This window comes from Spea bombifrons, chromosome 4, assembly GCF_027358695.1.
Source record: "Spea bombifrons isolate aSpeBom1 chromosome 4, aSpeBom1.2.pri, whole genome shotgun sequence".
Lineage (NCBI taxonomy): Eukaryota > Metazoa > Chordata > Amphibia > Anura > Pelobatidae > Spea > Spea bombifrons.
Window position 1 is genome coordinate 37,775,158 of NC_071090.1, and position 142,003 is coordinate 37,917,160.

The 142,003-nt window shown below is 39.5% G+C and overlaps 4 protein-coding genes and 41 non-coding genes across 46 annotated transcripts; 5 read left to right on the plus strand and 40 right to left on the minus strand.

Moving 5' to 3' along the window:
• Positions 1–19,671: 19,671 nt before the first annotated feature.
• Positions 19,672–19,753, minus strand: TRNAL-AAG (transfer RNA leucine (anticodon AAG)). The gene has a single exon. It is a non-coding gene; the product is annotated as a tRNA-Leu (tRNA).
• Positions 19,754–21,127: 1,374 nt separating this feature from the next.
• On the minus strand, positions 21,128–21,209 carry TRNAL-AAG (transfer RNA leucine (anticodon AAG)). The gene has a single exon. It is a non-coding gene; the product is annotated as a tRNA-Leu (tRNA).
• A 434-nt stretch (positions 21,210–21,643) lies between these two features.
• TRNAL-UAG (transfer RNA leucine (anticodon UAG)) lies at positions 21,644–21,725 on the minus strand. The gene has a single exon. It is a non-coding gene; the product is annotated as a tRNA-Leu (tRNA).
• Positions 21,726–23,598: 1,873 nt separating this feature from the next.
• On the minus strand, positions 23,599–23,680 carry TRNAL-AAG (transfer RNA leucine (anticodon AAG)). The gene has a single exon. It is a non-coding gene; the product is annotated as a tRNA-Leu (tRNA).
• A 432-nt stretch (positions 23,681–24,112) lies between these two features.
• On the minus strand, positions 24,113–24,194 carry TRNAL-UAG (transfer RNA leucine (anticodon UAG)). The gene has a single exon. It is a non-coding gene; the product is annotated as a tRNA-Leu (tRNA).
• An 831-nt stretch (positions 24,195–25,025) lies between these two features.
• Positions 25,026–25,107, minus strand: TRNAL-AAG (transfer RNA leucine (anticodon AAG)). The gene has a single exon. It is a non-coding gene; the product is annotated as a tRNA-Leu (tRNA).
• Positions 25,108–25,541: 434 nt separating this feature from the next.
• On the minus strand, positions 25,542–25,623 carry TRNAL-UAG (transfer RNA leucine (anticodon UAG)). Its single transcript has one exon. It is a non-coding gene; the product is annotated as a tRNA-Leu (tRNA).
• Positions 25,624–27,492: 1,869 nt separating this feature from the next.
• TRNAL-AAG (transfer RNA leucine (anticodon AAG)) lies at positions 27,493–27,574 on the minus strand. Its single transcript has one exon. It is a non-coding gene; the product is annotated as a tRNA-Leu (tRNA).
• A 433-nt stretch (positions 27,575–28,007) lies between these two features.
• TRNAL-UAG (transfer RNA leucine (anticodon UAG)) lies at positions 28,008–28,089 on the minus strand. The gene has a single exon. It is a non-coding gene; the product is annotated as a tRNA-Leu (tRNA).
• Positions 28,090–29,869: 1,780 nt separating this feature from the next.
• TRNAL-AAG (transfer RNA leucine (anticodon AAG)) lies at positions 29,870–29,951 on the minus strand. The gene has a single exon. It is a non-coding gene; the product is annotated as a tRNA-Leu (tRNA).
• A 1,007-nt stretch (positions 29,952–30,958) lies between these two features.
• On the minus strand, positions 30,959–31,040 carry TRNAL-AAG (transfer RNA leucine (anticodon AAG)). The gene has a single exon. It is a non-coding gene; the product is annotated as a tRNA-Leu (tRNA).
• Positions 31,041–31,474: 434 nt separating this feature from the next.
• TRNAL-UAG (transfer RNA leucine (anticodon UAG)) lies at positions 31,475–31,556 on the minus strand. The gene has a single exon. It is a non-coding gene; the product is annotated as a tRNA-Leu (tRNA).
• Positions 31,557–32,387: 831 nt separating this feature from the next.
• Positions 32,388–32,469, minus strand: TRNAL-AAG (transfer RNA leucine (anticodon AAG)). Its single transcript has one exon. It is a non-coding gene; the product is annotated as a tRNA-Leu (tRNA).
• Positions 32,470–32,903: 434 nt separating this feature from the next.
• On the minus strand, positions 32,904–32,985 carry TRNAL-UAG (transfer RNA leucine (anticodon UAG)). The gene has a single exon. It is a non-coding gene; the product is annotated as a tRNA-Leu (tRNA).
• Positions 32,986–34,855: 1,870 nt separating this feature from the next.
• Positions 34,856–34,937, minus strand: TRNAL-AAG (transfer RNA leucine (anticodon AAG)). The gene has a single exon. It is a non-coding gene; the product is annotated as a tRNA-Leu (tRNA).
• A 430-nt stretch (positions 34,938–35,367) lies between these two features.
• Positions 35,368–35,449, minus strand: TRNAL-UAG (transfer RNA leucine (anticodon UAG)). Its single transcript has one exon. It is a non-coding gene; the product is annotated as a tRNA-Leu (tRNA).
• Positions 35,450–36,280: 831 nt separating this feature from the next.
• On the minus strand, positions 36,281–36,362 carry TRNAL-AAG (transfer RNA leucine (anticodon AAG)). Its single transcript has one exon. It is a non-coding gene; the product is annotated as a tRNA-Leu (tRNA).
• Positions 36,363–36,796: 434 nt separating this feature from the next.
• Positions 36,797–36,878, minus strand: TRNAL-UAG (transfer RNA leucine (anticodon UAG)). The gene has a single exon. It is a non-coding gene; the product is annotated as a tRNA-Leu (tRNA).
• An 831-nt stretch (positions 36,879–37,709) lies between these two features.
• TRNAL-AAG (transfer RNA leucine (anticodon AAG)) lies at positions 37,710–37,791 on the minus strand. Its single transcript has one exon. It is a non-coding gene; the product is annotated as a tRNA-Leu (tRNA).
• Positions 37,792–38,225: 434 nt separating this feature from the next.
• Positions 38,226–38,307, minus strand: TRNAL-UAG (transfer RNA leucine (anticodon UAG)). The gene has a single exon. It is a non-coding gene; the product is annotated as a tRNA-Leu (tRNA).
• An 857-nt stretch (positions 38,308–39,164) lies between these two features.
• On the minus strand, positions 39,165–39,246 carry TRNAL-AAG (transfer RNA leucine (anticodon AAG)). Its single transcript has one exon. It is a non-coding gene; the product is annotated as a tRNA-Leu (tRNA).
• Positions 39,247–39,679: 433 nt separating this feature from the next.
• Positions 39,680–39,761, minus strand: TRNAL-UAG (transfer RNA leucine (anticodon UAG)). Its single transcript has one exon. It is a non-coding gene; the product is annotated as a tRNA-Leu (tRNA).
• A 1,875-nt stretch (positions 39,762–41,636) lies between these two features.
• On the minus strand, positions 41,637–41,718 carry TRNAL-AAG (transfer RNA leucine (anticodon AAG)). Its single transcript has one exon. It is a non-coding gene; the product is annotated as a tRNA-Leu (tRNA).
• A 430-nt stretch (positions 41,719–42,148) lies between these two features.
• TRNAL-UAG (transfer RNA leucine (anticodon UAG)) lies at positions 42,149–42,230 on the minus strand. The gene has a single exon. It is a non-coding gene; the product is annotated as a tRNA-Leu (tRNA).
• An 831-nt stretch (positions 42,231–43,061) lies between these two features.
• Positions 43,062–43,143, minus strand: TRNAL-AAG (transfer RNA leucine (anticodon AAG)). Its single transcript has one exon. It is a non-coding gene; the product is annotated as a tRNA-Leu (tRNA).
• Positions 43,144–43,577: 434 nt separating this feature from the next.
• Positions 43,578–43,659, minus strand: TRNAL-UAG (transfer RNA leucine (anticodon UAG)). Its single transcript has one exon. It is a non-coding gene; the product is annotated as a tRNA-Leu (tRNA).
• A 1,877-nt stretch (positions 43,660–45,536) lies between these two features.
• Positions 45,537–45,618, minus strand: TRNAL-AAG (transfer RNA leucine (anticodon AAG)). Its single transcript has one exon. It is a non-coding gene; the product is annotated as a tRNA-Leu (tRNA).
• A 430-nt stretch (positions 45,619–46,048) lies between these two features.
• Positions 46,049–46,130, minus strand: TRNAL-UAG (transfer RNA leucine (anticodon UAG)). Its single transcript has one exon. It is a non-coding gene; the product is annotated as a tRNA-Leu (tRNA).
• An 831-nt stretch (positions 46,131–46,961) lies between these two features.
• On the minus strand, positions 46,962–47,043 carry TRNAL-AAG (transfer RNA leucine (anticodon AAG)). The gene has a single exon. It is a non-coding gene; the product is annotated as a tRNA-Leu (tRNA).
• A 434-nt stretch (positions 47,044–47,477) lies between these two features.
• Positions 47,478–47,559, minus strand: TRNAL-UAG (transfer RNA leucine (anticodon UAG)). The gene has a single exon. It is a non-coding gene; the product is annotated as a tRNA-Leu (tRNA).
• A 1,876-nt stretch (positions 47,560–49,435) lies between these two features.
• On the minus strand, positions 49,436–49,517 carry TRNAL-AAG (transfer RNA leucine (anticodon AAG)). Its single transcript has one exon. It is a non-coding gene; the product is annotated as a tRNA-Leu (tRNA).
• Positions 49,518–49,947: 430 nt separating this feature from the next.
• On the minus strand, positions 49,948–50,029 carry TRNAL-UAG (transfer RNA leucine (anticodon UAG)). Its single transcript has one exon. It is a non-coding gene; the product is annotated as a tRNA-Leu (tRNA).
• Positions 50,030–51,872: 1,843 nt separating this feature from the next.
• Positions 51,873–51,954, minus strand: TRNAL-AAG (transfer RNA leucine (anticodon AAG)). The gene has a single exon. It is a non-coding gene; the product is annotated as a tRNA-Leu (tRNA).
• Positions 51,955–52,386: 432 nt separating this feature from the next.
• On the minus strand, positions 52,387–52,468 carry TRNAL-UAG (transfer RNA leucine (anticodon UAG)). The gene has a single exon. It is a non-coding gene; the product is annotated as a tRNA-Leu (tRNA).
• Positions 52,469–53,299: 831 nt separating this feature from the next.
• On the minus strand, positions 53,300–53,381 carry TRNAL-AAG (transfer RNA leucine (anticodon AAG)). The gene has a single exon. It is a non-coding gene; the product is annotated as a tRNA-Leu (tRNA).
• A 434-nt stretch (positions 53,382–53,815) lies between these two features.
• TRNAP-UGG (transfer RNA proline (anticodon UGG)) lies at positions 53,816–53,897 on the minus strand. The gene has a single exon. It is a non-coding gene; the product is annotated as a tRNA-Pro (tRNA).
• Positions 53,898–55,753: 1,856 nt separating this feature from the next.
• Positions 55,754–55,835, minus strand: TRNAL-AAG (transfer RNA leucine (anticodon AAG)). The gene has a single exon. It is a non-coding gene; the product is annotated as a tRNA-Leu (tRNA).
• Positions 55,836–56,267: 432 nt separating this feature from the next.
• On the minus strand, positions 56,268–56,349 carry TRNAL-UAG (transfer RNA leucine (anticodon UAG)). The gene has a single exon. It is a non-coding gene; the product is annotated as a tRNA-Leu (tRNA).
• Positions 56,350–64,372: 8,023 nt separating this feature from the next.
• TRNAL-AAG (transfer RNA leucine (anticodon AAG)) lies at positions 64,373–64,454 on the minus strand. The gene has a single exon. It is a non-coding gene; the product is annotated as a tRNA-Leu (tRNA).
• A 434-nt stretch (positions 64,455–64,888) lies between these two features.
• Positions 64,889–64,970, minus strand: TRNAL-UAG (transfer RNA leucine (anticodon UAG)). Its single transcript has one exon. It is a non-coding gene; the product is annotated as a tRNA-Leu (tRNA).
• A 788-nt stretch (positions 64,971–65,758) lies between these two features.
• Positions 65,759–69,643, plus strand: LMAN2 (lectin, mannose binding 2). The gene is made up of 8 exons (XM_053461824.1): positions 65,759–65,932; positions 67,261–67,379; positions 67,459–67,576; positions 67,664–67,743; positions 68,103–68,264; positions 68,370–68,484; positions 68,588–68,707; positions 69,461–69,643. Exons 1-8 carry the CDS (start codon positions 65,794–65,796, stop codon positions 69,619–69,621), a joined length of 1,014 nt encoding a protein of 337 aa, XP_053317799.1. The 5' UTR covers positions 65,759–65,793; the 3' UTR covers positions 69,622–69,643.
• A 2,409-nt stretch (positions 69,644–72,052) lies between these two features.
• Positions 72,053–76,290, plus strand: TMED9 (transmembrane p24 trafficking protein 9). Its single transcript, XM_053461827.1, has 5 exons — positions 72,053–72,221; positions 73,333–73,433; positions 73,520–73,645; positions 74,475–74,621; positions 75,054–76,290. Exons 1-5 carry the CDS (start codon positions 72,065–72,067, stop codon positions 75,201–75,203), a joined length of 681 nt encoding a protein of 226 aa, XP_053317802.1. The 5' UTR covers positions 72,053–72,064; the 3' UTR covers positions 75,204–76,290.
• Positions 76,291–80,859: 4,569 nt separating this feature from the next.
• Positions 80,860–87,731, plus strand: B4GALT7 (beta-1,4-galactosyltransferase 7). Of its 2 annotated transcripts, none has more exons than XM_053461826.1 (6): positions 80,860–81,041; positions 84,529–84,858; positions 85,359–85,584; positions 86,799–86,882; positions 87,025–87,129; positions 87,445–87,731. In XM_053461826.1, the coding sequence occupies exons 1-6, from the start codon at positions 81,028–81,030 to the stop codon at positions 87,598–87,600; spliced, it is 915 nt and encodes a 304-aa protein (XP_053317801.1). In that variant the 5' UTR covers positions 80,860–81,027; the 3' UTR covers positions 87,601–87,731. The 2 variants fall into 2 exon arrangements, with proteins under 2 accessions (XP_053317801.1, XP_053317800.1); XM_053461825.1 differs by lacking the exon at positions 80,860–81,041 and adding an exon at positions 83,863–84,069.
• An 8,010-nt stretch (positions 87,732–95,741) lies between these two features.
• Positions 95,742–95,815, plus strand: TRNAT-AGU (transfer RNA threonine (anticodon AGU)). Its single transcript has one exon. It is a non-coding gene; the product is annotated as a tRNA-Thr (tRNA).
• A 3,287-nt stretch (positions 95,816–99,102) lies between these two features.
• On the plus strand, positions 99,103–113,498 carry LOC128490094 (homeobox protein EMX1-like). The gene is made up of 3 exons (XM_053461828.1): positions 99,103–99,570; positions 111,370–111,554; positions 113,311–113,498. The coding sequence occupies exons 1-3, from the start codon at positions 99,288–99,290 to the stop codon at positions 113,476–113,478; spliced, it is 636 nt and encodes a 211-aa protein (XP_053317803.1). The 5' UTR covers positions 99,103–99,287; the 3' UTR covers positions 113,479–113,498.
• The last annotated feature ends 28,505 nt before the right edge of the window (positions 113,499–142,003 follow it).

Sequence of the window (142,003 nt, forward strand, 5' to 3'; positions counted from 1 at the left end):
TTTGGATGAATTTTAGCCTGGAGCAAAACCAGTATACATCAATTTCCCCCAACCCACTGCTCTCATGTTAGACCTCCCTGCAGAAGACCCAACAAAACAAGTTCCTTCCTCATATTGGGAGGCATTGCCCCTAAATAGCAGATAGAATAACATCTGTCCTCTGGCTTCATCAGTCCTCCACATCTCTGTGGCTGGTTTTAATTTTGTAGCCAAAAAGTAGAGATTTATCCACCATATTTTGATTATAAAGAACTCAACAAAGTCACTATTAACAATAAACATTTTGTAACTTGTGTTCACCAAATGTATGATCCCTACAATGATCCAATATTTTTACCAAGCTGGATCTCGGGAGTCTTACAATCTTATTTGTATTTGTAAGAGGGGCCAAGTGGAAGACAGACTATAACACCCATGGACATTATGAATATCAAGCCATGCCTTTTGGACTATGCTATCCTCCCGCTGTGTTTCAAACATTTCTCAATGATATATTTTAGGACTTGCTTCTGACTAACATTATGATGGAGGTCGTGATTAAATTGAATGCATCCAAGAGCACTGCTGTGCAAAAATATTTCTTTCATAGAGCCCACGTACCTAAAGTATACCAACATTATGTCCATATTATCATATCTGTAAGAATTACAGCAAATACTGTATTTGTTGCAGATGCCACTTTAAAAATGTAATATATGTAATATAATAATGTACAGTTTCACCTTTAACATTTCTGAACATGTCACTGCATCATGCTATTTATTACAGTTTGTGAACATTTCACCAAAATAGCAAATTCAAACAAGATGGATTATTTAAAACCTAATATATTATTAAATAATACATTGAGTACACTATGTCTCTGAGAAAAGAAGGAGTCATTGTTAAGTAAACATACTGTAAATGATCTCATGCTTCTCCAAACAACCTTTACATTCTATAAGACAGACCGACCTTTAATTAATTCTATCGTATTTATATTCTCATGCAGTCATCTTTTTAAATAAATATTGTATTAAATATGTTGTTTCCCTTCAGGTGATCTCTCAAGTAGTGTATGTTTAATACATAGATCTAAGCTTCCATTGCATTCTTTGATCAAGTATTATCACAAATAAAAAAAATAAAAAAAAAAAAGGACATAGTAAGAGGTGAACTATATATGTCAACAAGCTATCGTTGTCCGTTTTTGTATTGCACACATTAATGTCCAAACAAATTCTGTACACATTTTTTTACATGATGAAAGAAGTAAGTTTGAGAGAAGTCTGGACGTTTCACAGTGCTAGGTATAATGTTTCCTATACTACATTTAGTTCTGAGTAATACGTTTCACAGAGTAGGTGCTGTAGCAGTTAACAAAAATAACCAATAATGGAAAACGATTTGCCTGACTATGTGCTGTTTCTAGCCCAAATGGCACTCCTGGCAAGAAGTCTGTTTGTGCCTCTCCTTTTTCCTTTTATTTCCCATGCTGATTTATGTGATTTTAAGGCCTGTAACAAACTTTGATCCATTCATGCTGCAAACACTCTGAGCTCTGAGACAAGAGGGCCACCAGGGGAGGAAAGAAGGGCACAGAGATTTGGTTGCCAATAAAAAGATCTGAAAATATCCCAGGGGCTGCCGCCACTTCAGACTTTTCTCCCTTTTAAGAATTTGCCACTGCCCAGCACCCTCTTCAATCAAGCATTGGTGTTAAGACTAGCACTGAATCAGCCATTGCTAGTAAATGGCATCTTTGTAAGGCTTCTTTGATTTTTTATATGTTTAAGTATATTGTTTATGGAACAACATAAGCAGTCATAATTAGGTTGTAGTTACATATAAAGGAGCAAATTAGAATGCACAGTTACTCGATTAGGAAAGTGCTATTGTCTGAAAATTGTCTATTGTAGTGACAGCTAAATGCGCAAATTAGAAAGCACTTGCTTAGGAAAGTGCTAATGTCTGGAAATTGTCCAAGTATTTTAATGGATTCAATCTCTGGTTTTTCTGTTTTTGTGGGTACTTCTAATGCATTGCAATGACAAGTTTAAAGAGCCATTTTATGTGCTTTTTTGCCTGAGGTGGTGGGGAAAGGGTATCTTAGCCATGCCAGGGACTCTCCAGCATCTCCAGATGCCACAGGTAATTATAGCATCTTAATTTTTAGATCATTGACTTCAGAATGGGGAACTTGGTGTTTGGTCATGCTCACTCCTAGTCTTGACTTGGCCATTTTGTGACCTTTTCTTCTCCTGCTCAAAGCTTGCCATGCTTCTGTGCTCAACCCACCTTCCCATCATCTGTCTGCCCCTTCCCATCTCTTGTACAGAAAACAAAGAGGAGGTAGGGAGTAGAACAGTAGAATAGTTTACACATAGTTTAAGAATGCATTGTAATCCTAAATAAATCCAAAAATCCAAATATTGCTGTGAATATGATTTATTGCACTCAAGAAAGAAACACTTATAACACGATAGAGCTCAAGTAAAATAATTAATCAGTAATCATTTCTTAATTCCACTTTGGGCATGAGAATTGTTTCTTCTTCTGAAAAAAAAAGAAAACACAACATTAGCTTTGGCGTTTAAAAACCTGTAATGGGTTATGCAATAAAATACATTTTTGGAGTTTGAAAAGAAACATAATTATCCACATGGCAAAAATCAGAATTGAGCAAACAATATGTTGTTAAGACGTTTGTAAGGGATTTCAGTCTACTTTTTGCAAAACTTCTGATTTGGGGCATTTGAAGCACTTGTCTAAACTTGCCTAAATGTTAACTCACAATACGTTTTTTTAACCTGTGTTAATTGATGCCAAGTGATTTTTTTCATTGTTAAGGCTGTTTTAAACATCTGTTAATTATGTAACCATTATTATTTTTAATTAGATTAATATTTTCCATTTAGTGACATTTATATTTTCCATTTGTCTTTATTCATATTATCTGTAGGACATTTCATGCAAATTCCATGATCCCTCAGAGAAGTCAGCTATTCACCTCGCCTAGCACCTCAGACCACTACAAGCATATGTTATTTTACATGTCACTGTAGCAGCCTCTTAAGATAGGTGTGCAGTACATAAAATTTTTATCATACCAGGGCTTTATACAGAGCACTATGTTCATTGTTAGTTTTTTCACGATTGTACCTTTTTTGTACAGTGCATGCCATTTTTTTTGTATTAAAAAAAAAATATCGAAGACACAGAAGCAGGAATTGTTTTATTGGAATTTTCGAATCACTGAAAAGGGCGTTGTGGGACTAGATCCCCTAAAAAGGTTCTGTTTTTATTTATATTTATGTTATACATTTATATTTTATCACATTTATATTTTATCATCAAGTCCTATATTATTTATTTTTTTGTGCTAAATTGGATATGATGGGTGTGTGTGATTTGGGATGAAAAGAAGAGAATGTGGTAAATATAAAAAATATATATACCTCATCCATTAACCTAGGATTCCAAGTAGGCTACCACTATTTCTTCCACCACCTCCGACTGCTCCTCCAAGCAATCCACCTCCTGCAGAGCCTCCTCCAGGTGTTGCACCTGTAAATCCTCCAACTGCTCCTGTTACACCTCCAAGCAGTCTACCTATGTCCAGTAGCCCCCCTGTTTGTCCACCAAGGTTCCCTAGTCCTCTAAGTAATCCCAGTGGGCTCCCTGATCCTCCAAGTAATCCACCAAGGTTCAGTAGTTCTCCAGGAGCCCCTGTAAGGCTTCCAAGTAATCCACCAAGGTTTAATGGTCCATCTCTCTGTCCTAAAAGCCCCCCGAGTAAATCTGATCCTCCTAGCAGATTCCCTGTAAGGCCTGAAAGTAAAGGAAGCCCACCAAGTAATCCTGTTAGTCCCCCAAGCCCTCCTACCATTCCCCCAACCCCTCCAGTCACTTTACCAAGCCCTCCTGTCAAGTCACCTAGTCCTGAGGCCACCCCTCCAAGCCCTCCTACCAGTCGTAAAAGACCTGAAAGGTCACGTGTGTGGCGTTTGTTTCCTCTATCAGTCGCATGTATAGGTGGTGGGAAAAGTGAATTCTGCAAAACAAAACAGCACATTTCACATCTGCTTGTCTACAATGTATGAATTCTACTTTGGTCAGATTAAATAAACATTTATTTTTGAAGACAATATTTTTTTTGAAGGGTGTCATCAAAAAAAGTCTGTCCAGTCCTGACAGGTATGTCATATTATTTAAAAATGGTTGTTTTTCCCATAACTGCAGATTATTAGTATTATTTTTATTATATATTATATTATTTTTCTAATCTGTTATACTATGAAATTGGAATAATTCTTCTTCACCTAAAACTTTGTTAAAAGAAATTCATTACAGTTTTATGAAAACAAATATTGGTCTTAATAGACTTTTTTTTTAGCATGTTTGATATTAAGCAGTTAGTATTCTACAATATTCTATATATTCTACAATATATATAAATTAGCTCTGTGCAGTTCTTCTCTCATATAAGGCCCTCCATAACACTGCTTCTTCATACATTTCTGCCCTAATAAACAAATACTCCCTTCGATCTTTACATTCTTCCCATGGGCTAAGGCTCTCCTCCTCACTTATCACCTTTTCCCGTCTACAAGATTTCACTCGGGCTGCCCCATATCTCTGGAATCTACTTCCACCGAACCTTCAGCTTTCACCCTCCCTCCCAACATTCAAGAAAAATCTCAAAACCCACTTCTTCGAAGAAATGAAAAACAAAAATAGGCATTGTGAAAAAATAAATAAATCTGATTATGTAATTCTAGGACCAAACTGTGACATACCAATAATACACAATATCACTTTAGCAGTCTCTATTAAAATATGCAATACAATTTTAAGCATTTTATCAGAAAGCTATTATGGTAGCAGAAAGTGTATAGAGAAGGGCAGAAATAATAATAAAAAAGGATTAAATAATGAGAGAAGGAGCTTAATCAAGTCATGCAGCTAAACGGGGTCCTTTACTAATCAGGGTCGGCTTGAAGTTTTTAGGTACTCCAGATGACTAATATGTTAGCTTGCTTGCTAACATATAATAGAAACAGCTTGGGGCTGCCCTATCAGCTCTGTACCCTAAGTGTTTTAGCACAATTTTGCTGTTTTTTACTTGTGTGTTCTTTTATTTGATTTGATTTGTTTTCAAAACTCTTATACAGTATGTACACTAACAGATTTGTGACACGAGACACCGAAAAAGCCATGGAGGAGCCGGGTCCCCTCAAAAGGTCTCGTTTTTTTTGATGGTGAGGAGGGGAGATAGGTAGCTTTTTTGAGCGGCCCCCTCCTCTATCCAAGAAGATCCGGCCCTCCTGCAGGCCTTCTGGCCAAGGAGGGAAGGAATGGGCCACATATTCTTTGCGACCCCAAAGAAATGAAGAAGGGGACCTTGTACCCAACGTGATCTTATTGCACAATTTGGCCCCTTTCACTTTTTTGTTTTCTTCACAGTGGAGCCACTGACCTCTGGGCTTGAATTAAAAAAAGCTGTCTAATTGGCCATAAATAGACAATTTCTGATAGAGAGCTTATTTATTCCCATGCGGCCACTGTATTTTCTGTCTTAACGACCTGTTTATTTAGACCCTTACTGCTTGCTAATATATTCTATACTATATTTTTAAATTAATTTTGTCACAATTATTATTATTCTAATGGGCTATTATTTAGTTGGGTAAGCAGAATATTAGAGCAGTTAATACTGGCTCCTTTTTTATACATACAAACAGGCCATACAAATCTCATTCTAGATATGTTTAAGCACATTTAAATATATATATATATATGCTAAAGCTAAAGCAAGCCCAGCACATGGGCAAAGAGGTAAAAACAGGAGTGACTAAGTGGGCCAAACAATTGATTTGTCATCAAATTATTTTTGGATGTTTAGACAGGTCATTGAATCAAGTCTAACACCCTAAAAAACTATTGAATATGCTGATAACTTTAGTTTATTCTTACCAGTCTTCCAATTGTTCGTATTAAAATAGGTCGCTGCAAAAGATGAAAGCTGAAATTATTTGTTGTTGCCAATAAATGATTTATACTATTTAGATTTGGTATTTAGGCAAGCTTACCATTAAGCCACATTTTGGAGTACTTGTGAATTCTAGTTTAAGAGCAATCTGTAAAATGGAAAAAGTAATATAGGAATCATGAGTGCTTTTTAAACTACATAGAAGTTACAGTTTATAGTCTGAGTTTAAAAGTAAGGTAACATAATGTGGATAACACTTTTACAGTAAAACTATAAGAACTTTTATGTTCTTTGTGAAATGTGTAATTCCTAAAGCTAAACTTCAGTTTCTGCTATGGCCAAAAACACGTCAGGTCTACTTTTTGTAGATGTTGAAAGCAATATATATTTGCTCCCCTTTGTTCTGGTTGCCCTTGTAATGGTGTGAGTTGAAATGAATAAAATTTATGATAGAAAATAAATTCATATGTAAGTTTTGCCACCTTTTGCTACTTAGTTTCGTTGTGATAAATAAGTCCCTTAACTTAAAAACCTAATCGTGAAAAAAAAAAACATGGTCAGTAGATCATTTTAATAAATTAACAAAATGAAAAACTGTAATGAAACGGCCACAGTTCCCCCTTTAAAGGGGTAATTAATTGTGGACAGGTGGAAGAGGACCTAAAGTGTTTGAATCTCAGATAAAAAAAGACATTTACACTAAATCTTGTTGGGGTTGGCGGTTTTGCATATATATTTGTGAAACTCACAGAATAATATGTTGTCAGATAAGGTTTTCTTTCAAGGTATAAATAGGTTTACTATTTCTTTTACCATTAATTTAAGTGCAGTTCTGATAAGGTTTTTAAGTGTGCCATCCACATCCTGTTGTAGTTCTTCCTAAAAAACAGCAGAGCATGGTATGAGATATATAATATATTATTGTACACCTTATTTAACAAACAAGTGCATGCTTTGGATGTCATTAGCTGTGCTAGACTCCTTTGCAGACACTAGTATTTACATTCTAGAAGCCACACGCACACTCCTACTGGCTGAAACGAGAGCACATACTAAAATGTATTCTAAAACTATAATTGGGATGGTGTGGGGGGACGTGGAGGAGGCATTGGTGGGACTAGGAGGGGCATCAGTTAAAATCCCATGGGGAAGTTATGCCTTGTTGACATCAGCTGCATCGGCGTTACCCATCATAGCCTACAATGGGTTTGATGAAATGCTACAGATAAATCTATTGTAAATAAATGAATAGCAATCCTCTCATGGGTTGTACTGGACAAACAAGAAACAAAACAGAAGTAGTGTCCCACATTTATTGAGTTCAAATGTATGTTTGGTTTCTGTGTAGGGATTGCTTTTTAGATACATGTGACAGTCTCTGGCATTGAATACATCCTGAAGTGTGTAATGTCTCATACTGGCTCTCCCACCAGCATTTTAAAGCATCAAATGAAAAATAAAATCTTAGGGTTCCATAACAGCTGTCGTTGAGCAGCCTGGCATAGTTCACTCCTTCAAGTCCTGTATATCCACAGCTGCTGGAAAATGGATTTCCTGGCACCCAGCAGCAGGTGGCAAAGAGTAGAGGACTCTATGTTGGTAGCTGCACAGCCCCACACAACAGAGTAACAATAGGGCTGGAGGGCCCATTATAAGAGCTTGCCCTGGACCCCATTATCTTTAGTGTTAACTGGGGCTATTTTTAACACTATAAAGTTATGATATGCATGTTTACCAAAGTTGCATCGGATCCCAGCAGGTCTATGCGAGTGCAACCAGTAACATTCTGAAGAAAAAAAACCATAAAGATCAAAGTTTAAATATATTTCATAGAGATCATTATTAAGAAGCAATTGCTGTATGAAGAGAGTCATATGGAAGAAAATAAATGTTCTGTCTATCTGATGTGTACATAATTACTCTAAATATGGAGTCTGTGCGGTAGCTGCACGTGTCAGCTTCTTGACTTTGCTTTTTACCTCAGTAAGTTTCTTGAAAGCTATCACATTTTGCATTAGAACATGGTAACTCCATTGGCCATTGGCTTAGGTGACCCTTCACAGTACAAATTGAAATCCCAGAGCTAGAATGACCATGTCTCCTGCAAACTAACAGTTTAGTGAACAATATACCACAAGTTTTATCTGAGGCAATACATTCTGAAAAAGAACAATGATTGTATGAGATATACATTACTGGGGATGCAATATAGGAAGGTGTACAAATTGTCAACTAAAGAGCGTACGTTGAGTAAGGTAAACCGATATTGACAAATAGTACTTCAACCGTCATTGCAATAAAAAGCACATTTATTATTTAAGTGAAGTGAAGTGTTTACTTTTCAAAGAGGTCAAGTAATACATTTCCTATTTCTACCAATCACATGTGTGCATTCCCTTAAGTGATTTTGATATAATATTCACAATCTGAATATCATTTAGAAAATGAAGGCACTAAGTTGAAACTGATAATAACCTTAACCTTTCTTGTCAAGGCCTACTTCTAAATAAATTTTTCTTGTATGTAAAAACGCAAGATTTCCTTAATGTTAAGTGGTTCTTGACACTAGTGATTTTGCCATTTTGCTGTGTTTGAATATGACTGCATTACTCCTTTATTACTAGACTTACCACCTACCTCAAGGTTTTCAATTGAGTTCACGAGATCTGCTTTGTCTTCTGCATCCTAATAAACAAACAAGAACTGAATGTAAAAGACCCAATAACGCTAACGTGATATATTATACAGTGACCAAAAACGAAATGTTCTTCCTACCTTTGTTATATCATAGACACACAGGAAGTCTGCCAGAGCAATAATAGTTGATTGTAAATTTCCTGTCTACAATAAAACAGAGTATATATCGATTTTCTGGAGTATATGTTTGTTCAAGAAAAAAAAAGTCTTTGTTAAGAATCTTTTTTTAAATCGCATTTCTTGGTTAACTTAATTGTTGTGGCAAGGTGAGGGCTAACGTTTATATAAGTTGCCGGCTGGGTTTTTTTGTTGTCACTAATGGGTTAATCCCTGGTAACACATGTGTTCTCAGCCAAATGAACTCAACTGAGGGTTAAATTTGGTTCTGGAAGAAGCAGTCTTTCTGTGAGCTGTCATCTTTTGGGATGAAAGTCTCCCAGTATAGTACAGTAATCTACTGACCCTCTAGTTTTAGATTAACATTTCTTCTCTTTTCAAATAAACGTCCCTCATTTTATGTTAGCTAAGCTTTAGTTTTGTTTTGTTGTATGCTTAAATGGGCAATGTGTCCTCATGTAATCCAGTGTGTCCAAATAAAGCTCCTAAAGTTACTGTAAAGACCACCTTGACTGTCTTCCAGTTGACTGCTGCCACACCATATCATAGAGCTAAACTACATATGTGTACATGTCTGAAAATATACTTACTAATGCTTTCTGTAGGCAACGACCTTCATCGGGGCTGGAGCTCTCATTTTCACCATTTCTAATGCAATATGATGCGATGGGACCTAGAATATAGAGTGATCAATTTCTATAGTTACTACATTAATTTGAAACTACCCCCATTAAAATGTATAGTACCAGAGAGGTAAGCAATATATTGCTCAGCCTTTTGATGCTGGTAATGAGGTGATATATTAAAAAAAAACAAGAAACAACCTCTGCTTTTGCAGTTGTAGTATATATATCATGTCGCCTTAATTCTATGAAATATACAGTACATCTGAATAGTTACCCTAAAACATAATCTGAATACTCACAGAAACAATAGCTAGCCACTACTAGCAAAATAGCCACTCCAGCCTTCATTGTTGTAGTCCTCATGGAGCAAGTATTCAACTAAACACTTACACCTCTACATATCCTTGATCTCCAAGTCTTGATCTATTTATACGCACACGAGTATGTGGGCTGACATGGTTCTAATTATGCATGCATGAAAGATTTGGGCAAATTGTGAAATTCATCTGAATAGATTAGAACATTAGCCAAGCGAAAGTAAATTGAAGCTGATAATAATCGTAATCCTTATTTGTCATGGTGTTCCTTAGCATAGGATCATCACAAGTGGCCGATCACTTTATGTTTGATGTTCCTGTGAAGCAGAACAAATCAATCTTATCTTAAAGTTCACCAGAAACATTACAACTGATGAATTTGGGAAATATCAAATAATCACTGCAATGTAATATTTGTCTGTCAAACTATTGTAGCTCTTGCATGACTCTAAGTCATGTTATCTCTATCCAACTGGTAACATGATAACTGAGCACCTTGTCTCGCTGAATTGCAACACCCAGTTCTCCTGGGTAGTAAACATAGTCTATTCGCCATCACCAGCTGTTCAAAAAAGCATTACCACTGCTTCTTAATTACCCCTGAGCTTTGTATTGTGTAGTAAAAGCAAAATAGGCAAGTTGATTAATACATTATCAAGCCTAACAATGTTGATGAAACATCCCACCCAATAATATATTCCATATAGAACAATTTGGGTTCTTAAAGTATGCTTTGATCTTTGTGTCTAGTGGATTCAGCCACCCAGTACCAGCAATGATGCATGTTTGCCCTACATCACTGATAAACATGGTTGTGCATAAAAGATATTAAAGGTTATGGATCTCCAAATTCCTGTTTACATCGCCCCTCCAGCAGAAGTGTTGGCAGAGAGCTATAACACAATAAAGGGGTTTATTCACTTAAGACTTGAAAAGATAGTTTCCTAGAGAGTTGTGGTTTCACTACCTTAAATTAACTATGAAAAGCTTGGTTGCCCCTGTATAATGTATAGTGAAATCAGAAGGATTCTTCAAAGTCTCCTCACCCATTTTATTATGCATTATACAGGGCCAGCTTCGTCATTCATGCTAGAGAAACTTACTTGTGTTAGCCTTTCATTATGGATAGGGAAATGAGATATTAAAAACATAGCTCTTCTTCCAACTCTCTTTTTAACTCTACTTTTAGTGAATAAACCACAGAGAGTGTAAAGATGGATACCCCTTTTCTCTAGTGGCATGTATGTATGCCTCCAAACCCCAAAATAGCCATTGGGTAGTTGGTTTGTAAGTGTGTATTATGCAGTTACCCAATGATTCAAACGGTGAAAGTAGTAGAATATAGCCAGCAATATACATATAGCCAGCAATCGAGTAACATGCGTTCTACCTCCAAGTCATGTTTTTCTCTCACGTTTATTCTATCTAACAAAACCAATAAGAGATTGGGGGGAGGTATGGCAACGACTGCAGCTCCCCGCAGTTTTATGCTACTTTAAGGTTATTTTATTCCTAAGAGGTTAATGCAAGAAAGGGACCTCTCTCCATAACACACTTTGGAGCATGTCTTGGGGGTTCCTACCTCTACTCATTTTCATGGGTTAATACAAATATGTAATCACATTTTTGCTACTTTACACATTTTACTAACATGTCAGGTAGTGCTATATGTGAGGGTTTACTGCTATATAATACTAAATCTGAACATTGATTTCCTTGGTAAATTGACTTCAAACCCAACTGGTACAAAGAACTTGAATTGAGTAGTTTTAATATTAGTAATTTTACTATAGCAAGTGTGTCTGTTTAAAAAAATAAAGCCCTTAGTCTGTTGGAAAGGACCTTAACAAATTCTCAAACAATTTAAATTCCATGTCTTTCAACACGATATACCTCAGCAAAGTTTACAGTGGATATCAATTCTTAACTGCAACTTTTAGAACCGATTCAAAATGTTCAGCCATGTTCTTATTGGGTGACACTCTGGGCCATTTGGATTTATATAAAAAAGTAAAAGTTCATTTTGATTTGGTGCAACAAATCCTGTGTTTGATTTACTTGAAACAAGGTGCCATGTTGTGAAGAAACCCCACCTTATTTGGATCAATACTTCAGCTTCCAAGATGATCTCTGGAAGAATAGAATATTGTCCATCGCATGTCTCCCCTTGTTCCTTAATGACCCATGATGAAGTCTATATACCTAGAATACATGGTTATTTGATAGGGGTCTATATCTTTTCATTCGGTAGATCCTAATTATCACACTATCAAAAAAATTGATAAATAAATAACAAATCAACAAATAATAATTTAAAGGTCTGTAATTGTAAAGACTAGATTGTAACCACTTAAAAGGCTTCATAATTGTTGTACAACAGTCTGATACATTGGGCTAATATCTTAAAATAACCTTTAGTCATAATTCCTAGAGAGGAACAAAAAGTATGATCTAAACTAATTTAGCGCAGCATATAAGGTAAAAAAAACACCCTACATATATGCAGAGTTCTAAACACAGATAATTCAACATTTTCGAAATTAAGGTAACCAAATTACAATTAATAAATTACATTACTTTCATGTTGTTATTTCAATCAAGAGTGATACTTTTTCTGACATATTAATTATTCACTTTAGGCTATGTTTTTTATAAAGAAATTCTGGCCCTGTGGCCCATTAAAAAAAAAGTTTTATTTGTATAGTCCTAGAAAACAACTTGAAAACGCAAGAACATTTTGTACTCTGTATTTAGTGTAATGAAAACAAATGTATGAATTTTGTCAGTGAACAGTAAAGGCCAAGTTACCTTTAAAGTTAGGTTTTGGCTTAAGACATTTTGAGGACACATTTTTTGTGGACAAATAATACTTGAAACTGTCCTTCTATGTTTATTCATATTATTATAATGCTTTATATGGGTCTTAACTAAGGAGACGTTGAAAAAAAGTTGTGAGTAATAAATTAGAAGTTCAAGCTCCATAAAGAGATCAGATAACAGAAGTAAATGCAACAAAGGAGATTTCATTTGTCACCACATGTGTATAGTATGAGACTTCTTTATTTATCTTTTTCTGTGCTTGCCACTGTAATTTTGACATTTGGTAATCTGGGGTATGCAATATTTAATTTAAATCTCTGTCATCTTTATTTCACATTACCATAAAAAATAAACATATAATCACTGTTATTTATAATTTAGCAGCCAAAACAAAAAATAGAATGGCCAAATATTGGATGACTGTTTCATTTGTAGACTCAGTCTTTGAGATAATAATTTTGACAAACAATTCTGAGAAATTGAGATCAATGGAGAGTATGTACCCAGTAGCGTTACTAGAGCCAATACTTACCTCCTTCCCCACAAGAGCACGGCACTTGTGTCCCTGCCTAAAAAACTAGGTAAGATCCTAAGCAGTGTACCAGACCATTAGCGACAACTAGGTAAATTTACAAACGTAATGTTATATCTCTGTTAGTGCTAGCCCACTACTACTCCAAGCACCATACACAGGCAATTAAAAAAAAAGTATGTAAAATTGTGGGTCAGACACCGTTACATAGGTTAATTCATATAGCTGTTGCCAAAGAATAAAAACAGCTGCTGCTGATGGGTCTCTGGTTGGGCATCAGTGGAAAAGATTCTGGTGGATTAACATCTGAAATTGCTTCTGCTGCTGTTCCTCCTCCATCTCCCCTTTGTTTCAAGGCACTTGATTGTAGGCATGGAGAAAGAAAGTTTAGCAAAACTGGATTTATTTAAAGCGTCACTTCATAACAATGCAAAAATAAATTTGATGTTCATAAGAAGGACTTGAAGGGGAAATCTTCAACTCAAAAAGGGTAGTTATTGGGTAACAAAGGTCATATATTAATAGTAGAGGAGCCAATATTTCATCGGAAACAAAAGGTTAGAGCCTCGCCCTCTAGGTATACATTAATTCAAAGTTCCCTTTGGTCCTGCCCTTTTAAACACTTCTCTGGGTCACTGAAGTGTGTGTGTACATGGAAGTGGTTGATAATACTTGTTGTCAGAAATGACCATTAGGACCACTCAGAATGACAGAGGTCCCGTTGAATTGTTCTTTTCTGCTGGTGTAGCCAATTAGCACAGCTCTAGCTTTTCATGATTGGTCTTCTCAGTATCTTTCTTATTGGGTCACCAACAGCTCTTTTGGGTTTCGATAGGACCCAATTAAAGACCCAGTCTATCTATGATTCTGCCTCTGTTTCTTTGCACTTTTACCTTGGTTAAGGTTTCACTGCTTTCTCGTTGGAAGCTCCTGTATTTGCGGTTCCCCTTTGATCTTGATTGGACTTTAGGATTGGGGTTTTCCTGCTCGTTTGGCTACAATGCTATCATTCCTGTATTGGCACACAGATGATACTTGTGTTGTGTGGTCTCTACATTGTATTTCTACAAACTGTCTTATAAAACACCCTGCCTTTGTTTAATACATTTGTAGGTTTCAGCAAACATGTTCCTGTGCCCTCTTCATGAGATGTATAGTTGCAATGGTAGAAAAGTTGCACTATATTTGCAGTAAGTCCTGTGGGGAGCAAAATTGTACCAAACTCTTTATTAAGAATGAAAATGATTGACTGCTTTGTTGTTCATACCACATCCAACACACCTAATGCACGTCTTAAATTGTTATCTATATCTAGTAAAGCATGTGTATGCCAGGAAAGGGCATTGTGGTCTACTTAGTCAGAAGACAATGCCGTCCTCAAATGTTACCAATATTGGAACAAAAACAGCAAACCTTGTAAGCAGATATAGGTCCTATTTAACACAATAAGACCTAATTAGTAGCAGGAGGATATAGTACATACAAAGAGAGTTCACCAGTATCCTTCCAGGTGTGTGATTCCTTAGATAAAGACACGATCAAAGATGCTCCAGGTAATAAACCTGCTACATTTCCCTGACATATCGCCACTGGCCCAAAAACAACAGATGATTCCTTTTGAAGGCACCGGGTTGATTTAACATGCTGGTTTTCCTTCTGCCACACTGTTTAGCCAGGAAGCAGTTGCAATATAAAAAAAAACAAAAACACTTGTGGTACCAAAAATAATGTTGTCAAGCAGAGAAGATTATGTACTTGCTATATGGCTGAACACCATTTATACAATCTTTGGGACTATATCCCTAGGCACTACCCACGTTATATAGTCTACGTCACTTAAATCCTGAAACCCAGAAAGCCAAAGCTGGAACAACTTAAAGGCGTGCTCCTCCAGGACTAGGAAAGGCAGCAGCAATACTAAATGTTTAATGGAAGAGATAATACATGTACAGTTGTGGCCAGATGTTTACATACACCTAGGCTAAAGCCATTCAAATTCAAGTTTTCACTACTCCACAAAAATTTGTTGTCATTCACCTTGCGCTCTCACACTCTCGCATGTTTTCTCATACTCTCATTCGCTCTCTTTCAATGTCTCCCTACCTCCTTTGCTGGCTGCTTCCGTGTTCCACCCTCGTTTCCTGCAGCTCCACTTCTTGACTTGCCTCTTCTTGTTTTTCTATCCTTTTGACCCTTGCACTGCCTATACAATGCGTTGATATTTCCTTAAATAAAAAACACAAACATTAAATGACACCAGCCCGACTTGGATTTTGAAATGGCCACGGCATTTATTTACCTAAATGCCACAATGTAATTTATTGAGCAAACAAAAAAAATAAGCAGGTAAATGTCAATAATTCACCTAACCACCTAAACTGTAGGGTCCCATCATACTACTATAAACATGTTAACGTGTATCAGCGTCAGACGAGCCGCCAGGTACTGCTGGTAGATACACAGCGTGTCGGGTTAAGCCGTGTCACCTACTGACGTCATAATAAAACCACTTTTAACTCTAACATCTAGCCAAGATCCAGATATTAACCGCTTGTGGGTTTCTCACCTAGTTCTTATATGGGACCCTTCAGCGCCCGGAAACCTTCAACACTTCCAAACAGGGCGGGAAGCGGGAATCTTCATACAGCAGGTAAGCAAACTCCTTTGTCATCATTGTTGTAAAGCAGATGTCCCTTAGCGTTACCCCTCTTAAATAGCAACTTTTCCCGCTATCCAGCCAGATCCACCCCCCTTTATCCCCACAGTACCCGGGGTCAACCCACAGGGCATTAACCCAAACATCCTGCTCCTGCTGGCCATTAACTACACATAAAAGAAAGGGGGGGCAGTGAAAGGAGCACCTTCATTAATGCAGACAGGGTCATATAACCCCTTCTGCTAATTTCTCCAGGGGTCCCTTTCTTTGTCCAATACTCCCCACTACCCACTCCATTCACAAGGCCTAGACTAAGAATAATGAACACAGCTTTGTGGAGAAGAGAAGAGTTCCTGCATGATATGCAAATATAAAAACCATGGGATCATACAGGCTCAGCACAAATTAACTCCCAGACTTTGTTCTGAAAGATTCAACTGAGCCCAAAGGCAACAACAAAGGAGCAGGGAAATGAGGCATCAGGTACCAAAGTATCTACATTCACAATTAAGAGAGTCCTACATCCCCATGGCCTGAAAGGAAGAAGGCCCTACTCAAAGACCGGCATAGAAAAGCCAGAATTAAGTTTGCAGGTGATCCCAAGGATGAAAACATAGTCCCTTGGATGAGTGTTCTTTGGTCAGGTGAAACTAAAATGTAACTGTTTTGCAATAATCACCAGCTCTATGTATGGAAGAAAAATGAGTAAGGCTTTTTATCAAAAGAGCACCATCTAAACTGTGAGAATCCCAGCTATGGGGATGGGGACACCATGACATGGGGGGGGTTGTTGGAAAAGGGACAAGTGCACTTCAAAAAATAGGTGGAATCACGAGGAAACAAGACTAGTAATACTGAAACAACACCTCAAGACATCATCTAGAAAGTTAAAAACTGGTTGCAGCGGGGTCTTCCAGCAGGACAATGATCTTAAGCATAGCTCCAAGGTTGTAACACAACATGAAAGTATTGGAGTGGCCATCACAAAGCCCTGACCTGAATCCCATAAAACTTTACACCCGTTCTGTCAGGAGGAGAAGGCAACAATTTCATCTAAGTATTGTGAGAAGCTTGTGGAGAATACCCTAAGCATTTGATTCAATGTCACCAAATACTAATAAAGTGTATGTAAACTTTTGACCCACTGGAATTTTGACATAGTGAATTCAAGCTGAAAGAATTCTGTCTGTAATCGATTGTTTTAAAATTACCTCTGATATGAACATCATGCCTTAATTGATTTCCCAAAAGAATTGTATGGTAGCATAAGATGTGCGGAGATGTGAAAACTTGAGTTTGAATGTCTTTAGCCTACGTGTTTGTAAACCGTAGACGTCAACTGTAGCATTAAGCAACCCTATATCCAAATTATCCTATTCAAACATTATTACTCTTATAACTGATATATCTCCAAAAATGAATCCAGCCAATTTCTTTGATATTCTGCATGGGAACTGTTTGATACATAAATCAGTCCAGGGTCCTTAGTAAATAGCATAGCAGTGTACACAAGTTATTCTTGCCTGGCACCAGGATTATAGAAACATCTTTGATCTCTCAGAGGAATGTAACTTCCCGCATTGAAACCTAGACAAGCTCTATTCTCTTTGAAATGTAATGCAGTTCCTGCCTTTAGTAAATGTTCTTCTTTTAGTTGGCGTCGTACCTGTTTATTGGCAGAATACATGTTCTTTTGCTAGATGTGTAGCTTACTTTTGAAACAAAACACTGTATGAGACACATTATTTTAAATATCATATTTATGTCACCTTACTTATGAAAATACAAAGAGACTCACCTATTAAGCACTGGGAATGACTTATTAGTTTTATTAGCTTTCATTTAAAGATACAATCCAGCCATCATATACACATTAATGCATTTGATAGCTTAGACTTACCTTATAATCAATACTTTTTTAGATTCATTTTTTTATTTTTTGTGCGTGAATTTCATATCGCTGTTATTCAAATATTCATGTGTATATGTGTGTATTGTCTAAATGTCTATGTATATACAGAAAAATGTATATGGATCCCTGGCACTCAGAGGATTAAGCCATTTTAAATGTCTCTCTCTCTCAAAAAAATATTTGCATTCAATATCAAAAGACTGTGTTAAACTAAAACTAAATAGTTCAAACAGTTCCATATAATGGACTGTAGCTGTAACTGTAGCAGGATGCTCTGAAATAGAAAAAATATTTGAATATCAAATGCAATGACAAACTGAAATGGACTTACAAGTTTATGGTTCCTGTGTTATAATCAAATGAATAGCTTCTTTCACTCCTTAAGGTACTTTTTAATTATATATGACCACATTTAATCACAGGGTATGGGTGGTGCTAAGAGCACATAAGCTTGCAGTGCTTTGAGTGCTCACTCAAGAAAATCCAACATCATCTGAGCCTGTACTGCATGATATGAGTACTCCTTAAGGGGCAGAAGCTTACTGTGCATCTGTCTCCAGTTAACTAGCAATAAATCAACCTAACTTTATCCAGAACACAATAGCTATTTTAGCATTTCATTAGTATTTTGGTGATAATAGTGGGTTATGGAAGTCTTCACTCAGCAGTTGCTGATTACAACCCCCAAGGTGCCCCCTCTGCATAGTGTACTGGTCCCCTTAATGAGACAAGGCTAGTATATGGACTGCAGGACTGTCTATGGCTTTTCTCAGAAATTAAGACGCAGCCACTAATATTGATTTAATGTTTTACTTTGGCTATGGATAAATAATTGGCCGCTGTGGGCAGTTACATAACACATCATGACACTCCAAAATATTTCACAACATTAAATATCAACATTGCAGCAACAATACATTTCATAGAATATATTCCTGTAAAATATCTGTCTCACATACGAATTGCGCATCCCAGCTCCAAACGTGAAAGAAAGGTGTTTGAAAACAATAGTTTCCACTTGTGGACTTCAGGAGCATATTGTTAGTTTGTGAGAAGGAATATTGAGTGGCTGAGTGCATTTCGAGAACAAACGACAAACAGGGAAAGGCATAGCAGTGGTGGGATTCGAACCCACGCCTCCAGAGAGACTGGAACTTAAATCCAGCGCCTTACAACAGTCGGCCACGCTTCCAGTCAAAAACCTACTGCACACAAGTGAGAAGCTACCAATACTTTGTGCAGTAAAGCAAATAGAGCCCAGATTGAGACAAAGTCTGCCCAAGATTAACCCCTTGACGACAACTGACATGTCTAGCACGTCATGTGGTTAAACGGGTTTAGAAAGCGATCAAAGATCACAATGGCATTCAGCAACACCGAAAACTGCGTAGGAGCCCCATCTTTTTATTATTATTTATTGTTTTATATAGCGCCATCAAATTCCGTAGCGCTGTACAATGGGTAGACAGGACATAACAAGTAGCATGTAGTATAACAAACTGACTAACAGAGACAACAGGTGAGGAGGGCCCTGCTCAAACGAGCTTACAATCTATCATTCCCCGGAGAGGCAATGTGTGCCTTAGTAAATATGGTGGTGGCCACCTGCTTCAATAGGGCTTAGGAGGAGATTAAAGATCACCTCCTAAACTCAAACAGTGTTGCAGAAATCCCTCTATATATTAGAGTTTGGGGGTTTTTTTTAAGTCCTTTTTTAAAAATTTTCACCATATTTTATATTTTTCTTATATAGTAAAGTATGATCAAAATAATGGTATGTAAAGAAACCCCTTCTTGTCCTGAAAAAAACTACTATATAATTTGTGTAGGTACACTAAATAAAAGAGAAGAAAATCACAGCTAAACACAAACACCGCAGAAATGTTAAAACAGCCATTGCCAAAAAAGGTACAAAAAAATGTATTTTCCAGTTGTGGACTTCAGGAGCATATCGTTAGTTTGTGGGAAAGAACATTGTGTTGCTGAGTGCATTTCGGGAACAAATGACAAACAGGGAAAAGTATGACAGCGGTGGGATTTGAACCCACGCCTCCGAAGAGACTGGAGCCTTAATCCAGCGCCTTAGACCGCTCGGCCACGCTACCAACTCACAGTGAAGGTTGTGCCACCCTCCAAGGGGGTTTACTCACTAAAGGAAGAGTTGTAGTTTCAACTCCCTCACTTCACTATTCATCATGAAGTGGACCATTTCACCAGCAGGAAGGGCAAAGCTGGCCCTGAGTAATGCAAGACTGAATGGGTTAGGGGACTTTGAAGAAATAACACTGATTTTGCTATACATTATACTGGGCCAACCAAGCTCTTCCTGCAGCAGAAGCTGACTGGAGTTAGAGCTTGGTAACGTAGAATAACTTCAAATAGGCTTAAAAGTATCTTTCCGTAACACTTTGCAAGATAAGAGACTTGCTACTGCTCTTATTTCCCAGGCTGACAGAATGCAAGGTGACAATTAGTTATTAACAAAGAGATAAGGTACAAGCAAGTATTTCTAATCACATTTGTCTACATTAAGAAAACATGGCAGCGGTGGGACTCAAACCCACACCTCCAGAGAGACTGGAGCCTAAATCCAGCGCCTTAGACCGCTTCGCCACGCTACCGGTTAAAAACTTACCGCACACAAGTGAGAAGCTACCAATAATTTGTGCAGTGAAGCAAATAGAGCCCAGATTGAGACAAGGTCTGCTCAAGATTAACCCCTTGACGACAACTGTCGTGTCTGGCACGTCATGTGGTTAAACGGGTTTAGAAAGCGATCAAAGATCACAATGCTGTTGTTGAAACGCTTCGATATTGAGGCATTCAGCAACACCGAAAACTGCGTAGGCGCCCCATCTTATTATTATTATTTATTGTTTTATATAGCGCCATCAAATTCCGTAGCGCTGTACGATGTGTAGACAGGACATAACAAGTAGCATGTAATATAACAAACTGACTAACAGAGACAACAGGTGAGGAGGACCCTGCTCAAACGAGCTTACAATCTATCATTCCCCGGAGAGGCAATGTGTGCCTTAGTAAATATGGTGGTGGCCACCTGCTTCAATAGGGCTTAGGAGGAGATTAAAGATCACCTCCTAAACTCAAACAGTGTTGCAGAAATCCCTCTATATATTAGAGTTTGGGGGTTTTTTTAAAGTCCTTTTTTAAAAATTTTCACCATATTTTATATTTTTCTTATATAGTAAAGTATGATCAAAATAATGGTATGTAAAGAAAACCCTTCTTGTCCTGAAAAAAACTACTATATAATTTGTGTAGGTACACTAAATAAAAGAGAAGAAAATCACAGCTAAACACAAACACCGCAGAAATGTTAAAACAGCCATTGCCAAAAAAGGTACAAAAAAATGTATTTTCCAGTTGTGGACTTCAGGAGCATATCGTTAGTTTGTGGGAAAGAACATTGTGTTGCTGAGTGCATTTCGGGAACAAATGACAAACAGGGAAAAGTATGGCAGCGGTGGGATATGAACCCACGCCTCCGAAGAGACTGGAGCCTTAATCCAGCGCCTTTGACCGCTCGGCCACGCAACCAACTCACAGTGAAAGTTGCGCCACCCTCCAAGGGGGTTTACTCACTAAAGGAAGAGTTGTAGTTTCAACTCCCTCACTTCACTATTCATCATAAAGTGGACCATTTCACCAGCAGGAAGGGCAAAGCTGGCCCTGAGTAATGCAAGACTGAATGGGTTAGGGGACTTTGAAGAAATAACACTGATTTTGCTATACATTATACTGGGCCAACCAAGCTCTTCCTGCAGCAGAAGCTGACTGGAGTTAGAGCTTGGTAACGTAGAATAACTTCAGATAGGCTTAAAAGTATCTTTCCGTAACACTTTGCAAGATAAGAGACTTGCTACTGTTCTTATTTCCCAGGCTGACAGAATGCAAGGTGACAATTAGTTATTAACAAAGAGCTAAGGTACAAGCAAGTATTTCTAATCACATTTGTCTACATTAAGAAAACATGGCAGCGGTGGGACTCGAACCCACGCCTCCAGAGAGACTGGAGCCTAAATCCAGCGCCTTAGACCGCTTGGCCACGCTACCGGTTGAAAACTTACCGCACACAAGTGAGAAGCTACCAATAATTTGTGCAGTGAAGCAAATAGAGCCCAGATTGAGACAAGGTCTGCTCAAGATTAACCCCTTGACGACAACTGTCATGTCTGGCACGTCATGTGGTTAAACGGGTTTAGAAAGCGATCAAAGATCACAATGCTGTTGTTGTAACGCTTCGATATTGAGGCATTCAGCAACACCGAAAACTGCGTAGGAGCCCCATCTTATTATTATTATTTATTGTTTTATATAGCGCCATCAAATTCCGTAGCGCTGTACGATGTGTAGACAGGACATAACAAGTAGCATGTAATATAACAAACTGACTAACAGAGACAACAGGTGAGGAGGGCCCTGCTCAAACGAGCTTACAATCTATCATTCCCCGGAGAGGCAATGTGTGCCTTAGTAAATATGGTGGTGGCCACCTGCTTCAATAGGGCTTATGAGGAGATTAAAGATCACCTCCTAAACTCAAACAGTGTTGCAGAAATCCCTCTATATATTAGAGTTTGTTTTTTTTTTTATAAGTCCTTTTTTAAAAATTTTCACCATATTTTATATTTTTCTTATATAGTAAAGTATGATCAAAATAATGGTATGTAAAGAAAACCCTTCTTGTCCTGAAAAAAACTACTATATAATTTGTGTAGGTACACTAAATAAAAGAGAAGAAAATCACAGCTAAACACAAACACCGCAGAAATGTTAAAACAGCCATTGCCATAAAAGGTACAAAAAATGTACCGTATTTGCTCGATTATAAGACGAGGTTTTTTTCAGAGCAAATGCTCTGAAAAATACCCCTCGTCTTCTAATCGGGGTCGTCTTCTAATCAGACCTCAAATAGAGGTCTGATTAGGAGACTAAGATCCAGATCCCCCGCACCGCTGCAGGGGACCTGGATCCTCCTGTCTCACACACCCCCCCCCCCAACATACACACACTTACCGGTGCCAACTCCACCTCCTTCCGGCTGCAGCGGAAGGCTACGTCAACCCGCTGCCCCGGCTGGAAGCACCGGTAAGAGAGGGGTGAGAGGGGAGAGAGAGAGAGAGTGTGTGTGTGTGTGTTAGTTAAATGGGGGTATAGGGTGTGTGTGTGTTAAATGGGGGCATAGGGCATTTCTGGAGTGGCGTTAAGGGGGCATTTAATAGAGCACTCTGCCTCCTGAAATGCCTTATACCTCCCTATATGGCACTCTGCCCCATAATATGCCTTTTAACCCCCTAAATGCCAGAGTGGCATATAGGGGTATAAGGCATTTCTGGAGGCAGTGCTCTATACAATGCCTTTTAACTCCCTTAATGCCACTCTGCCTCCTGAAATGCCTTATACCTCCCTATATGCCACTCTGCCCCATAATATGCATTTTAACCCCCTAAATGCCAGAATGGGATATAGGGGTATAAGGCATTTCTGGAGGCAGAGTGGCACATAGGGGGTCAAAAGGCACACCATGGGGCACAGTGGCATATAGAGGGTTAAAAGGCATATCATGGGCCACAGTGCCATATTGGAGTGGCAAGCCTGGGGGCAGATGTGCGTAACTGGGGGACAGGTTGGAAAATACAAGAAATAAAAACAAAAAAAATATTTTTCTCAATCATAGCTTTTATTAAAAAAAATAGTTTACATGAATTAACATTTACTGGTAAAACTTTTTTCCTTTGGGGTCGTCTTATATTCAGGCTTTTTCTTTTTTTCCTAAGTTAATATTCAGATTTTGGGGGGTCGTCTTATAATCGAGCAAATACGCTATTTTCCAGTTGTGGACTTCAGGAGCATATCGTTAGTTTGTGGGAAAGAACATTGTATTGCTGAGTGCATTTCGGGAACAAATGACAAACAGGGAAAAGTATGGCAGCGGTGGGATTTGAACCCACGCCTCCGAAGAGACTGGAACCTTAATCCAGCGCCTTAGACCGCTCGGCCACGCTACCAACTCACAGTGAAGGTTGCACCACCCTCCAAGGGGGTTTACTCACTAAAGGAAGAGTTGTAGTTTCAACTCCCTCACTTCACTATTCATCATGAAGTGGACCATTTCACCAGCAGGAAGGGCAAAGCTGGCCCTGAGTAATGCAAGACTGAATGGGTGAGGGGACTGAAGAAATAACACTGATTTTGCTATACATTATACTGGGCCAACCAAGCTCTTCCTGCAGCAGAAGCCGACTGGAGTTAGAGCTTGGTAACGTAGAATAACTTCAAATAGGCTTAAAAGTATCTTTCTGTAACACTTTGCAAGATAAGAGACTTGCTACTGCTCTTATTTCCCAGGCTGACAGAATGCAAGGTGACAATTAGTTATTAACAAAGAGCTAAGGTACAAGCAAGTATTTCTAATCACATTTGTCTACATTAAGAAAACATGGCAGCGGTGGGATTTGAACCCACGCCTCCAGAGAGACTGGAGCCTAAACCCAGCGCTTTAGACCGCTCGGCCACGCTACCGGTTGAAAATTTGCTACACACAAGTGAGAAGCTACCAATAATTTGTGCAGTGAAGCAAATAGAGCCCAGATTGAGACAAGGTCTGCTCAAGATTAACCCCTCGACGACAACTGACGTGTCTAGCACGTCATGTGGTTAAACGGGTTTAGAAAGCGATCAAAGATCACAATGGCATTCAGCAACACCGAAAACTGCGTAGGAGCCCCATCTTATTATTATTATTTATTGTTTTATATAGCGCCATCAAATTCCGTAGCGCTGTACAATGGGTAGACAGGACATAACAAGTAGCATGTAGTATAACAAACTGACTAACAGAGACAACAGGTGAGGAGGGCCCTGCTCAAACGAGCTTACAATCTATCATTCCCCGGAGAGGCAATGTGTGCCTTAGTAAATATGGTGGTGGCCACCTGCTTCAATAGGGCTTAGGAGGAGATTAAAGATCACCTCCTAAACTCAAACAGTGTTGCAGAAATCCCTCTATATATTAGAGTTTGGGGGTTTTTTTAAAGTCCTTTTTTAAAAATTTTCACCATATTTTATATTTTTCTTATATAGTAAAGTATGATCAAAATAATGGTATGTAAAGAAAATCCTTCTTGTCCTGAAAAAAACTACTATATAATTTGTGTAGGTACACTAAATAAAAGAGAAGAAAATCACAGCTAAACACAAACACCGCAGAAATGTTAAAACAGCCATTGCCAAAAAAGGTACAAAAAAATGTATTTTCCAGTTGTGGACATCAGAAGCATATCGTTAGTTTGTGGGAAAGAACATTGTGTTGCTGAGTGCATTTCGGGAACAAATGACAAACAGGGAAAAGTATGGCAGCGGTGGGATTTGAACCCACGCCTCCGAAGAGACTGGAGCCTTAATCCAGCGCCTTAGACCGCTCGGCCACGCTACCAACTCACAGTGAAGGTTGCGCCACCCTCCAAGGGGGTTTACTCACTAAAGGAAGAGTTGTAGTTTCAACTCCCTCACTTCACTATTCATCATAAAGTGGACCATTTCACCAGCAGGAAGGGCAAAGCTGGCCCTGAGTAATGCAAGACTGAATGGGTTAGGGGACTTTGAAGAAATAACACTGATTTTGCTATACATTATACTGGGCCAACCAAGCTCTTCCTGCAGCAGAAGCTGACTGGAGTTAGAGCTTGGTAACGTAGAATAACTTCAAATAGGCTTAAAAGTATCTTTCCGTAACACTTTGCAAGATAAGAGACTTGCTACTGTTCTTATTTCCCAGGCTGACAGAATGCAAGGTGACAATTAGTTATTAACAAAGAGATAAGGTACAAGCAAGTATTTCTAATCACATTTGTCTACATTAAGAAAACATGGCAGCGGTGGGATTCGAACCCACGCCTCCAGAGAGACTGGAGCCTAAATCCAGCGCCTTAGACCACTCAGCCACGCTACCGGTTGAAAACTTACCGCACACAAGTGAGAAGCTACCAATAATTTGTGCAGTGAAGCAAATAGAGCCCAGATTGAGACAAGGTCTGCTCAAGATTAACCCCTTGACGACAACTGTCGTGTCTGGCACGTCATGTGGTTAAACGGGTTTAGAAAGCGATCAAAGATCACAATGCTGTTGTTGTAACGCTTCGATATTGAGGCATTCAGCAACACCGAAAACTGCGTAGGAGCCCCATCTTATTATTATTATTTATTGTTTTATATAGCGCCATCAAATTCCGTAGCGCTGTACGATGTGTAGACAGGACATAACAAGTAGCATGTAATATAACAAACTGACTAACAGAGACAACAGGTGAGGAGGGCCCTGCTCAAACGAGCTTACAATCTATCATTCCCCGGAGAGGCAATGTGTGCCTTAGTAAATATGGTGGTGGCCACCTGCTTCAATAGGGCTTAGGAGGAGATTAAAATCACCTCCTAAACTCAAACAGTGTTGCAGAAATCCCTCTATATGTTAGAGTTTGGTTTTTTTTTTAAGTCCTTTTTTAAAAATTTTCACCATATTTTATATTTTTCTTATATAGTAAAGTATGATCAAAATAATGGTATGTAAAGAAAACCCTTCTTGTCCTGAAAAAAACTACTATATAATTTGTGTAGGTACACTAAATAAAAGAGAAGAAAATCACAGCTAAACACAAACACCGCAGAAATGTTAAAACAGCCATTGCCATAAAAGGTACAAAAAATGTACCGTATTTGCTCGATTATAAGACGAGGTTTTTTTCAGAGCAAATGCTATGAAAAATACCCCTCGTCTTCTAATCGGGGTCGTCTTCTAATCAGACCTCAAATAGAGGTCTGATTAGGAGACTAAGATCCAGATCCCCCGCACCGCTGCAGGGGACCTGGATCCTCCTGTCTCACACACACCCCCCCCCAACATACACACACTTACCGGTGCCAACTCCACCTCCTTCCGGCTGCAGCGGAAGGCTACGTCAACCCGCTGCCCCGGCTGGAAGCACCGGTAAGAGAGGGGAGAGAGGGGAGAGAGAGAGAGAGTGTGTGTGTGTGTTAGTTAAATGGGGGTATAGGGTGTGTGTGTGTTAAATGGGGGCATAGGGCATTTCTGGAGTGGCGTTAAGGGGGCATTTAATAGAGCACTCTGCCTCCTGAAATGCCTTATACCTCCCTATATGGCACTCTGCCCCATAATATGCCTTTTAACCCCCTAAATGCCAGAGTGGCATATAGGGGTATAAGGCATTTCTGGAGGCAGTGCTCTATACAATGCCTTTTAACTCCCTTAATGCCACTCTGCCTCCTGAAATGCCTTATACCTCCCTATATGCCACTCTGCCCCATAATATGCATTTTAACCCCCTAAATGCCAGAATGGGATATAGGGGTATAAGGCATTTCTGGAGGCAGAGTGGCACATAGGGGGTCAAAAGGCACACCATGGGGCACAGTGGCATATAGAGGGTTAAAAGGCATATCATGGGCCACAGTGCCATATTGGAGTGGCAAGCCTGGGGGCAGATGTGCGTAACTGGGGGACAGGTTGGAAAATACAAGACATAAAAACAAAAAAAATATTTTTCTCAATCATAGCTTTTATTAAAAAAAATAGTTTACATGAATTAACATTTACTGGTAAAACTTTTTTCCTTTGGGGTCGTCTTATATTCAGGCTTTTTCTTTTTTTTCCTAAGTTAATATTCAGATTTTGGGGGGTCGTCTTATAATCGAGCAAATACGCTATTTTCCAGTTGTGGACTTCAGGAGCATATCGTTAGTTTGTGGGAAAGAACATTGTGTTGCTGAGTGCATTTCGGGAACAAATGACAAACAGGGAAAAGTATGGCAGCGGTGGGATTTGAACCCACGCCTCCGAAGAGACTGGAGCCTTAATCCAGCGCCTTAGACCGCTCGGCCACGCTACCAACTCACAGTTAAGGTTGCGCCACCCTCCAAGGGGGTTTACTCACTAAAGGAAGAGTTGTAGTTTCAACTCCCTCACTTCACTATTCATCATAAAGTGGACCATTTCACCAGCAGGAAGGGCAAAGCTGGCCCTGAGTAATGCAAGACTGAATGGGTTAGGGGACTTTGAAGAAATAACACTGATTTTGCTATACATTATACTGGGCCAACCAAGCTCTTCCTGCAGCAGAAGCTGACTGGAGTTAGAGCTTGGTAACGTAGAATAACTTCAAATAGGCTTAAAAGTATCTTTCGTAACACTTTGCAAGATAAGAGACTTGCTACTGTTCTTATTTCCCAGGCTGACAGAATGCAAGGTGACAATTAGTTATTAACAAAGAGCTAAGGTACAAGCAAGTATTTCTAATCACATTTGTCTACATTAAGAAAACATGGCAGCGGTGGGACTCGAACCCACGCCTCCAGAGAGACTGGAGCCTAAATCCAGCGCCTTAGACCGCTTGGCCACGCAACCGGTTGAAAACGTACCGCACACAAGTGAGAAGCTACCAATAATTTGTGCAGTGAAGCAAATAGAGCCCAGATTGAGACAAGGTCTGCTCAAGATTAACCCCTTGACGACAACTGTCATGTCTGGCACGTCATGTGGTTAAACGGGTTTAGAAAGCGATCAAAGATCACAATGCTGTTGTTGTAACGCTTCGATATTGAGGCATTCAGCAACACCGAAAACTGCGTAGGAGCCCCATCTTATTATTATTATTTATTGTTTTATATAGCGCCATCAAATTCCGTAGCGCTGTACGATGTGTAGACAGGACATAACAAGTAGCATGTAATATAACAAACTGACTAACAGAGACAACAGGTGAGGAGGGCCCTGCTCAAACGAGCTTACAATCTATCATTCCCCGGAGAGGCAATGTGTGCCTTAGTAAATATGGTGGTGGCCACCTGCTTCAATAGGGCTTATGAGGAGATTAAAGATCACCTCCTAAACTCAAACAGTGTTGCAGAAATCCCTCTATATATTAGAGTTTGGTTTTTTTTTTTAAGTCCTTTTTTAAAAATTTTCACCATATTTTATATTTTTCTTATATAGTAAAGTATGATCAAAATAATGGTATGTAAAGAAAACCCTTCTTGTCCTGAAAAAAACTACTATATAATTTGTGTAGGTACACTAAATAAAAGAGAAGAAAATCACAGCTAAACACAAACACCGCAGAAATGTTAAAACAGCCATTGCCATAAAAGGTACAAAAAATGTACCGTATTTGCTCGATTATAAGACGAGGTTTTTTTCAGAGCAAATGCTCTGAAAAATACCCCTCGTCTTCTAATCGGGGTCGTCTTCTAATCAGACCTCAAATAGAGGTCTGATTAGGAGACTAAGATCCAGATCCCCCGCACCGCTGCAGGGGACCTGGATCCTCCTGTCTCACACACACCCCCCCCCCAACATACACACACTTACCGGTGCCAACTCCACCTCCTTCCGGCTGCAGCGGAAGGCTACGTCAACCCGCTGCCCCGGCTGGAAGCACCGGTAAGAGAGGGGTGAGAGGGGAGAGAGAGAGAGAGTGTGTGTGTGTGTGTTAGTTAAATGGGGGTATAGGGTGTGTGTGTGTTAAATGGGGGCATAGGGCATTTCTGGAGTGGCGTTAAGGGGGCATTTAATAGAGCACTCTGCCTCCTGAAATGCCTTATACCTCCCTATATGGCACTCTGCCCCATAATATGCCTTTTAACCCCCTAAATGCCAGAGTGGCATATAGGGGTATAAGGCATTTCTGGAGGCAGTGCTCTATACAATGCCTTTTAACTCCCTTAATGCCACTCTGCCTCCTGAAATGCCTTATACCTCCCTATAGGGGGTCAAAAGGCACACCATGGGGCACAGTGGCATATAGAGGGTTAAAAGGCATATCATGGGCCACAGTGCCATATTGGAGTGGCAAGCCTGGGGGCAGATGTGCGTAACTGGGGGACAGGTTGGAAAATACAAGAAATAAAAACAAAAAAAATATTTTTCTCAATCATAGCTTTTATTAAAAAAAATAGTTTACATGAATTAACATTTACTGGTAAAACTTTTTTCCTTTGGGGTCGCCTTATATTCAGGCTTTTTCTTTTTTTCCTAAGTTAATATTCAGATTTTGGGGGGTCGTCTTATAATCGAGCAAATACGCTATTTTCCAGTTGTGGACTTCAGGAGCATATCGTTAGTTTGTGGGAAAGAACATTGTATTGCTGAGTGCATTTCGGGAACAAATGACAAACAGGGAAAAGTATGGCAGCGGTGGGATTTGAACCCACGCCTCCGAAGAGACTGGAGCCTTAATCCAGCGCCTTAGACTGCTCGGCCACGCTACCAACTCACAGTGAAGGTTGCACCACCCTCCAAGGGGGTTTACTCACTAAAGGAAGAGTTGTAGTTTCAACTCCCTCACTTCACTATTCATCATGAAGTGGACCATTTCACCAGCAGGAAGGGCAAAGCTGGCCCTGAGTAATGCAAGACTGAATGGGTGAGGGGACTGAAGAAATAACACTGATTTTGCTATACATTATAGTGAGAAGCTACCAATAATTTGTGCAGTGAAGCAAATAGAGCCCAGATTGAGACAAGGTCTGCTCAAGATTAACCCCTTGACGACAACTGACGTGTCTAGCACGTCATGTGGTTAAACGGGTTTAGAAAGCGATCAAAGATCGCAATGGCATTCAGCAACACCGAAAACTGCGTAGGAGCCCCATCTTATTATTATTATTTATTGTTTTATATAGCGCCATCAAATTCCGTAGCGCTGTACAATGGGTAGACAGGACATAACAAGTAGCATGTAGTATAACAAACTGACTAACAGAGACAACAGGTGAGGAGGGCCCTGCTCAAACGAGCTTACAATCTATCATTCCCCGGAGAGGCAATGCGTGCCTTAGTAAATATGGTGGTGGCCACCTGCTTCAATAGGGCTTAGGAGGAGATTAAAGATCACCTCCTAAACTCAAACAGTGTTGCAGAAATCCCTCTATATATTAGAGTTTGGGTTTTTTTTTAAAGTCCTTTTTTAAAAATTTTCACCATATTTTATATTTTTCTTATATAGTAAAGTATGATCAAAATAATGGTATGTAAAGAAAACCCTTCTTGTCCTGAAAAAAACTACTATATAATTTGTGTAGGTACACTAAATAAAAGAGAAGAAAATCACAGCTAAACACAAACACCGCAGAAATGTTAAAACAGCCATTGCCAAAAAAGGTACAAAAAAATGTATTTTCCAGTTGTGGACTTCAGGAGCATATCGTTAGTTTGTGGGAAAGAACATTGTGTTGCTGAGTGCATTTCGGGAACAAATGACAAACAGGGAAAAGTATGGCAGCGGTGGGATTTGAACCCACGCCTCCGAAGAGACTGGAGCCTTAATCCAGCGCCTTAGACTGCTCGGCCACGCTACCAACTCACAGTGAAGGTTGCGCCACCCTCCAAGGGGGTTTACTCACTAAAGGAAGAGTTGTAGTTTCAACTCCCTCACTTCACTATTCATCATAAAGTGGACCATTTCACCAGCAGGAAGGGCAAAGCTGGCCCTGAGTAATGCAAGACTGAATGGGTTAGGGGACTTTGAAGAAATAACACTGATTTTGCTATACATTATACTGGGCCAACCAAGCTCTTCCTGCAGCAGAAGCTGACTGGAGTTAGAGCTTGGTAACGTAGAATAACTTCAAATAGGCTTAAAAGTATCTTTCCGTAACACTTTGCAAGATAAGAGACTTGCTACTGCTCTTATTTCCCAGGCTGACAGAATGCAAGGCGACAAATAGTTATTAACAAAGAGCTAAGGTACAAGCAAGTATTTCTAATCACATTTGTCTACATTAAGAAAACATGGCAGCGGTGGGATTCGAACCCACGCCTCCAGAGAGACTGGAGCCTAAATCCAGTGCCTTAGACCGCTCGGCCATGCTACCAGTTGAAAATTTGCTGCACACAAGTGAGAAGCTACCAATAATTTGTGCAGTGAAGCAAATAGAGCCCAGATTGAGACAAGGTCTGCTCAAGATTAACCCCTTGACGACAACTGACGTGTCTAGCACGTCATGTGGTTAAACAGGTTTAGAAAGCGATCAAAGATCACAATGGCATTCAGCAACACCGAAAACTGCGTAGGAGCCCCATATTATTATTATTATTTATTGTTTTATATAGCGCCATCAAATTCCGTAGCGCTGTACAATGGGTAGACAGGACATAACAAGTAGCATGTAGTATAACAAACTGACTAACAGAGACAACAGGTGAGGAGGGCCCTGCTCAAACGAGCTTACAATCTATCATTCCCCGGAGAGGCAATGCGTGCCTTAGTAAATATGGTGGTGGCCACCTGCTTCAATAGGGCTTAGGAGGAGATTAAAGATCACCTCCTAAACTCAAACAGTGTTGCAGAAATCCCTCTATATATTAGAGTTTGGGGGTTTTGTTAAAGTCCTTTTTTAAAAATTTTCACCATATTTTATATTTTTCTTATATAGTAAAGTATGATCAAAATAATGGTATGTAAAGAAAACCCTTCTTGTCCTGAAAAAAACTACTATATAATTTGTGTAGGTACACTAAATAAAAGAGAAGAAAATCACAGCTAAACACAAACACCGCAGAAATGTTAAAACAGCCATTGCCAAAAAAGGTACAAAAAAATTTATTTTCCAGTTGTGGACTTCAGGAGCATATCGTTAGTTTGTGGGAAAGAACATTGTGTTGCTGAGTGCATTTCGGGAACAAATGACAAACAGGGAAAAGTATGGCAGCGGTGGGATTTGAACCCACGCCTCCGAAGAGACTGGAGCCTTAATCCAGCGCCTTAGACCGCTCGGCCACGCTACCAACTCACAGTGAAGGTTGCGCCACCCTCCAAGGGGGTTTACTCACTAAAGGAAGAGTTGTAGTTTCAACTCCCTCACTTCACTATTCATCATAAAGTGGACCATTTCACCAGCAGGAAGGGCAAAGCTGGCCCTGAGTAATGCAAGACTGAATGGGTTAGGGGACTTTGAAGAAATAACACTGATTTTGCTATACATTATACTGGGCCAACCAAGCTCTTCCTGCAGCAGAAGCTGACTGGAGTTAGAGCTTGGTAACGTAGAATAACTTCAAATAGGCTTAAAAGTATCTTTCCGTAACACTTTGCAAGATAAGAGACTTGCTACTGTTCTTATTTCCCAGGCTGACAGAATGCAAGGTGACAATTAGTTATTAACAAAGAGCTAAGGTACAAGCAAGTATTTCTAATCACATTTGTCTACATTAAGAAAACATGGCAGCGGTGGGATTCGAACACACGCCTCCAGAGAGACTGGAGCCTAAATCCAGCGCCTTAGACTGCTCAGCCACGCTACCGGCTGAAAGCTTACTGCACACAAGTGAGAAGCTACCAATAATTTGTGCAGTGAAGCAAATAGAGCCCAGATTGAGACAAGGTCTGCTCAAGATTAACCCCTTGACGACAACTGTCGTGTCTGGCACGTCATGTGGTTAAACGGGTTTAGAAAGCGATCAAAGATCACAATGCTGTTGTTGTAACGCTTCGATATTGAGGCATTCAGCAACACCGAAAACTGCGTAGGAGCCCCATCTTATTATTATTATTTATTGTTTTATATAGCGCCATCAAATTCCGTAGCGCTGTACGATGTGTAGACAGGACATAACAAGTAGCATGTAATATAACAAACTGACTAACAGAGACAACAGGTGAGGAGGGCCCTGCTCAAACGAGCTTACAATCTATCATTCCCCGGAGAGGCAATGTGTGCCTTAGTAAATATGGTGGTGGCCACCTGCTTCAATAGGGCTTAGGAGGAGATTAAAGATCACCTCCTAAACTCAAACAGTGTTGCAGAAATCCCTCTATATGTTAGAGTTTGGTGGTTTTTTTTAAGTCCTTTTTTAAAAATTTTCACCATATTTTATATTTTTCTTATATAGTAAAGTATGATCAAAATAATGGTATGTAAAGAAAACCCTTCTTGTCCTGAAAAAAACTACTATATAATTTGTGTAGGTACACTAAATAAAAGAGAAGAAAATCACAGCTAAACACAAACACCGCAGAAATGTTAAAACAGCCATTGCCATAAAAGGTACAAAAAATGTACCGTATTTGCTCGATAATAAGACGAGGTTTTTTTCAGAGCAAATGCTCTGAAAAATACCCCTCGTCTTCTAATCGGGGTCGTCTTCTAATCAGACCTCAAATAGAGGTCTGATTAGGAGACTAAGATCCAGATCCCCCGCACCGCTGCAGGGGACCTGGATCCTCCTGTCTCACACCCCCCCCCCCAACATACACACACTTACCGGTGCCAACTCCACCTCCTTCCGGCTGCAGCGGAAGGCTACGTCAACCCGCTGCCCCGGCTGGAAGCACCGGTAAGAGAGGGGAGAGAGGGGAGAGAGAGAGAGAGAGTGTGTGTGTGTGTTAGTTAAATGGGGGTATAGGGTGTGTGTGTGTTAAATGGGGGCATAGGGCATTTCTGGAGTGGCGTTAAGGGGGCATTTAATAGAGCACTCTGCCTCCTGAAATGCCTTATACCTCCCTATATGGCACTCTGCCCCATAATATGCCTTTTAACCCCCTAAATGCCAGAGTGGCATATAGGGGTATAAGGCATTTCTGGAGGCAGTGCTCTATACAATGCCTTTTAACTCCCTTAATGCCACTCTGCCTCCTGAAATGCCTTATACCTCCCTATATGCCACTCTGCCCAATAATATGCATTTTAACCCCCTAAATGCCAGAATGGGATATAGGGGTATAAGGCATTTCTGGAGGCAGAGTGGCACATAGGGGGTCAAAAGGCACACCATGGGGCACAGTGGCATATAGAGGGTTAAAAGGCATATCATGGGCCACAGTGCCATATTGGAGTGGCAAGCCTGGGGGCAGATGTGCGTAACTGGGGGACAGGTTGGAAAATACAAGACATAAAAACAAAAAAAATATTTTTCTCAATCATAGCTTTTATTAAAAAAAATAGTTTACATGAATTAACATTTACTGGTAAAACTTTTTTCCTTTGGGGTCGTCTTATATTCAGGCTTTTTCTTTTTTTCCTAAGTTAATATTCAGATTTTGGGGGGTCGTCTTATAATCGAGCAAATACGCTATTTTCCAGTTGTGGACTTCAGGAGCATATCGTTAGTTTGTGGGAAAGAACATTGTATTGCTGAGTGCATTTCGGGAACAAATGACAAACAGGGAAAAGTATGGCAGCGGTGGGATTTGAACCCACGCCTCCGAAGAGACTGGAGCCTTAATCCAGCGCCTTAGACCGCTCGGCCACGCTACCAACTCACAGTGAATTGCACCACCCTCCAAGGGGGTTTACTCACTAAAGGAAGAGTTGTAGTTTCAACTCCCTCACTTCACTATTCATCATGAAGTGGACCATTTCACCAGCAGGAAGGGCAAAGCTGGCCCTGAGTAATGCAAGACTGAATGGGTGAGGGGACTGAAGAAATAACACTGATTTTGCTATACATTATACTGGGCCAACCAAGCTCTTCCTGCAGCAGAAGCCGACTGGAGTTAGAGCTTGGTAACGTAGAATAACTTCAAATAGGCTTAAAAGTATCTTTCCGTAACACTTTGCAAGATAAGAGACTTGCTACTGCTCTTATTTCCCAGGCTGACAGAATGCAAGGTGACAATTAGTTATTAACAAAGAGCTAAGGTACAAGCAAGTATTTCTAATCACATTTGTCTACATTAAGAAAACATGGCAGCGGTGGGATTTGAACCCACGCCTCCAGAGAGACTGGAGCCTAAATCCAGCGCTTTAGACCGCTCGGCCACGCTACCGGTTGAAAATTTGCTACACACAAGTGAGAAGCTACCAATAATTTGTGCAGTGAAGCAAATAGAGCCCAGATTGAGACAAGGTCTGCTCAAGATTAACCCCTCGACGACAACTGACGTGTCTAGCACGTCATGTGGTTAAACGGGTTTAGAAAGCGATCAAAGATCACAATGGCATTCAGCAACACCGAAAACTGCGTAGGAGCCCCATCTTATTATTATTATTTATTGTTTTATATAGCGCCATCAAATTCCGTAGCGCTGTACAATGGGTAGACAGGACATAACAAGTAGCATGTAGTATAACAAACTGACTAACAGAGACAACAGGTGAGGAGGGCCCTGCTCAAACGAGCTTACAATCTATCATTCCCCGGAGAGGCAATGTGTGCCTTAGTAAATATGGTGGTGGCCACCTGCTTCAATAGGGCTTAGGAGGAGATTAAAGATCACCTCCTAAACTCAAACAGTGTTGCAGAAATCCCTCTATATATTAGAGTTTGGGGGTTTTTTTAAAGTCCTTTTTTAAAAATTTTCACCATATTTTATATTTTTCTTATATAGTAAAGTATGATCAAAATAATGGTATGTAAAGAAAACCCTTCTTGTCCTGAAAAAAACTACTATATAATTTGTGTAGGTACACTAAATAAAAGAGAAGAAAATCACAGCTAAACACAAACACCGCAGAAATGTTAAAACAGCCATTGCCAAAAAAGGTACAAAAAAATGTATTTTCCAGTTGTGGACTTCAGAAGCATATCGTTAGTTTGTGGGAAAGAACATTGTGTTGCTGAGTGCATTTCGGGAACAAATGACAAACAGGGAAAAGTATGGCAGCGGTGGGATTTGAACCCACGCCTCCGAAGAGACTGGAGCCTTAATCCAGCGCCTTAGACCGCTCGGCCACGCTACCAACTCACAGTGAAGGTTGCGCCACCCTCCAAGGGGGTTTACTCACTAAAGGAAGAGTTGTAGTTTCAACTCCCTCACTTCACTATTCATCATAAAGTGGACCATTTCACCAGCAGGAAGGGCAAAGCTGGCCCTGAGTAATGCAAGACTGAATGGGTTAGGGGACTTTGAAGAAATAACACTGATTTTGCTATACATTATACTGGGCCAACCAAGCTCTTCCTGCAGCAGAAGCTGACTGGAGTTAGAGCTTGGTAACGTAGAATAACTTCAAATAGGCTTAAAAGTATCTTTCCGTAACACTTTGCAAGATAAGAGACTTGCTACTGCTCTTATTTCCCAGGCTGACAGAATGCAAGGCGACAATTAGTTATTAACAAAGAGCTAAGGTACAAGCAAGTATTTCTAATCACATTTGTCTACATTAAGAAAACATGGCAGCAGTGGGATTCGAACCCACGCCTCCAGAGAGACTGGAGCCTAAATCCAGCGCCTTAGACCGCTCGGCCATGCTACCAGTTGAAAATTTGCTGCACACAAGTGAGAAGCTACCAATAATTTGTGCAGTGAAGCAAATAGAGCCCAGATTGAGACAAGGTCTGCTCAAGATTAACCCCTTGACGACAACTGACGTGTCTAGCACGTCATGTGGTTAAACAGGTTTAGAAAGCGATCAAAGATCACAATGGCATTCAGCAACACCGAAAACTGCGTAGGAGCCCCATCTTATTATTATTATTTATTGTTTTATATAGCGCCATCAAATTCCGTAGCGCTGTACAATGGGTAGACAGGACATAACAAGTAGCATGTAGTATAACAAACTGACTAACAGAGACAACAGGTGAGGAGGGCCCTGCTCAAACGAGCTTACAATCTATCATTCCCCGGAGAGGCAATGCGTGCCTTAGTAAATATCGTGGTGGCCACCTGCTTCAATAGGGCTTAGGAGGAGATTAAAGATCACCTCCTAAACTCAAACAGTGTTGCAGAAATCCCTCTATATATTAGAGTTTGGGGTTTTTTTTAAAGTCCTTTTTTAAAAATTTTCACCATATTTTATATTTTTCTTATATAGTAAAGTATGATCAAAATAATGGTATGTAAAGAAAACCCTTCTTGTCCTGAAAAAAACTACTATATAATTTGTGTAGGTACACTAAATAAAAGAGAAGAAAATCACAGCTAAACACAAACACCGCAGAAATGTTAAAACAGCCATTGCCAAAAAAGGTACAAAAAAATTTATTTTCCAGTTGTGGACTTCAGGAGCATATCGTTAGTTTGTGGGAAAGAACATTGTGTTGCTGAGTGCATTTCGGGAACAAATGACAAACAGGGAAAAGTATGGCAGCGGTGGGATTTGAACCCACGCCTCCGAAGAGACTGGAGCCTTAATCCAGCGCCTTAGACCGCTCGGCCACGCTACCAACTCACAGTGAAGGTTGCGCCACCCTCCAAGGGGGTTTACTCACTAAAGGAAGAGTTGTAGTTTCAACTCCCTCACTTCACTATTCATCATAAAGTGGACCATTTCACCAGCAGGAAGGGCAAAGCTGGCCCTGAGTAATGCAAGACTGAATGGGTTAGGGGACTTTGAAGAAATAACACTGATTTTGCTATACATTATACTGGGCCAACCAAGCTCTTCCTGCAGCAGAAGCTGACTGGAGTTAGAGCTTGGTAACGTAGAATAACTTCAAATAGGCTTAAAAGTATCTTTCCGTAACACTTTGCAAGATAAGAGACTTGCTACTGTTCTTATTTCCCAGGCTGACAGAATGCAAGGTGACAATTAGTTATTAACAAAGAGCTAAGGTACAAGCAAGTATTTCTAATCACATTTGTCTACATTAAGAAAACATGGCAGCGGTGGGATTCGAACCCACACCTCCAGAGAGACTGGAGCCTAAATCCAGTGCCTTAGACCGCTCAGCCACGCTACCGGTTGAAAACTTACCGCACACAAGTGAGAAGCTACCAATAATTTGTGCAGTGAAGCAAATAGAGCCCAGATTGAGACAAGGTCTGCTCAAGATTAACCCCTTGACGACAACTGTCGTGTCTGGCACGTCATGTGGTTAAACGGGTTTAGAAAGCGATCAAAGATCACAATGCTGTTGTTGTAACGCTTCGATATTGAGGCATTCAGCAACACCGAAAACTGCGTAGGAGCCCCATCTTATTATTATTATTTATTGTTTTATATAGCGCCATCAAATTCCGTAGCGCTGTACAATGGGTAGACAGGACATAACAAGTAGCATGTAGTATAACAAACTGACTAACAGAGACAACAGGTGAGGAGGGCCCTGCTCAAACGAGCTTACAATCTATCATTCCCCGGAGAGGCAATGTGTGCCTTAGTAAATATGGTGGTGGCCACCTGCTTCAATAGGGCTTAGGAGGAGATTAAAGATCACCTCCTAAACTCAAACAGTGTTGCAGAAATCCCTCTATATATTAGAGTTTGGGGTTTTTTTAAAGTCCTTTTTTAAAAATTTTCACCATATTTTATATTTTTCTTATATAGTAAAGTATGATCAAAATAATGGTATGTAAAGAAAACCCTTCTTGTCCTGAAAAAAACTACTATATAATTTGTGTAGGTACACTAAATAAAAGAGAAGAAAATCACAGCTAAACACAAACACCGCAGAAATGTTAAAACAGCCATTGCCAAAAAAGGTACAAAAAAATGTATTTTCCAGTTGTGGACTTCAGAAGCATATCGTTAGTTTGTGGGAAAGAACATTGTGTTGCTGAGTGCATTTCGGGAACAAATGACAAACAGGGAAAAGTATGGCAGCGGTGGGATTTGAACCCACGCCTCCGAAGAGACTGGAGCCTTAATCCAGCGCCTTAGACCGCTCGGCCACGCTACCAACTCACAGTGAAGGTTGCGCCACCCTCCAAGGGGTTTTACTCACTAAAGGAAGAGTTGTAGTTTCAACTCCCTCACTTCACTATTCATCATAAAGTGGACCATTTCACCAGCAGGAAGGGCAAAGCTGGCCCTGAGTAATGCAAGACTGAATGGGTTAGGGGACTTTGAAGAAATAACACTGATTTTGCTATACATTATACTGGGCCAACCAAGCTCTTCCTGCAGCAGAAGCTGACTGGAGTTAGAGCTTGGTAACGTAGAATAACTTCAAATAAGCTTAAAAGTATCTTTCGTAACACTTTGCAAGATAAGAGACTTGCTACTGTTCTTATTTCCCAGGCTGACAGAATGCAAGGTGACAATTAGTTATTAACAAAGAGCTAAGGTACAAGCAAGTATTTCTAATCACATTTGTCTACATTAAGAAAACAAGGCAGCGGTGGGACTCGAACCCACGCCTCCAGAGAGACTGGAGCCTAAATCCAGCGCCTTAGACCGCTTGGCCACGCTACCGGTTGAAAACGTACCGCACACAAGTGAGAAGCTACCAATAATTTGTGCAGTGAAGCAAATAGAGCCCAGATTGAGACAAGGTCTGCTCAAGATTAACCCCTTGACGACAACTGTCATGTCTGGCACGTCATGTGGTTAAACGGGTTTAGAAAGCGATCAAAGATCACAATGCTGTTGTTGTAACGCTTCGATATTGAGGCATTCAGCAACACCGAAAACTGCGTAGGAGCCCCATCTTATTATTATTATTTATTGTTTTATATAGCGCCATCAAATTCCGTAGCGCTGTACGATGTGTAGACAGGAAATAACAAGTAGCATGTAATATAACAAACTGACTAACAGAGACAACAGGTGAGGAGGGCCCTGCTCAAACGAGCTTACAATCTATCATTCCCCGGAGAGGCAATGTGTGCCTTAGTAAATATGGTGGTGGCCACCTGCTTCAATAGGGCTTATGAGGAGATTAAAGATCACCTCCTAAACTCAAACAGTGTTGCAGAAATCCCTCTATATATTAGAGTTTTTTTTTTTTTTTTAAGTACTTTTTTTAAAATTTTCACCATATTTTATATTTTTCTTATATAGTAAAGTATGATCAAAATAATGGTATGTAAAGAAAACCCTTCTTGTCCTGAAAAAAACTACTATATAATTTGTGTAGGCACACTAAATAAAAGAGAAGAAAATCACAGCTAAACACAAACACCGCAGAAATGTTAAAACAGCCATTGCCATAAAAGGTACAAAAAATGTACCGTATTTGCTCGATTATAAGACGAGGTTTTTTTCAGAGCAAATGCTCTGAAAAATACCCCTCGTCTTCTAATCGGGGTCGTCTTCTAATCAGACCTCAAATAGAGGTCTGATTAGGAGACTAAGATCCAGATCCCCCGCACCGCTGCAGGGGACCTGGATCCTCCTGTCTCACACACACCCCCCCCCCAACATACACACACTTACCGGTGCCAACTCCACCTCCTTCCGGCTGCAGCGGAAGGCTACGTCAACCCGCTGCCCCGGCTGGAAGCACCGGTAAGAGAGGGGAGAGAGGGGAGAGAGAGAGAGAGTGTGTGTGTGTGTGTTAGTTAAATGGGGGTATAGGGTGTGTGTGTGTGTTAAATGGGGGCATAGGGCATTTCTGGAGTGGCGTTAAGGGGGCATTTAATAGAGCACTCTGCCTCCTGAAATGCCTTATACCTCCCTATATGGCACTCTGCCCCATAATATGCCTTTTAACCCCCTAAATGCCAGAGTGGCATATAGGGGTATAAGGCATTTCTGGAGGCAGTGCTCTATACAATGCCTTTTAACTCCCTTAATGCCACTCTGCCTCCTGAAATGCCTTATACCTCCCTATATGCCACTCTGCCCCATAATATGCATTTTAACCCCCTAAATGCCAGAATGGGATATAGGGGTATAAGGCATTTCTGGAGGCAGAGTGGCACATAGGGGGTCAAAAGGCACACCATGGGGCACAGTGGCATATAGAGGGTTAAAAGGCATATCATGGGCCACAGTGCCATATTGGAGTGGCAAGCCTGGGGGCAGATGTGCGTAACTGGGGGACAGGTTGGAAAATACAAGACATAAAAACAAAAAAAATATTTTTCTCAATCATAGCTTTTATTAAAAAAAATAGTTTACATGAATTAACATTTACTGGTAAAACTTTTTTCCTTTGGGGTCGTCTTATATTCAGGCTTTTTCTTTTTTTCCTAAGTTAATATTCAGATTTTGGGGGGTCGTCTTATAATCGAGCAAATACGCTATTTTCCAGTTGTGGACTTCAGGAGCATATCGTTAGTTTGTGGGAAAGAACATTGTATTGCTGAGTGCATTTCGGGAACAAATGACAAACAGGGAAAAGTATGGCAGCGGTGGGATTTGAACCCACGCCTCCGAAGAGACTGGAGCCTTAATCCAGCGCCTTAGAACGCTCGGCCACGCTACCAACTCACAGTGAATTGCACCACCCTCCAAGGGGGTTTACTCACTAAAGGAAGAGTTGTAGTTTCAACTCCCTCACTTCACTATTCATCATGAAGTGGACCATTTCACCAGCAGGAAGGGCAAAGCTGGCCCTGAGTAATGCAAGACTGAATGGGTGAGGGGACTGAAGAAATAACACTGATTTTGCTATACATTATACTGGGCCAACCAAGCTCTTCCTGCAGCAGAAGCCGACTGGAGTTAGAGCTTGGTAACGTAGAATAACTTCAAATAGGCTTAAAAGTATCTTTCCGTAACACTTTGCAAGATAAGAGACTTGCTACTGCTCTTATTTCCCAGGCTGACAGAATGCAAGGTGACAATTAGTTATTAACAAAGAGCTAAGGTACAAGCAAGTATTTCTAATCACATTTGTCTACATTAAGAAAACATGGCAGCGGTGGGATTCGAACCCACGCCTCCAGAGAGACTGGAGCCTAAATCCAGCGCCTTAGACTGCTCGGCCATGCTACCAGTTGAAAATTTGCTGCACACAAGTGAGAAGCTACCAATAATTTGTGCAGTGAAGCAAATAGAGCCCAGATTGAGACAAGGTCTGCTCAAGATTAACCCCTTGACGACAACTGACGTGTCTAGCACGTCATGTGGTTAAACGGGTTTAGAAAGCGATCAAAGATCACAATGGCATTCAGCAACACCGAAAACTGCGTAGGAGCCCCATCTTATTATTATTATTTATTGTTTTTTATAGCGCCATCAAATTCCGTAGCGCTGTACAATGGGTAGACAGGACATAACAAGTAGCATGTAGTATAACAAACTGACTAACAGAGACAACAGGTGAGGAGGGCCCTGCTCAAACGAGCTTACAATCTATCATTCCCCGGAGAGGCAATGCGTGCCTTAGTAAATATGGTGGTGGCCACCTGCTTCAATAGGGCTTAGGAGGAGATTAAAGATCACCTCCTAAACTCAAACAGTGTTGCAGAAATCCCTCTATATATTAGAGTTTGGGGTTTTTTTTAAAGTCCTTTTTTAAAAATTTTCACCATATTTTATATTTTTCTTATATAGTAAAGTATGATCAAAATAATGGTATGTAAAGAAAACCCTTCTTGTCCTGAAAAAAACTACTATATAATTTGTGTAGGTACACTAAATAAAAGAGAAGAAAATCACAGCTAAACACAAACACCGCAGAAATGTTAAAACAGCCATTGCCAAAAAAGGTACAAAAAAATGTATTTTCCAGTTGTGGACTTCAGGAGCATATCGTTAGTTTGTGGGAAAGAACATTGTATTGCTGAGTGCATTTCGGGAACAAACGACAAACAGGGAAAGGTATGGCAGCGGTGGGATTTGAACCCACGCCTCCGAAGAGACTGGAGCCTTAATCCAGCGCCTTAGACCGCTCGGCCACGCTACCAACTCACAGTGAAGGTTGTGCCACCCTCCAAGGGGGTTTACTCACTAAAGGAAGAGTTGTAGTTTCAACTCCCTCACTTCACTATTCATCATAAAGTGGACCATTTCACCAGCAGGAAGGGCAAAGCTGGCCCTGAGTAATGCAAGACTGAATGGGTGAGGGGACTTTGAAGAAATAACACTGATTTTGCTATACATTATACTGGGCCAACCAAGCTCTTCCTGCAGCAGAAGCTGACTGGAGTTAGAGCTTGGTAACGTAGAATAACTTCAAATAGGCTTAAAAGTATCTTTCCGTAACACTTTGCAAGATAAGAGACTTGCTACTGTTCTTATTTCCCAGGCTGACAGAATGCAAGGTGACAATTAGTTATTAACAAAGAGCTAAGGTACAAGCAAGTATTTCTAATCACATTTGTCTACATTAAGAAAACATGGCAGCGGTGGGATTCGAACCCACGCCTCCAGAGAGACTGGAGCCTAAATCCAGCGCCTTAGACCGCTCGGCCACGCTACCGGTTGAAAACTTACCGCACACAAGTGAGAAGCTACCAATAATTTGTGCAGTGAAGCAAATAGAGCCCAGATTGAGACAAGGTCTGCTCAAGATTAACCCCTTGACGACAACTGTCGTGTCTGGCACGTCATGTGGTTAAACGGGTTTAGAAAGCGATCAAAGATCACAATGCTGTTGTTGTAACGCTTCGATATTGAGGCATTCAGCAACACCGAAAACTGCGTAGGAGCCCCATCTTATTATTATTATTTATTGTTTTATATAGCGCCATCAAATTCCGTAGCGCTGTACGATGTGTAGACAGGACATAACAAGTAGCATGTAATATAACAAACTGACTAACAGAGACAACAGGTGAGGAGGGCCCTGCTCAAACGAGCTTACAATCTATCATTCCCCGGAGAGGCAATGTGTGCCTTAGTAAATATGGTGGTGGCCACCTGCTTCAATAGGGCTTAGGAGGAGATTAAAGATCACCTCCTAAACTCAAACAGTGTTGCAGAAATCCCTCTATATATTAGAGTTTGATTTTTTTTTTTAAGTCCTTTTTTAAAAATTTTCACCATATTTTATATTTTTCTTATATAGTAAAGTATGATCAAAATAATGGTATGTAAAGAAAACCCTTCTTGTCCTGAAAAAAACTACTATATAATTTGTGTAGGTACACTAAATAAAAGAGAAGAAAATCACAGCTAAACACAAACACCGCAGAAATGTTAAAACAGCCATTGCCATAAAAGGTACAAAAAATGTACCGTATTTGCTCGATTATAAGACGAGGTTTTTTTCAGAGCAAATGCTCTGAAAAATACCCCTCGTCTTCTAATCGGGGTCGTCTTCTAATCAGACCTCAAATAGAGGTCTGATTAGGAGACTAAGATCCAGATCCCCCGCACCGCTGCAGGGGACCTGGATCCTCCTGTCTCACACACACCCCCCCCCCCCAACATACACACACTTACCGGTGCCAACTCCACCTCCTTCCGGCTGCAGCGGAAGGCTACGTCAACCCGCTGCCCCGGCTGGAAGCACCGGTAAGAGAGGGGAGAGAGGGGAGAGAGAGAGAGAGTGTGTGTGTGTGTGTTAGTTAAATGGGGGTATAGGGTGTGTGTGTGTGTTAAATGGGGGCATAGGGCATTTCTGGAGTGGCGTTAAGGGGGCATTTAATAGAGCACTCTGCCTCCTGAAATGCCTTATACCTCCCTATATGGCACTCTGCCCCATAATATGCCTTTTAACCCCCTAAATGCCAGAGTGGCATATAGGGGTATAAGGCATTTCTGGAGGCAGTGCTCTATACAATGCCTTTTAACTCCCTTAATGCCACTCTGCCTCCTGAAATGCCTTATACCTCCCTATATGCCACTCTGCCCCATAATATGCATTTTAACCCCCTAAATGCCAGAATGGGATATAGGGGTATAAGGCATTTCTGGAGGCAGAGTGGCACATAGGGGGTCAAAAGGCACACCATGGGGCACAGTGGCATATAGAGGGTTAAAAGGCATATCATGGGCCACAGTGCCATATTGGAGTGGCAAGCCTGGGGGCAGATGTGCGTAACTGGGGGACAGGTTGGAAAATACAAGACATAAAAACAAAAAAAATATTTTTCTCAATCATAGCTTTTATTAAAAAAAATAGTTTACATGAATTAACATTTACTGGTAAAACTTTTTTCCTTTGGGGTCGTCTTATATTCAGGCTTTTTCTTTTTTTCCTAAGTTAATATTCAGATTTTGGGGGGTCGTCTTATAATCGAGCAAATACGCTATTTTCCAGTTGTGGACTTCAGGAGCATATCGTTAGTTTGTGGGAAAGAACATTGTATTGCTGAGTGCATTTCGGGAACAAATGACAAACAGGGAAAAGTATGGCAGCGGTGGGATTTGAACCCACGCCTCCGCAGAGACTGGAGCCTTAATCCAGCGCCTTAGACCGCTCGGCCACGCTACCAACTCACAGTGAATTGCACCACCCTCCAAGGGGGTTTACTCACTAAAGGAAGAGTTGTAGTTTCAACTCCCTCACTTCACTATTCATCATGAAGTGGACCATTTCACCAGCAGGAAGGGCAAAGCTGGCCCTGAGTAATGCAAGACTGAATGGGTGAGGGGACTGAAGAAATAACACTGATTTTGCTATACATTATACTGGGCCAACCAAGCTCTTCCTGCAGCAGAAGCCGACTGGAGTTAGAGCTTGGTAACGTAGAATAACTTCAAATAGGCTTAAAAGTATCTTTCCGTAACACTTTGCAAGATAAGAGACTTGCTACTGCTCTTATTTCCCAGGCTGACAGAATGCAAGGTGACAATTAGTTATTAACAAAGAGCTAAGGTACAAGCAAGTATTTCTAATCACATTTGTCTACATTAAGAAAACATGGCAGCGGTGGGATTCGAACCCACGCCTCCAGACAGACTGGAGCCTAAATCCAGCGCCTTAGACCGCTCGGCCATGCTACCAGTTGAAAATTTGCTGCACACAAGTGAGAAGCTACCAATAATTTGTGCAGTGAAGCAAATAGAGCCCAGATTGAGACAAGGTCTGCTCAAGATTAACCCCTTGACGACAACTGACGTGTCTAGCACGTCATGTGGTTAAACGGGTTTAGAAAGCGATCAAAGATCACAATGGCATTCAGCAACACCGAAAACTGCGTAGGAGCCCCATCTTATTATTATTATTTATTGTTTTTTATAGCGCCATCAAATTCCGTAGCGCTGTACAATGGGTAGACAGGACATAACAAGTAGCATGTAGTATAACAAACTGACTAACAGAGACAACAGGTGAGGAGGGCCCTGCTCAAACGAGCTTACAATCTATCATTCCCCGGAGAGGCAATGCGTGCCTTAGTAAATATGGTGGTGGCCACCTGCTTCAATAGGGCTTAGGAGGAGATTAAAGATCACCTCCTAAACTCAAACAGTGTTGCAGAAATCCCTCTATATATTAGAGTTTGGGGTTTTTTTTAAAGTCCTTTTTTAAAAATTTTCACCATATTTTATATTTTTCTTATATAGTAAAGTATGATCAAAATAATGGTATGTAAAGAAAACCCTTCTTGTCCTGAAAAAAACTACTATATAATTTGTGTAGGTACACTAAATAAAAGAGAAGAAAATCACAGCTAAACACAAACACCGCAGAAATGTTAAAACAGCCATTGCCAAAAAAGGTACAAAAAAATGTATTTTCCAGTTGTGGACTTCAGGAGCATATCGTTAGTTTGTGGGAAAGAACATTGTATTGCTGAGTGCATTTCGGGAACAAACGACAAACAGGGAAAGGTATGGCAGCGGTGGGATTTGAACCCACGCCTCCGAAGAGACTGGAGCCTTAATCCAGCGCCTTAGACCGCTCGGCCACGCTACCAACTCACAGTGAAGGTTGTGCCACCCTCCAAGGGGGTTTACTCACTAAAGGAAGAGTTGTAGTTTCAACTCCCTCACTTCACTATTCATCATAAAGTGGACCATTTCACCAGCAGGAAGGGCAAAGCTGGCCCTGAGTAATGCAAGACTGAATGGGTGAGGGGACTTTGAAGAAATAACACTGATTTTGCTATACATTATACTGGGCCAACCAAGCTCTTCCTGCAGCAGAAGCTGACTGGAGTTAGAGCTTGGTAACGTAGAATAACTTCAAATAGGCTTAAAAGTATCTTTCCGTAACACTTTGCAAGATAAGAGACTTGCTACTGTTCTTATTTCCCAGGCTGACAGAATGCAAGGTGACAATTAGTTATTAACAAAGAGCTAAGGTACAAGCAAGTATTTCTAATCACATTTGTCTACATTAAGAAAACATGGCAGCGGTGGGATTCGAACCCACGCCTCCAGAGAGACTGGAGCCTAAATCCAGCGCCTTAGACCGCTCGGCCACGCTACCGGTTGAAAACTTACCGCACACAAGTGAGAAGCTACCAATAATTTGTGCAGTGAAGCAAATAGAGCCCAGATTGAGACAAGGTCTGCTCAAGATTAACCCCTTGACGACAACTGTCGTGTCTGGCACGTCATGTGGTTAAACGGGTTTAGAAAGCGATCAAAGATCACAATGCTGTTGTTGTAACGCTTCGATATTGAGGCATTCAGCAACACCGAAAACTGCGTAGGAGCCCCATCTTATTATTATTATTTATTGTTTTATATAGCGCCATCAAATTCCGTAGCGCTGTACGATGTGTAGACAGGACATAACAAGTAGCATGTAATATAACAAACTGACTAACAGAGACAACAGGTGAGGAGGGCCCTGCTCAAACGAGCTTACAATCTATCATTCCCCGGAGAGGCAATGTGTGCCTTAGTAAATATGGTGGTGGCCACCTGCTTCAATAGGGCTTAGGAGGAGATTAAAGATCACCTCCTAAACTCAAACAGTGTTGCAGAAATCCCTCTATATATTAGAGTTTGATTTTTTTTTTTAAGTCCTTTTTTAAAAATTTTCACCATATTTTATATTTTTCTTATATAGTAAAGTATGATCAAAATAATGGTATGTAAAGAAAACCCTTCTTGTCCTGAAAAAAACTACTATATAATTTGTGTAGGTACACTAAATAAAAGAGAAGAAAATCACAGCTAAACACAAACACCGCAGAAATGTTAAAACAGCCATTGCCATAAAAGGTACAAAAAATGTACCGTATTTGCTCGATTATAAGACGAGGTTTTTTTCAGAGCAAATGCTCTGAAAAATACCCCTCGTCTTCTAATCGGGGTCGTCTTCTAATCAGACCTCAAATAGAGGTCTGATTAGGAGACTAAGATCCAGATCCCCCGCACCGCTGCAGGGGACCTGGATCCTCCTGTCTCACACACACCCCCCCCCCCAACATACACACACTTACCGGTGCCAACTCCACCTCCTTCCGGCTGCAGCGGAAGGCTACGTCAACCCGCTGCCCCGGCTGGAAGCACCGGTAAGAGAGGGGAGAGAGGGGAGAGAGAGAGAGAGTGTGTGTGTGTGTGTTAGTTAAATGGGGGTATAGGGTGTGTGTGTGTGTTAAATGGGGGCATAGGGCATTTCTGGAGTGGCGTTAAGGGGGCATTTAATAGAGCACTCTGCCTCCTGAAATGCCTTATACCTCCCTATATGGCACTCTGCCCCATAATATGCCTTTTAACCCCCTAAATGCCAGAGTGGCATATAGGGGTATAAGGCATTTCTGGAGGCAGTGCTCTATACAATGCCTTTTAACTCCCTTAATGCCACTCTGCCTCCTGAAATGCCTTATACCTCCCTATATGCCACTCTGCCCCATAATATGCATTTTAACCCCCTAAATGCCAGAATGGGATATAGGGGTATAAGGCATTTCTGGAGGCAGAGTGGCACATAGGGGGTCAAAAGGCACACCATGGGGCACAGTGGCATATAGAGGGTTAAAAGGCATATCATGGGCCACAGTGCCATATTGGAGTGGCAAGCCTGGGGGCAGATGTGCGTAACTGGGGGACAGGTTGGAAAATACAAGACATAAAAACAAAAAAAATATTTTTCTCAATCATAGCTTTTATTAAAAAAAATAGTTTACATGAATTAACATTTACTGGTAAAACTTTTTTCCTTTGGGGTCGTCTTATATTCAGGCTTTTTCTTTTTTTCCTAAGTTAATATTCAGATTTTGGGGGGTCGTCTTATAATCGAGCAAATACGCTATTTTCCAGTTGTGGACTTCAGGAGCATATCGTTAGTTTGTGGGAAAGAACATTGTATTGCTGAGTGCATTTCGGGAACAAATGACAAACAGGGAAAAGTATGGCAGCGGTGGGATTTGAACCCACGCCTCCGCAGAGACTGGAGCCTTAATCCAGCGCCTTAGACCGCTCGGCCACGCTACCAACTCACAGTGAATTGCACCACCCTCCAAGGGGGTTTACTCACTAAAGGAAGAGTTGTAGTTTCAACTCCCTCACTTCACTATTCATCATGAAGTGGACCATTTCACCAGCAGGAAGGGCAAAGCTGGCCCTGAGTAATGCAAGACTGAATGGGTGAGGGGACTGAAGAAATAACACTGATTTTGCTATACATTATACTGGGCCAACCAAGCTCTTCCTGCAGCAGAAGCCGACTGGAGTTAGAGCTTGGTAACGTAGAATAACTTCAAATAGGCTTAAAAGTATCTTTCCGTAACACTTTGCAAGATAAGAGACTTGCTACTGCTCTTATTTCCCAGGCTGACAGAATGCAAGGTGACAATTAGTTATTAACAAAGAGCTAAGGTACAAGCAAGTATTTCTAATCACATTTGTCTACATTAAGAAAACATGGCAGCGGTGGGATTCGAACCCACGCCTCCAGAGAGACTGGAGCCTAAATCCAGCGCCTTAGACCGCTCGGCCATGCTACCAGTTGAAAATTTGCTGCACACAAGTGAGAAGCTACCAATAATTTGTGCAGTGAAGCAAATAGAGCCCAGATTGAGACAAGGTCTGCTCAAGATTAACCCCTTGACGACAACTGACGTGTCTAGCACGTCATGTGGTTAAACGGGTTTAGAAAGCGATCAAAGATCACAATGGCATTCAGCAACACCGAAAACTGCGTAGGAGCCCCATCTTATTATTATTATTTATTGTTTTTTATAGCGCCATCAAATTCCGTAGCGCTGTACAATGGGTAGACAGGACATAACAAGTAGCATGTAGTATAACAAACTGACTAACAGAGACAACAGGTGAGGAGGGCCCTGCTCAAACGAGCTTACAATCTATCATTCCCCGGAGAGGCAATGCGTGCCTTAGTAAATATGGTGGTGGCCACCTGCTTCAATAGGGCTTAGGAGGAGATTAAAGATCACCTCCTAAACTCAAACAGTGTTGCAGAAATCCCTCTATATATTAGAGTTTGGGGTTTTTTTTAAAGTCCTTTTTTAAAAATTTTCACCATATTTTATATTTTTCTTATATAGTAAAGTATGATCAAAATAATGGTATGTAAAGAAAACCCTTCTTGTCCTGAAAAAAACTACTATATAATTTGTGTAGGTACACTAAATAAAAGAGAAGAAAATCACAGCTAAACACAAACACCGCAGAAATGTTAAAACAGCCATTGCCATAAAAGGTACAAAAAATGTACCGTATTTGCTCGATTATAAGACGAGGTTTTTTTCAGAGCAAATGCTCTGAAAAATACCCCTCGTCTTCTAATCGGGGTCGTCTTCTAATCAGACCTCAAATAGAGGTCTGATTAGGAGACTAAGATCCAGATCCCCCGCACCGCTGCAGGGGACCTGGATCCTCCTGTCTCACACACCCCCCCCCAACATACACACACTTACCGGTGCCAACTCCACCTCCTTCCGGCTGCAGCGGAAGGCTACGTCAACCCGCTGCCCCGGCTGGAAGCACCGGTAAGAGAGGGGTGAGAGGGGAGAGAGAGAGAGAGTGTGTGTGTGTGTGTTAGTTAAATGGGGGTATAGGGTGTGTGTGTGTTAAATGGGGGCATAGGGCATTTCTGGAGTGGCGTTAAGGGGGCATTTAATAGAGCACTCTGCCTCCTGAAATGCCTTATACCTCCCTATATGGCACTCTGCCCCATAATATGCCTTTTAACCCCCTAAATGCCAGAGTGGCATATAGGGGTATAAGGCATTTCTGGAGGCAGTGCTCTATACAATGCCTTTTAACTCCCTTAATGCCACTCTGCCTCCTGAAATGCCTTATACCTCCCTATATGCCACTCTGCCCCATAATATGCATTTTAACCCCCTAAATGCCAGAATGGGATATAGGGGTATAAGGCATTTCTGGAGGCAGAGTGGCACATAGGGGGTCAAAAGGCACACCATGGGGCACAGTGGCATATAGAGGGTTAAAAGGCATATCATGGGCCACAGTGCCATATTGGAGTGGCAAGCCTGGGGGCAGATGTGCGTAACTGGGGGACAGGTTGGAAAATACAAGAAATAAAAACAAAAAAAATATTTTTCTCAATCATAGCTTTTATTAAAAAAAATAGTTTACATGAATTAACATTTACTGGTAAAACTTTTTTCCTTTGGGGTCGTCTTATATTCAGGCTTTTTCTTTTTTTCCTAAGTTAATATTCAGATATTGGGGGGTCGTCTTATAATCGAGCAAATACGCTATTTTCCAGTTGTGGACTTCAGGAGCATATCGTTAGTTTGTGGGAAAGAACATTGTATTGCTGAGTGCATTTCGGGAACAAATGACAAACAGGGAAAAGTATGGCAGCGGTGGGATTTGAACCCACGCCTCCGAAGTGACTGGAGCCTTAATCCAGCGCCTCAGACCGCTCGGCCACGCTACCAACTCACAGTGAAGGTTGCACCACCCTCCAAGGGGGTTTACTCACTAAAAGAAGAGTTGTAGTTTCAACTCCCTCACTTCACTATTCATCATGAAGTGGACCATTTCACCAGCAGGAAGGGCAAAGCTGGCCCTGAGTAATGCAAGACTGAATGGGTGAGGGGACTGAAGAAATAACACTGATTCTGCTATACATTATACTGGGCCAACCAAGCTCTTCCTGCAGCAGAAGCCGACTGGAGTTAGAGCTTGGTAACGTAGAATAACTTCAAATAGACTTAAAAGTATCTTTCCGTAACACTTTGCAAGATAAGAGACTTGCTACTGCTCTTATTTCCCAGGCTGACAGAATGCAAGGTGACAATTAGTTATTAACAAAGAGCTAAGGTACAAGCAAGTATTTCTAATCACATTTGTCTACATTAAGAAAACATGGCAGCGGTGGGATTCGAACCCACACCTCCAGAGAGACTGGAGCCTAAATCCAGCGCCTTAGACCGCTCAGCCATGCTACCAGTTGAAAATTTGCTGCACACAAGTGAGAAGCTACCAATAATTTGTGCAGTGAAGCAAATAGAGCCCAGATTGAGACAAGGTCTGCTCAAGATTAACCCCTTGACGACAACTGACGTGTCTAGCACGTCATGTGGTTAAACGGGTTTAGAAAGCGATCAAAGATCACAATGGCATTCAGCAACACCGAAAACTGCGTAGGAGCCCCATCTTATTATTATTATTTATTGTTTTATATAGCGCCATCAAATTCCGTAGCGCTGTACAATGGGTAGACAGGACATAACAAGTAGCATGTAGTATAACAAACTGACTAACAGAGACAACAGGTGAGGAGGGCCCTGCTCAAACGAGCTTACAATCTATCATTCCCCGGAGAGGCAATGCGTGCCTTAGTAAATATGGTGGTGGCCACCTGCTTCAATAGGGCTTAGGAGGAGATTAAAGATCACCTCCTAAACTCAAACAGTGTTGCAGAAATCCCTCTATATATTAGAGTTTGGGGTTTTTTTTAAAGTCCTTTTTTAAAAATTTTCACCATATTTTATATTTTTCTTATATAGTAAAGTATGATCAAAATAATGGTATGTAAAGAAAACCCTTCTTGTCCTGAAAAAAACTACTATATAATTTGTGTAGGTACACTAAATAAAAGAGAAGAAAATCACAGCTAAACACAAACACCGCAGAAATGTTAAAACAGCCATTGCCAAAAAAGGTACAAAAAAATGTATTTTCCAGTTGTGGACTTCAGAAGCATATCGTTAGTTTGTGGGAAAGAACATTGTGTTGCTGAGTGCATTTCGGGAACAAATGACAAACAGGGAAAAGTATGGCAGCGGTGGGATTTGAACCCACGCCTCCGAAGTGACTGGAGCCTTAACCCAGCGCCTTAGACCGCTCGGCCACGCTACCAACTCACAGTGAAGGTTGCGCCACCCTCCAAGGGGGTTTACTCACTAAAGGAAGAGTTGTAGTTTCAACTCCCTCACTTCACTATTCATCATAAAGTGGACCATTTCACCAGCAGGAAGGGCAAAGCTGGCCCTGAGTAATGCAAGACTGAATGGGTTAGGGGACTTTGAAGAAATAACACTGATTTTGCTATACATTATACTGGGCCAACCAAGCTCTTCCTGCAGCAGAAGCTGACTGGAGTTAGAGCTTGGTAACGTAGAATAACTTCAAATAGGCTTAAAAGTATCTTTCCGTAACACTTTGCAAGATAAGAGACTTGCTACTGTTCTTATTTCCCAGGCTGACAGAATGCAAGGTGACAATTAGTTATTAACAAAGAGCTAAGGTACAAGCAAGTATTTCTAATCACATTTGTCTACATTAAGAAAACATGGCAGCGGTGGGACTCAAACCCACACCTCCAGAGAGACTGGAGCCCAAATCCAGCGCCTTAGACCGCTTGGCCACGCTACCGGTTGAAAATGTACCGCACACAAGTGAGAAGCTACCAATAATTTGTGCAGTGAAGCAAATAGAGCCCAGATTGAGACAAGGTCTGCTCAAGATTAACCCCTTGACGACAACTGTCATGTCTGGCACGTCATGTGGTTAAACGGGTTTAGAAAGCGATCAAAGATCACAATGCTGTTGTTGTAACGCTTCGATATTGAGGCATTCAGCAACACCGAAAACTGCGTAGGAGCCCCATCTTATTATTATTATTTATTGTTTTATATAGCGCCATCAAATTCCGTAGCGCTGTACGATGTGTAGCATGTAATATAACAAACTGACTAACAGAGACAACAGGTGAGGAGGGCCCTGCTCAAACGAGCTTACAATCTATCATTCCCCGGAGAGGCAATGTGTGCCTTAGTAAATATGGTGGTGGCCACCTGCTTCAATAGGGCTTAGGAGGAGATTAAAGATCACCTCCTAAACTCAAACAGTGTTGCAGAAATCCCTCTATATATTAGAGTTTGGTTTTTTTTTTTAAGTCCTTTTTTAAAAATTTTCACCATATTTTATATTTTTCTTATATAGTAAAGTATGATCAAAATAATGGTATGTAAAGAAAACCCTTCTTGTCCTGAAAAAAACTACTATATAATTTGTGTAGGTACACTAAATAAAAGAGAAGAAAATCACAGCTAAACACAAACACCGCAGAAATGTTAAAACAGCCATTGCCATAAAAGGTACAAAAAATGTACCGTATTTGCTCGATTATAAGACGAGGTTTTTTTCAGAGCAAATGCTCTGAAAAATACCCCTCGTCTTCTAATCGGGGTCGTCTTCTAATCAGACCTCAAATAGAGGTCTGATTAGGAGACTAAGATCCAGATCCCCCGCACCGCTGCAGGGGACCTGGATCCTCCTGTCTCACACACACCCCCCCCCCCAACATACACACACTTACCGGTGCCAACTCCACCTCCTTCCGGCTGCAGCAGAAGGCTACGTCAACCCGCTGCCCCGGCTGGAAGCACCGGTAAGAGAGGGGAGAGAGGGGAGAGAGAGAGAGAGTGTGTGTGTGTGTGTTAGTTAAATGGGGGTATAGGGTGTGTGTGTGTTAAATGGGGGCATAGGGCATTTCTGGAGTGGCGTTAAGGGGGCATTTAATAGAGCACTCTGCCTCCTGAAATGCCTTATACCTCCCTATATGGCACTCTGCCCCATAATATGCCTTTTAACCCCCTAAATGCCAGAGTGGCATATAGGGGTATAAGGCATTTCTGGAGGCAGTGCTCTATACAATGCCTTTTAACTCCCTTAATGCCACTCTGCCTCCTGAAATGCCTTATACCTCCCTATATGCCACTCTGCCCCATAATATGCATTTTAACCCCCTAAATGCCAGAATGGGATATAGGGGTATAAGGCATTTCTGGAGGCAGAGTGGCACATAGGGGGTCAAAAGGCACACCATGGGGCACAGTGGCATATAGAGGGTTAAAAGGCATATCATGGGCCACAGTGCCATATTGGAGTGGCAAGCCTGGGGGCAGATGTGCGTAACTGGGGGACAGGTTGGAAAATACAAGAAATAAAAACAAAAAAAATATTTTTCTCAATCATAGCTTTTATTAAAAAAAATAGTTTACATGAATTAACATTTACTGGTAAAACTTTTTTCCTTTGGGGTCATCTTATATTCAGGCTTTTTCTTTTTTTCCTAAGTTAATATTCAGATTTTGGGGGGTCGTCTTATAATCGAGCAAATACGCTATTTTCCAGTTGTGGACTTCAGGAGCATATCGTTAGTTTGTGGGAAAGAACATTGTATTGCTGAGTGCATTTCGGGAACAAATGACAAACAGGGAAAATTATGGCAGCGGTGGGATTTGAACCCACGCCTCCGAAGAGACTGGAGCCTTAATCCAGCGCCTTAGACCGCTCGGCCATGCTACCAACTCACAGTGAAGGTTGCACCACCCTCCAAGGGGGTTTACTCACTAAAAGAAGAGTTGTAGTTTCAACTCCCTCACTTCACTATTCATCATGAAGTGGACCATTTCACCAGCAGGAAGGGCAAAGCTGGCCCTGAGTAATGCAAGACTGAATGGGTGAGGGGACTGAAGAAATAACACTGATTCTGCTATACATTATACTGGGCCAACCAAGCTCTTCCTGCAGCAGAAGCCGACTGGAGTTAGAGCTTGGTAACGTAGAATAACTTCAAATAGGCTTAAAAGTATCTTTCCGTAACACTTTGCAAGATAAGAGACTTGCTACTGCTCTTATTTCCCAGGCTGACAGAATGCAAGGTGACAATTAGTTATTAACAAAGAGCTAAGGTACAAGCAAGTATTTCTAATCACATTTGTCTACATTAAGAAAACATGGCAGCGGTGGGACTCGAACCCACGCCTCCAGAGAGACTGGAGCCTAAATCCAGCGTCTTAGACCGCTTGGCCACGCTACCGGTTGAAAATGTACCGCACACAAGTGAGAAGCTACCAATAATTTGTGCAGTGAAGCAAATAGAGCCCAGATTGAGACAAGGTCTGCTCAAGATTAACCCCTTGACGACAACTGTCATGTCTGGCACGTCATGTGGTTAAACGGGTTTAGAAAGCGATCAAAGATCACAATGCTGTTGTTGTAACGCTTCGATATTGAGGCATTCAGCAACACCGAAAACTGCATAGGAGCCCCATCTTATTATTATTATTTATTGTTTTATATAGCGCCATCAAATTCCGTAGCGCTGTACGATGTGTAGACAGGACATAACAAGTAGCATGTAATATAACAAACTGACTAACAGAGACAACAGGTGAGGAGGGCCCTGCTCAAACGAGTTTACAATCTATCATTCCCCGGAGAGGCAATGTGTGCCTTAGTAAATATGGTGGTGGCCACCTGCTTCAATAGGGCTTAGGAGGAGATTAAAGATCACCTCCTAAACTCAAACAGTGTTGCAGAAATCCCTCTATATATTAGAGTTTGGTTTTTTTTTTAAGTCCTTTTTTAAAAATTTTCACCATATTTTATATTTTTCTTATATAGTAAAGTATGATCAAAATAATGGTATGTAAAGAAAACCCTTCTTGTCCTGAAAAAAACTACTATATAATTTGTGTAGGTACACTAAATAAAAGAGAAGAAAATCACAGCTAAACACAAACACCGCAGAAATGTTAAAACAGCCATTGCCATAAAAGGTACAAAAAATGTACCGTATTTGCTCGATTATAAGACGAGGTTTTTTTCAGAGCAAATGCTCTGAAAAATACCCCTCGTCTTCTAATCGGGGTCGTCTTCTAATCAGACCTCAAATAGAGGTCTGATTAGGAGACTAAGATCCAGATCCCCCGCACCGCTGCAGGGGACCTGGATCCTCCTGTCTCACACCCCCCCCCCCCAACATACACACACTTACCGGTGCCAACTCCACCTCCTTCCGGCTGCAGCGGAAGGCTACGTCAACCCGCTGCCCCGGCTGGAAGCACCGGTAAGAGAGGGGTGAGAGGGGAGAGAGAGAGAGAGTGTGTGTGTGTGTGTTAGTTAAATGGGGGTATAGGGTGTGTGTGTGTTAAATGGGGGCATAGGGCATTTCTGGAGTGGCGTTAAGGGGGCATTTAATAGAGCACTCTGCCTCCTGAAATGCCTTATACCTCCCTATATGGCACTCTGCCCCATAATATGCCTTTTAACCCCCTAAATGCCAGAGTGGCATATAGGGGTATAAGGCATTTCTGGAGGCAGTGCTCTATACAATGCCTTTTAACTCCCTTAATGCCACTCTGCCTCCTGAAATGCCTTATACCTCCCTATATGCCACTCTGCCCCATAATATGCATTTTAACCCCCTAAATGCCAGAATGGGATATAGGGGTATAAGGCATTTCTGGAGGCAGAGTGGCACATAGGGGGTCAAAAGGCACACCATGGGGCACAGTGGCATATAGAGGGTTAAAAGGCATATCATGGGCCACAGTGCCATATTGGAGTGGCAAGCCTGGGGGCAGATGTGCGTAACTGGGGGACAGGTTGGAAAATACAAGAAATAAAAACAAAAAAAATATTTTTCTCAATCATAGCTTTTATTAAAAAAAATAGTTTACATGAATTAACATTTACTGGTAAAACTTTTTTCCTTTGGGGTCGTCTTATATTCAAGCTTTTTCTTTTTTTCGTAAGTTAATATTCAGATTTTGGGGGGTCGTCTTATAATCGAGCAAATACGCTATTTTCCAGTTGTGGACTTCAGGAGTGTAGAAAAGCCCCTTTAAATCCCGGGATATATAACCTTCACCCGTCTGGCTTTCCTTTAACTACTACCGATTCCTCGTCGTATGAAACTCCACTTACACCAGTGGCTTAAAACAATGGGTTTATTAACATAACAAATACATATATATGAGTATATAGAGAAGCGTCTGAAATACAAGGCTCTATGACTCTAACTACACTATGCTAATGACTCTATGTGTGCATGTAAGGGTGGGATGTCCCTGTCACCTTGATGTTATCCTTCCTTCTTTCTTTCTGGTTCTCTCCCTCTGTCTTTGTTGCTCACACCTTTATAGCCACCATGCCCAAACACTCCCAGCCAATCATCTTCTGAGTTTGTGTCCACTCATCCTTAGGAAGGCACAATCTTGTACCTGCACCAGCTGCCTGTAGAGACCGCTCTTGTCCATGAAGTTAGATTGCCCCCACAGTGAAGTTGATGGTCCTCAGGGCCAATTCAGGGTGGGTCTCTGGAATGTTGATATTGTCTCCTTTTGTTGTAGGACAAACACATGCTTGTCTCCAGCCCAGATACTATCTCCTGCAGTCCTTTTGTTGTAGGAGATTGTAGATTGTATCTCCTGTTTATTGTTCCCACCTGGTAGAGAGATAGCTCTTTGATGTATTGTGAGTTCCTGGACATTTGGGTTTCGCCACTAGTGTAATTCCTTGAAACTGGTTTACTCAAGAGGAATCCCATTGTGTTGGGAGCCAGCTGTTGTCCATGGAGATTAATAGTTGACTTATATTTATTACATCTCCCCCCTTTGTGTCTGAATGACACACGTAAACCCAGTTTGCTGTGGCTGGAAAAAAACATTCAAAATGGTCAAGAATAAAATCCATAATGCAGGTCCTCTTCAGATTAGTGGTTTTGTATGTTTGGATTTCCGTGGCACCATAGTGTAGTTATCTTTTAGAGAGTCTAACTTAAATGTAAATATCTAAATTCTTTTATAGTATGTCTAGCCTTGGATGTCAAGCGCTTCAGTGATTTACAAAGAATTATTTGCACAATAAAACATATAATAGTACAAATGAAAATAATAACAACAGGATGAAACATATAATACATAAAATTCCTTTTAGAAAATGATTGTCCAAAAATATGATCCCAATGATTATTTGTGGCAATAGAATCAATGTGAGGAATAAGTTGTTCAATTTCCCCTTGGAGATGTTGAATTACCACCTTAGTTTGATCATCAGATTCTTTCATTTTTTTAAGTAGGCCTATGTCTGATTCTAATACTTTACTCCATTTAAATAGAATAGTAGCATCCCTGAGATTAGGAGGTATCACCGAAATGTTTATAGAAGGGAGGTATTCAACAGAATGTCGACTGATGAATGGAATCCTAAATAAAATGCCAGAAATGTTTAAAATAGTCAAATTATTCCCACAATAGAGTCCTCTAGACAAGTTGTAATTACCCCAGCACCCATCAGAAGAAACCCATTCAACTTGATTGATCTTTCGTAATAACGTGTAACACACCCTGCCGTATCCCATGTATGACACAATTTGAGAAGTAGGGACTGTCTCAACCCCTACTTGACACAGTGAATTATTATGCCAGCATGAAGTGTATACCTCCCTATACTGTCCCGGTGTACAGACATATGTTTTTGTCACGGGATGTAGACCACAAAGAGAAAGATCCATTTGTACCCATTCCCCATTTTGAAATACCAGGGAATCATATGTTAGTTTTCCAAACATTGCTTGTGTGTCGGATACTGGGATTCCTAAAGACACTAGTTTCTGAATCTCAGTTTTAACCCCTGATACAGGAATGAGCGATGATGCTATGCACAAGGTTTCATTACATCCATGCCAATCATTTACCCATATCTTCATATTATCTAGAGCAAATTTTGTTAAACCAGACTCAACATTTGAAAACATTAGAGGTACATGACCGTTTGACATTGTCTGCATCAAGATCTTAAAATTAGTTGACAACTCACTCTGTGCCTGGGTGCATGCCAAACCCAGTGAGAGATCTGAGGTAGTGTTGATGTCTCTGTTAATTAACTCCTTTACCACCTCTACAAGATGTGAATCTATATTTACTATAGTTTGAGTATGCCTTTCACTTATTTTGAGAAGTAGATCATTTATCTGTGATTGGGCATTTAGATCCTTTATTGTGTCAAATCCTAAAGCCTGGATCTTACTATATATTGTCTGTATGTCTACCCCATTAAGAAATCCCATTCCTGTGCCCATACTTCCAAGAACTGTGTCAACAACACCTCTTTTGGTCCTATGCACACCCCATTGTCCATATAGTTGTGAACCAGTCTGTGTGAATTTCTCACATTTAGGGTAATAATTGGAAATATCCCATTTTCGTCTAAAGAAGGTCCAAGTCACCATAGACCAAGAAACCTCAACAAATATTGGACTTTTATCTGTGAGTTTTGGTTGAAAGGGTGTCTTGACTGCCTGTGGTGCCACACATTGTTTATGTGTACTGGGTGTCATAGGTGGAGGAGTAGGAAATGTGGTGTCTGAGTAGGTGGGAATATGTATGATTATAACACTAACACCTACCCCAGATGCAAATAGGATGTCCCCAATTACAGTTGGATGTGTGGTTCCACTGTCGATCATGGCTTCTACTTGCAGCATTATTTCCCTGACTTGTCCATTACAAACAAAGTAATTCTTAGCTAACCCCTTAACGGACAATCTATTGGTGTTATTAGTCTCTGTCTGGAACCGATTTACTTGAAGATTAAAGAATTCTTTGGATTTTACCCAATTTATGCAGCATTCCCTGTCTGCCAGTGTAGTTATACTATATCCAGTTTAGCCTAAACAGCTCTGGCATGCTGTATATACATAATATTCCTCTGATACAGGCTTTATAACTATCGAACACTGACAGGGTCCCAAGATATTCAGCATACAAGTAATTGTTTGCATTAAGGATTTGGCCTTGAGTCGATGCATCATTCTTCCAGTACCGTGAACCATCTACAAAGACATGTACAGAGTCATTAATTGTGTCAGCATGAAATATTGTTTTACATTCATTTTTCTGCAATATTTCTCTTACTGGCTCAATAGCTTCACTTGGAAACCTATACTGTCTGTGTGGGGGAGGGTCAGGCCCTTGAACCAAACTTTCACTTCCTTTGAGAACTCCACAATCATTCTTACCTTGAGCCCACACTTCTGGAAACTTGCGCACTAAGGATTTAACTACTGCCTTATCTGTTAACGGGAATTGTATAGGTGCATCTTTCACGCTGTGTATAGCTGGGATTGAGGAGAGGTGTTCATAATCCAAGATTACTGGTTTACGATTACGTGTGACTTTCCATAACATACCGTTACACAAATCAATAAGCATCCCTGCCTTGCGCATTATATCCACTCCTAGGATAGTTTCATCACCCTGTGAGGTGCACCACATAGGAAATACGTCACTCCAGGAATTCAGCTGTATAGGTACAGAGGGTGCTAACACTGCTCTTGTTTGGGCTCCCCCTAATCCGATCAAGTGAGTTTGTGGCGCTAATGGTGAGACAAGCAATGGTAACGATGTTAGACTAACAGCAGCTCCTGTGTCCAGTAGTATATTTGTGTGATGGCCCCCGACCACACCTGAAACACAAGGGCGACTGTTATGGTCCTTCTGCAATTTGCAGATAGGTTCCATTTTAACAGGGGCCTGACATCCCTATGGTGAGAGTACAGTACACCCCTCATCCCTAAGGTCAAGTAAAGGTGCAGTTGGAATCACATTGACTACGTGGCTGGAAGATTTTGCATCCTCTACTGTTCTAACCTGGGTGGGATAAGACTTATAACCTTCTTTTTCCGAAATCTGTTTAAGATGCTCTCTTGCTTGTGTATAGGGATTATGTCGTGTGGAATGCCATGCGTTGTTTCTGGCAGTATTGTGATATACCCCTGCATGTACCTGACCTCTTCTTTCCTGATAATTATTTCTGCGTTGCCAACAGTGTTTTTTAATATGTCCAATTTTCCCACATGAAAAACATATGCGGCCTGTTCTTAATTTATCTAGGTGTGTACTGTTACCTTCATTTTTTGTTATTAAAGCAATGTGTTGGAAGTTTGTTTTAAGTGTATGATCCTTCCTCCAGTCATGTAACATTCTTAGAAATTCATGAAAATTACGAGCTGTAGCTAATAAGTTACGGTTAGTGGAATCCATACCCTTATATTTTCCTGCTAGTATACGTAACATTATTGGGTCTCCTATTTGCAAACCTGTTTTGTTATGAACCTTGCAATACACCTCATGAAATCTGGTGCAAAATGCAAAAGGGTCTTCATTGGGCTGGGGCAAAATACTATCTAAGAAGGATGTGTCCGCAGTATCTACATTTGTAAGGGCCATAATCTGATTACTGCGCTCCTCCTTGTTAGCCCAAGAGCCATACTGCTGTTGGAGTTCTAATGAATTACTGTAATATGGAGGCAACCAAATTTTAAGCAGTTGGCAGGCAGTGTGGTCATCAAGGCTATACTGGGTAACAAACTGTTCAAATGTAACTAAATTGTCTACCATGTGACCACTTGAATTAAAAGGTGTTATAAGGGTTTTAATTTCACGAGCATATTTCTTATGAGGGTCCTCTGCAAAAGAAGTAAATGTTGTGAACTTATGTGCTCGTGGCAACGTGCTTGTGGTTGTCTCAGATCTAGTAAATAGCGAACTTTGCACTGTATCGTGACCTGTTGTATTTGGTGGATTGTGACACTGTGCTTCCTCACCTCCTGTTGCAGTATAAACAGGAAAATGTGTATTGTGCCTAGAGCGTTCCTCTTCTAGTTTCTGAGTTAGTGTTGCTATAATGTGTCCCCTTTGTACAAACTGTTCCCCCAACATTTCTACATCCTCTCTACTTAATTGGCATGTAGGACAACCATCTACCCCAACAACAGAGACATTTACAGGCATCATTTGTACATTGGTATTGGGCATGACCTTTCCTTCCATCCTTTCTAATGCACACTTATACTGCAAAACAAGTTGAGCTAAATTAGCCGCATACTTCTTTTTCTTATCTATTACAAATTTTCCTATCTTATTATTAGCCTTTTCAAACTGTAACAGTAAATCATTTAACAACTGTAAAGCATTTAACCTATCATTACATACATATTCAACAGTTGACTTATCCACAAAATTATTAACAGCTTCCATCTTATATACTCACGATACCGAATCTCTCCGTTCTCATACGAATTCCGCCCTCCAAAATGCTCACGACGTAGTCCTGGGCCAACCGAGGAATGTCTTCAAAAATTTTACTGGAACGTTAACCTGCCTGGCTTCGCCAATGTAGAAAAGCCCCTTTAAATCCCGGGATATATAACCTTCACCCGTCTGGCTTTCCTTTAACTACTACCGATTCCTCGTCGTATGAAACTCCACTTACACCAGTGGCTTAAAACAATGGGTTTATTAACATAACAAATACATATATATGAGTATATAGAGAAGCGTCTGAAATACAAGGCTCTATGACTCTAACTACACTATGCTAATGACTCTATGTGTGCATGTAAGGGTGGGATGTCCCTGTCACCTTGATGTTATCCTTCCTTCTTTCTTTCTGGTTCTCTCTCTTTTTCTTTCTGGTTCTCTCCCTCTGTCTTTGTTGCTCACACCTTTATAGCCACCATGCCCAAACACTCCCAGCCAATCATCTTCTGAGTTTGTGTCCACTCATCCTTAGGAAGGCACAATCTTGTACCTGCACCAGCTGCCTGTAGAGACCGCTCTTGTCCATGAAGTTAGATTGCCCCCACAGTGAAGTTGATGGTCCTCAGGGCCAATTCAGGGTGGGTCTCTGGAATGTTGATATTGTCTCCTTTTGTTGTAGGACAAACACATGCTTGTCTCCAGCCCAGATACTATCTCCTGCAGTCCTTTTGTTGTAGGAGATTGTAGATTGTATCTCCTGTTTATTGTTCCCACCTGGTAGAGAGATAGCTCTTTGATGTATTGTGAGTTCCTGGACATTTGGGTTTCGCCACTAGTGTAATTCCTTGAAACTGGTTTACTCAAGAGGAATCCCATTGTGTTGGGAGCCAGCTGTTGTCCATGGAGATTAATAGTTGACTTATATTTATTACAAGGAGCATATCGTTAGTTTGTGGGAAAGAACATTGTATTGCTGAGTGCATTTCGGGAACAAATGACAAACAGGGAAAAGTATGGCAGCGGTGGGATTTGAACCCACGCCTCCGAAGAGACTGGAGCCTTAATCCAGCGCCTTAGACCGCTCGGCCACGCTACCAACTCACAGTGAAGGTTGCACCACCCTCCAAGGGGGTTTACTCACTAAAAGAAGAGTTGTAGTTTCAACTCCCTCACTTCACTATTCATCATGAAGTGGACCATTTCACCAGCAGGAAGGGCAAAGCTGGCCCTGAGTAATGCAAGACTGAATGGGTTAGGGGACTTTGAAGAAATAACACTGATTTTGCTATACATTATACTGGGCCAACCAAGCTCTTCCTGCAGCAGAAGCTGACTGGAGTTAGAGCTTGGTAACGTAGAATAACTTCAGATAGGCTTAAAAGTATCTTTCCGTAACACTTTGCAAGATAAGAGACTTGCTACTGTTCTTATTTCCCAGGCTGACAGAATGCAAGGTGACAATTAGTTATTAACAAAGAGCTAAGGTACAAGCAAGTATTTCTAATCACATTTGTCTACATTAAGAAAACATGGCAGCGGTGGGATTCGAACCCACGCCTCCAGAGAGACTGGAGCCTAAATCCAGCGCCTTAGACCGCTCGGCCACGCTACCGGTTGAAAATTTGTTGCACACAAGTGAGAAGCTACCAATAATTTGTGCAGTGAAGCAAATAGAGCCCAGATTGAGACAAGGTCTGCTCAAGATTAACCCCTTGACGACAACTGACGTGTCTGGCACGTCATGTGGTTAAACGGGTTTAGAAAGCGATCAAAGATCACAATGCTGTTGTTGTAACGCTTCGATATTGAGGCATTCAGCAACACCGAAAACTGCGTAGGAGCCCCATTTTATCATTCCCCAGAGCGGCAATGTGTGCCATACCTGCTTTAACAGAGCTTAGGAGGAGATTCAAGATCACCTCCTAAACTCAAATGGTGTTTCAGAAATCCCTCCATATAGTAGAGAATACATTTAAAAAAAAAAAATTATCAGGTAAACTACTCGAAACGGCATAACGTACACAAGTAGAGAATGATAAAGACTCTGAAACACCGATCCAGAAGCCAACCTAACACCTACAGCGTTCGCATTTCCATTGGATAAAAGTGCTTACTTGCATATCACTGATTGGACAGTGTCTGAAACGTCACGTGACATCTGTTGCTAAACTACTGAACTAAGGTCGGCCATATTAGATGAGGGCAATGTTTTCTCACATGGATTGACGTGTTTACACCTACGTGGTCTGTCCTTGTGCAAAAAGAGCTGTCGCGTTCTCCGCGTCCATATTTGTCGTTAGCTCCCACTACGGTATAGCCGCCTGTGTTATCCACACACTAAACCAATACATACTGTTAACGCGCACTGGCGATATGAGACGCGGAAGTGACGTTTCAGGAAGCGGGACCCTGTGTCCGGCGAGTCCCTGGGAAAGATGGCGGCGTTGTGTCACCGTGGGCTTTCTCTCTTTTTACTTCCGCTGTTTATACTAGACACTGGGTCTGTTGCAGACTTGACAGATGGGAATAGCGAGCACTTGAAGCGGGAGCACTCTCTCATCAAGCCTTACCAAGGTGAGGGTTCTTAATATGTGCCAAATATATGGGTTCGCCCGATAGTTTCACCAAGGCTCCTCTTCCCTTTCAAACTATTGCGACTTACTAGGTATCTTCCCCGAGCGTGCCGGGATAACTAAGCTCTTTTCAGATGTTGCTGCTTGGTGTGGGCCTGGTGTCAGTTCTGTGAAGGTTTAATTATACAGCAAACCCAGGTGCTTTTATAAAAGTAAAGGCTGTTAAGTCGCCTCTTTAGTCGCCACCAGGTGGTGTGCATTTTTGATGCACCTGCATGGTTGCTGTTGTCTCTTGGCTTTGATCAAAAGGTATATTCTCATCGGCACAACTACTTCTCTAACTTTCTTGTGTGTAAGGGTCCTTTAAAAAGTGCCGGATGTATGTAGGACACAAACAATCTTTCACTACAGCCTTACCTTCTGCAGCAATGTGTAGGGTACATTTTTAGAGTTACACAATTTAAGTACACGCACACACACACACACACACACACAAAAGCATGCACACTTACGCCTATGGGGGTTTGGTTACCAGCTACAAGAGGTGAATTAAGATGAGATAAACATTTCACTGCTTTGTCCGTGCTGCTCTTAAACGGACATTATTAATACGTTATCCCATTGCTTTATTTGTGGTAATAGAATCTGTGTGCAGTGAAGCCGTTGTCAGTTTTTTTTATGCAGAATAAAATTGATACGCGTTGCCAGTCTGAACACTTTGTATGATTAACATCTAGAAAAAGATTCCTTGGCACAAAGGGTATATTTATGGACTAGAAAATTGAGAAATTGTTTATTTAAGAATACCTCCTGTTTAAGCATAAGGCGGAACGTGGGCCTTTTCCAAATAGTATGTTGTAATCATTGGGCAAAAACATCCACCAGCTTGGCCATGACAATTCTAAAAAAGGTGCATATTCCCTACTTGATGTAGAATATGCTCTGTTTTGTGTTAATCTGTTTGATTCTGCCGTTCATGCATGTTTCCTGCTGCTTCTCCATGTTTTTATTAGTGTTTATACAGTGCTTTGTAAAAGTTTTAGGCAGGTGTGTAAATCATGCTGTAAAATATAAAATGCTTTTGAAAGCAGACGTGTTAATTGGTTTATTTGTCATGAAACAAAATGCAGAGTGAACAGAAGAAGAATCTAAATTAATATTTGGTGTGACCGCCTTTTCCATTCAAAACGGCATCAATTCCTCTAGGTATACCTGCACACAGTTTAAGAAACACAGCATTGCTAAATGTTATAATAAAAATATATATATTTGAAAGTACTATACGTGATCCAGTTAACAATAACTTGGATTGTGTTGATGGCGTCACAGGTGTGGGTTCCAGTTCAATGTCCCTATGGGACTTCAGCGGAAGCACAATGCTGACAAGTCAATATGTGCGGTTGACGCCAGATGAGAGAAGCAAGGAGGGCTCGATCTGGAATAGAATGGTAAGTGTTTTCTGTACACATGACCTGGCAGAAGTGAATGTAAGGGTCTATTTTAGTCTTACCATTTTCCGTTCTCCAGCCTTGCTTCCTAAAGGATTGGGAGCTGCATGTTCAGTTTCATGTTCATGGTTCGGGCAAAAAGAACCTCCATGGAGATGGCTTTGCTTTGTGGTATGCCAAGGAACGTCTGGAGCCGGGTGAGTTGCCACTAGTTGCTTGCTTGGAATAGTTTCCTTATGTTAATCTTTTCTTATGTTGCTAATGAATACCCATGTTTCCCCAAGGTCCTGTGTTTGGGAACAGAGATAAGTTTCATGGTCTGGCTGTGTTTGTGGATACGTATCCCAATGATGAAACGACAGAGGTTGGTCTTGCCAATGTTGGAATTCCATTACTTATTTGCATGATAAAAATGTTTCTAGTGTAAATGTTATTACTCTAGGGTAATATCATTGCCTAGTTCCTCCACAAATTAGTTTTATCTATAGAGATCTCAGCAATAAGCCAATCCTCCTAATGCTTCATAATGCACATACAAAGTGCTTCTAGAGTCTTTTAGAGCATCAGTGTAAAAGAACATGTTTTTACTTTCCCCTGGCAGTGTAAAATGTCTTGAGTGCACTTTGCCTTTTAATTGAAATTTTTCTATTTGCAGGATTTCTGTATATTGGTAATTGTCTAAACCTTCTAAGTCTCTCTCCATAAATACTTTTAATTCTACAGCGAGTCTTCCCTTACATCTCTGTCATGGTGAACAATGGCTCCGCAGAGTATGACCACAGCAAAGATGGTCGTGCTACAGAGCTGGCAGGCTGTACAGTCGATATTCGAAATAAGGACCATGACACCTTCGTAGCAATACGTTATTCCAAGGGACGTCTTACGGTAAGGAGGGTGGCTTTCTGTCGCTGGAGACTAATTGGTTTATGTACTTAACCAAAGGGACATATTCCATTTCCCTCTGGGCTAATTGATCTCAATTCCCCGAAGGTGATGACTGACATTGAAGATAAGAATGAATGGAAGAATTGTGTTGACATTTCTGGTGTCCGGCTGCCCACCAGCTATTACTTTGGAGCATCTGCTGCAACAGGAGACTTATCAGGTTGAGTGATTTTGAGTGTTTTGTTTCCACTGTTAATCCTTACTCTGCTCTGTGTTTTCTCCCTGGTACCGATTTGTCTCTTAAGGCTTTTTTTTGTTTGTAGATAATCACGACATTATCTCAATGAAGCTTTACCAGTTGATGGTCGATCATTCACCAGATGATGAGAATATTGACTGGACTAAAATAGAGCCTAGTGTGAGTCTGCTAAAGTCTCCCAAAGGCAAGTATATGCTGTTACCTTTTTATGATAAAGACAATGGTTTGATACAAACATCCAATTTGAGGCGCATTAACCATGTTAGAGAGAGGTAATGGATTGTGGAGGACCGGAGGTGGTGTTGCTTTCATTTTAAAGCACCTTAGAGGTATCGTTTGTATCAGTGAGGCAGTCATCCTCCGTGATACTCATTTTTTAAGTGTGTATTGTGGGGTAAAATGTTGCTCAACTGTGATCTGAATGATCTTGGAATGGAAACGTGTCAGAAGAGAGTTGCTAGGTCGTATCCTTTGAGTGCAAGAACTCATGTGAACTTACCAGCATGTTTCCATTGATGCCACAAGGTTATTTATCTCAACTAGTTTAATAGCTACTTTGCCCTTTAACTACTCCTCAACCCTTACAACACCCACAGGAAAAGAAACTTATGGGGCCTTATTCACTAAAGAGGACTAATTCAAGTGAGGATCTGCTCCAAGAATAGACTGGATGGCTTATAAAGCATATTTAAATGAGTGACTTTTTTTAAATGTGAATTTATTTACACAATAATGCATTAGTGAATTAGGGCAGTTGAGATTAGAGTTGACCTGCAAACTCTCCTGGTAACTGCCACCTTATTGAATAAACCTCAAGGTTCATATTAAGTAAAATTTTTGCCTACTGATAGAAAACAAACCTGTAGGGTTGTGTGTTTGATTTGCTACTTTTGCCAGCATATTACTGATGCAAGCTTTGCTCTTGTCCCCCTCCCAGATAATGTCGATGACCCGACTGGAAATTTCCGAGGTAGCCCCCTGACGGGCTGGAAGGTCTTTCTCCTGCTGCTTGCTGCTCTCCTGGGAATTATTGTGTGCGCTGTTGTAGGAGCTGTTGTGTTTCAGAAACGACAAGAAAGAAACAAGAGATTTTATTAAATGGCTGCTACAGTTATCATTACCAATGCCCAAATGTGAACTTTTTTCCCCCCATCTTATTACAAATATCTGATTGTATAAATGTTTTCATAAGTATGTTAAAAGAATTTAATTTCAGATCATTTTATACTTTTTGTTCTGTAAAAGGGTTTAAGGAACGAAATGGAATAGCAGCAAATACAGTATATATATTTTTCTCTTTTCCTATTTTTTTTTTTTTTTGGACGATTTGCATCTTTTTTTTTTTTTTTTCTTTTTTTTTCCCTGGGCAAGAAAGATAATTTCATAGCTAATAATTTTCTGGGAGGCTGTGAAATGTGCTTCTTGGTCTGTTAAAAAGCATTCTTCTAGGCAGACTGTCATCTGCTGCAGTCAGTGGCGAGATCCTGTGGATTATAACAGCTGCTTTGCACTGAATGCTGTCAACGGAGACTACAAATGGTCTCGGAGAACTGACTTTCCACTGCAGACTTGCTGACTTTTTTATGTTTACAAAAACGCAAAGATGGAAAAATGATTTTTTTAGTTCTGGCCTGCACTACGTATCCTGTAAATCTGGGAATTATTTTATGCCTCTGACTAAAATAGACTTTTTTTCCTAAGAATATGCAGGATCTTGAAGTAAAATCATGGAATACCCAGCTGTACCCGAGGTGGTTGGTCATTAAAAAAAAGTGGAAAAACTTGAATATGTGTCTAGTTTTATTTTGGAGCATCCAAGAGGAAAAATACATTTCAGGGATTTTTCTGAATCTGGCCCATGTTGTAAAAGGGGAGGACTTCTATCCTGTGTCAGCTGAAACTCCTTATTCGTTATTTTGATACTTGCCTGGGGCTTAGCATGGCCAGCCCACCCACATCTATATGGGAAACAATACGCAGTGCTTTAGTGCTCTGTCATATGACCTGCTGATTAGGTCAGTGCGTCTTTGGCACAAACAGGTTACAGCACATGCTGATAAGATGAGAAATATGTTTCAGAACATACTGGGCTGTAATTGCTCTAGTTCTGTTCTATGACTTTGATGCAATTCGGTTTCTGGTGCTTCTTGCTGCAGTGGATCCATGTCCTCGATCTTCTGCGCCAACATGAGGATATAAGGGAAGAGAGAAGGCCGGATCTTTCAGTTCCCCTCTCAGGAGCCAAAAGGCTAGCTTAACTAACTGCCTTGCCTCTGGCTCTACCTTGATATCTGCATGTTTCCTAAAATGCAATTTCTAAAAACTGAACTCCTATTCCTTCCCTCCAATGCCAAGATTCCCTCATTAGTTTCCCTTAATGTTAATGGTGCAATCATATCCCGGTCCCTCATCCTCACTGCCTTGGTATCACTCTTGACCCTGACCTACATTCAGTCTGTCTCAAAAAAACTGCCATCTCCCTCTTAAAAACATTGCCCGCATTTGTTCCTTCCTAACACAAGATTCCACCCAGGCTCTTGCCCATGCCCTCATACTCTCCTGCCTTTAGGTGGTCTTACCCATCTCCAGTTCGAGTTGGTGGCTTTAGCTAAAAGCATCTCCTGTGTTCTACGGAGCTGGGACACGGTGCAACTGCATCTGTGGGAGTACTGATGGATGTCTCCATGTATTGTCAGCAGGGGAAAGAAAACAAAGTTACACAGGAACCTGCACTAGAATGATGCTACTGGATTTTTGGGGGGTGGCGGGGTGGCAGGTCTTGCTTTAATTGAAATGTGACACTTAGCTATGCTAAACATTAAAGTGCACAAGGTAGTTGGAATGTCCCTTTCCCTAGCATTATTCAAGCCAACCAACCGCCTCTTACAGCAGAAGCTCACTAAAATCTGTAAGCTGAAACTGCAACTCTTCTGCAAACATATCTCCCCAGTGAGACCACCAAGAGGGTGCTGTAGCAGATGTTTTATGCCACTGGGATGGAAAAAGAAAACATACTGAAAATAGAGCTTATTTACCAAAAGCGGAGTCACCCACTAATTTGTAACGGAAGTATGCAATTTATCTTCAGCTGCAGCGTGTGGGTTGCACATCAGGAGACAATACGGTTAGTTCTGCTGCTATCTAATACAGGCAGAGTTTTGTTTTTGGTCTTTTATTTTATTCATGTTTTGATGTTTTGCTTGCATATGAGATGAGGGGGGATAATAAAAAGGGGGGCATGATCCTCTCCAAAGAGGTCTTTTATCTCTTTTCCCCTGAGATTATTTTATTCTAAAAATAATGTGTCGTTATCCGTTACTGGGATAAATGTTCCACCGTAGGCCGGTAACAACGACTATGTAGCAAGACTGCATCTCTCTCAGTGCTTGCCGCGTTGCAGTACGGTGGTTTCACCACTTGGCGGTGCTCTATTACACTCCCCCATACACCTGTCAAAAACTACATTTCCCGGAAGCCTCTACTCGCTTTCCTCTGATTGGTCGAGTCAGAGGACGTGGCAGCCGGCGATCTCTTTTCTTATATGCCGTTCACTTCCGGCTGTGTGATTATGGCGGCGACTCGGCTGCTCCTGTTTCTCTGTGTAGTTTTTGGCCCTGTGTCCTCTCTCTATTTCCATATCGGGGAGACTGAGAAAAAATGCTTTATAGAGGAGATCCCCGATGAGACCATGGTGATAGGTGAGGACATGTGTGTGATATGACGTAGAAAAGGGCATGCAGTGGGGGAGTAAGGGAGTGGGAGGTTAATACATTATGGAGAAGGGGCAGGGGAGGTAAACTACAGTTTACCGGCAGTTAAAGGGTTGCTATTTTATAATGCATTAGCATGTAAACTTTATTGCCGGGTGATATATAAAACTTTGCTTTTGAGGCAGAACTTTTAAAATAAACCAGTTACCCCCATAGCACATAACAAGTTAAAGCCGGTGGCTCATGGGATAAGCTTGAGGCATGATTAGCCGCCCATGCTCTAATGTGCGGTATGTTCCAGGTTAATAAATGGCATATGTTAGCCCAGTAAATGGTTTCATCACCCCGGTTTATTTCGTATCGGATGCTTGTATGTTTTATAGATTGTATGGATGCCTCTTTGGGTAACGATCTATCATTGTGTACAGGCGTCTTGTGAACAGTCCAGCCAATAAGCTAATGGCTTATTCTACAGCGCTAACTAACAACTGGATTTTTTAATTAACAGGTTTCCTCGCTGTACAATGTTAAGTAATTTATATAGTATTAACACCAGGCATTGCTCTATGAAGGGTTTATATTGTGTTTTACCACTGGCTGTATTTTGAGCATCTGGCCATGCAGAATGAATACAGTATAGTGATTAGATTAAGCTTAATCTGATGAGGCTCAACATTGCGTATCACGATAATACGGTGTACTTGTGACTGTTAGGAAGTTTCACAGCAAGACACTTTGTAAGATAGTGCTCAGAAAACGCTTGGGCAAAAACAAATAGCTGTTTCCAGTTTGTGGATTAGTTAAACGAAACGGTGGTTTAAACGATATGATCACGTCAGACTGGATTCTTTATAGGGCACATCTAATATCTGCAAATATATGAATGACGTGGTCAGTTGTTACCTGAGCTGCTGATCTTATCGATGTGGCAGCTCGCCTACAATTGTTTCAGGATGCTACAGTTTGGCCCGTAGAGAGGCGTGTGGATGATTTGAGTTTCATGCAGTATTTTTATTTATGGCTTAGATACTAAAAAAAAGGGTTTTCTTAAATTAAGAGTCATGCGGAAAAAAAAATGCAAGTGTATCTGATTTTTCAGGGAATTACCGCACCCAGATATATGACAAACAAAATGAGGAGTACCTACCAGCGACACCTGGGCTTGGAATGTTTGTTGAAGTAAAGGATCCAGATGATAAGGTAAAACATATGTTTTCAACAATTGAGGGGCATTTTAATTACATTTTATAGAACAAAATAAACAACTATGTATCTTCTATAATTAGGTTATTCTTTCTCGGCAATATGGATCGGATGGACGTTTCACCTTCACCTCTCACACACCCGGAGAACATCAGATCTGTCTTCATTCAAACTCAACAAAGTTTTCACTTTTTGCCGGTGGTATGCTGGTAAGTGTTCCTAATTCTGTACAGGCTAACTACTTGACCGTGACAAATTCTGCAGCTACATGTGACAGTCACTTTATGGTGATATATTATTACATTCGCCTGTGGCCAATGTGTTATCCTGTGTCATATCAAAGCACAAGTTTTGGAATAAGGGAGATTTTTCAGTGCTTCTATAGCTAGACTTGTGCATGTGGACCAAAAGCGATTTTTGGTTTTGGTCTTTTCGATTCTGACCAAATTCCGAGGACCTATTCTCTTCACAAGCGGATTTTGTTGTCATTCACCTGTCTCGCGCTCTATCTCACTCATGCTCGTGCTTCTTCTCTTGCCTCTTGTTCTTCTGTCTGGGCGCACCCTCTCCCCTGATTGGAGAAATGAGGGAGAGACTGTCTCTGTGGCTCCGCCCCTTTGTGAAAGTTCTCCAAAAGGCCAGAATAATCTAGACAGATTTGTGGAGAAAGAGATGTGCAGAAACATTTCCTCCAATAGGGGGGAAGGGTGTGGCAGGAGGCTCCACCCTTCTGCGGAAGCTCTTCGCGAGGCCAGGTTAACAGAATAGATAGCAGGAGAAGAAGATCAAGAAGCGGAATACATTGTGTGAAGGTGGTAATATGAATCTGAACCAGTCTTATGTGGCACCATTTGTTAATAATGTATGCGGTGCACTTTACCTATGTGTACACGGAGCCTACAGCGATGTCATTTTTAGTGAAACGCTGACCTCTACAGTTTTGTTTTTCACTGTTGCAGCTTAAAGTATTTAATCTGACTGCTCTTGCTATTTTTTCCTATTTGATTAACCTTTTGCTGATATGTGTGTTCTCCGCAGAGGGTTCACCTCGACATACAGGTTGGTGAGCATGCCAACGATTATGCGGAGATCGCTGCCAAGGACAAACTGAGTGAATTGCAACTCCGTGTCAGGCAACTAATTGAACAAGTGGAGCAAATTCAGAAGGAACAGAATTACCAAAGAGTAAGGAAACTTGATTCAAATGACTAAACAAGGATTGCATCGCTGTGATGGCTTATCATACTGACTGTGGTAAAAAAAAAAATACAATGCGTGAGTCTAAATCACCCAGTCTGATACTCTGGCTAGTGAAAGTCTATGGAGGAATGGAGTTCATTAGCATTGCTATAAATCATTGGTTCGTTGTGGAGTTAAAATAGGGAAAGTCGCTGAAAATGCCACAACTGACAATAGCAACATCCTGGTCTGCAGATAAAGGAAGTAAAACAGTGTTGGCCTACTACACAGTATACGTAGGCACCATATTTTATGCCTCAAAGAGAAAAAAACAATACTGATAACTATTTTATAATGAAATCATAATACAATAAAATATGTTTGAGTCAATAATTATAGAATTAATACACATTTTTTTTCTTTTTTTACTCTTTTCAGTGGCGAGAGGAAAGATTTCGTCAGACAAGTGAAAGCACCAACCAGCGTGTCTTGTGGTGGTCTATTGCCCAGACTCTAATCCTTGTGGTTATTGGTTTGTGGCAGATGAGGCATCTGAAGAGCTTCTTTGAAGCAAAGAAACTGGTGTAAACTCACTGTGAAAGCAGTGTCTATTGTGCCAGAGATGCAGGCCCGTCTGCAGCTTGATGTCTTCCATTTTCACCCTTCAGGAGGATACGAGTATGGGACAAAAAGCATCTTCAGCATTTGGGACCAGAAATGTCTGCCTAGATGTATCTTCCCAAATGATTGCCCCTTCATCAGTGGCAGAGTCTTACATTTTACTTTAAGTTTATATTTGGATTCCCCCAACATTCTTTGTATTTGACCCCTATCTGAATGAGTTATATACTGCCATCTTGTCCTTTTATCTCAGCTTTGTGGGAGGACATTGTTAAAATTAGTCACTGTTGAAAATGTCACAAAAATATCACAGCAGCACTGTTTTTGGCTTCTTGTTGCAGCCACTGCTTATATCTGCTGGTAGTCTGTGACGCACAAATGGTGGGTCTGCATGGACTTATGCAGGAACCTGCTAAGAAGAACATAAAGCAAGTACAATGGGGAAAAAAGAAAACATCTGAGGTCTCTAAAACAGTGTTTGCCTTAGTGAATTTCTCTCAGTGGAAGCCAGTTCTTTTAACACAATGCTCTGCTATGGTTTAGTCTTGATGGGTGATTGTTTTTAGGGTGATGTGGCATGTGGGATTTTATTTTTTAATTGAAGTAATTACAGAAAAAAGCGGCTATAGATTTGCTAGAGGCTATGGATTTTTTATTTTTTTTTGCCAAAGTGTAATTAACTTGTTGCCTCGCTTAGTTTGCAGAGGCATCTGACTTGTATTAAAGACATCAGTCCGAGTGTTGATAAAATTATTCGCCTGGAGATAATGCTCATTCATTAAAGCATTTGGATGCTGTCGGGCAGTAACAATAGGAAGTTGTCTCCATATCTGCTGATATTCTGTCGTAATGAGATTATGTTATGATCTGTCTCTTGATTCATTGCACGTCCCAGGTACCTATACTGGTTGCAGTAATATTGTTTGAGACTGCCATAGCAAATGTTTTCATCTTCATTCAGGGATTTGAGCCACTGGGATTCCAGGTTACATGGATCATGTGAAGTTACTGATCTGTTTTTTAATGGTTTGCTTAAATAAACAACAAAAACAAAGTATGTTCTTGTTTGTATTGGTACTTAAATGCTCTGCAGGTACATAAAACTTGATGTTACTTTTTAAAACATAACTCAAATCTAACACTTTTTTCCAATCAGTACATTTTATATCTGTACTCAAAATACCATAAACCATAGAAAAAGGTATCTTACATCCTTTTCCCTGAATCTCCATGATTCTACTCCCTATTAAGTTGCTGGGTGTTGTTGATCAGCTTCTAGCTATGCCAGCTTCTGCCAGACTTCAGCATGTTTGGGGTAAAATGTAAATTAATATAATTATTCCCTAGACAGTTGCACTGAGGTGGTAATGTTTGCTATTTTCATATTTAAAGTGTTATGTTTCATCTTTAGCTGCTGTGAACTGTATGTTTTGGGGCCTTCTATTAAAAGGTAAACAATTAGCACACCGTAAACAATGGTTAGGTACAAGCTGGCAAATACCATCTCAACAGAAATGACACCAGCTAAATGTAACTGTTTTTACAACAAGATTGAAACAGTTAAGATTTATGTGCAGTTGATACAACTTAATGATTGAGATAAAGATTGTATATTTTGGTTCCTTTCATCTTTTCAGACACAGTGCTTATGCTTTCAGCAATCCCATGGCAAAAGATTTGGATTCTTGCAAGGGCCTTCTACCGTCAGTCCATGATATAGATTATTAGTATAGAGAGAGCAGCCACTCAGATGATCATAGGGAGGTGAAAGTCGGAATACTAGTATTAATATAGCCTTCAACACAAATGTTTGTCTTTCGACCTAGTTGAAAATGTGATTTTATTCAATCAAAAATAGTGATGTGACTGACACCTTTTGGAGGACTTTCAGACTTTGGAGACATAGAGCAGTCCAGAGCAGTAGGCTTCTTTAACACGGGGCACTAGAAGCAAACCTGTAGAATACCTTACAGCTCGGATTTGTCTGGGGGCAGAGGTAAACCTTAAGGATCTTTCAGCGGTCCACATCAAGGGATCCCTCAGCACAAAAGTTAGAGCTTCTCAGACGGCAGCCTGTTCTCCAGGGAGTGATTTTACATCCAGATTTGTGTTTTGGACTATCACTGCCAAATGGGGAATTCTGCAAATAGACCGTATGGCCTCCCACTTTAACACAAAGGTGAAAAAGTTTTCTTTTTTCCCTTACCAGCCATCTTCTCAGATTAGATGTCCTTAACCAGGACTGGAAATTTTCCCTGGCTTACATCTTTCCACCGCTTTCATTTATTTCCTGGGTGATCACGAAGATAATAGAACAAAGAGCGACGGTTATCTTGCTGGATATGGTTTATGGAGATTCTACGGTTGATCTTCAACAGGGACCCATCTATTACCTAGAAACAAACACCTGGCGGCCTTGCTTCTGAGAGGCAAATGTTAGTAAAGATCTACCACTGTCATTAACTTCTGGCCAGTAGAAAACCAGCGACCAAATTTTTAAACAATCTCTTAGATCTTGACGTCATTTGGAACAGATATCTGTCCTAAATGTTTCCTTATATTTCAGATTGCCTGATAACCCTTGGGTCTGAAGATTTTGTAGAATTGCTCCATCTGTTCAGTCTTGGGATGTCAATCTAGTTTTACAACAGATTAACTAAAAATTTTTGAAGACAGAGTGGTTCTCTGTCTACCTCCCGAGTTTCTTCATAAAGTGGTCTGAGACTTTCGCATATCTCAAGGAATCATTCTCCTGGGGTTTTGTGCCAATACACAGAATGACAATGAAGTGAAACGTCACTCTCTGTCTTCTGATTTACCAAATCCAACTCTCTCTTCACAACTTTTTTTTCTGGTGCTAGAAGGGGCATGAAGGCTTCCAGGCCTCTATTGGCACACTCCCCAAGAGCTACATCATGGGCTGAGGCAGAAGGAGAACCAAGTCTCATCTAGAAAGCAGCAATCTGGAGAAACCTTTACCAGGCTACAGGCTCGATCTTCTCAACTCGGAGGATGCTAAATTATGGAGAAAAATTCTCCAGGTCATGTAATTGCTCCCCCTTTATCTTGCTATATTTTAATTAGTGCTACCAGGAATGGCAAGGAAACATAGATTTTTACCTGGGAATTCCTTTTGCCTGTCCATTTCCCCCATTGGGACAGCCTCCCCCATGAATCTATCTTGCATTTATGGCTTGTTGATTATTCTGGGGAACAATTTGTTCCTGCCCTACCTGATAGGTGGAGCCATCTCTCCTTTGTGCCACTGGGGAAACGGACAGGAAAAAATTCCCAGGTAAAAACTTCTATGCCCCCATGAGAAACCTGGCCCATTTCTGGAGTTTTGCTATAGTTCCATTTAGTTTATAACCTGAGAAATATCACCTACGGAAAAGATGCATAAAATAACAAAATATAGCAATATAAACGCACTCAAATATTCTTTATAATTATATATGACTATTTAGTCTTTAAAATTAAATAAATGTATCCAATAGAAGTGGCTGTACACATATATATACAGTAGATGGCACTCTCAAGCCACACAGAGAGCAGTATACAATATAAACCAGTTTAGGCACACATAAAAAGGGAAAGTATATGTCTACAAGCACAGAGCCCTTTTTGTATCCCTGGCATACCTGCTTTTGTAGGCAACAGCATGGGAGTCATGGTGCAAAAATCAGATTATGTTTTAATTAAAATAATATATATAAATACAAAAATATATATATATAAATTTGTCTTTGCTAGTCAGCTGATCTCATAATACATCAGCTGGCAGCATGCTGGACCTATCAGATTTTGTCTTCCTTGCAGGTGAGGAAACCAAATTGGTTGCCTGCTCCATGGACCTCACCACTGCCTTAATGCAGCTACTGAATCACTTTAGCTTATTCTCAGAGAAGCTGTTTGGTCAGACCCATCAGCAGCTTCGTTCCCATACAGTGCTCAGTGATTTACAACAAATGCATGATATCCGTCTTTAAAAGAAGTGTTGATGAAGTATTAAAAATGTAAGACTTCCACCAAGGAGAAGGTGGCAGGCAGCCCCACCACACTACAGATCAATGAATTTCCCAGATCACACAGAACCCCTCTACACTGTTGCTAAGTAGGAGAACATACCTGGCAGTCTGACTTCATAGCTGACAATCTAGGTGTTAATCTTTTCAGTCTGGTGGATCCTGGAGGTGGGAAATGGTTGTAGTTTTGCACCAGATATATTTAGTTATCAACCATATTTAGTGTAATGAAATGTTCATGAATTTTAGTCTAGGGGCCCTGGTATCAATATTTGGATTTGCAAAAGCACAAAAAGGTTCCAGCTCTTTTCCTGCTTCCACAGTTTCACATTTATCTTGGATGGTTGGGTTAACAAACATTCCATTAATGCAAACATTATTGCAATGGTGTTGTGAGTTATCCTTAGGTCATGGCAATTCAGATATGAGTATCATTATACCAATAATATACCTTGCGAGTGTATGGGGGGCATCAATCATGTTTTTTAATATGACAGTGAAAGCTATGAATGCAGATTGGTTCTATTTTTACTATTGTATCAAAATTTGGTTGACTCTTTTAATACCTGTTTGCAGTGCGACACTTAGTGGACAAATTAGCAAAGTTGCTATGAAGGTTTGGGAGTTTTTGTTAGTCAGATACACTAAATAAATTGTGGCAAAGATCTCTAATGCCAGGTAATTGCAATATACAAGTCAACCTACCCGAGCATGAGAGCGATAGCAGCAGGATCGACTGATCCATGTATATTTTAAAACGGAGAGCATCTGTTGTTGCTTTTTGCATCTGTATAAATGAACCATATTTTATGTAAACTGAGGGCTGGTCCTTGACCAAATAGCACCCCACGTAAGAAGCCCCTGCTTTTTGCCCCCACACAAAGACATCAAGTCTTTTTTCCCTGCATTTAGAATGCTGGTATAGATCTCTTGCGCACTTCCCCATGCACTGTGGTGACTTCCGTAGCACCCCTGTCAGGTATCAGACCAAATTCTCCACATTGGGGGCAATTTCTATAGTGACCGACAGTGTTCCCTGATCCAAGCACCCCAGGCAGCTAGCACTAAGACTGGCCCTGTGCCATCAAAACACTTTAATGGATATTATAGGTGAGAAATGATCATGATGTAGCCCTTGCAAATGCATAGGGGGAATCTGCAGAATCACCCTAAATGCATTTGATCCTCTACCACCCGCATCTTGTGCAGGAGATGTTCTTGGCTCGAATATATTTCCTGCCATGTGATTTACTTTCTTCCATCTCTGGCTCTACAAATGTTGTAAGGGGTCAAACAAAACCCCTCGGGCGCATGCTCTCGAAGCAGCCAAACAGTGGCAAGAATTGTCAGACCACTCAGGAGGAGGGGAGCTGTACATTATATTTAAAATTATTTTTAAAGAATGCAAATTTAAGTATGCTGTCAGGGACACACTGTCCCTTTAAGGTGTCAATTTTTCTTTAAAGGGACTGCTTGCTATAAACCCTCCCCGCAGCTGTAGCGTGACTAGACTTTAGACCTCTTTTATGACTCTACTTTTGTGTCGCTTCTCCTAGTCACACACATCTATCTAATGTGTTTAATGTGTTATGTTGTATTTAAGTAAAGCGTGCCCTCTTTTACCTTTTTCTGGAAAGTTTTCTATTTAGCTCACTTTGTAATAGTGATGAGGCGCATATTAAACATCAGTAGAGAAGTGGCTTTGTTTTGTCAATGGATTACTAGCTTTACACATACGATCTGCATGAGGCACAAGTCACTTGAATATGACAGAGACAAGGTATAGAGCATTCTTTGAGTATGTATTTTCATTTATACAGTATATATATATATATATATATATATATATACGTATGTGTGAAGTGCGAACATATTTCAAATGGTGTATAGAAGTATCATTTCTTGTAGAAGTCAATATGGCATAAGCAATGCCGATGTTCTGACTTTAAATGAAAAATGAAGCCCACTTCTCTCAGCACCACAATTTTGTTCTCCTTAAATGTCTTTCTCTTGCTGCTCTATTAAGACACTCGCTCTCATTTCTTTGTTCCTCAACACTCACTCGTCCCTTTTCTCCCTCGAAGCCCACGTATTCAGCCAGCAGTTACACACTACGACCAATACAGTGGCATAAGGGCCCTAGGGTCCACATTCTGACATTGGTGTCCACTCCCCACATCTCTACCTTGAGTACCAATGCTTAACTTCTTTAATGTGGGGGACCCTAGGGTTAGAGGTGGATGCATAACCATTGGAAAACCTGAGGGAAAAGAGGGTGTCCTGTCAATAGCCTATTTTTATTGCTGTCTTTATTGTTATGATTCATTTTCTAATTGATGGTGGCTGAGTTGGCGGGGTTGAGGCTGTGTAACACATGCCACAATGTAGTAAGTTAACAGTATGAGTTTGTCATGTCAGCACATGTCACAGGTAGGAACACAAAGCTATTGGCACCATAGTTCAAACAAATTACCAACCCCAGTACATTGAGGAAAATGTACAAAGTAATCATTATTTTAATGTGTCATTCTTAGTTGGCCTATGAGTCTCAGCTACTATAGTATTATTACTGTCACCATTGAGTCTCTCATTACCTAAGGGGGTAACTTCATGTCCAGTGCAACAGGTCCTGTCAGTTCAGGGAATACTGTTAATGCAACAATGTCTTATTGGCCCAGGGGGCACCAGAGAAGTCAGTCGAGATTCTTTTCTCTATCTCATGTTTTTTTGTGCACGTCCTATTCTACTGAACTCCGAATGATAGTGCTGCCATGCCTTTGGTTAGATGCACTGGCAGGGATTTTTTACTTAAAGTGAAGACTGTTACATTCAAGGGATGTTCAAGGCATCAACAAGGTATTTAATCAATCAGGTCATTTTTCAACCTTGCTAGCCATCTGATCACTTAGAGAGGGATCAGAATACACTGATATAGAACCTTGCTTCCTGATTACTGCGTGTTCTAACCAGCAGGGAGGTCAAAGGCTGTCTTCTTCATAATTGCAAAAATAAAATATTAAAGGCATGTAAGCCCATTGTTGCCCTTATAATAAAATAAAAACCCTTATTCCCAAAGGTCATAGTAAAAATGTTCTCTCTGCACCCGGCATACCCTTTGTCTATAGTACACCGTCAGGGGAACAGGGCCCTTCATTCCTCTTGTATCTGTATGTCAATTGCTTTATTGTATTTGTCGTTATCTGTACAATTTTCAACTTGTACAGCACTGCGGAATCTGTCGGCGCGTTATAAAATATAATAATAATAATAATATGAATAAATCGTGGCCTGTTTGCAGCTGTCAGGGCCTGGATTTTGAATGCATTTTACAGTTTTTACACTCTTTTTTGGTAATGTAGGAAAAGACGTGTAGAAGTTCCTCCTCTTCCCTTCCATCTTCTTTCTCACACTTCCCTTTTCTTTTTTCATTAACCGTTTAGTTTTGCTTTCTTGAGGGCCTTCAGCTTTCTGCATTTTAAGATCTTGTACCTGACAGACATACCTGTCAGGTGCTTATAATTTACCTTGTTTACAAATACTTTTGTATGTCTTAATTTTGTTAAATAAAACGTTAATTATACTTTCCAACATTTAAAGGGCCAAAGATGGACACGTTTATTTCAGTTGGTGTGGCTAGAAGGCAAAGGTTTACATTGACTTTTTATGTGACTGATCTATTAAAAGCTATTAGGCCCATAAATTGTGGGGGATGCTTTTTCATGTTGCCCAGCTGCCAAAATCCCTAGTTACATGTCTTGTCTCTATTTAACTGTCCATTAATCTGTCAGGTAAAGTAATCAGGAGAAGAATGGTTCATGTCACTCAAACTATTTCATTTATAAACATATTTATTTTGTTTTCTATACACGTTATAGTGACTTTTAAGCCTATAGAACACTGTGATACATTCATAACCAGAAAACGTTCCGAGCTCCTAGAAAACACAGACATTATTATTGGGCCGTTGGCAGGTTGGGTGACCCTGCTGAAAATCAGGTCTGCTCCTGGGAACTTTTCCCTCATCCCAACATTTTCTGAAGCAAATACTCGGCTGCATTTTTAGATAAGTATCCAGTTAATTACAAGATGTGGGAATGTGGGTACAGAGATGAATAGTTCGCCGTAGGAACGCATGACACCGGAACCTTTTTCTCCCTTGTCCTGTTTCCAGGAGGAACTTAAATACTGAAGGAGCGAGCTTTTGAAAGCCAGCGTGTAACGGGGAGAACATCTGTACTGCCTACAGTGGAGCCTTTGCAGGCTTGGCGATCATATCTTAAGGCATCGCGTCTGTCTTATATATACTTAGTGTAGTGTAGATCCCCGGAATTACAAATTAACAACTGTACTGGGTGCTAGCGGCATGGAGAATAGGTTTGCTACACAAAGCCCGAGCAAATACATATAGAAAAGGCTAGCGGATACATATTGCGCCATTATAGCTTGTATTAGAAAACATATAGATTTAAGCTATCGTCTAAGAACTGCAGAAGTCATTAGCTCTTGTTGGATCGAGTGCATGCTAGCAGTACTTGCTTTAAAGTTTTATTCAGTCTTAAAGTTGGAGGTATACCTGGCTTTCATGACAAAGGCTAGTTTTTATGGAGATGTATGGTACTGTGCACGGTGCTGATATTTATTGGGCGTTAGGGGCTTTTTATTTATGATGCGCTGCCACACGTAGAAGGCTCTTTGGGATGTTACAGGTTTTGGGCTTAGTGAATTATGGCATTTTAAGACTCTAGTGATCTGAAGGAGATGTATCTGACTCGTAGGAAGCCAGCTTTGTACCTCAGAGAGGACAGCAGGTAAGACCTCCAATCTTGGGAGTTAATTATATATTATTGTTTATATATATATATTAGTATTGCCGTAGTTTTCACTTAGAGACAATAGTAGTGCGGCAGAGTGTTCTGCTTATTAATACAACCACACTCGCTGCAATGTACACCAAGACACTATTCTGTATTTATTTTACCTTATTTTTGTGCAGGAAGGCATATAATATAGATGTTCCAGGTACCATTTTTACATTATATTTACCTATAGTGTCAGCTGGTTGCGTAGTGCTATTACAGAAGGGGGACGGTAAAAGTTAAGAGTAATGCTATGATTGACAATATACAACTTAACAGCAACTCATTAAGACATATTGGTACAGTGGGAAAAGAGGGTCCTGCACCTATAAGAATACAGTCTTTTCTATATTGCTGAAATGATCTTATAAATGTGCTGAAATAACTCAGGACTTTTTTTTCTCTCATTAGGTCTGGCTTATTTCTGGGGATTCTGCCTAGGAAATGCAGCATCTTCAACCTATTCCTGATCTGCTTGTTTCTTGGTTTCCTATCCATGCTTTGGCTCCAGCTTAGCTGCACAGGTGATATCAATAAGCAAGAACCCCAAAAGTCCTGTCCACAGGCCCCGCGGGCCGTGAATGAAGATCCATCGTGGGGTCCCCACCGTCTTGCTCTACTGATTCCCTTTAGAGAACGATTTGAGGAACTCCTGAGCTTTGTTCCCCACATGCACCAGTACCTGTCCCAGAAGAAAATTCTCCATCATATTTTTGTTATCAATCAAGTGGATCATTTTAGGTTTGTATCTCCTCACACTAGTATCTTTTGCTGTCATTTTAAATGTAGATATTAAGGGCAACTTTAGTCCTTAGACAAAATTTTAGTTTATTAATTCACCTGTCGATATTTTCTGGCTTGGATCACCCTATAATCATGGCAACTTCTGCTGTCCTGAGTGCAAGAGCTTCACATAATAAATCATATATTAGAAATAAAAAGTACTTTAAATTGTTTTTCATTTTAGGTTGTTTAAAAATCTCCTGTTTCACAAATATAGGACCATCAAATAAAGGGAGACAGAGTTGGTATATTATTTGATTGATGTGTCTGAATGTAAATTTTAAGCCCTGTTGTCTAGTGGATTAGCTCATCAGAACTATCCTGGAAGTTTAGCAGATTAAATGTAAAAATAGGGAACCACTTAGGTCCCTGTTTAGGCGTATAGGCTTGTTACGTACATAACTAGGCAGGAGCCTCCTGTAGCTCTAAAACAGAGAAATATGCCTTTTTTGTTTCAGATTTAATAGAGCTTCACTGATAAATGTGGGCTTTTTAGAGAGTGGGAATGAGACAGACTACATTGCAATGCATGATGTGGACCTGCTACCTCTTAACCCTGATCTGGACTATGGATTCCCAGAGAAGGGACCCTTCCACGTAGCCTCTCCAGAGCTGCACCCCCTGTATCATTACAAGACCTATGTGGGAGGGATTCTACTCCTTACTAAGCAGCATTATGAAATGGTAAGTTCTCTTTTAGTTAATATGTTTGGAAACATGTTCCCTTAGGCTTACATCATATTTACCAAGGGTCTGCAAATAGTACTTATTTATTTACATTTCCACTAATATATATATATATATATATATATATATATATGTGTGTGTGTGTGTGTGTAAAGTATCTCACAAAAGTGAGTACACCCCTCACATTTTTGTAAATATTTTATTTTATCTTTTCATGTGACAACCTTGAAGAAATTACACTCTGCTACAATGTAAAGTAGTGAGTGTACAGCCTGTATAACAGTGTAAACTTGCTGTCCCCTCAAAATAACTCAACACACAGCCATTAATGTCTAAACCTTGGCAACAAAAGTGAGTACACCCCTAAATGGAAATGTCCAAATTGGGCCCAAAGTGTCAATATTTTGTGTGGCCACCATTATTATCCATCACTGCCTTAACCCTCTTGGGCATGGAGTTCACCAGAGCTTCACAGGTTGCCACTGGTGTCCTCTTCAATTCCTCCATGACGACATCACGGAGCTGGTGGATGTTAGAGACCTTGCGCTCCCCCCCTTCCGTTTGAGGATGCCCCACAGATGCTCAATAGGGGTTTAGGCTTAATTATGCCTTCCCATATCAGTTTATAAAGCTATCAGTATTCTGTGTTGTACGCACGGTGTTAGATGGGGTTAGAAACTTGCCCAATGTGAGTTTGCGATGAATTAGGAGATGAAATGTACCGTGGCAATACCTTGTACAGCTACAAATTTATATTATGTTAACATTCTTGTTGCCAAATAAGAGTAAGAGGTCCACACTCTGTGTGTCACATCCGGGCTAACAATAGTTTTTAACACATGGCTAAAGCTTGTCCGAAATTGGGCCCAAGCACACCAGAATGTCTAAAAATCTAAAACAGAATCGCTGAAAAAGAAAAGAATCGAGGTGTTGCAATGGCCCGGTCAACCCGATGTAAATGCCCGCACACCTCAATGAACTGAAGCAACTTTGTAAAGAAGAGTGGCCCAAAACTCCTTTACGAATTGTGAGAGACTGATAAAGTCATGCAGAAAACTAAAACTTCAAGTTATTGCTGCTGAAGGTGGTTCTACAAGCTATTGAATCATAAGGTGTACTTAATGTGGACTTCTACAGGACTGTATTCCCAGTTTATGTACTGTATATGTGTTGTGTGCTCAGCTGATGCACGTTGATGTGATTTTCTGCAGTGTAATGGGATGTCTAACCGGTTTTGGGGATGGGGTCGTGAAGATGATGAGTTTTACCGCAGAATCAAAGGAGCTGGACTTCAGGTATTTCCTAGTTTTGTTTGTCCTTCAGCTAATCAAGTCACCACAGTAGTTTTATGCATATCCCAACCATTCTTCAGTGTTCACCGTTTTATAATTATCCATGGCCATTACCATTTCATCTGTAATTTATATTTCTTTTCAGCTTTTGCGTCCTACTGGAATAAGCACAGGATACCAAACTTTCCGCCATATACATGATCCAGCTTGGAGAAAACGAGACCAGAAAAGGATTGCATCTCAAAAACAGGTCACTATGGAGAGCTAACATGTTTTGTCTGAGCAGAAATTATGGAGATTTACTTTTTAGCATAGTGTGTGACGCAGGCACTTGTTTACATGTTACAACCAACAATAGGCGATGTTGAGTATGTGTGTTTTTAGATGGGCGGTAGGTAAGATGTGGTTATTGATAATATCTGTGGTTTCAATACATCATGTTGCAATTAAGTGTTAGTATTTGAATATATCATTTTCATGATATTTTCTGGAGATCAGACGTACAGTTTGCTTTTATTTTTCTGCGTATATTCTGTTAACCCAAAGTTCTTATTATTTGTGACAGGAACAGTTTAAAGTGGACCGTGAGGGAGGTCTTCACAATGTCCGGTATCGCGTGGATTCTCGCACTGAGATCACCATTGGTGGTGCACCCTGCACTGTGTTAAACGTGCTACTGGAATGTGACTTAAATGAGACTCCATGGTGTGTCTTGAACTGATTTTCTTTTTTTTTTTAAACTCTCCAGTGGCTTTGAGTAAAGTCACTTCCTAGATGCACATTGTGAATCTGTAGCTATCAATATTCAAAGTACTAGAATTTTTATATATTATAATAAAACATTGATAAATATGTTGGGTGCAAAAATGTTACTCTTTGGAATACAAAACCAGATGACACTTCACCTACTGCTCCATATCACATGATGTGTAATGAGCTTTGGGAAAAAGGACGCAAGCATCTTACTGTCCAGTTATCAGGCATCTGCTCAATAGCCATGCATTCTTCATAGTCTGTAAAACTAGAATGCTGTAAATTCTAGCATTTATATATATATATAAAACATATTTCTGATTGGGGTTTTTAAAACTAGAGGATCAGAGGTTTGGATGTGATGTAAGGAAGTTTTACTTTACTGAGAGGTTGGTAGATAAGTGGAACATCTTGCCAGCAGATACAGTAGAGGTTCATACAGTGAGGAATATGAAACATGCATGGCATAGACATATTGCTATCCTGAGTCTTGAGTCTTTACAGCAGGAACATGGGCAGACTAGATGGGCCAAGTGGTTCTTGTCTGCTGTCAAATTAGAAACATAGAATTTGAAAGCAGATAAGAACCATTCGGCCCATCTAGTCTGCCCATTTTCAGTCCTCGGTCTGGTCCCATAGTGATAATAGCTTTATGTCTATCCCATGCATGTTTAAATTCCCTCACTGTACTAATCTCTACCACTTCTGCCGAGAGACTGTCCCATTTATCTACTACTTCAAACTCCCTCCAGGGTGTGAAATCTCCTTCTGGAGATGGGGCTTCCTAGACTGTCCACAATACTATAGGTGAAGCCTGACTAGAGTTCTGTAATGTGACGTAACCACATCACTCCTCCTGCTACTAATGCCTCTTAACAACCCAGCAGCCTGCTTGCTTTTTCCTGGCTGTTTATTGCACAGCTTACCTTTAAGTCCTCAGAAATAATCGCTCTCCTAAATCGCTCTCTTCTGTTGTCACTGACTGAACAACGTCCCCAATGCAAAATTCTGCCTTGGGATTTTTGTGTCCCAAGTGCATTACTTTAGATTTATTAACATTAAACTGCAGCTGTCAAACTCTTGACCATTCTTGTAATTTACTTAAATTACTTAATCACCATTAAGGCCTTCTGTACTATCACTTATAAAAATATTAAAAAGCATGGGTCCCAATACTGATCCTTGAGGTACCCCACTAGTAACAAGTCCTTCCTCTTAATATACATCAAAGTAATTCTAATGGAGAAATTATTAGAGAACATGCTGGCAAAAAAATGGCATGTATTTTGTTTGCCACCAGAGGGCACCAACGTCTTAGACTGGGAGCACGCAGGGATTAGCGTGTGAAATGTACTGTTAGACTTAAAGTGAACTCCTTAAGAGGGAACTGTGTAACTTCTTTTTGGAACCTAGTGTTTTATGAACGACTACTGTGACTTTTATCAGATTGGGAGTCAAAAGCAGATCATCAGAATCCTGCAGTAAATATACTGTACAGCTCTGTTTAAAGTTCTACGGCTTGTAGATGTCCACATATTGGCACGTAGGTGTAATACAAAAGATCAAGGAGAAGTGTAAAAATTGTGCCAAAGCCTTACAGTGTGAACTGCTTTATTCTCACCCCACCAACAGTTTCAGAATATTTAATAATAATAATGTTCTGTTCACTTAGGCTGGAGCTCTTTTATCATGTTGCTTAGCAATTTCTGCACTATTAATGCATTTCTTCCCATGCATCATACCTTGTCCTCATTTGATTCATCGTGTCTGGGCTTGACAGTCCCTAGGAGCCATGCCTCCTAAAAATGTTATTGCTAGCGTCTATTTTTTTTTTTTTTTACTGTATTATCCATAGATTTTTTTGCCAGGTTCTATGTATGACTGACAGGCTTCTATGCACTACACATATCTGTCAACCTCGTTTAATCCTGCAAACGTACAGAGAAAAACCACATAGGATAGTTTGCCTATACAGATGCATTTGTCCTACGGTTTATTTTCAACAATCCAAAGCACAGTATCTTTTTCCAAACCAGGAAAATCTATGTGGGAGATAGTAAGTTGATAATGCACTTTCAATGTCTGTAGTGTGCTTGTGATACTTTGGAATGGAATGCTCTGCTAACTGCATTTAGAAGACAAATACTCGAGTAATATAAAAAAGGTACAGAGGTCTATGCAGTAATGGGAGGTCTCCCATTGAACTATGCGTGGGAGCTCTTCTTGCTGAGGCAACTGAAACCACATCTATCCAGCTAACTTACTTTACTAATTTTGTTCGTCTAGCTGTCTAAGGGGTGAGAACAGTCCCAGAGAAATAGCTTCCAGTAGATGCTTGTTATTACCACTGCACAGAAAGGAACTTTCATAATAACAGAAAACAGATCTCTGGGGTGCATACACTTCACTTCACTTTTACGCTTCAGATGCTACATTAGGAAACGTGTATGTTACATTGGGGTATTTTTCATTAGGGTAAATCTGCTTGGACATACCGGTATTCCTTTCGGACCACTGATTATACATGGACTAAACATGTATATCTGTGAATGGCAAAAACAAAATACATTTCTACATTGTGTAAATACACTCAAAGAAAAAATAAATAGCCCATGTACAACGATCTAAAATATTTACAATTGCTTATAATGCATTAGCAATATAATCCATTTTACTGTTGCCCAACCCATGCTTAGAAATACTTAAAGCATGCCACACTTTGCCACATTAACTCTGTCCAGTGTTCATGTATCACAACACAGCGTCCAAATTATTTAAAATTATTTGTTGTGAAAGCAGCATGAAATGTGTCTTGGAAGATCTTTTTCCAGTTATTTTCCTTTCCCAAATTCTACATTTGTACAGCTACAGCTCTTGAAACTAGAAATACCTGTCTGTGTTTAATTCTATTATCAAAGCTACTACCTCATCTTCTATTTGAAAATAGAAGACCTTGTTTGATACCTCTGGGCTGAGACACCATGGCCAGACCTAGTTTCATCTATTCATTGACATTCATCTGGATTGATTTGTAACGATAGTTGTTTGAGAATGGATCTAAGAGAATTATTTACGTCATTTATTGTGCAGGTAACCTAATTATGCAGTAAGGAGAGAAAAAAAATAATTAGCACCCCCAATATGTGTGTAAACTATCACAGGTTTATGTGATAAGATGTAAACCATATGGTGGAAACTGAGACTATTTACAACATGCTTATGTATTTGAATAATCACTAGTTGCAAATCTTGTTTTCTATATTTCCCATATTCACACAATTTTAATATAATTTAAGTGTTAACTATTCCGGAAGCAAAGTGAATTATTTCAGGAGACTTGGTGTGGTGAGGAAAATGCAGACGTTTACAGGCTGGATAATGGATGTGAAGCAATTTGATTTTATAAATATTGTATATTTAAAATATTTATTATTGCTAGTTTATTGTGAAGATTCACTTTTTTTGTGTGTTATCTGCTTTCTTATGAATGTACCCAGCTACTGTTTATGTACTAAGCTTAGTAAACAAAAAAAAAATATCATCATAATGCATCGGCCATTGTATGCACTTTATAGCGTACAAGCTTAGCGTCACCTTATATTTTAGCATTTTTGGCATACGAATGCATAGAGAAATTAATCAGAAATTCTATATCTCCATCTGCTCTCCCTTAGCTATTTGCTAATGAGTGCGCATGCGTAGATACTCTCTGCCAGCTAGCTTTCTAAACAATTTTGAACCGGCATGGGGAGACATGAACGTAATGGGTCACGTTACGTTACCGAGGGGGTCAACAGCTGCCGGAGAGGGAAGGGAGTGTGGGTGGGAGGCGTTATGAATGTTAATATGTATATGAGCATGGATGTCTATGTGAGCAATTAGGCACACCCCACTCCCCGTTCATTTCCACCCCCTCATACAGATTAGGCTAACCCAATATGACATAAATCCCGCCCACAAACAGCATTAACCTCGCTCATCACAATTAACTGTAAACGTTTTGCTCTATACATTTCTGGCTAATGTTTGGGCAAAAATAGTTGATTAGTGTAATATTTAGCAGGATAAGTGGGATAACAGCTTTAATTATGACATTTATTGAAATAATTTTTAAGTTCCCATATATTTCAGTTTAATAAAATTATGATTTATTGTATAAACCAATGTTAACCTTCTACACTACGCAAAGAAATGTCTTCCCCAAAAATATATTTACCCCAAAATGTTTTAAAAGGTAAGGCCATAGGGCGAGTTTCCCATTTCCCTGTTTCCTTCCTGTTTACCTCTACTCAGGTCCAACACTTGTTCCATGAGCATTCCTAAGGGGGGTCTAATACATATCAATTACAATGCACGTTCAGAGCCTGATGGGAGCACTGCCTGCCGCATAAGTTTTCAATTGTGGACCATGCAGGAAGCGTTTTGCTGCAGCTCTGGAGATGCAGTTTCTTCTGAATGCAAGTTCTTCTTTTCCCTTATCTTATTGTCTAGGTTTAAACTGGTTTTAAATGTTAATGCACAAAATAGGAATATGAGTTTCTTGTAAGAAAAGTCCAGGCAGGCACTGCTAGGCAATAATGAGCAGTAAGCAGACACTACTAAACAAAGGTGAGCTCCAGGCAGGCACGGCTACACAATAGGGAGCTCCATGGAGGTGCTGTGTCACAACGGTGAAACAGTCCCTCCGTAGGCTCTGCTACACAATGGTATGCTCCAGGCAGGCGCTTCTATACAATCATATGGCAGTTAACAAAACCGTTTTAATGAGTGCTATAATATAAATTCTTTAAAAAGTTAAAAAGCACTTACATTTGGGAGAAGCTGCATCTCCATAGTTGTAGCTACTCGCCTCTTCCATGGTCCAACCGCATTCACTAACACACATTCATGCTAACATTATATGCTCACATACACTCTAACACCACACACACGTTTAACACTATACACTTACACACATACTCTAATACTACACATTTACTGAGTGACGGTAATTAAACCATGTGCTAGGAGATGTGCGTTGGCTGAACACTTATATTGCACTAAAAAAAGTGTAAGTTAATTTTTCTCCCTGGGGGCTGGGACACTTTCAACTTTTTTACCTCTATGCCAGCAGCTAACATATAGCTCATTAAATAAATATCCAAGTCAATATTTTCACTTCCTCATTTCCACCCCCACATCCGCTTGCTTTCCATTCTATTCTTGTTGTTACACTATACTCCATGATGTTAACAGAGCCATTGCTGGAGCTGACCGTTGGTAATTAAACCATGCGTCAGGAGGAATGTTTGGCTGAACATTTCTTGCGCTGAGAATAAAGTTCCCCAAGCACCTTTAAGGGGATAACAATGTAAGTATAACTCTTTGAGAACCAGCAGTAACGCCAACTTTTTCCATTGTTTAATTGATTCCTGGGACCTCTTTGGCCACCAATCACTGCCAAAGTTGGCCATAGCAATTATTTCACTTATATACTTCTGTTCAACGGGAAGAGACTCCTAGAACTACCACACAAACCAGTGATATAAGCCATATCTGTTTGAAAACCTGGAAACGTAAACAATTAGAAGAAAGAGGGTAAGGAACTCAGCTTCACTGAGAAAAAAATAGTTCCCTTTAATCCAAATATCTTCAAAATAATTAGCCTCTCAAACATTTACATATGATGATTAATAGAAAGGAATGAAGCCTAAATTCCTGTTAGTCATTTGAAGGGAATTAAAGTCATTAAACAAACAATAACTAAAGGAAAAGACAATGTATACGTCTGGGTGATACGAATAAAGCTATACCTGCCTGCCAAAAAGATGATAGCTTGTGCAAATATAGTATCAATTTCTAGCCTATTGGCAGCATGACAGTCTACATTTAAGTGTATGTGAGCATGAATGTGTAAGTGTATGTGATGTGAGGGGCAGTGTGTGTGTTAGAATGATTGTGTAGATGTGTATTAGTGAGTATGAACAAGTGTAAGCATGTGTAAATTTGTTTAAGTGTATCTATGTATGTGTGCCAAAGTATGTCTTGCAAGGGGCAAAGAAGGTATTGACAAGCTGTTTGAAGGCAATTATGGCACAGGCAGAGTGTTTATGGGTTAAGATGGCACTGGTTGGGGCAAAGGGGGCACTCACAAGCTGTTGATGGTAAAGGTGGCACTGAAGGACATCTTGGTATAAGTACCAGCTTCGTCAGGGGCGTTAGCTTATGTTTATTCTCCCCTGGTTCTTCAGTACACTGAGCCTGGGGTGGGAGGTTTACTACTTTATCACTACTGCCTAGCTTGTTTAGGGTATTTTATTTTCTAATGGCCATTTTAAATAAATCATTTTATTAAACGTTACATTTTAGAGATCACACCTCTTACCTGCTACTTTATGATAACATAAAAAGTGAGGACGATTAAGTTAGCCAGGCTGTGTGCCACAAATGTTCTAATTCATAATACAAGCAATGGATCACTATCATGTTCTCATTCTCAAATTAATAGGCATATACTAAAAAAAAGTTAAAAACTAAAAGGTTGTGATAAAATGTTATAGAACAAATTGTTCTAACTATACCACTGATATAGTGATTTAGTGATGCCCCAGGGTAATGCCCTAATTTGTCTATTTCCTGAATGAAGATAAAGAGACCTATGTGCCCTGTTAGCACCTGCTGCTTGGCTGTTGACCTGAAGCTGTTAGCCCATGAACAATCGCTATTCTCCACTAGAGCTCTTAATGAAAGGGGAAGAGACAGTTTCCCTTTTCTATTGTATTCCTTCTGTTGAACACGCTTTAATCAAAGATGGATTTGGGAATTACAAAAGACTGGAATTGCTTTTGTATTCCACCTTATTGCTTCACAAGCCGAGAAGCCCACCTATTGACCATCTTTTTTCATAGAAAGGGACAAACCCTAGCTTTTAATGCTCCTAATTAAAGATTTGTGGACATCTGGCTGATTTTATTTAACACATATGTGATATCATATTAAATAAAATTGAAATAATGTAGTGCGATAACCTCTTATATCATGGCTGTAGCCAGCTTGTAGGCCTATATGCAGTGTGGAGGAGATAGCAGAGATGCTGATATAGGGAGATGATGCCATATACTGTACACACACACACACACACATATATATATATATATATATATATATATATATATATACTAGGATCCTATATATATATATATATATATAATCCTAGTTACAGATATCATGGGTTAAATTACCTCCTTATAAATATGAAAATCTTGATACACCATTCAAGTATTGATAACACATTACAAAAAAAAGGGTTAATGCATACAAACACTGTGGAGTTTATTTACTAAAGTCGTGTTCTAGCTTTTTTATTTCAATTTACATTATGAAGAGACAATGCCCTTGAGAGACTTGGCCCTGTATAATGTATAGCAAAAAAAACCAGTGAGATTTCTTAATGCATCAGCCATGGCCAGTCCAGCCCTTTTGCTGCTAAAACCTGTAAGTGCTGCCCCTCCATAACGGATAGTAAGGTGAGGGAGTTAAAGCCATAACTCTCCCTTATTGAATAAACTCCTTTGTGTTTGTTATTTAGAGTGGCATATATCTAATGTAATATATTCCAACTTTGCATAGATAATAAAATGTTTATGGTTGGAGTGACATGACTGCTTCTGTATGCGTGTGAAGAGAATACTCATGCAATTACTCGTTTACAGCTACATAAAATGGCGGGATGTGGAATAGATTTCAGCCAGGTATAAAAACGCCTGTGTAGGTGCAGCAGTGACACAGTTATTGGCTGTGCCTCTCTATAAAACGATTATTGACCAAATATATCAGCAGAGATCTATCTTTCTATTTAAGTTGAAAGTACATTGTGGATCACTCAGTTGCTCTGTAATATTGACACATTGCTAAAAAAAAAAATTTGTGAAGAATGTAACGCAATGTTGAAAAAGTTATTTTAGCATCCTAGTAATGGCCCAATCAGCAAGGAGAAACCACTGGTTAGGCTGCTGATACGACTGCTTTTTAACGTTTGCGTCCGAATCACGTACATAGAAGTCTCCGTTAGTTTCTAATTTCAGAGCTACCCAACCCCGTTAGCATGTGTCAGTCCTGAGCGGAACGTACGGCGCTGTGGCTTAGTTGGTTAAAGCGCCTGTCTAGTAAACAGGAGATCCTGAGTTCGAATCTCAGCAGTGCCTACCCAGCTTTTTATAATGTAATCTCTAAAAACGATGACTTCATTAATAAAACACATCGGGAAGTGCAGTGTCATTGTCCAGTTGCTATAGAAGCAACACTTTTTTTGCCAGCAGAGCTTACACTCATTTTTTGGTTATACTTTTTTCCTCCATGTTTTGTAATAGTCGGGTATCGCTACAACCAGTCACTCTCCAGAAGCGCAGGGACTCAGATCTCATAGTTATAATAATAATAATAATAATTAATTATTATTATTATGAATAATAATAATAATAAATAAGAAAATAAATCCCAATATGATCTCACTTTTTTCAATGATATTATTGTTTTAAAGTAGATTTTAGCTATGTGGTATACCACTAACAGTTTTTATTCTTATGTATAATATGTATGTATATTGCACTTTATTCTGTTTAATGAATTTGAATTAATAGATAGCATTTGAATAACATTTTTAGAATTTCTTTAATTACATGTAAATACCACTGATAAATTATCCTTCCCAGTGTACACGGGGAATTCCTTCATATCATATAGATATTATCCTGGAAATATTTTAAGTATGAATACCCAGAATTTCACATTTACAGGGTCATACATAAAAACCATGTATTGATGTCGAGTATGGTATTACAAGGATGTGTATGTTTTAACGAGGGTGACTTCATTTATTACAACAGAAAAATACAGAAGTATTCTAAAATGAGATTTTGCCTTTTTTACTATACTGGATAGTTTGTATATTGTTTTGCATCATGACGTCATTCACTGAATAACTGGTACACTTGTTAATTGTAATAATATTGACAAAAGATACAGTGGTAAAATAAAGTTTGTGCAATAAACTCGTGATTTCATTTAATTTAATTTTTATTTTAAACACAGAATATGCGTGTGTTTTTCCGTAGCATAATTTATAGCCTTTATATAATACTGTTTTTTCTGCCGCTGATTTATTATTTATTAATAGTAATATTACAAGTTTTAAAGAAAAAGAAAAAGATTAGGAGGACGATTCGTTTACATGTTACGTTTATTCCACAGTATTTAACACAAGAAACATGGTAGCGAATATGATGAGAGTTGACATTGTATTCAACGGCAGGTCAAGTCGTGCAGAGAATTGCTTCTGCAGTTTCAAGGCTATTAACACAGTCATATCTAGCAGGTAAAGTGTTAATGATAGTTGTCTGTATGTTGATGTCACATTAATTATATCTATATATATTTATATATAGATATAATTATAATCCCTCCCTCTCTCCATATATATATATACCCATGTAGAATATATTTAGATAGATGGATATATATATATATATATACATATATATATATGTATATATATATATACATATATATATATATGTAATATTTCTCTCTATATTTTATATATATATATATATGTATGTATAGAATATATATATATATATAAAATATCTCTCTGTATAGTTATACATATATATATGCATATCTATATACATATCTCTCTCTCTCTCTCTCTCTCTCTCTCTCGCTATATATATATATATATATATATATATATATATATATATATATATACATATATATAATCTAAGCATAACCACACTCATCAAACTATAATCCTAGAAAAGGGCAATAAAGAAACGAATAAGCAATATAACCTGTTCTGATTATACTCGTTCTATTGGAAACAAATAAACGAGCAATTAAAGAAATTATTAGAACAAACGCCTCTCTGTTAGTGGCTGTTGTGATTTTCTTTCTCCTTCTGGTTAATTATATGTAATTATAACAGTGTTAATAGCAAAACGAATAATTATTGTTTTACGTGCGTTTATAACTAATGAATAATGCAGTTCTTGTGAATTAGCTGTGGCAATAGGGATGTGTGACAGAGCTTCTATTATTAACTATATAAACACGCGGATCGCCACTTTACTGGAGTTATATAGAAGCAGCAGTCCTGGCGCAAAATGGTTAAAGTGGGGCAATCGTTATAGCAACCAACGTAAAGTTTCCGCTTCATTTTACCAGTTTGGTCGGTCATTAATTAAATCGCCATATCCCGTAAGTGTCCGGAATATTCTAAATCTCAGCTGATTGTCCTGCTGTTTATTTTATTAATGTGTGGAAGATCCTCGGGACATTAAAAGTCCAATACTTTAATACGTAAACGTTAGTACATAAGGGGTTTCATTCCTTTCCTTGTTTCCCCTCCTTTCTTCTCTCCTTCGTATTTTGGAATAATTAATTGTATAACTGCAAGGACATATATATATATATTTATTGATTATACACTTCCATACATCGGCCCCGACGCCTACATATATATGTACATGTGTAGGTAGAGGAATCTTTTGTTAGAGTGTAGAATGGAGTCTTGGGATTTCTATGCCGATTGTAATAGTTGTATTCGGAGATTTTCTCGTCGGTGTTGTACACGGTGTCAGGATGTGCCCATTGCATGTCGGTTTAGTGGATAATCAAGTACCCGGAGCACATATGCAAAAAAAGCCATCGCCCTCGGGGCTGAGTAGCTGCAATGAACGCACCTTAGAGTAACCTAGAAGATTTCAAAACTGCCCATCATTTGAGCCCTTGCCCACAGCGTTGAAGCTCATGATTGTGCCTGTAGTGGCTGTCACGTGGTAGCCATTAGCAGGTAAGTGGCCCCATTTGTAAGTGGCCCATTTGTGCCGATCCCGCAGGTAGATCGCTACTGCCTTCCCAGCGTGTGACAGATGTCATGTGAACCGGTTCCCAGTGCCGGCACCTCCCACAGGTAGTCCTATTGGCGTATCATAGGATCGGTGGGCGGGCTCGTAGGCGGGGCTTGTAAGCTCAAGACCTGCCCGCCCAGGTATTGCACCCGAGTCCAAGGAAACTCCCAGCCCTGCCTGAGCACCCTCAGCCACCCCGGGCCACTGACCTGCTCTCTTTGAAGTGCTGCAGGGGCCACATTGTGCAGTACCGGGACCGAGTAATAATATATCCGGTGCATCTACCGGATCAGTGCGAAAGCAGACTTTGGAAATAGTCTGTTGCATTAGAGAAAGAGCAGTAAACCGACAGGCAGATACTATATATGTTAGTTACGAGTTCCACAGCCCACTGTATCAAATCAGTTACCCAGAAACTGCCCACTGAAACTGCAAAGTCACGATACTCGGGAGAGAGAGACTGATCAGTGGACCAAGAACTGCCCCAAGCATGGGCAAATCACAATGACCTCTCACTGAAATGCATATCATCTAAGAGGAAAGCTGCTTCCTCTACTTTGTGACTGCCAAGCCTTTGACATTCTAGGAACCATTCTGAATAAACGCTAACTACGTCTGGACAGAGCAAATATAGCGATCAGGACTGCCGCACAGCTGGAGACGTATCCTCGTGGATTTATTCAAGTTGCACCGATTGCCACCCAGTGTTCTGTTTGTAGGTTGATGCTTGTGCCGCTCTTGCTGTGATCTGCCCCAGGGCAGCACCATGTTTTTACCCCCGGTTCGGAAGGGTTTCTCCATCGAGGCCTTGGTGGGTCCGGACAGGAGTCCCGAGGAACCCCTCAGACCCACTGCCCTGAAGTACTCAGAACCCGGGCTGACCCCTTCACACCTTCGCCCGGGGATCCGCCTACTCGGGGCCCCAGACTTAGTGTTCCCGGAACAGGTTGCCTCTCCGTTTGGGCACGGCCTGGGCATCCCACAGCACCGGATCCTGCACCGGGACCCGCTCAGCTTCTGCCCCTGGATCTTACGGCACCGACTGCCGGGTGAGTGGCCGTACCTTGATCTGTCACATATCATTCCAAAGTCTATCTATCTGCAGCAGGGAAATAAATGTATATGTTTGCACTTTCTTTTCTTTCTTCCTTCCTTCGTATTTCGGAATGATTAATCGTATAATATATATATATATATATATATATATATATATATATATATATATGTGTGTGTGTTTATATATATATGTGTGTGTGTGAGAGAGGAATAGGTTTATTAACAAATAATAATACGGATAATACGGTAATAGCAATAATAAATTAACATCTGTAAATACATAAACCAACAGCAACATATGCCTTTATACACCTCTCCTTCACATGATAGACGCAAACGAATTAGGGGAGATTAACTGCTCAATAACAATAATCCTGAGGATTTAGTGATTTATGCTTTTCTGACAGCTAATACGGGATATATTTCCTCTGCGCTGCATTTCATTACAAATTAATATAAACATAAATGTGTGTGTATATATATATATATATATATATATATATATATATATATATATATATCAAATAACAGATGGAATAAGTATCTTGCGATAATACCTTTTTTATTGGACTAACAGAATATATATATATATATATATATATATATAGAAACGGGCTATTTCAACAGGCACTCTGTATTAGGTGTATACGATTAGCATTCCTAAACAATAAGCATGTATATGAATTATTAAGTGTGAGACTGGTTGGAAGTGTTTTGTTTTTAGCTCATCAGAGATTGTGAAATAATCTGTCTTTAAGAGAGGGGTTTGTGTGGGTGCTCAATCTCCCAGGAACAGAAAAAGGCTGCTTGCCCTCTCTTATTAACTCCATTTCACACCCAGTGTTGCCCCCACTAAGGGTGCTATCCTGTAATGGGTCTCAAGAGACAGGTACTGGTCTAATGCAGTTTAACAATTGGAAGAATCTACAGGGACATAAAAAGAAGAAATCACACATTTGCATTATTCAAGAAATTACATTTCCCTTCTTCATTACCTGCTATATAATCTAATATCTTTATGATCTATCAATTTGCGGCCTTTCAGAATATATTTGAAAAAAAAAAACTATTTTAATTTATTTGGGACTTGGGACTTTCATGTTCTTGAAAAAGAATTATATATTTTATTTTGTAAACATTTTTCTAAAAGTATAAATTTATGTAGAGTTACCAACATTAAGGATAATAATAATAATAATAATCATAATGAATAATATTTTTTTTTTGCAAAATGCAATACACAATTAGACAACTGAATAATTGTTTATTTGTAGACAGGTGTCCGAAACACGGAATATTGCAATCATTAAGACATTTGTTATAATGTTCTTAAACATACAGCATGGTTTCCAACGTTTCTTCTAGTTACCCCCCACCCAAATGTTACTAATGAAAACAAAACCCATGCACATCAGCAGATATTATAGACAGAGGTGAAACATATTTCCAAAGGACAGGGGTTCTAATTCTCCAGCAATAATTGCCTACCTAGCATAGTTTAGTATCAGACAGCAATTACTAAACCAAATTAGGCTACTAATTGGCATCAAGCAGTGAAAGTACTATGTTCACATAACATTTGCAAAATCTAGATAAAATCTCGAATGTTGTAAATGTGTTGTTCATTTGGTTAATTTAGAAAACCTATATATATATATATATACTCATCAAAATAATAACAAAATATGATTAATCTAAACGTTTGAAATCTAATAAAACTTTTTATTCGTCAAGCACGGCTGCCATGATTTTAAACTGCTTTTTACACATATATGTAGAGAAAGATTTGGAATATTTAAACCTCTTCATTATGCCAGAGCTCTTAAATTTTTGTGTGTCAGGAAGTTTAAGACCTAAGGTCATAGAGTTGTGCAATTGTGGAAAAATTGGTTAATCTCATAACATTACATGATGGACTCTGCTTTCTCATTTTTCCTTTATCTCGCTTTTTTCTAAAGACACATAATCACTGTATGCCAGTCCTTCTACATCCAGAAATCCACCTTGAAGTCTGCATCCCTTAACGACCACTATTTCACTTTCAATGTGTAATCACAAATACATTCGATCGTGCATCTCACATTTTATAATTGTTTTCCAAATAAGCAAATTTATCCCAAATACAAGATAGTGAAATGGTGGAAAGAAAAAAATAAAATCAGCACAAAGACAATAAGTAAGACAATACACATCACTGAGGAAAACAAATCTAAAAACACTGTACAATTTATTTGTGTATGCTAAAACGTGTATATATGTGTACTTTTGCTTTTTTAAGACATTATTGTCATCACCATACCATACATTTTTATTTTTATGCAATCTAATAATGGCATTTAGCCATTATTATTATTATTAATATCTTTTATTTATATAGCGCCAACAATTTACGCAGCACTTCTTAGAATACATATATTCAAGGGATATGACGAGACTAGAATTGACGAAAATAAACCGATACATTAGTTGAAGAGATCTCTGCTCGCAAGTTTACAATCTTGAGGAAATGTATGCATGTGTGTGTGTGTGTATATATATATATATATATATATATATATATATATATATATATATATATATATAATCTAAAAGTAGTGAAGCCAGCACTCACGGTCTTCAATAATGCTTCATTTTTATTTGCAAGACGCCAAGATGCCAACGTTTCAGTCCACCTCGTGGACTTTCCTCAGCGTCTTGCAAAAAATTGTCCTGAGGAAAGTCCATGAGGTGGACTGAAACGTTGACATCTTGGCGTCTTGCAAATAAAAATGAAGCATTATTGAAGACCGTGAGTGCTGGCTTCACTACTTTTAGATTATTGTTACTTTGCTATTAGCCAAGCACCGGGCACCATGTTTTTTGAACTAGGAATCTAGTATTTGTCACCTTATTTATGTTTAGGTAGGAGTGCAGGGCTATTTGTTATTTTTATATATATATATATATATATATATATATACGTATATATATATTACATAGATATACTGTACATATCAAAAGGTTAAAGTCAATGGATAAAGACTATATTATTGCATTTCTTTTGTAAGTCTTGCGTAGTGATTCTTCTTTTACATGACACATGTTAATCCATTTCTTTTCTGCATACATTTCTTTAGCATATCACACAAATGACCTCTGAAACAGGCCTGTGTGAACTTGAATGATGTTTCATCAGGAAAGAGTAACCAACTGTCCCAGTCTCTCAGTTCTTAATAAGTAGCAGCATAGAATATTTATAATGAAAGTACTCATTACAACTTCATTCTGTACCATGGCGGTGGAGAAGCGGTCGGGATGTTACGTTTTTCAAGAGGTAGAAAAATGGGATGTTATAATTCATCAATTCAGTGATTATGTGATCAAGGAGGTAAAACATAATACCTAGCAAAATACCAGTTATAAAATCATCAAAACTGATCTTTTAGCCCCGTAAAGACAATGCTCACACTAAGAACTGTTGCATTGTAAAAGACGTAACGGCTGAGTGCCTTTCCCGCAGTATAAGGATAAGTACTTTAGGTACAGAGGCCCTGAAGAGTCTACGCAGACACACAGTGTGGTCACCAGGCAAGAATAATAATAATAATAATAATAATACATATTTTAAGGGGATCCCTCTAGTTTGTAATAGGGATTCTGGGGGTGAACAAACACTCCAAGATGATCTCAAGTCATGTTGCACTATTCTCCTATGAGCAACAGTGCTAACAGAAAAAAGTTACATTTACATGTAATTAAATAAGTGGGAAATAAAAAGTGTAAATCAAAGTGGACTTATGAAATAAAAACAAATGAAGTAAGCCCCTTTGCTGCCTGTGAACTATTTTTAAAAAAGGGTATAGTGTGTTAGGGAGTATTTTGGTCCCATGTCTTCACTAATGCATAAATATCTAGGAATTACTGTACTTGGAGGATGTTGCTGAATAGATTTTTTTGTAGCAGTTGCACCTATCCTATGGGAAAAAAACCTAAGCAACATTGTAAAGGGTGGGTAGAGAAAAAGGCTACATGAAAAGAAGTCAAAAGGCTCTCCGAAATAGCATATAGTCTGTCTGTTTTGAGAAATGTATATCAATTAAGGTTAGAATTCAAGCATACCAAATTTTTTAAAAAATTACACAACTAGCAAATAGTGATGCGCACATTCTTATGTTTGCCTGCCAGTGCCAAGGATAGGTAGAAATCCCAGGAATATAACGTTTTTCTAACTTCAAGACAAGTAAATTAACACATTTTGGTCCTTTTTATTCCCATTAGGGTGTATGATTTTGGCCGAATTGTCTTACATATTCATTCTGATAAGTAATGTTACAAGTATGAATATGATTTCAAAAGAAGGCCACACTTGTGCTGGGAAGAAAAATACAATTAGTGAGGGTAACCTAAACACGAATGATGGAAATTAGGCTTGAATAACGATATATGAAAAGTGCTGGAAATGCTTCCGCTCTTAACTATAAAAAGATTTCGTAACAAATCCAACCAGGTGCGCTCGCGTCAACCGATAAAATAAAATGATACGAAAAAAATAAAAAAAAAATGATAGTGCAGACGTATAAACAGCAAAAATCACGGATAGATATACTGTATGCACTCACAAGTGTACGTGATGTTTCAAAGTGGAAAAGAGGTTCTCTATGGATCCGTCTGTCTGCTTGAACATGTGGACAAAACACAAAACCAGACACACATGGGATGATATCTTTCAGGAAGAGAACACCATACGGTGATGGATGCACTTACTCTTATGTAGAGAATGTTCAGCGTTGGATATTCCAAAGCTGTCTCCCGATCAGATCCTCCTGTATGATCGTCTGCAGTCTCGTGTGGTCTTAGTAGATATTCCCCGTCTTCCAATCAGTATCGGAAACTACCATAAGTTAGTGGCCAACCCGAAAGTTAATAAAAGTAAGAATTTATTTGAGGGCAAAATAAATAAATAAATATCATAATAAATATATATAAAATATATATAAAATATATAAAATGAAATCATGTACCTGTAAGTCCATTGGAACATATATATAGGGCTCTGCCCTCAAATAAATTCTTACTTTTATTAACTTTCGGGTTGGCCACTAACTTATGGTAGTTTCCGATACTGATTGGAAGACGGGGAATATCTACTAAGACCACACGAGACTGCAGACGATCATACAGGAGGATCTGATCGGGAGACAGCTTTGGAATATCCAACGCTGAACATTCTCTACATGAGAGTAAGTGCATCCATCACCGTATGGTGTTCTCTTCCTGAAAGATATCATCCCATGTGTGTCTGGTTTTGTGTTTTGTCCACATGTTCAAGCGGACAGACGGATCCATAGAGAACCTCTTTTCCACTTTGAAACATCACGTACACTTGTGAGTGCATACAGTATATCTATCCGTGATTTTTGCTGTTTATACGTCTGCACTATCATTTTTTTTTTTTCGTATCATTTTATTTTATCGGTTGACACGAGCGCACCTGGTTGGATTTGTTACGAAGTTTTCTACACTTGGAGAGTGTGTTACAAGGTTGCAGCTGTGTAATCGGTCCAAAAATAAGGGCAGTATCCCCCTTTATTTATTTTTTTATTTATTTCCTTTCATACACTTCAGATACGGTCTGAGCTTTGGTTTTCACAACCTTTCACTCTTTTATAAAAAGATTTGACAGCTTGGTCACCCAAACTAATGTAATACCCTTATTTAGAAAAAAAAAAAAGATCACAATATCTTAAACGAAGCATAGTCATTCATTGTATTGCAGAATAACAATTCCATGTTTCTCTCTTTATGTAATGCAAAGCAAAAGTGTATTTTATGTATTATAAAATTAAAGAGTAAACAACCTATACGACCACCAATTCTTATAACATTCCATCAGTTCTATCAATTAAATGGTCTATGTAGCATTGATATACTTTACTTTATTGATATACTATACGGGTATTGAATATAGTCAGGTGGCATTTGCAAAGTGTTCATTGTGGTTTTTTTTTTTTTGCAGAAACACTTTATTTTTAAAATTCTTGCTAAAATATGCATTTATTTTTCTCCCCTTTGGACAAACTTCATATCCTTAGTTTGAGTACCAGGATTAATTTATTATTTCTATTGAATTAACTTATTTGTTTGCGCCTTTTTCTTGTGGACCCCCTATGCATAATTTGTAAATTATCTTATTCTCCATGGTCTCTACCAGAGAACCCTACTTTTCTTATGTGGATTTCCACATGGCATTGTGTTAGAAGGATTATTATTTTTACAGAATACATACTGTTTAGCAGTTTACAACCCCGATGCACCATTAACTTCATAAACATTTATATTAAATATTAGTTAGAACCATGTATATTGGCCCATTATATTGGCATATAAATTATGATTTTCATTCATACTCTGAACCAAATTTCCATTGAATGAAACATAAAATGTGATACATGTTGCTAAGTTATTATTAAGTGATACATATGTAGTTTGACATTTATCACTTCACATGAAGGACACAGCTATCACAATGATTGAAATGTACTCTGACATATAAGGGGTTAAAACATATATGGATGACTCAGGCGGCACATGTCCATGCAGAATGTGTTCTCTCTGTTTAATGAGTATTCATGACAGCCTGTGCCTCAGGTTTTTATTGCTGGTTCACATGATGCATTATGGGTAGTAGAATTTACTATAATCCTGAGGGGTTTTAACATACCCCCAACCTACCTGTAGCTTCACCAGTATTCATTATATCAGTGTTACATAGTTCATAAGGTTGAAAAAGACCCATCAAGTCCATCAAGTTCAACCCTTCTACCTAACCTTCCTATTCTTGATCCAAATGAAGGCAAAAAACCCCCTAATTAAGCTACTTCGAATTCTGCCATCAGGGGAAAAACATTCCTTCTTGACTCCAAGAGGCAATCGGATTTCTCATTGGATCAAGAAGCTCTAAAATATTAATGTTATTCTATTTATATGTCATGCCTTTCTAAGAAAATATCGAGGCCCCTTTTGAAGGTATCTAATGTATTGGATAACGCCACCTCCCTTGGAAGTGAATTCCATACCTTTATTGTCCTCACTGTAAATGGTTCAAATGGTGTCACTGACATACTTATAACTATACATCACACACACATCACCCACAAGCGCCACCAAGAAAAATTATCCCACCATGTTTCTACTAAAGTGCCGATAGCCAGCGTTCTGATGGCTGAACTCCAACGTGTGTCATAGTGGCCACCTCTACGGAGATTCTGTTTGGCCTGAGGTCACCTCACCCATACTAATTATCTTGAAATAGTACTCTCCCTGGTTTGCGGGGCAGGTTTGTGTAGAAACTAATTGAAGTGTTAACAGGTGAACTGTTCAGGTTTTGGCCTATAATTAACTGTTGTCTGACAAATACATGTCAGTTTCTGTAGTAGCTACAGATTGCGTCACCTCCTTGAACCAATACATAAATATATAACTCTCACACCTTAACGTCAACTGGTACCTTCTGAATGGTTTTACGCCAGTGGGAATAACTTCTCCATTGAGAGTAATTTCTCCAGCCCATTTAAATTTTTGGAATTATGGATTTATAGATGGAATCATGGGTTGTAATGGGTGCTGCTATAAGGATCCAAAGAATGTGTATCTTTAAATAATGACATGTCAGGTTCAGAGGCAGGGTGAACAAAATTAACTCATTTCTGCAAATGGACGTAAAGCAATGCTCCTACCTCTGAGAAATTCCTGCCCAAACAATCATGTTTCTGCAGTTTGGTTTCCACTGATGTAAATCTTATATACAATTGCCCATTTTTTGGTGTTTCAGGAAACTTTTTTGTGAAGTATGATGTCAGAGTCTGCACATTTCTGCCTTTTTTTTTTTTTTTTACCACCACAGGACTGTGAAAATGTACCAGTATTCCCTATGGAGGCATTTTTCAAAATGACTCCTAGATCTATTATTGAATGAGACTGCCTTCAGTAAATGTTAACTATCTTATGACTTATTTAAAGGGAAGCTGTAAATGAAATGTAAAAATGTATTTATTTCAATTATTTGTAGCTTGCGTCTTTTGCTTGTCAATTAATTTGAAGATATTTCGTTCAAAAGCATTGCGCTGTGTGGGGAAACTAGTTGTTAGAGGGAGATCAATGAGAGGCACCCCCAAGCTATTTGCGCTCTACCTTTATAACAAAAACCCAGTAATATATATATAATGCATAATTTTCTAATAAAATATTATTTTTGCTTGTTTTTATGTGACATTCTTATGTCACCACCTGAAATATAAATGGAAGACACACATCACCCTCTTCTTCAAAGCAGCGAATAAGTTTTGTTATAGTAAAGTAAACTAAATGTACACTATTGTAACAGAAGTTTGTGTACGCCCTTTGTAGCACCAGTTTTGGGGAAGGTCCTCTCCTGTTCCTGCATGGCTGTGCCCCTTTGGACAAAGCAAGATCTGAAAAGACATGGTTGTATGAGCTTGTTGTGGAAGAACTTGACTGGCCCGCACAGAGCCCTTACCTCAACCCCATCGAACACTTTTCTGATGAATATGAACGGGGATTGTGAGCCGGGTCTTCTTATCCAACATCAGTGCCTGAGCACACAAATGCTCTACTGGATGAATGGGCACAATTTCTCACAAACATGTGAAAAGCCTTTCTAGAATAGTGGAGGCTGTTAAGGGGGGGGGTAACCCCATATTATTGCCAATGGTTTTGGAAAGGAATGTCCAACAAGCTCATATAGGTGTGATGGACAGGTGCCCACATAGTTTTGGCCATATAGTGTATTTAGCATTTTAATTTTATGGTACTTCAATGATACATGTTTTGTGGTAACAATGTTGAGTGAATATTAAAATAGTTTAGCCAATCAATGTACCGTTTTTGCCGAATATAGGCCACAGTCCCCCCCCACCTTAAGTCTTCAAAGTGTGGGTGCAGCCTATAATCGGAGTTTAGCTCAGGGATGCACAATTCGTATCGCCTGCCGCCTGGGATATGCAGTTACGGGCGCCGGGCGGGTGTTTTTCTTTCCATTCAGCCCCGCAGCACTGCAGGGGCCCTGGATCCTACTCTCTGGCAGCCAGTGCACATCTGCGCTATGTGCGTAGACAACCTCCGCTGGCAGTACTTCTGCCGGGGCTTCTATGGTGGAGTATCGGCGTGACATAACCATAGAAGCCCCAGCGGAAGTGCCGGCAGCAGAGGTTGTCTAAGCGCAGACATTCACCAGCTGCGGCGATGCTCGTAGACAACCTCCGCTGCTGGTACTTCCACCAGTGCTTCTCCACCGGAAGTGCCGGCAGCGGAGGTTGCCTGCGCGCATCGTGCAGACCTCCACCGGCCAGCCCCGCTAGACACCAGGGAGTCTGGGAGTGGATTGGTAAGTCTGGGGGGGGGGTGCATATCTAGGGAGCAGGGTGGCATTTCTAGGGAACATAAAGCATATCTGGGGGGAGCAGAGTGGCATATCTGGGGGGCAGATTGGCATTTCTAGGGGGCATAAAGCATATCTGGGGGGGCAGAGTGGCATATCGGGGGGGGCATATAACTGTTTGTATATAACATATGCTGACTAGCTGCATAATAGATACCAAAAATATTAAAATACATATATTCCTGTGTATTAGGAAAATTACTGTTTTACTATTCCATTAATGTGTATTTTTTTAAATATTTTTTTCTTTAAAATAGCACCAAAAATTTAGGGTGCTGCGTATAATCGAGCCAATATGGTATTAAGGTTAAAGGACAAAGTGTACAAACTCTTAGGCCTACCTAAAGATTACCTGTCTTCTATACAGCCACTATACCTGGAAACTTTCCAGGGTTGGCTACTCAGAGCTCTTTGATGTGTGGTGGGGCTAGCCATGTAAAGAGACAGGGCTAGCCCAAGACAATCTTAACTGGGTAGGGTTTCCAGAGAATAGGAATGAAAGTGGGTGAGGAGTGGGCTGGACTATGTTGATAAAAAGCCAATTAACAGAGTAAAGAAAGGATCCAATTAGAATGCACATGCTGCTCCATGGAACTGTGCTATTTTAGATGCCCCATGGGGCTATGTGAGGAATTGCATATTTTCTGACCTTATAGGTGTTTTCACCTACCTGAGAGTAATGCAAAGATGACAAAGTGTTGGAACTTCTATTCTTTGTTAATCCCATGAAAATTCTGCTCAGAAATATTAAAAGGAAACAAACCATGATATGGTTTTTTAAGGTATGAAATAGCATACTTACATACTGTCCTAATTCAGGGGAGTCCTGCCAAAATATGTTTATTTGTGGTAATTTGTCTTTTTGATTTACCATGCTGGAAGGCTACTTTTATGGAAATAGTATTAATACTGAAATCAAAATGACTGCTGTAAATATATTATCTGCAGCCCTGTAAAACACTAATTGTGTGGAACAAAAAGAGTGGACTGTTTTAGTAAATACAATTTTCAGGAAAATAAAATCCGCGTGAAGCAAGTAGGTGTGTTTGTATTTATATTTACCATAATTTTTTTCATATAGTTTCGGTTAAAGCCCTTGTTATCAATCATGATGTTATCTGAAATAGCAATCTGTGGATACATTTACTCACCCTTGTCCTTATCTTTAACATCCTATTTTAACGCATTTGTTTTTTTCTAAATATAGAGCGTTTATGGAACAGCTTCTAGACCGTGCCAAAAATTAGCAGCCCCAGTCTTTTTTTTTTATTTAAGAGTAATAGTATAAGAATAGGTTGTTCTAATTTAATACCATGCCTATTGACAACCAACATTAGATGTGGCAATAGTAACTGTTTACTCACTGTTTCAAAACATCAATAAATAATAATAAATAAAACATAACTAACAAGAAAGATGATATCTGGAATTTGGTGTAATTTTATCTGTACAATTATTATTTTATCTCTGATGGAAAACTTTAATTCCTAGAGCTGGAAGGTAAGCTTTGAAGCTCAGAAGCAAGGCAGCCGTAGGCTTTTTTTTTAATGTCTTCTGCCTTCTTGTCAATTGTTTGTTATTTGACCTTATCAGCATTTCAGTGATGATGAAATCTTAAAACGGAGTGCATTATCCTAAATACCGCCAGAGGGCCCACAGCAAACTGCTACCCAGAGGCTGAAGGCATTAACTAGAAAGCAAGGCATAGATGTCTCCTGTAATTGATAAGGCAGAGACATACAGAGGGTTTCTTTTCTTAATCACAAATGTTTGGTGCTGCTCAGAATTAAAATACATGTAAGCATATCCGGGGGTTACCTGGATAAGGAGCTGACTCCTAGATATTTATCACTACATTGATTATATAGCCCCTAATAAAGTGCATGTGGAATCCTTGATTTATTAGAGATGACCCAACTAAGAAATAAATCTAAGTTCATGAAGGCAAATATTAGGACTATTTGATCACTACTGATTTTAGACATAACACAAGATGTGTAAATAGATGCTGTTATGCTGTTTCTAAGTCCTCCCCTTGTTTTTATCTCTGTCCCTTTTTGCTGTTAGGATTTGAAATACAATAACAAAAAGTGACACAATTGGGACTTATTATTTTCAAAGTTCACCTTTTTCCTTATCACACTACAGACCTCAGAACTTTACAGACAATTACAGGGACATATTGGCTATGATTTGTAGTACAGTAATGTAAACGACTGCACAATTATTTCATTGGTTCATAGTCTGCGACACTTGCCCACTTTTAATTTGAAACTTAGTATCAAGGCTTTTGGTGAAGCCACCTTTTCTTTAGTCTTTTTTTTGTGTACTTACTGGTGCGTATTTTATTTTTCAGGTGAGGAAAATACTTCAGATAATTATTTACTTCAAGGACCCTTTTCCCGCAAACCCAAAAGGATAAGAACAGCTTTCTCTCCATCTCAACTCCTCCGCCTTGAAGGAGCCTTTGAGAAGAACCATTATGTGGTGGGAACAGAAAGAAAACAACTTGCAAACAGTTTGTGTCTGACAGAAACTCAGGTATGACGATCTACTCAAAATCTGCATATTAATTAATGACTATTGTTATGATGAGCCCGAAATACTTGACTGCCATATCTTAGACATGATCATGAACCACATGAATAAACCCAACATTTAAATAAATAACGCCCAACCCCTTCAATAAAAACTCAGGATAACAATTTGGAAGAGATTTTATTGAGTATTTACAAATATAACTCCAGCCAGCAACAGATAAAATATAGTGTCTGCTATTGGGGATTAAACCCCTTTAGATGCATATTATTTGCCCTGTCTTTCCAAAGTATTAAAAACACATCTTTAATTCTTGTGTGGACTGCTCAACTGCTTACACTAGTCAGTTGCGACTCTGAAACAATATATAGTGGAGACACATAAGATACCACTAAAAAGTTCCGCCTTTTACAAACACCTGCCCATAAACACACATGCACTGCCATTACACACAACTGCCTTTACACACTGCCTTTACACATACCTGTCCATAAACACACATATACACATGCACTGCCCTTACACACACACACCTGACCATAGACACATATATACATGCACTGCCCTTACACACGACTGCCCATACACACACCTGCCCATAACCACATATTTTTTTCCAAAAGGGGGGGGCAAAGAATAATCTAGGGCAATTCCTGCCTCCCTGTAGCGACGCCTATGCTTCTAGTGAAGTGTGTGGGGGAAGCAAGGGGCTTGATTTCCCCTAGTTTTTCGCTTATAATACAAATATTTTTGCAATCTATACTTCTTTGTGCATTTATCAAAATCACAAAATTAGTCTAGTCTGTGAAGTATAAACTGGTTTTATTTATTAGTAATACCCATTTAAATTGAGAGGGGATAGTCCACTCCAAGAGACTGAATCCATTCCGTTACTGGGAGATACATTACATACGGTTAATCAATCTCCCTATTTAGAGTGATGCTATTCTAGCGGGCAATGCAAATAAAATAAACTGCCTAACAAAAACAGGACATAAATTAGCTTTGAATATGTTTTCACATCTTATCATTCAGAGGTTTTATTTTGTTTGGATCAGAAGTCGTAATTCTTGACACTTTTAATTGCAAATACTTTGTGTAAATCTTTATACGGCAATAACGCAGAACTTCCAAAAAAACTTTAAAAATATTTATGAGGTTATAGGACAGAGGGGCTGTTGATTTTAATAGCAATTGCACTTTGCTTTGTAATATGGGGGACAATTGACATTATCAGCCGAGATTTAATTTTTTTCAAGGTATGTAGTTTTTGCAATGTACTATTAATCTTTTAATTTGTCTTTTGGATGATATTGGTTAGGACAGCTCCCATCCTGTGGGCAGGGCAATTCCTCTTCACTTTAATTATAGTGAATGCACAGCTGGTTGCATTCCTGTGGATGATCACTCAATGGAAAAATTAGGCTAATGCATAGCCCATTCCAATCCATCGGTTATTGGACCAGATCCAACAAATTACCTGGCCCAGAAAAATGTTCATAGGGAAAACATAAAATTAACAACATGAAACATTTTTGTGAGCTCTAGGTTGTCACAGTTTTTTTTTTTTTTTTTTTTAAGTGATAAAGCCTATGAAGCTCATGGTGGATGTTACAAAACCTGACAATACCTATGCCTGTCTGCACCAGAACGTAGAAATACATTTTATTCTTATATTTTCTGTGAACGACATATATTATGTAAATGAACTTGCTTTGCTTTTAAACCTATAATCCAACTTCTTTTCCATATTAAACAGGTAAAAGTTTGGTTCCAAAACCGGAGGACTAAACACAAGCGCCAGAAACTAGAAGAAGAGTGCCCAGACTCTCAACAAAAGAGGAAAAGCAGCCAGCATGCCAACCGATGGAGAATGGCAACATGTCAGGACAGCCCAAAGGACATTGATGTCACATCAGATGACTAAGAGCGTATCTGTTGAACAACACACCCTGCATTGTGGCTTGAAACGGCAAACTTGTCTTTGGCAGAGACAAACTCTGCTCTACAAAATGAGCGAATAACTGTTTTTCAGATTTGTTCATGACAAATCTGTGACTGTACTTAAAGAACACCTCTTGGATTTGGTCCCTCTCAACTGACCTGCAAAAATCATGCCCAGGTTATCTGAACTTTCATGTTTGTAATTGCAGGTGCTTTGCAAACAAAAGTTTACCTGGACAATATGCTAGTCAGAAGGCAACGTTATGACATATGCCTTTAAAAGTACTAATTTGGAAAGCTATCTTATGGCACGCCGGCTTTTCTTGAACTAGAACCTGATGATCCCCAGTCAGGTTTAAGTCATGCAAACAGTAGATCATTGACTGCTTGGGTTGCCACATTTTGCATCCAGAAGGTTACTATTTTCTGTAAATGAATTTCTTTGACTGAGTGACAGCTCTATTGACAGCTGGCTCTTAGTGAAGAACATTGAATCCCAGGAAAACATGTACCTCAGGAATCCCCATTCTTTTCAAAATGGAGCCACTGTAAATATATATTTAACATGAAAAATGTGGAGTTCTAAGGCAGACATGCATATTAAACTTGTATACTGTTATTACTTTTATTATTGTTATTACTGTCCTTATTAAAACCACTGATTCTTCAGGAGCCTTGTAGGGGTGAAATAATAGCGCAGTTGGACACCTCTCAAATTTTGCTCACATGTGCCGTTGCAGAGGATGTGTACTTTTGTCTTCTCTCTGTTCCTTTCTCTCTCTCTCTCCCTCTCTTTCTTCCTCTCCCTCTCTCTCTGTCTCTCTCTCCTTTTCCATCTTCTTATCCTGTTTCTTTTCACCCCCTCATATCTCATACCACCCATCACGCAGACACACCTTAACACTATATATATATTTCCAACATCATGCATTTTCATATAGATATACCCATGCACACTAACACAGACACCTATACACACTCTCTGTCAACTCCTCTTCCTCACTTTCCTCCCCTCCCCCTCCCTCTTATCTTGAGTAGACCTATGATCTCACATGCACCAGCATGTGAAAAATGGGGTGTACCAGACCAGCGGGGACAGGGAGAGGTGGGTAAGAGCACAGAGACACTGGAGGGAGTGCGTAGGAAGTGTCTGGGAGGATAAGAGGGGTGCTAAAGGGGCTGAGAAGAGGCAGAAGAGGACACTTGTGGGTATTGTAAAGTTGGGCGGGACGGAGAATTTACTATAAGCCCTCAATTTTGTGACAAAGCTATTACTTATATAGGATCAGTGTACATGGTCTTAGCAGGACTTTAGCTTGAATCTGGGCTGTACATGCCCTGAGCCTAGACTGTAATAGTACAGAATACCAATTCACACACGTGTATATATATCTAGTACTGAGAACTAAAACCCCCAATAATATAATAATATAACGAACTACCAACAAACAAAAATCCTGTCTAAAATAAAACTTAACTTTAAATGAAACTAGATTACATAGTAAGAAAAAAACAACCTTTGTAAGCCACTGTGCAGAAATAGTAGTGATACAATATGTGTAATAAGTGATATTTTAAATACACTGATACCGGATATCGGGGAGTCATACAATACATTATTTAATGGACAATTCCTATAACCAGTGCGTACTGATTCACCTAAAAAGATAGAGTCAGACTAGCATTCTTGTGTACCTGAAATTACACCGTCTACCTGGCCTTAGATGAGAAACACTGGATCAAAGCTGTCTTCTCTTACCCTATAACCCATATAAACCTGATGCACATTTCAGTTTATAACTGTACAGGCCCCTTTTCATTCTGTCATTGCAGTGAAAATAATTGAAAGGCATGACCAGGTTACAGTAGTCAAGAGGGAGAAATGATTAAGCTACTTGCAATTTGAGTGTGTCTAAGAGTTAACTTATTTTGAGATGTATTTAAAAAATTGTAAGGTACAGTTGACATATTACATACTCTGTAGTGTGCTATACCTAGGCCTCCATTAAACCTGCGAGTAGTTGGTATAAGACAGGGAAGATCTTTCGGGAAACCCAATGTGTAAATCGCCCACATCCAACGCATGATGGTGTCAGGGGACAGAGGGAACCATTTGATGTGGCATATGGAGCATCTTGGATTTTATGATGTGGAGCAGGTTTAGGAACACCTTTAAAATGGTGAAGTAAAGCGGAGATCTGCCTTGACCACAACTTTGCCTTATCCTATTGTACTGCTTCCTTTGGATCTTGAACTGTGTGCCAGACCTCTGCTTGACATTGACCTTCGTTCTTGCCTTAATCCTATGTCCTGAAGCCTTAAGTCCTGCTCCTGTATACCTGACCTCGGCCTGCCTGTTATTCCTGTGCTGTGTACCAGGATATACCAACACTGCATTGCAGATCCTTATCATGACACCGTATCTTCCTTTTTAGAGATAGGAAGGGTGAGACAAATGGAGGAGAGATCAGGACAGATAAGTCAATAGTTATACTGGTCTTGCGTTGGTAATCTGTAAAGCATTGTTGGTGACAGGTCCACTCTAGCCTTTTTTAGCAACCGATTTGCAGGTAGAAATATAGATGAATGGGGATAAGGGAATGACTTAGTTAATACCTATACCTTTCTAACACAGATACAATCTAAAACTGTGGCACCTGACTGGGCTGCACATGTTCCCAGCTTTTAGTCAGCCCTTGACATCAGTTAAAGAACAAATGCATTACATATTACTTATTTTTTTTTATCCATTTCTGAACATTTTATCATTTATTTTCTTCTCATAAACCAATTGATTTACTAAATTCACAATGATTTAAATTGAACAGAAACTAACAATGTATATCTAAGGACTTAGCAAGGTGTTGTCATTTTATAATTTTTAAGGTTCTTTAAACCACCTCTACAAATTCCTGTAGTCGAGCTTGGGCTGTCCATACTCGCAATTAATATTCATCTGTCCACAGTCCTTTGACAAGAGGAAAATGTAATCATGTGTCCCCTGGGGAAAACCAAAATTACATATACATAACTTTTTTCTTCACTTCAAAGAACTATACTTCTTTCTTCAGTGGGAATATGTTTTTTCAGAATGCCACAGGAGTGAGAGAAGAGCCATTTATTTTTTAACCCTTTGATTACAAACAGGTGAGCTTGTTGTTGAGGAGCTGCATGAGTCACTACTGCAAACATTAGCTTAATAAACAACAAATGCTTGTATTTGCATAAAAGCAAAATAATATCATCAACGCATGTCATTAAATTTCATATCGGTTGTATGTTGAGTTTAAAGAACAGGAAAATATCCTGGCGCTCTGCGTTGTGCATTGACGTGAAGATCCAAATCACAAAGATCTGTCCCGGAGGAGCGTTCATTGATATTATAGAACTGCACTTAACAGTTACTTAATTATATATTCATTTATTATATATGAGCAATTGTAGGACTCAATACCCTTCTACATGGCAAACTATTAACACATGCTACTTTTGCCCATCAACACAAAAGAGAGAATCTATACTTCCATTTTCCCATTGATTTGTATCACATTGGTGTGGCATAGCCCTGCCAACTCTTATATATTCTAGATACATTATATATAGTCTGCATACAGTTTCCCGGAATAGCCAATGGAAGCATTACGTTTTCCTACCCAAAACTCTGCTAAGTCCTTTCAAGCAGTATCACTGCCAGCCCAGTTTGCTTAGTAATATCACAATGACAGGACACGAAAGAACTCTACGATCAAGCACTGGGGATCTCTCTCAAGCAATCCACAATGTAAAATAAGTGAAATTCCTCTATTCTTCAACCCGTAAACTTGTCTGAATACATTTCTCTTAAAAAGGTCTTACTGCATAATTCATTAACATAGGAACATAAGCGTTATTGCTAAACATGCAACATCGGTTCCTCAAGTGGATATAGTTACTTATTAGGTAAGATCAGAATATGATGCAAATAAACCTTTATTAACATTATTACTAATTTTCCAAACAAAATGGTGACAACAAAATTTTGTGTGGAGATGTGCTAGGATGTGACATCATAACTTGAGGACAAAAAAAAAAGATTTGCAATATGTGGTCACATCCCTTGGGAGACCTTAGGGGACTGTCTCCAACATGTGAGCCCTGGACCACTAGGGAACTATGTACAGCCACTTGCTGGTGTTTATTGATGTTTACATGAATGGGCATCTTGTATTCCTATCTGCTGTATTTGACTATTGACTTTTATACACCAAGGCATTATTCGCTAGAAGGGTTGTAATAAGAGGAATATAACCTTGCAACTTTCTGACTTAATAATGCAATATCAGGGACCGACCAGCACCCAATTATCTCTTAGACCAGAGCTTGCGAAATCCCAGGACCCAGGTAGAGCCGCTGCACCTAGATTTGTAGATCTGAATCCTAACTTTCTGTGCTTTTTTACATTTATCTCTAAGATAATACGATTTTAAACCTGGACCATAAAATCAGACTGTAAATATAAATATAAAATTCAACATGAAAAAGCAGACACAGGACAGATTAATAAAAAAAGGAATACAACAATAAATATGAATTTTCAGGCAAATCTATACTTTGCCTGATATAATTTATTATTGCCCTGAGGGAACTTGCTACACTATGAATCAAAACCATCTTCTATGTTTCTTTCATCTCTCTAATTAGTTGGTAAAACTATGTCAAATATCTCATAATTTCTCTACTATTATTTTCAGATTGTATTTCAGAAAAAAATCTTGTATACCCACAATTGTCTTTATTTTCTAAATTTCATTTTGTAATGTTATATCAAGATTCCCGACAGCCTGGGGGAATGGACACAGGTGATGACAAAGTGATTTCTCATTTTTTTTGTAGCACATTTTTTTCCCCTTAGAGGTGGTGACAGCCATGACAGAAACATCTGTTTCTCTGATCTTAAAATATTGGTGAACTGATTCAAGCTTAGACTCTAGTCTGCTAGACACCAGAGGCTAAGTTGAATGTGTCCTGCTGGAATAGCCATAAGGCTATTATGTTATATTCCAATTATATGCCATTATATTCCACTGCTCTGCTCATTATGGGGTGAAGGGGGTGTATAATCAAAGCAAAAGGATCTAGGATTTATCTGCTTCCATGTGTCACCTGTCTAGTAGGGTGGGAGAAATATTCATCTGTAGCAGGGGAGGGGAGACCACATTTAACCATGGTAAGAGGTCCATGCAAATGGTCCAATAATACTGAAGCCCAAAACACACTGGGTAGAGAACTCACTTGTTTTACAGAAAGGGGGTGTAGAAAGTATCTGCAGTAGTGTAAATGTTTGAAGTCCTTATCAACCCAAAGGCTGGTCTTCAACTCAGTGCAGGCCAGAGAACAATTGTCTCTTATGTCCCTTGCCAGACCTCCCCTGGCCCTAGTTTATAATGCATCCCTCAGCCCCTCCTGTATTTAGGTTATTAATGTAATGCTTTGCTGTTGAACAGGATAGGTCAAGTGTCTATATGTGGACAAAGAATCTATGAAGGGGTTTGTGAAAGTCATTGATGCTCATGGGGCATTTACTGAACCTGTCTCTACAGAGCCTGTTGCTGCCTAGCCTACCTTAGGCCATCAGTGCCAACTTAATGGGTGTTAATATGTGGGTGTCTGCTGGTATAAGATTCTTGCAATATATTTCTTGCAATTTATAGGATGAATGTGAGAAACATGCACACTTATCTAAATCATGTACCCATTAGTGGTTGTTGCATTCCTAGATACACTGGGGTTTATTTGCACCTTAAGGAGGATGCACATGGAGCCCAAGTTTGCTGTAACTGTGTATTTGGCTACAGTTTAGGTATTTGGCATGTTTAACCTCAGCTACTTTTTTTTCAAGGTATTTAGGACCATCATCATTTGTATCATCCCAGAATCTCTTATTTCATCATATTGTATAATATCATATCAGTTCTACATCAATCGGCAACTGTTAGACAACACACAGCCTAGACCAGTATGTTACATATACCTTACTTATGATCAGTGCTACAATAGGAGGACACCAGGCCACACACCTGGTGAAATGTTATTGGGCACATATTGTGTCTTACATTCTGTGTTTCTATGTACCGAACCTATGTCTAGCCCTGAACTAATCCACAGACTGAATTGTGCTAGAGGCACTCATTTTCATATCACCACTGTAACTACACAATATCATGGTCCGGTTTGACCCATCTAGCAGGAGAACAGGGGTTGGCCATTCATAATGTCGGTAACTGTGATAAGGCTTTTCTTCTAAGATGAGAAGAACAAGCTCATTTCATCCCCAAAAGTTCATTGCTTGATTAATGAACCTCCATAAAGATGGTTACCTTCTTGAAGATGACTTCTACAGAGAGATAGAGAGCAAGGAGGTGGTCCATTCCATTAGTATTTATGGCAGCGCTAGGAGATTTTGCTTTCATTATAAGGTATACTGCATATTGTTTTGTTTCCTTGTGTGGATTGTATTAAAACAAATGTTATTCTTTCCTATTTGAATCTAAACATTGGGTTTAGATTTATTTTCTCCTTGACTGTAATGACTGCACTAATTAATTTGTCTCCAAACAGATTGTCCTCATTTAAATGAACTAGCGTGTTCATTAGCACACCTGAGCTTCATTTCCTAATTCAAAGCACAGTTCCTGTTGTGTTATACATCTGCAGGCATCTGTCGTGTTACCAAATATTGTAAAAGGTATCACCTTGTTAATTAAAGCCTGGCTGTGAAAAAAGCGAATCTGCATAATCCTCTCTTTATATAACTCCAAAAAGAAAGGAAAGGTGACATTCCTGTTATTGTTTGCTACCCTAAAATGCACTTTGGGCATAAAGTAAGCCAACCCTCTCTATTTATGCTTATAATTATATACATTTATTCCTATCATTATGTACAGTTACATTTTAAGCAATTTTTTTCTACAAACGCGAAACTAATTTGTCACCACATAATAATTACAAATTAACTTTTGTTTAACTGTTTTGCATGAAACAACGATTGGATGCCATTTGTTTAAAATGATTAATTTACATAGATCAGAATCTTATTCCTTTTGCCAGGATTGTTGGAGAAGAAATCTCTGAGGCCCGCAAAGTAATTTTACATCTTTGTTTCTATGTTGGCCCAATAAAAGGTGTAAACTTTCACTAAAGACTTCATATTGGGCCAATATGACAGTATACATTTTTCTTAAAGTACTTAAAAAATGGATCAGCATATGGTTGATTGTAGATCTGATAATTGTAAAACACAATGTATTGGGTTGCACTGAAGATGAATGGTCAGTTGCAGGATCACAATAACACTTTGGGGACTAGGTCAACTAGGTACTTATCACCAATGGGTGCTCTAAGCATGATCCCACATGCTCAAAGGAAAAGCGAAATAGATGAATGGGCAATGCACAACAAAGTGCAGGTTATAGAGATGCTTTAGCCATCATATGCACTTTAATGAATATTAATTCTGCAGAATCCCCCTAAATGCATTTGTTCCTTTCGGCAGAACATATCTCCCTACCGGTGATAGATCCAGATCCAGTCAGCTCCAGCACTGGCCCGGTGAACACTGCATGCTTTATTTCCATTTTTATTTTGTTTTGAAAGAATGCAAATTAGTCCTCATAAGGAGGTTGTCAGGGACATTATACTGTCTATTTAACTTTTAATCAAAGTCTGTTCATCTTTATTTCTTTAAATAATGAAATAAAACCTTTTTATGCATACTTTAAATTTCATATTGAAATTGAATATTCAAATATTATTATTTTTTTACTTTTCCAATCAAGTTTACCAAAAACAGTTAAGTATAAAAAAAGGATGAAAAACAGAATCAATATTTTAAAAATGAGAATCTGCTATTAGTAAAAAAAGAGGTCACAATTATAAAATTAATTTATATACAAATTATAAAATGGCATGGGCAGTAGCAGGTAAAATTTAATAAATGTATGAATGTATGAATAGATTTGTCAACAGAACCAGGGGTCTTTAATGGGGATTCCTGGCCATCTTTGCTGGTGTTCTCCTCTGGTCCTTCAGCCAAGATTCTATGATGCACCCAAGCAGAAGCACTCATTCTTCAGGAGTATAAAATGTATTCTGGGAACTAGCAGAAAAGTTAATATAGCTCTTCAGAGAGGACAGATCATCAGCATTTCTCACCCAATAAATTACTAATACCGAGTGTAGCCAAACATATACTGACTCATTAGGAACAAAGCATGGTCTTTATACACTGCACTACAATGGGAAGGAATTAAGGCAGCAGATAACAATTCAAAATAGCCACTAAACCAAGGAACCAACACACAAAACACCATACACTTATGTACACTTGCACTATACACTAAAACAGGCACTCCTACTCTATACAGTAACACATGCTAAAACCGTACACATATAAACTCACTCTAACACCATACACTTACACTCAAACATCATAAATTTACTCACTCGAACATAATAAGATTAAACACACTCACTCTCTCTTTTCTTCCTTCTCTCCATCTCTATGTCTCCCTCTCTCTTCAATTTCTAGTGCAGCTAGCACAGCTGCCTCCTCTTTCTTCCTATCCTCTGTCTTGTGGGCAGCTCACACTCTCTGAGGCCCCAAATAAATATATTTTGGAGTCCTAATTCTTTAACTTTAGCAGTGTGTTGAAATATACAGCTATGTAACTATTCTAGTAAATGTTTGTATAGATCTCTCCCATATGCATATGGGGGTGACTATAGTGGGCAAAGATAGCTGTATGCGGTTAACTCTACAAATGGAAAAAGCTATATAGTATACAGGTGTAAAAACATTACTAAAAGGTCACAAGACCCTCCATTACGTTTTGGTTTTCAATAGGATCATGCCAAGTAGACAAAACATTTTAGGGACACCTTGGAAGTTGTACTTGCAGCACATTCATTTAATTCCCTGCAACATTGCTCGGTATTCATACGCTCTGCTCAGCATCTAACTGAGCTTGGGACATGAGACAGTAAGGGAACTAAGCCTAGGTAACACTTAGTGACAGCAGAAGATCAGGTGACCTGGACCTTCTCATTTTAGGAAATTGTCCTAGCTGTACATTCTACAAGGACCGTGCATCAAAATATACTCTGTAAAATACGACCACACTTGCAGCTTAGTAAAATATTGCATCCTCCTTACTGATGATATGTACCCTTGTCCTTGCTTAATTTATTTTGGCAAAGGTGTTAAATTATTTTGTCACCTTAACAGTGACAGCTGGCTGCGTGTTGGGAGTACTAATCTGAAGTGTATTCTGATTTTGCATTTCAACACTCTATATACATGCAATAGCACCTGTTTCTAGACTGTACCGGATTGTGTAATTATTGATTTGTTTGTCGGTAAGTGGCTCGGCATAAGGTGTTATCATGCATGAATGCCTACTGTGGCCTTATCTGCCACGAATTACATGCAAGCATTAAATAATTGCGAATTGGATAGTTTACGGTTTATGGAGCCATTATAAGTCAGAATGGCAACTAAATTGCTACACAAAGAGAAAACTTGATTCAAATTTGCATTAAGATAGTTTAAAAGCCAACATAGACAATCCTATAGTTGGTCAAAAACCAACTGATTGTTCTAAGCGCCTAGTAATATAAGTGGTGCCAAATATCTATCAATGCCCCTAAACAGAGCACAATAAAGCACCAATAAAGCTTAGCAAGAAGCATTAATTATAAGCATCCACATTAATTTATGTTTTTACGCAGTAACAAAGTACAAAGTTGTGTCCATTTTAAACAGCCCATCAAAAAGTGACCCACTTATAAGTTAACGTATATATACCCACAAAACAGATAATATATGTAGCATACCCAACCCTTTAAAAACAGGGTCCCATTAAGTATAAATTCCCACTTAATGGGACCCTGTTATTAAAGGGATGGGTATGCTACATATATTACCTGTATTGCAGCTTCAGTAGTGCAATGCATTCTGTAAAATATGAAAAAAATATTGTCTCTTATTTTCAAGATTTAATACAGTATGGCTCCTGGTATTTTAGGTTTATGGACAGACACGGTGAGGTATGTGGTTTATTATCATTCTGACAGAGATTGTTTCCTGATGAGACATGGTCAGTTTTGAACTAAGCACTTCCCACACGCCACACACTACGTTTATCACGCACCTGATAGCTAACAGCATTACCTCAGGCCTATTTTAACCTGCTTCCTTATGCTATATGGGCCTGATTGTTGTGGTCGATGCACAGGTCTGGCCATGCCTCAGAGACTTTACGTGATTATAAGAAGCTGGTATTTATGCATTTCTCTTTATGTGCACCTGTGTTCCTAGTTATGGCTCTCTTTCCTATATTCTATATCTGGCTCAGTTTAGTCACATTGCTTATTATGCTAGCCCTGTGAGAGATACATAATCCCCATAAATTCTATAAATTCTATAAATTCTTACTCATTCTGTCTGCTATAATGTGATTAGGTATATCCAAACCTTATCTCATTGTGCCTTCCACAGGAAACCTTGACACCAGTGTTCCAAATTGTCATTGTTTTCTGTCATGGATAGTGTCTATAACTAATTATTTTTTAGATATGGACTGTGTCTCTGCTTTTGTCTTTTAGTTCATGGCATCATACTCATTATAATTGTTCCCTGATATAGCAGACTTTGTAAATGTAAATACTGTATATAACCCCATACACTACAGTGCAAAGCCATCAGTGGCAACATTAAAGTATACATGGCGTCTCCATGTTCTGCTTAAAAGGTCTTGATCCAGAAGGGCAGAGTGATGGCATAAATGCCTGGGGGCAAAATTGCTGGCATGAGAAATGTGGGAAGCAATGAAACACAGCTTATTTCTTAGAACATAGAAAGTGGCAAAAAAGGACAATTCGACCGATCTAGTCTGTCCACTGCACACTACTTTTCTTGTCTCATCCACACAATTCCTCTTCTTACTTATCCAAACTGCCATTTCTACTTCCACATAATGTCCCTCCAACTTCTGCATAGTCCCCCCTCCTCTCATCTATATAATAATTCCCCTAACTTATCCAAAGATGCCTTTCTTCCTCCCATCTACATAACCTTCCCTTAACTTCTCCATGCTGATCTTTTCTCCTCAAACTTTTATCCCACAGTTATTTCTCTATACATCCCCAAATGTCTGATCTTCTCATGCTTACATTAGTTGTAGTTCCACCTCAACAACTAGAGGTTCAAGTATTGTTTTTAGAACACAGAGAATCTGGTTAGAGGATCTGAGTTACTAATATATGTAAAGAGAGGTGTTTATTTCTGGTTCTTTTATTATTGGCCGTATTACCGTGGCTGTACCTCAGTAGAATTCGATTTGCAGTGGCACTAAACATTCACAAATTTCTCTAACAAAGTAAGTAACTTTATAAGCCAGCATTTCATCTTCTCACTAATTAACACATCATTAAGTGCATATTTCAGATAATTACATTTTCTCACTTTTTTCAATGAGAACTGAGATCAGCACTAGAATAGACAGGGAGATGTCCCTCCTGCAGTACTGGAGAGTTCATGCAATGATATTTGATTACAGGTTTGAGACGTTCTAAATAAACCTGCCATGTCAAAAATATCCTTTTGTATTAACAGGGTCTTTTTTTAGGAAGTAATATAATTTAATGGCGCACCAGCAGTCTGGAGAACTACGTTTTATACTAGGTCTACTGATATAGCCTACAGGTGTATCGAGTGGCTCTTCAATATATCATTAGGTTGTCCATCCTGATATCAATCTCTGCTTGGCCACAAAGGAAGATCCAGGTTTAGTTCTACCCCACCTTGAGGCACACTTGTCCACCCCAGTTATACTGCATTCTAAAGTGGATCACATAAGGTTGTTTCAAGAATGATACACTGCGTATTCTAAAATAATCTGCTAAAATAAAACTAGTATAGGGATGCATTTTCATTTAAAGATAAAGACTCCAATCTTTGCCCCAGAATATTTTTTCCATATATAACCTCTGTGACTAGCTTAAGACCAGTGTGAGATTGTGTGGCCTAGCCACCTTTATTGGTGCTTGTGTGACAGTTCCTGTCAAGAAATATTAACTGTTGCTTGTACTGATATATCTTGCTAATATAACATGCATACATTGATTAGAAGCATCAAAAAAGGACAAAGCAACAACCCTAATCAACGTGTTAATTTAATGATAAGACACTTATCATTTTTTGACGGAGTGATTTTGAAGGAAAAGCGAGAGAATAACACCACTCACACTGTCTCATATTAATGAGCTTTGGAGGAAAGATGAATAGGAAATCCGACCCATCTTAGTCATTGAGGGCACACTCCAGCATATGATCTTGCACAGGCTTCCAACTCTCCAAGACAAATCCATAAGAGATCAAGTAAGGAATAATAGTGTGCTTGTACCCAACGGTGAGATTTAATGCTAGGAGTATACAGCGTACAATGTACATGAGCAAACCATGCCTAACAAGTTTCACGCAAAATTAGCGTGGAATATGTTATGCGTGGTTTGCTCACATTTGGCGTTTGCTGTAACTCCTAGCCTTAAATTTCAACTTTCAATGCAAACGTGTTATTACTCTGTGCTTGAGCTCTTATGAGCGTGATTTTAAATCATGTTAATGCAGCCAAATCTGTTTTATTAACTGTGTATGGATTTGCACATTTAATTAAGTAATTATGCTCCCCTAATTGACAACATACTAGATTGTTCATGCCCTGGAAATGTTCAATGTTGGTTACTTTGATAATTATAACAAACCTCTTGCAAAGCAGTAAATATTACTATATTTGGTGTGACCTATTCTTTTAAATCTCTGGGTGCCACAAGCAGTTCTTGAGAACTGTTTGCTACAAGGAAGGCCAGATTAAAGAGTTTGGAGCACTGGAGCATTTATACAATTACAAATAGTTCCACACATTTCCACATAATCACAAATGAAACATAATAAATGTAAAGTAAAACAAAAAAAACCCTTTATTGCAGATTCCTCTAAATTCCTTTATGATGTCTCACCCTGTTCTCCAGAACTCCTGCTCAGGGAAGTCTCATTCATATTAGGAAAACTGGCCAAAATATAATGTGGTGCACAACATCATATTACATACCACACAACACAAGAGTGGAAAAACACCCGTAAAGTGATCTTGAGATACTATCAGCCATTGGACTCTTCCTATCTGGGTACAGATGGACACTTGGAGAAGCTGTTGCTGCACTGGATTAATAAGGTTATATACATACTTGCGTAGAACTGGTTCCTCTCTGCTAGTGTCTGGTAGCTCCTCAATTAACCTAGGTCACAGGTCACAGACAGCACAGTCCATGACAGCAGTACAGTAGATCAGGCTACTAAAAATCAAGTAAGTGTACTACAGGATGTGAGCTCGGGGCACCAATACCAATCTGGGAGCCTGGGGTTAGGCAAGAACCTTCTGGCCTCGTGCAACGTACACACGCTACACACAAACACAAGCTGTTTGAGGGGCAAGGTTGGTACTCACCACCTGTTTGGGGGCAAACATGGCACTGTTGGACATGTTGCTTGTTGAAGCCCGAGACAATTGTTGGCACTGGGGGCCTATGGTTTCCAGTTGCACCTCTGTTGGGTAAGCTTTATGCACAAAGCAAGGTACATACAGACATGGTTGGATGAGTTTGGTGTAGAAGTACTTGACTGGCCCGCACACAGCCCTGACCTCAACCCCATTGAACAGATTTGAAGATTGTGAGCCAGGCCTTTTAGACCAACATCAGTGCCTGACCCCAGAAATGCTCTACTGGATGAATGGGCAAACATTCCCCCAGAAACACTCCCAAACCTTGTGGAAAGCCTTCCCAGAAGAGTTGAAGCTAGCTGTCATAGCTGCAAATGAGGGAACAAATACATATTGTCTATGTGTTCAGAATGCAATGTCAAAAAAGTTGGTGTAATGGTCAGGTGTCCCAATTCTTTTGTTCATATAGTGTATATATCACGCAGTACCATCAAGATTTAGCGGTTAAATTATATGTTTCTAAAATAAAGTTTTATTTTGTTCCTGTTTTCCCCGTGTTAATTATGTGCAAATCAACACATTTGAATCTACACAGTCGATGTGGCTTAAATATTCTCGTAACTGTTGAATCACATTACATTCATACATTCACTATCATGTTCTGATCTCAAATAGGCTTCCAGAACAAGCTTCAGGAATAGCTGATGATTATGGGCAGGTGAGTTTTCATGTGAAACATAGAAATAAATGATGAAGTTACTATTTATGATACTTTTTGTATATCGCTTATATTCATAACATAATAACTAAAGAATGTAAAAGTATGGTAGGAAGTGCTTTGAAAAATGTAGGCTATTATAAAGGATTTTATTTGTTTATTTTCCATTAGAGGCTTGCAGCAATAACTGCTTTCCTTCAGGCAGTACTCAGCAGCAACTTATAATTCTTTAATATACAGAAGCACCACCTGCAGCCTGCAGTCCGTGTACTGCTGGCAACTATTTCTTTTTTTAACATTTTCAGGTGTTTTCAGTATAAATAGATTGTATATCCAATCCTATTTTACATTACATTACAATTATTTATATAGTGGCAGCAAATTCTCTAGAGTTGCTCCAATAGGGAGAAGTGAAAATATTTAACAAAGACAATTTATGATGAATATAACATTAACACACGTTAAAGAGGTCCCTGCTATACCCGCCCAATAACAAGTTTCATAAATTTAGCATAACCCACCATCTTCATCGATTATTTAAAAATAACAAAATGTGTGAATAATTTAAATATGGCTTTCGTTGAACTCCAAGTTCTTCTAGATCTTGACCGTGTTTACAGATCTTAATGTTGTCCATTTTATGCTTTGTAAAGCTGCCTAATTCTATGCCTCTTCAATTAGCAGCTATTAGCCTTAGATGCTGGGATATGTTTGTAAAGCTCTCCCTGGGCTCAGTATTTCTCTAACAGGTCATTTCGTGGATGGCTGCTTATCCTGGAAGGGCCACTGGAATAGGAAGACCTTTACTTCCTGAATTCTGAATTTGGACACAGCGTAGACTGGTTTTGTTTGTTTTTCTTTCAGAGGAGAAAAGAAAATTGCTAGTATACCTTACTTCCAAAGCAATAGCTAGTGGCAAATTTAACACCTGTGTTTCCCCAGGCAAAGGGCCTTTACTCATCAGCAGCCAGTTACTGGTCACTAGCCCATATCCACTCTAGCACAAATCTGCCCTTCAAAGCACTTAATTGATCCCACTTGTCAGGGGCTGTAATCCAGTTAATGTTGCATTTTGACAATGGAGTAGAACAGGCTTTTTTTCTCACCAGCAATCAGTTATTTGTAAGTTCTGACAGTTCGACTTGTTTGTTATTTAAACATCATCAACACATCTCTAATTACCTTTGTTTCTCTACTTACCAATGACTAACAAGAAAGTAATGTTAGCCTAATTCTTGAACAGATGGAATTTTTGAAAGTAAAGATATATTACAAAACAAACCTGTTTAGAAAGGAAATGATGGGATGATCCTATTCAATCTGTGGTATATTGTAATTTGTATAAACAGCTTTGGGCTGTGATGTTTGCTCCAAATACATAGAAAGGTTCATCAGATTTTTCCTTTTACTAGGGAAATGTATACTACGTCTATCTATCAGTCATGTATTTATCATTTCTGCTGCCCTAGGCCTGATCAAGTCCAATGTAGAATCTCAGAGCGCCCTATCCAGTCATGTCCAAAACATTCATTTCTGTATTTGTAGATCCGAAATTAATATGAAAAGGGGGCTGTATTTTCATGGTCTAGACAAAGGCACGCAGACACAGACTGACCATTGAATATTTCATAGACTACTTGAGAGTAGTGCCATGAAAGTACATGTAGATTTACAGTATCATGGGAAAAATGTCAGGTTGAAGTAGGCACTAAAGTCAGATAAGACTCCATATATCCTTAGACATGGAAAAAAATTGTACACATGCCCTTGGTATACATGTAATTGATCCCCCATTCCTAGAAAGATATACACCTGGAATGTCTGTGACAATCTTACACTCAACAAAACACTAAAACTTCCCCATCAACCACCGACTAGATATGTAAACTCGCAAGTGCAGGGCCCTCTTCTTCTTTTGTACCAGTTTGCTATCCTATGTGATTTTACATTACTCCACTGATTGTAACAGCGTTACGGAATCTGCTGCAGCTAATAAAGTTTTTATATATATATATATATATATATATATATATATATATATATATAATGTAATGTAACCCAACCATTACTAAAAGAAGGGCTTGAATTGTTTTGAGTTCTTTCTAAAGTTGATTCTTTGCACTGTAAATATCAAGACCTACTAAATTTGTTTTCCATAAGAAGCAGTCAATAACTTTTTAATCTACTTCTAGCTGTAAATCCCATTATTAACTAAAACCAGAAACCCACGAGAAAGCCAGAAGCATTGTGAGTGGTAAAAATAAGGGGGCTGGGATATTGCTCTCCTTCTCCAGACTACCTCAGCAAGCATTATCACCCCAGATGCAGCCTGAATTTGTGAAAGAAAAGGTGTGGGTAAGACCTGATAATTAGTGCATCAGTTGGGGCCCCCGTGACAGATTGATTGCTTTCGGGCTTCAAAGATTTTTTTTCTCGCTGACATAAGAAACAGCTTTTTTTTTTTATAGAAAAGGTACCTCATTTTTAACCCCTTAATTGTTGCTAAATCTGAAGTGGACTATGGGACTTCCCAAATACATTAAATATAAGTAATACTTAAGTTATTTATGTGTCTTTTGCACTAGATGTCCTCAGATGATTCTGTATAGAGGTGAGAAAAAATAAAATGTGGTATGAGTAAGTGTCATTTCTCTGCTAATTATAATATATCTGAGCTGCAGGGCTTGGCTTTGTAACACAAGAAAATTAGACAGTTTCACTCTGTTCTTTGCAACCTGCATACAAATTAGCACCTCAAAATCTAACTAATAATGGTAATATTTTGCTTGAAGTACGCCCTTAATTACTTTTTCAGCTATTGCAGAAATTAAGCCCTATTAATCACTATTTAGGACCAGGAGAATAACAGACAAGAATATAGAATTTTCTATATTTCTATATATGATGCATAAGCATAGAATGAATAACATTACTGCAAACATATGATGTTTCCTTAAAAAGGTTCTCATGCAAAGGGTTTTATTGCACATATCACAGAAGCAGAATTTATAGAATTAGGTTTTTTTAGGCTGGTATTAAATGTTCATTTAGATACCTTAACTTCTGAATGTAGCAATGCTATGACCAGACAACCTCTTTTTTCAAGGGATTATTCGCTTAATATCCAAGCAGGGTTGTCAATGATGATCATTGGGTTTAGTAATGTGGGAAGGACATGATTTAATATTACACGATTTCCACATATCCACATTATGTCCTGATGACAAGTATGTTAAGGTTTCCTCATAAAACCACATACAAAATGTCTATGGATTACATTTCAAAGGTGCTGGAGAAGGAAAATATTCCTTTTGCTTTAGAATGACCTATTGTTAAGTCTCAAATGTTCCATTTGTGTATCAAATACCTAGTGTGTTATTTAAAATATTGTGTTCTCCAACTTGTAGGGGTCCTCAAATATATGGTTTACACCTAATTCTGGGTGAAATCTTGGGTCTTTAAGTGCAGCCTCTTCACACCTTCTTGCCATAGACTAATAAAGGACATTGCAGTCACTGTGTAGATGCTCATGACAATGAAGAGCCTGTCCACTTGATGTCAGCACCATCAGAGCCAATGTGAAAGAGAAATGCAGAGAAGCCCTTCAAAACAAGGAGATTCCGTCAGCACTTGCCTTAAGTAGGCAGTAGCTGGGCCTCTTTTTTTCTCCAAAACCTTACCTAGATTGGATTACCAATTTGAACAACGTCATAAGAAGTTCCATTGGAGTGGCTGAATGAACAAAATGAGTTTTTTGTTTAAGGCTAGTATTAGGTTTGGATAACTTAAATCCAGAATGTAGCATGGGTATGACTAATCTGCATGCATATTCATTTAAACGTTCTGAAGGACATCCAGTAATGATTCCTTCCCATAGAATGGAACCCTCTTTCGGAGAATGATCAATCTTAGCAATCACAAGCATCAATCCTTAATTCCTAAGTGCGCAATGTTATATCTGCCTACATCTAAAATTTTGAGTAATCAAAACTTCAACTGAATTTTAAAGAAACTTTCCATTTGTAACTAGCTACTATTTAAAATGATCATCTATTCAAGCATCCACCCCTTTGGACTTTCATTTTGTTTCAAATTTTGTTTTGAAGTTGTCACTATCTGATCTGGCTATGGGGCATATTGTCTGTGAGTAGACACCTTACAATGAGAGGTTTATTTTATATAATATGAAAACTAGGTTTACATTTTTGAAACTGAAAAAAACATAATATTATTATCTTTTATTTATATAGCGCCAACAATTTACACAGCACTTACAATATATATATATATTCAAGGGGCATGAGAAGACTAAAATTGACAGACTAAGACAGGGGCGTCCAACATGCGGCCCGCGGGCCAAATGCGGCCCGCGAGACCTCGAGGTGCGGCCCGCGTAAGATCGGCAGCCAGGGCAACCGATCTTACGGGAGCCGCACCTCAAGCCCTGCTACTTACTTGTGGGAGGGTCTTCTGGACTGCACACAGAGGAAGCGGAGTTCACGTGACATCCTACTTCCTCTGTGCTTTAGCAGAGAAGGCAGAGGGAGGCCGCGCCCCCTGCTGAAGTCTGTAAGCGGCATCGAGGAGCTGCAGAGCAGGTAAGGGGGTGGGGAGGGTGTTTGAATGAGTGTGTGTGATTGAGGGAATGAATCTGTGAATGAATGATTATATGAATAAATGAGTGTGTGTGTGATAGCATGGATGTGTAAGTGCTGGAACCTAGGCATGATGGGACTGTGATTGCTGTTAGCAATCACACTCCTATCATGCCAAGTCAGCCAGTACATGCTAAAAACCTGGCCAGCTGCCCTCCTTCTGTATTGATGCTGCCAGAAGTATGGGGTCTGCACTTACAGCCACCCTGTACCAGCATGTACTGGCTGACTTGGCATGATAGGAGTGTGATTGCTAACAGCAATCACAGTCCCATAATGCCTAGGTTCCAGCATTTACTGGATGGATGTGTAAGTGCTGGAACCTAGGCATGATGGGACTGTGATTGCTGTTAGCAATCCCACTCCTATCATGCCAAGTCAGCCAGTACATGCTGAAACCTGGCTAGCTGCCCCCCTTGCGTATTGATGCTGCCAGCAGTATGGGGTCTGCACATCACTTACAGCCACCCTGTACCAGCGTGTATTGGCTGACTTGGCATGATAGGAGTGTGATTGCTAACAGCAATCACAGTCCCATCATGCCTAGGTTCCAGCATTTACTGGATGGATGTGTAAGTGCTGGAACCTAGGCATGATGGGACTGTGACTACTGTTAGCAATCACACTCCTATCATGCCAAGTCAGCCAGTACATGCTGAAACCTAGTTAGCTGCCCCCCTTGTGTAGTGATGCTGCCAGCAGTATGGGGTCTGCACATCACTTACAGCCACCCTGTACCAGCATGTACTGGCTGACTTGGCATGATAGGAGTGTGATTGCTAACAGCAATCACAGCGAGCACAGTCCCATCATGCCTAGGTACCAGCATTTACTGGTTGCCTGGGTTGCCAGCATTTACTGGTTGCCAAGTCATATTGCTAATTTTGTCCAGTTGTGTGTTACCTACTTTTAGTATTATTTTTAAAGGTGGGGGCCATTTTCGGTTTTGGCTAAGTGAACCCTGAATGTTTTGGTCCAGAATTTTCATTGTAGTTCATCCCTAGAATAAATCTAGGGAATCCTGAATTTGCAGTCGCAAAACTTTCTAGGCCCAGAAATCAGTGAGAGGAAGAGTAAAGGTTTTGTGTCATTTTACTTTATTTTAATCTGCATATTTTATTAAAGGCCATATTTTTTGTCACAGTGAAAAATGAGTGTGGCCCGCGCACGTATACAATTCTGATGAAGTGGCCCACTGCAGAAAAAACTTGGACACCCCTGGACTAAGACAAACCCTGCTTGCAAGCTTACAATCTTGAGGTATAAGTGTAAAACTCCTTTTAATGTGATGTTAATAAAACATATGGATCCCTTTTAAGTTTGAATTCCATGTTTTCAAAGGCTGTTTTGTGTGGATAAATAAAAAAGGAATTATGCCTTTTTTCAAAGAGCGTTTTCAACCTTAAGCCAGTCCATTTAGACTATGCTGACATCACCCATGTAAGCAGCTGTAACAATCAATAAAAAAAGGAAAGCATGGGTGAGTTTGGGGCTGTGTCGTCTCATGGGTGGAGGCAGCCCTAGTACTCACTGGTCTATGTGAGGTTATGGTGCTGTCCTCACATGATGGCAGGAGTGACGAAAACATTCATTAGAGAACGTCAGTGCTTAGTAGGGTTTTCTCTCATAGAATTAGTTTTTATATATATGCAATGTGCTGGCATGGTATTATGAAGAAATGTATTGGCCATTATTATCCATATTTTTTGTCCAAGTGGTAATGTGCTTTTTTTGGGGTAGGATGACCTTAAGGCAGAAGGGAAGTTGAGGATTCCACTAGTTTAACTTATTCACTGCCTTTAGCCAGCACAAATTTAAACTATGGCAATTAAAAGTATCCTTTGAAATTCAATGACTCAATCAATTTGTCCTAACTACAAACATTGACTCCTTACAAATTAGGTTGTTTATCCAGGTTAATGGAAGGCTTAGCACAGGGGCCCCGGGCCCCCTAACTTCAACAGGTAGTCCTGTGCCATCATTGCCCCCAAACAACTTGTCTTTGCCCTGCTTGTCTCTTGCCCACCCTTCCAACATCCGACAAATGTTACACCTCCATGCTCACAAACACACACAATTACACATCTCTGTTCACACACACACGCAATTACACATGCATGCTCACACATACACAAAACACACACAAGTAAACATCCCTGCTCTCACACACACATATATATTATAAATAAACACAAACACATACATCCCACCCCTGCTTACCTCTCACCTCCTCACAGCTTGCTATCTGCCCACCTGCGTGCTCACACAATGTGCAAGCAGCCTCAGTTCCACCGCAGGGTCACATGGGATCACATGACCCCAATACGTTCCTGTCTCCCCATGTCGGTTCAAAATAGTTTAGAAAGGGCCTTTCTGACCTGGATTGGTGCAGTGCAGGTCAGAAGAGCCCTTTCTAAACTTTTTTAAACCGGTACAACGAGACACAAACAAGGGGTCACAGGTTTGCGCCTGGCCCCCCTAGAGGCTGCGACCACTGAGACCCCTGTAGTTACGCTAGTGGCTTAGTACCTATGTTTGAGAAAGATGAGTCAATGCTTATGACATACCGTGTGAAGGACAAACATGCATGGTGATCATATTGCAAACCAAATAATGTTTATTTTTGTGCACACACAAAAATAAGACTTTATAATCACATTCTTTACAAAAATGATTCTGATGCAATCCCAGAGCAGTTGTCATCTCATTCAAAGTAATGTTATGTTGGTGGCTCTGGAAAGAAAGCTACTTTTAAAACTTCAGAATCATCTTTTATACATAACCCCCAGGATATAATGTAAAGGTCAGTATGACCTTAAAGGGGAACTGTCTTTCAAGATGGTCTCCTATCCTTATTTCTATACACAACACATTAATCATTAAAATGATCTCTTCTCTTTTCTATTGCATTGTTTCTGAGAGTTGACAGAAGTGTTTAATATCTTCACAGATAACGTGCAAAAACAATCTCTGTTGCTAAAGGCCCATGGCTGTCTGTTGCAGTCCAAAGAGTCTTGGAACTGCGTTACAACTTTCTACTAGAGCTTTTCCCTGAGAGATCTTCGGAAAAAATGTGATGCTTTTGTGGTACTTGATGTGATGCCAGAGTTTAACATACATCGGAATAATTTAAAATGCTACATTAAATAATCACAAGAGATAGATGGTTTTGATGTCAGATGTGATAATTTGTCTTTAAAATATATGCATTGAGTATACAAATGAAGGCTGAAGTGTAAATAGGTATGAAAAAAATGTGATACATAACTATGCTGCTTTTATTGCTTCAAGAAATCTTACATTTAAAGTCATTTGTAAAACTGAAAGAACAAAAAGTTATGTTTGATTTCAATATATCTGCAAAATGTAGACAAAAGAAATGTCAGGAATCACCACATATTACTTATTGGACCATAATTGGTCCAACTTCATCGTTTGGATATTAACATTTCTTTTACTATGCTTATTATTATACATGTTCCTGAAAACAAAGGGGAATTCAAAAGGTAGTTCGCAATCTACTGGATTGCCTGGCATACTCCATGTTCAATATTTGTAAATACAGTTTAAAGAAAAACATAATGTAATAGATGAATTGCATTTTAAATATATTCTTTGTTATATGTATGTTTCATTTAAAATAAAGGGTGAAGACCCCTGATAGAGAAAGGAAAGGTCACTTTCCAGTTAGATCATTGCTTGCCCTTGCCTGGGCACTTACTTAGCAAGAGTTCAGCATAACATTGTTTATCGAGCTGATGCTGATTCATTGATTTTCTGGCTAAAGCCTTGCTTCCAGACCAGGAGTCGACATTGAGAGGAAGCTTGTTAACATGGACAGCCTTAGTTATTAAGTTTGAGATACCAGATTAAACTGTTGGTACATGCCTACAAGCCAATTTTAGTGCAAGTATTTCTTGGTGACACTCCAAGAATTAATGTATAATGTATACAATGTTAGGCATGCATGTGCCGAGTGTCAGATAACATTGATGGTGGTGGTGTTGCGAATTGATTTAGCCTGATAAATAATAACACCGGCAGAAAGGCAGCATTACAGTGTATTAAAACTTATAATATGCCTTTGGTGATTGGATTAATCTTCTTGAGGTCTTATTAGTGCAGTGCTACAGGTTAAGGGAAAATAAAAATGTCCGTGAAAAATGCTACTGCTTTTAAAAATGGACTTGTTGGATACAAACATGTTGGACTGCACATGTTACCCACAAGCTCCACTCCTGAATTTATTCTCCAGTTAAAATGTTAAACAAACAAAAGAAAAATCTAAATTAGGAGCCAGTTCAACCATGTATCATGTAATGGTTGGGTTTGCTAATGAAAATATATCTGAATTAGTGAAAACCAGGAGCTGCTTGCTGAATTGTACATTTGTGGTGCAACCTCCCACCATGACCTAGTTAAACTCTGGGTTTTGTTTAAATTATGTAATATTATGTGATATTTGTAATATCAACCCACATAAATGACATAGTTTTATAGGGAGTTGCACTTAGCTGCATAGTGGGAAAACATGTTAACTTGAAGCTACATGCCATAACGGAGCTGAAAGAAAAAGCAAAACGTATTATTATATATATGTAATATATATATATATATATATATATATATATATATATATAATTTTATATTGCTTCTAGGAGAGGGATGATACACTGTATTTATTTTAACTCTATATAAAAAATACATTAAAAAAAAATACTCCATTCACTGTTGTTAAAGTCTCAGATACAATGTTTTATGCGTAAGTTCAAATTCAGCATTATGTTTCCATAAAGGGAAGACATTACTCAGTGAGAATGTGTCAGGTAAGACATGTTACATCTTATCCCAGAATTAAACACCAGTGCACACTGCTCACCGTTACCCCGAAGGTGTTCAGATACATGTTGACTTTGAAGTTTCTCTAACATTTCAGGTTCTGAATGAAAGCTCGTCGTGACATTCTGCTGGGCCGGTAAAACCTGTCCCCAAGCAAGTCATAAAAATATGCTGACCCCCATTAGGAAATAATGAATCTCACATGCCACACAGTTACTACCTTCATTCAGATAAATCAACAAATAAACACCTATGTGTCTGACTCTTTCTTTGAGGTCTGCAATCCTGACAGAGTTTGGAATTCTTAAATTAACATGTAATAGGCATTTCACACTGTTCATTATTAAACAACATATACTGTATATCATCCTGATATCCTCTTTTTTGGATGGATTTTGAGACTTGGAGATAATGAGGTTGTTCAGTGCTTTTTCCAGCCCAGTTTGTTTGTAGAGACAGGTTTTTCAGAATATTAGTTGAAGGACATCAGTGTCTTTCTGAAAGGACTGCGTCCAACCATGGTGTATATGGGACATCAGTAAGGCCACATGAGACAGCCAGCAGCTAACAGAGGCCACAATACCATAACAATCCAGCGTGTGGCTATCTATACATAATTTAATTACAAAAGAACACACGTCCAACATTTTAAATGTCCACATTGTAAATGTCCACATACAGACACATTTATTTTAGAAGGTGTGGTTATGGTGTGACAATACCTAACTATCTAAATGAGCTGACCCTAAGACTCTTGAAATGTTAACCTTTTAATAACACATCATGAAGATTCTATGTAGTGACTCACTAAGTGTGTTAACCAAATTGCTCTAATTCTGGGTTTCATGGAAACCTTGACTAGTCATTATTTAAAGATACACTTAATTGAGCCACCTGCTCCACCATAACATACTGGGGAGAAAAGCTCCAACTGGGAGTCTTATACAAGATCACAGCAGACTAGAATAAAAAGGAGCCAGAGACTACTCCCTGAGGCTCCTAGGTATGGTCAGGGCCGGCCTTAGGGGTGTGCGATCTGTGCAGCCGCACAGGGCGCCATGGCGACAGGGGCCCCTGCCCGGGACTTAAATTAAAACATTGTTGGGTTTTTTTTGTTTGTTTTGTTTTTTTAACTTTATTTAAATCCTCCATGTTAAATAAAAAATAAATTTTAGGCAGTGAGAAGGGGCAGAGGTGGTAGATAGTGAGAAAGGGGAGTTTTGTGACAAGATTTTTTCCTTTTCTCTTTTTTTGGGGGAGGGGGCGCCACAGGAGTAGTCCATACAGGGCGCTGCAATACTTAAGCCGGCTCTGGGTATGGTCATGACTAGGAACAGGGTCACCGATGTATAGTTATGTATGTGTGTAAGGCATTCAGAAGAAGATTAATTATTTTGTTTACACAGTTTAATATAAAATACATTTCTGTTGGGTACATAGATATATTTTTTGCTGTGACTTCTCCGGCATATCCTGCAAACATTTTGCACTCCTAGAAAAGAGGGACATCAAGGCATGAAAGAATAACTTAGGTCCAAAGTAATTGCAAATCAGTGTTCTAATTATTTCTTTATGCAGGGCACCTAAAAGCCTAGGGACACCCTTACTCTTTCAATTTCATACCTTGGCATACTTAGCCCCGTCAGCACAATGTCATCAAAGCTTCATGCAGTTAAAACACAGAAATGTCCTTGTAGACTATGGCACAAAGAAGAACATATATGGTCCATCCTTTACAGTCCTTATGCTTGCACCTCTGTGACATTAACTAATGTTTATCAGGTGGTTAATAACTGTGTTTATTATTTTAGCACTACTGGGTGCATATGATTTAGTAACCAATGCAAGCTAACACTTGTTTCTCGCTATAACCCTTAGGCTGCCTCTAAGAAAAATATAAGAGCCTTGTAAAAACATTACGCTGTAACTTAAAGCATATACGTCACAATGATTTATACTAAATGTCCTCTGCCATCAAGATCCACCCATTTGAGGAAATATTTTCCTACTACATAATTAATTTGTCTAAGAAACGTCTACTATTTACTAAAATATTCAAAATGTGCAACAGTTAACTTTTAACAATGTGGGTTTGCTGTTAGGTACGAGGAGACAGTCAGAGTAGGGGCTGTTATTTCTGCATCATTGGGTGCTCTTGGCAGACGTAGGTCTTTATTTTTGGTGATTGGAGGCAATGGAGAAGGGGTTCAAGCACTCCCCTGTGGTGTTGGGCTCCTGTCTATAATAGATGGATTTTGGGGGGTCACGTCAGCCTCTCTGGGGTGGGGGAAACCTAGTCCTGTGTTTGACTGGATCAAGCACTGTTGAAAGGGACCCATGGTTGCAGAATTCTGTTGGGTAGTGCTTGACCCACTGTTGGGGTTTGGTTATAGATGGTATTTGGTGGGTTACTAGTAAGGAGGAGGATCAAGACAGGTGTCCATCCCTCATGTGGGTTTTTGTTAATCTTAATAGTGTTTGTGTTAAGATTAACAAATTAAAAACAATTTAAGGTTAAGGACTATGGAATGTTTAATTTTCATTACATTAAAATATGTTGCAGAGTTTAATAAATCCAGCCCTTGTTTCTGTGCTTTCTTTCACAGCCTATTTTTGCTAGTTAAATAGTGCTGAGGACAGGTATGTTATGCTTGAGCAAAATTTGTGCAGTCTGTACTGAATGTACTAAAACCCTCTTTTCACTCTCTCCTTTGTTAAAATCTACTTTGTCCTGTACTAGTTTTAAAGTGACAGTGAGCAACCACTCAACACAAGACACAAGAGGGTCAGGTGCCCATGGGTAGGGCCACCACCATGAGGGGAAAAAAGTCTTATTACCACAGTAACTAGTGCAATAGTCCACTGCCTAATATAGTGAGATTATTATCAATGCCCTAGCTTCCTTATCCATCAATTGGAAACTGATCCATTTAGATTTGTCATACTCCAAAGGTTGTATCTATAAAAATACATAATGATGTCAATAGGAAAGACGTTAAATAAAATGAATAATTTAATAAAAAGATTAAAGATACACAGCAGCTTAGTATAAATAACAGTACATGGATGTCAATGTTTTAACCCTTCAAGGATTGGAAGGATGCGTAACAAGCATACCTGGGAACGCTTCAGGTTTCGCCCGGAGACTCCCGCAAGGAGAGGCTTCAGGTAGCCCGGAGCCTAAAAGTTCCCACAAGTAAGATGTGTCCACATTCCACATGCCAGGGAAGAATACCTGAGAATGCATTACATTATAACACCAAAACATTGCTTTAGGCCTCAAGTTTTACAATAAACACATACATAAATATTTCAATCAACCATTCTGATTCACTCAGTTTATGATCCCACATGTGTGGTGAAAATATTCGGTAAGACTGAAGGATCATGTTACAGTGGAAATACACTTGATTAAACCAATAGTAGATATTTTTTAAAACCTCTCAGAAATGGTATTTGTTGCTCAAAATGGACAGGTCTAGAAGCACGTACTTTGTTTTTCTAATCAGTTCTCTTAGCCCAGACACATAATGTGTGCCATTTCTACTATCAGTTACTATCCATGCCCAGTCAAGTACTGGATTTTCCTGCATTGGGGCTGGACTGGTACACGAAGGAGTTTGCCAGGCAGACCCCACTATCAATTCGCCTTTGTTTTGATTTGGCCTTATTAGCGCGACAGCGTCTCCTTAAACCAACAATTAGTGATACAAAAACAAACAATAGAGAGAGGCCACAACTGAATGTCAGCAGACACATAAGTAGCCACTCTGTTCTCCTGTGCAAAAGAAAATGGATCAAGTGTAGTAACGCTGGAATCTCGCAGAATACTAGAATGAGTGTTGTCAGAATCACTCCTAAAGGAGATGAATACGAATGGACCTTCCTTCTCAACGTTAAGTTAGTTATGGAGGAGTTGAACACAGCAACTCTAAAACTGAGATTCACATAGATTGTCAGGGAAAGTGTGTACAGAAACACACAGATTACTGATATTACATACAGAACGGGGACCCACACTGGAGACCATGGAAACAGAAGGTTTTGTGGGAAGTGGTAGGCCATCCAGCCAATAAGGAAGTAGGTAAGCATAGATGACAAATATTTGATGGCTGATAATAATAAGGTGGTAGAATACAAGATGCCCCAAAGCTTTTCTTTTTGCCATATCGGGTTAGAATTTTGCACAGAATGAAAGATCAAAGGAATAGCAAAATGTACACAATACTCTAAATATGTAAATCTTTCCTCTGATGGAAAAAGATGGACCATCCATGTATTGGCTTCTGATTTATTTCCAACATGTCTGCCCCTGTCAGTGTCCATGGAGCCTAGAATAAAAATAGTTAATAATTAATAAACAATTGCAGTAATTTTGAATGAAAGCAATCGACAACTGGTCCCCCCATTGTTATTGTTCTGATACTATTGTATATACGATACAAATGCGACAGACCATAGAATGAAATGGTGGAAACATTGTTTTAAAGTAAAACAACAGTTCCTGCTTTTATGTGGCCTGAAAGTAGATTTGTCACTTTCCCAGATTATATGTTTACTGTTCTGCACACGAACTAAACCGATGTAATAATATTTCTGTACTAAAATAAGCAAGATATTTGTTTAATAACACATTTATATGTATACTATGCGGGCTGTCATGTTATGTTTGTGTTTCCTGCATGTAGATTATTATCTCCCCTCCCATCAAGTTATACCTCCTGTTTTGTTAGGCTTCTGCTTCCCTTTAGTGGAAGCTGA

Coding starts and splice junctions, on each gene's coding strand:
- LOC128490094 (XM_053461828.1), top strand. CDS start 99,288: ATGTTTTTACCCCCGGTTCGGAAGGGTTTCTCCATCGAGGCCTTGGTG. Junction 99,571..111,369: donor CTTACGGCACCGACTGCCGG/GTGAGTGGCCGT, acceptor TTTATTTTTCAG/GTGAGGAAAATACTTCAGAT. Junction 111,555..113,310: donor TGTGTCTGACAGAAACTCAG/GTATGACGATCT, acceptor CATATTAAACAG/GTAAAAGTTTGGTTCCAAAA.
- TMED9 (XM_053461827.1), top strand. CDS start 72,065: ATGCCGTTCACTTCCGGCTGTGTGATTATGGCGGCGACTCGGCTGCTC. Junction 72,222..73,332: donor CGATGAGACCATGGTGATAG/GTGAGGACATGT, acceptor CTGATTTTTCAG/GGAATTACCGCACCCAGATA. Junction 74,622..75,053: donor AGGAACAGAATTACCAAAGA/GTAAGGAAACTT, acceptor TACTCTTTTCAG/TGGCGAGAGGAAAGATTTCG.
- B4GALT7 (XM_053461825.1), top strand. CDS start 84,020: ATGTATCTGACTCGTAGGAAGCCAGCTTTGTACCTCAGAGAGGACAGC. Junction 85,585..86,798: donor CTAAGCAGCATTATGAAATG/GTAAGTTCTCTT, acceptor GATTTTCTGCAG/TGTAATGGGATGTCTAACCG. Junction 86,883..87,024: donor TCAAAGGAGCTGGACTTCAG/GTATTTCCTAGT, acceptor ATTTCTTTTCAG/CTTTTGCGTCCTACTGGAAT.
- LMAN2 (XM_053461824.1), top strand. CDS start 65,794: ATGGCGGCGTTGTGTCACCGTGGGCTTTCTCTCTTTTTACTTCCGCTG. Junction 67,380..67,458: donor GCTCGATCTGGAATAGAATG/GTAAGTGTTTTC, acceptor TCCGTTCTCCAG/CCTTGCTTCCTAAAGGATTG. Junction 67,577..67,663: donor CAAGGAACGTCTGGAGCCGG/GTGAGTTGCCAC, acceptor TGTTTCCCCAAG/GTCCTGTGTTTGGGAACAGA.